The 143,356-nt window shown below is 43.2% G+C and overlaps 4 protein-coding genes and 1 long non-coding RNA gene across 13 annotated transcripts in view; 2 read left to right on the top strand and 3 right to left on the bottom strand.

The window, feature by feature from the left end:
• LOC307216107 (aldehyde oxidase-like) overlaps positions 1-27,486 on the bottom strand; it is a 70,965-nt gene extending 43,479 nt beyond the window's left edge. Inside the window, exons 1-18 of one of the 2 annotated variants that reach the window (XM_079975963.1) lie at positions 27,313-27,486; positions 25,455-25,512; positions 22,749-22,845; positions 21,787-21,895; positions 19,890-20,016; positions 19,570-19,631; positions 18,082-18,168; positions 17,314-17,394; positions 13,717-13,861; positions 11,005-11,097; positions 10,071-10,222; positions 9,820-9,913; positions 6,603-6,712; positions 5,835-6,019; positions 4,234-4,396; positions 3,417-3,509; positions 2,034-2,203; positions 436-562 (exon numbers count right to left, since the gene is read on the bottom strand). In XM_079975963.1, coding sequence (XP_079832089.1) covers positions 436-562; positions 2,034-2,203; positions 3,417-3,509; positions 4,234-4,396; positions 5,835-6,019; positions 6,603-6,712; positions 9,820-9,913; positions 10,071-10,222; positions 11,005-11,097; positions 13,717-13,861; positions 17,314-17,394; positions 18,082-18,168; positions 19,570-19,631; positions 19,890-20,016; positions 21,787-21,895; positions 22,749-22,845; positions 25,455-25,512; positions 27,313-27,384 — 2,025 coding nt within the window. In that variant the 5' untranslated portion in view covers positions 27,385-27,486. Of the gene's footprint in view, positions 1-435; positions 563-2,033; positions 2,204-3,416; positions 3,510-4,233; positions 4,397-5,834; positions 6,020-6,602; positions 6,713-9,819; positions 9,914-10,070; positions 10,223-11,004; positions 11,098-13,716; positions 13,862-17,313; positions 17,395-18,081; positions 18,169-19,569; positions 19,632-19,889; positions 20,037-21,786; positions 21,896-22,748; positions 22,846-25,454; positions 25,513-27,312 lie in introns of those variants that run through there. The other variant, XM_079975964.1, reaches the window with a different exon arrangement.
• A 2,624-nt stretch (positions 27,487-30,110) lies between these two features.
• On the bottom strand, positions 30,111-45,049 carry SGO2 (shugoshin 2). 6 transcript variants are annotated; one of them, XM_079977583.1, is made up of 9 exons: positions 44,916-45,049; positions 43,721-43,898; positions 40,996-41,171; positions 39,357-39,434; positions 38,591-38,673; positions 37,567-37,781; positions 33,787-35,475; positions 31,559-31,709; positions 30,111-30,500 (listed from the first exon to the last, which is right to left on the bottom strand). In XM_079977583.1, the coding sequence occupies exons 2-9, from the start codon at positions 43,863-43,865 to the stop codon at positions 30,395-30,397; spliced, it is 2,643 nt and encodes an 880-aa protein (XP_079833709.1). In that variant the 5' UTR covers positions 43,866-43,898; positions 44,916-45,049; the 3' UTR covers positions 30,111-30,394. The 6 variants fall into 6 exon arrangements, with proteins under 6 accessions (XP_079833709.1, XP_079833711.1, XP_079833713.1 ...); XM_079977585.1 differs by having other exon boundaries at positions 31,559-31,697; XM_079977587.1 differs by having other exon boundaries at positions 33,988-35,475.
• A 1,567-nt stretch (positions 45,050-46,616) lies between these two features.
• On the top strand, positions 46,617-62,010 carry KCTD18 (potassium channel tetramerization domain containing 18). Of its 2 annotated transcripts, none has more exons than XM_079980791.1 (7): positions 46,617-47,106; positions 53,615-53,816; positions 55,903-56,114; positions 56,697-56,890; positions 58,789-58,883; positions 60,374-60,476; positions 61,233-62,010. In XM_079980791.1, the coding sequence occupies exons 2-7, from the start codon at positions 53,660-53,662 to the stop codon at positions 61,777-61,779; spliced, it is 1,308 nt and encodes a 435-aa protein (XP_079836917.1). In that variant the 5' UTR covers positions 46,617-47,106; positions 53,615-53,659; the 3' UTR covers positions 61,780-62,010. The 2 variants fall into 2 exon arrangements, with proteins under 2 accessions (XP_079836917.1, XP_079836916.1); XM_079980790.1 differs by lacking the exon at positions 46,617-47,106 and adding an exon at positions 51,500-51,558.
• Positions 62,011-64,189: 2,179 nt separating this feature from the next.
• Positions 64,190-128,943, bottom strand: SPATS2L (spermatogenesis associated serine rich 2 like). Of its 2 annotated transcripts, none has more exons than XM_079979095.1 (12): positions 102,295-102,358; positions 100,549-100,657; positions 97,155-97,204; positions 92,010-92,253; positions 86,341-86,541; positions 84,664-84,799; positions 75,090-75,148; positions 73,762-73,871; positions 71,570-71,672; positions 70,585-70,811; positions 66,888-67,314; positions 64,190-64,753 (listed from the first exon to the last, which is right to left on the bottom strand). In XM_079979095.1, the coding sequence occupies exons 1-11, from the start codon at positions 102,331-102,333 to the stop codon at positions 66,916-66,918; spliced, it is 1,677 nt and encodes a 558-aa protein (XP_079835221.1). In that variant the 5' UTR covers positions 102,334-102,358; the 3' UTR covers positions 64,190-64,753; positions 66,888-66,915. The 2 variants fall into 2 exon arrangements, with proteins under 2 accessions (XP_079835221.1, XP_079835222.1); XM_079979096.1 differs by lacking the exon at positions 64,190-64,753 and adding an exon at positions 128,433-128,943 and having other exon boundaries at positions 65,919-67,314.
• LOC307220847 lies at positions 64,760-65,967 on the top strand. Its single transcript, XR_013841129.1, has 2 exons — positions 64,760-65,399; positions 65,761-65,967. It is a non-coding gene; the product is annotated as an uncharacterized lncRNA (long non-coding RNA).
• Positions 128,944-143,356: the final 14,413 nt, after the last annotated feature.

Genomic DNA, 143,356 nt, shown 5'->3' with positions numbered 1-143,356 from the left:
TACTTGAAGGAGCGTCTCCACCCCCATCGTTCTACCCGGACACTGAGATCCAGCGCTGAGGGCCTTCTGGCGGTTCCCTCATTGCGAGAAGTGAGGTTACAGGGAACCAGACAGAGGGCCTTCTCGGTAGTGGCGCCTTCCCTGTGGAACGCCCTCCCATCAGATGTCAAGGAAATAAGCAGCTATCTTCTTTTTAAAAGACATCTGAAGGCAGCCCTGTTTAGGGAAGTTTTTAATATTTAATGCTGTATTGTTTTTAACACTTGATTGGAAGCCGCCTAGAGTAGCTGGGGAAACTCAGCCAGATGAGTGGGGTATAAATAAATTATTATTATTATTATTATTATTATTATTATTATTATTATTATTTAGATTAACAAAATTAAAATAAATAGTTAAATAACTATGAACTGTTGATGATTAAACGTGGCATACCTTTTCTCTGGCAAACACAATATCTGGGACATCATAGTTGTAGAACTCATTAGTCGCTGGGACATCCTGAACAGAAACGATATCAACTACACCTGACACCTTGAGAGCTTCTGAAGGATCAATTGATCTGCAAGAAGCAGTGCAAGCAAGTTAACTAACAATAAGAGCAGAAACAATTATTCACAGGTTGCTGGGACAAGGGCGGGGAGAAAAGGAGGTACAGTGGTGCCTCACAAGACGAAATTAATTCGTTCCGTGAGTTGCTTCGTCTTGCGATTTTTTCGTCTTGCAGAGCGCGGATTCCCGGGTATTAACGGTTTTACGAAAAAGGAAGCAAACCCGCAAGACGTTTTCGTCTTGCGAAGCAAGCCCATAGGGAAATTCGTCTTGCGAAGCACCTCGAAAAACGGAAAACCCTTTCGTCTAGCGAGTTTTTCGTCTTGTGAGGCATTCGTCTTGCGGGGCACCACTGTACATGGCAGAATGAGGATGAGATGGGCCAAGGGGCTGGCGAAGACTAAAGGGGCTATGGGACTGGGGTGGGGAAGCAGTGGGATGTGTCGCTTCGACACTGAAATTGAGACGGGGCTGGTAAGGAAACTGGGGGGGGGGCAGGGAAGGGAAGGGGGTGAAGACTCCCACACTGGCTCCCAGTACGTTTCCGAGCACAATTCAAAGTGTTGGTGCTGACCTTTAAAGCCCTAACGGCCTCGGTCCAGTATACCTGAAGGAGCGTATCCACTTCCACCGTTCTGCCTGGACCTCTGCCTGAGGTCCAGCGCCGAGGGCCTTCTGGCGGTTCCCTCACTGCGAGAAGCCAAGTTACAGGGAACCATGCAGAGGGCCTTCTCGATAGTGGCACCCGCCCTGTGTAACGCCCTACCACCAGATGTCGAAGAGAAAAATAACTACCAAACTTTTAGAAGACATCTAAAGGCAGCCCTGTTTAGGGCAGCTTTTAATGCTTAATATGTTATTGTATTTTAGTATTTTGTTGGAAGCTGCCCAGAGTGGCTAGGGAAACCCAGCCAGATGGACGGGGTATAAATTATTATTATTATTATTATTATTACTACTACTACTACTACTCTGTACCTCCCTCATATTTGGGTTACATGCAGCTATTACATTCCATATCATGCTTATTTTGTATTGTTTTTACAGTGTTTTCCGTTATATTGTACTTGAATTTATTGTTATACACCACAACTTCTTATCTTATAAGATCACGTGGCATATTGTTGTTGTTTAGCCGTCTTAGTCGTGTTCGACTCTTCGTGACCCCATGAACCAGAGCATGCCTTGGAAACTCTCACTTTCTACTCAAAGCTTCTCCTTTTTTATGCCCGTGGAGTTTTCTTGGCAAAATACTGGAGTGGTTTGCCAGTTCCTTCTTCAGGTGGATCACATTTAGTCAAAACTCTGAGCTATGACCTGTCCGTCTTGGGTGGCCCTGCACAGCATAGCTCTTAGCTTCTTGGGGTTATTAAAGCCCCTTCGCCACAACAAGTGATCCATGAAGGGGCAGGTGGCGCGCACGCACACACACACACACACACACACACACTATGTATAGTTTTCTATATTGCGGCACATACACAATCTTTGCATGGGGTTTAGAACTGGTTACTAAAGCTAAGAAGAGTTCTTCATCAACGGTGCGAATGTCATCACAATAAATAGCTTCCCCTGTGGCGTGTTTAGTACCGGCCTGGTGCATGACTGGACGTCCTACGGGATCTTGAGGAAGCTGTCCTGCCTCCACATCCTTTTTAATTAAAAGAAAGAAAGAAAGGGAAACCACAAATCAACTACAAAAAAGTCAAGACGACCCTTTGCTTTAACTTCTTTTCTTTTTAATGCAAACTATTTCTCCTTTCTGGGACGTGGGTGGCGCAATGGGTTAAACCACAGAGCCTAGGACTTGCTGATCAGCAGGTCGGCGGTTCGAATCCCCGTGACAGGGTGAGCTTCCGTTGCTCGGTCCCTGCTCCTGCCAACCTAGCAGTTCGAAAGCGCGTCAAAGTGCAAGTAGATAAATAGGTACCACTCTGGTGGGAAGGTAAATGGTGTTTCTGTGCGCTGCTCTGGTTCACCAGAAGCGGCTTAGTCATGCTGGCCACATGACCCGGAAGCTGTACGCCAGCTCCCTCGGCCAGTAAAGCGAGATGAGCACCACAACCCCAGAGTCGGTCACGACTGGACCTAATGGTCAGTGGTCCCTTTACCTTTATTTCTCCTTTCGACAATTCACACCCCCCCTAATTGCAATCACAATGAGATAACCTGCATCCTAAACTGTAAGGAAGAGAAATCAGGGCTTATCCACATTATGTTTTAGTTCAACTTTTTCAGTCAAGCTAGTGCCAAACTTTTACCTAATACTTTTACCATAACATGCAAGTGAACGAGACTTCTACCTAGCATGAAAGCAAACTGTGTTTCCCTTAGCTTCCGTATTCCTTCAATGTATAGACTAAAAAAGCTGAAATCAATGACTCTCTGGAACACCTCTCATTCCACCTTGGAAATAGCTCACTAATCTAACAAAGCTCACTGATCTGACAAAGAAAGCTAAGATAATAAGGAATGAATTCTAAGCAGGCAGCAATAGCTTAACACTTAGAGAAGTGAAAGCCTGATATTACAAAACCCCCTCAAAATCACAGTTTTGAAAGTGGCCTCCCAATTTTTCTCTCAGGCCCATATAAGTTCAGCACAAACAGTTGGGCCAGGTGAGCATTTAAGGTCCCCAACCCTAATCTGCGGGTTGCCATCTGATTGGATTTTATTCCGATCCTGATCTGATTTGAGGATGTATTTTAATTGATTGTCTGATTTTATGTTAATGTGTTATACATTTGATGTTAGCCGCTCTGAGCCCAGCTTCGGCTGGGGAGGGTGGGATATAAATAAAATTTATTATTATTATTATTAATCCATTCTGTGTAATAGGGTAGTACTAAAGTAATTCTACTCACCTGATACTTTTGCATGCTCTGTGGCATTTTTGTATGGAAACTTTCAAGGGCACTTGCATAATTATCTGGGATATCAGGATATTGAGTAGGATACTATAAGAAAATGATTTGTCACATTTTACAAAAAGGAAACATTTAATTAAAGCCCAATTCTAAAGTTAACATGCACACAGACACACACCTCCCCATAGACAATTAAATGTAATTCAGTTAAGTAAGTTTCTGAATGTTTAAAAATGAACTGTACCACGCTCCTTGCAAAAAGGGACAGAATCCAAAAATAAGGATATGTTCAAGCATGTGTGGAAGAATAGTGGGTCTTCTCTTTCTATAGGCACCTCATTGGTCATTGTGAGAAGAGGATGTCAGACTTAGAGGGGCCTTTGGTCTGATCTAGTAGCAGAGCCATAGGGACGTAATCTGGGGCAAAACATAGTCTCAAGACTTCCCCTTCTTCCGAATGCTATCAGAAGAAAATGCAGCATGGAATATAAACAAACTAAATGCATTATATAGTTTAGTGAATTCCTGGCTCAACATCTATTACATTCACCTTCCAACATCTAGAAATTATAATTATAAATAAAAATACTCCCAAGACAACAATTAGGCAGATTGGGACGCTGCCTCTAAAATAACTTGGTAGGCTGGTCACCCTGAGACTGCTCCCTTCAAATTCCACCCAGAAATGGAACTGAATTATGTAGGCATGCAGGCATGGAAATGTCATTTACCCAACGCTTTGGCTTTAAATGGTTTAAGAATCAGGCTGGTCACATATAACTGCAAAACAGGAATCAATACAAATCAAAATTACCATCATCTTCAGTGACTGCAACACCTCCAAGTAGAATTTGAAGATGAAACTAACAATGAGAGTTCTTCTGTACTCCACTTTACCACCTGGAGCTGAACTTGGGAGAATAATTTCTTTGAGGACCGCTCTGCAAGCTTCATCCAGCATCTGCCCATCCCAAGGTCTGGAAAAATAAATAATTATATATACTCAGTAAGCAGGCAAACTAAGCAGTAGCTGTAAATCTACTATTAGAACAGCAGTAGTTGTATCCTTACTATTCATTTCCTATAGGATCACAGCTCTAAATGCACAGGACTGTATTCAGCATAGCACATTGGTACAATCTCCCCCTCTCCCTAAATCTGTCTGCGGGGAGGGTTTCACTCAACCCCACAGAACAGATTGGGAGACAGAGCAAAGCATACATGGGAGGAAAAACTGCCTTACACTAGCACAAAAATAGTGCCCAGAGTTTTGAGCATGAAGTTTTTATTCCAAGGGGTTATCTCAGTAAAATACAAATTAGATTCTTAATGGGGGAAAGACTTACAACATGCATTCTGCAGCACACTGTTATTGTACATCAAGGAAACAAAGCAGATTCACTATTCCAATGGGGATTGATATTTTGGGGTGCCTTAGTTATGAGTATCTTCCTTTGCTATGAAGTAAGTGGATCTGATTTCTGTATTTTGGTTAAAGAAGATGTGCACAATATACAGCTTACAAAAAGGACGCCCATCCCAACGTGTTCCTGTTTAAATCTGTACAAACTCCAGTTTATTTTTTTAAAGACCTATGTAGCTAGCCCTCCTAACTACTGTGGTAAATTTGGAGGTCAGAACAATCGTAGAGCGCTAGAACCAAGGAGTCAGGCTGCATATGTTTTTCAACTCTTTTAATGACTGTTTCTTCGGTTCCATTTCAAAATAAGACTAGACTAGAATAAGTATAGTCTGTCCACTAAATCTAGTTAACGTAAACAGTGACAACTTCTTTAACAAAGGATGGTATTCAACTGTTTTATTCAGTGCAGACCCACTGAAATTAATGAACTTGACTAAGTTAGGTCCATTAATTTCCGTGACTCTACCCTAAGAGCGCAGGAAGTAACGGCATATGCTAACTTATATGCACAGATGCAGATTTAGAAATAACTGCTAAGATACTCAAGGCAACTGACAATCGTTCAACATTGTATGCATGCATCATAATTTTTTAAAAATACATCATTCTGCTTAAAATATGCAGAAAATACAAAATGATTTCACAAGATGGCAGAACTTGTTTAACTCTTGGTACTGAACTGCTTGCCCACTTGTGAGTTTGTGTGATCAAAGACAAACAGAACGGAAAAGTAAAGATAGTTCCATTGTGTTGCTTAATCCAAAAGGAATTCTGAAGAACAATAAGGTCTGAAATATTCTTACAACCTATTTTATATCAACAGTAATTTGTCCATTTAATTGCTGCATGTTGAGCATTTATCCGGCAACAATATGATTTTAGTATTTGAGAACTCACAGCTTATCTAGACACCTCTTACTTTAGGAAACTGCTACCATTGGGGTGAGCTTTCAGTCTAAAAGGTGTCAATGCTACAGGAAATCATATAGTACCTTCCAATGAGAGCCTGGCATGTTTGCTTGGCGGCAACTGTAGTGAAGCCAACACCTCCGTAACAGATGCGGAAGTCCCTGATGATGTTGCAGTCTTGTTCAAAGACAACCCTCATCCCTGCTGTAACAATAGGTAAAGCATTTTCCCGCCTCGGAGCTTGTCGAAATGCTGCAACAAACTCACCCTGGAACGGGATAGGAATCAGAATAAAAAAAGAGAGATTAGTTGGGCTACAACCTTTTGAAATGCCACCTTTTATTACAGGATATTCCACAGCAGCACTCACAACTTGACCATTGAAAACTGGGAGAAAGGTTTTTCCTAATTGTCCCCTGGATCGTATTCAAATCTAAGTTTAAAAGGCTGTAGTCCTCTTATAGCAGTCGCAGACCGCCTTAGATTAAATTTGGAGGCTACTGCTATATAGTCTCCCCTACATGCAGTTTGATCCCTATTTTTCACAGCTAGCTGAATAGAGTATGGAGAGAGCAGGGTCCGCACTACAGATGGTTCAAAGTCCTGGAGCTCTTGAAGCAAGAGACATAGCCTCTGGGCAAGGATTGGCAGTCCCATTAAGAAAGCACTTTGCCCTTGCAGTCACCCCCATTTAAGACTGTTCACATATTTATGAATGTATCATGTTCCAGTCCCAAACCAATCTGTTGCAAAAACATTGACATTTGCCAAAATATGCACGTTGTGGATTGTCATCTAACTTTTTTTTTTTTATAATTACCAATCTTAAAGGAAAAGGAAAGACTACTGACCTTCCTGGAATGTGGGATTTTAACAGACACTAGGATCTCCTCTGGTTCCAAGGTATTGTTTCCAAGTCCATCAGCAAAAAGGTCACTGAAAGGAATCTGTCGCAGCCTCCCTAACAGAGAACATTAACATCCATACAAATTGAAAATAAATACAGTAAAGCACTGTAAAGAGATCACAGAGCGATCATTTTGGCTTGGCTGACACAGAAAATTCTGGACTAGTTATGCATGTAGGTTGCAGAAACTCAAAGCAATTCCGTTGGCTTTCTTGCTTAGGTGGCAGGAGCGATCACTTTCTCTTCACCCCCTATAATTATTAAAGTGTGCCAGAGCTAAGTCGGAATGCTTTGGGGAGTCTCACACCCTTGCATTTTAATATATCTACCCAGTGGCGTAGCGTGGGGGGTGCAGGGGGGGCCGGCCGCACCGGGCGCAACATCTGGGGGTTAGGGAAATCCACGGGTTAGGGGGCGCAAATCCACGGGTTAGGGGGCGCAAATCCATGGGTTAGGGGGCGCAAATTACTTGCCTTGCCCCGGGTGCTGAGAACCCACACTACGCCACTGTATCTACCTAAACTTGTAAGGGTGCAAGGATGTTACACAGTAAGGGCCATAGCTCAGTAGTAGAACATCTGCTTTGCTTGCAGAAGGTCCCAGATTCTGTCTATGGCATCTCCTGGTAGAGCTGCAAATGACCCCTGTCCAAACCTGTAGAGTCAATGCCTGTCAGTATTAGCAACACTGAGCTAGCTGGACCAATGTCCTAATTCCGTATAAGGCAACATCCAGTGTTCCACAAACTGCTTTGCAAAGAACGTATGCAAACAACCAGAAACACGTGTGCATACTTGCCACAAGTCTTCTCATCATAACAGAAGTTATGCCTTGCCCATGAGAGTTTGCACAGTCAACCAACTAAGCCTGGTTTGTGAGATAGCATACTGCGCCTTTCTTAATGTAACAAACAAAGCGTTGCTGTGCCAAACTACACATTGCATTAAATGGGCCTTCACAGTTGTGTGCACCACAATCACGGGAGACCCTGATTTAGGTTAGGACTACAGACGGAGGGGTCCCACCCCCGTCCGCTACCATGATGTGGTCCTGATGAAAAGCACCTCTCTTGTCCAAAAGACAAGCTGATGTGGGCATCAAAAATACCGTATTTTTCACCCTATAGGACGCACCAGCCCATAGGACGCACCTAGATTTGGGGGGGGGGGAATAAAGGGGAAAAAATATTTCCCCACCCAGGCGCGCGCCTGGGGGCGGGAGAAGCCCAAGCTTCCCCGGACCCCAGCCCCCAGAACGGGAGCCACAGCGATGCCGAAGCCGAGCGCAGCTTCGGCATCGCTTTGGGAGTTTGCGCGGCTGGGGGCGGGGGAAGGCCGAGCTTCCCCCGACCCCAGCCCCCAGAACGGGTCCCAGAGCGATGCCGAAGCTGCGCACAGCTTCAGCATCGCTCTGGGAGCTTGCGCAACCTTCGGGAGCCCGGCGCAGCTTCACGCCGGGCTCCAGGGGGTTGCGCAGAGCTGCACCGATCCCAGGAGCGCAGGCAGCTCTGCGCATCCTTTGGTAGCCCAGCGTGGCTTCGCGCTGGGCTCTGGGGGTTTGCGCGGAGCTGCAGCGATCCCGGGAGCGCAGGCAGCTCTGCGCAACCTTCGGGAGCCCGGTGCGGCTTCGCGCCGTGCTCCCTAGGGCTGCGCAGAGCTTTCTGAAGCCTGGAGAGGGAGAGGGGTCGGTGCACACCGACCCGTATCGCTCTCCAGGCTTCAGCAAAAGCCTGTATTTGCCCCATAGGACGCACACACATTTCCCCTTTATTTTTGGAGGGGGAAAAGTGTGTCCTATAGGGCGAAAAATACGGTATGTCCTTAGGAGGATAAGCAGGCAGCAGGAAACACAGCTAGTGAATGAATGAATTTATCAAAGGCCTTAGAGTGAAATACAGTGGAACCTTGGGTTATGTACTGTCCTCCTTACGAATGCTTTGGGTAACGAGCTCCGCTAACCCGGAAGTAGATGCTTCTAGTAGCAAACTTTGCCCCGGGATGCGAGCGGAAGTCATGTGCCAGCGGCGCAGCGGCAGCAGGAGGCCCCAATAGTGAAAGCGCGCTTCACGTTAAGAACGGTTTTGGGTTAAGAACGGACCTCTGGAACGAATTAAGTTTGTAACCAGAGGTACCACTGTAATAGGATCTTCATTCCAGTCCTCACTGAGATATTTGCTTATTTGTAAAAAGAATACACTGGCACCTTAGAGTTCCTTATTGAGAAAGGGATTAGAGTGAAAAGAAGAAAAATATGATGAAGGCTGCAGCTCCATACAAATTCACCTGGGGAAAGTCCCATTGAATTCAATGGGCCTTACTTCTGAGTACAGTGGTACCTCGGGTTAAGTACCTAATTCATTCTGGAGGTCCGTTCTTAACCTGAAACTGTTCTTAACCTGAAGCACCACTTTAGCTAATGGGGCCTCCTGCTGCCGCCGTGCCGCCGAAGCACGATTTCTGTTCTCATCCTGAAGCAAAGTTCTTAACCTGAAGCACTATTTCTGGATTAGCGCAGTCTGTAACCTGAAGCGTATGTAACCTGAAGCGGATGTAACCCGAGGTACCACTGTAGACATATATAGGATTGTGCTACACAGGTTACACTCCCTGTGCCAATTAAAGAAAGAAAGAAATATCCTCACAAGCAACTATCATAGGCACAGCCTTATCCCTAGCTCCCTCAAGGGCACAGGCCTGCGGCTGTCATCTCAGGGACCTACAATGTGTTCCAGATACAGTGGTGCCTCGCAAGACGAAATTAATCGGTTCCGCGAGTCTCTTCGTCTAGCGGTTTTTTCGTCTTGCGAAGCAAGCCCATTGACGGCTTAGCGGCTTAGCGCTATTAGCGGCTTAGCGGCTTTTAGTGGCTTTTAGTGGCTTAGCGGCTTATTGGATCAGCTGATAGGTGGCTTAGCGGCTTAGAAAAAGGGGGGGGAAGGAAAAAAACCCGCAGGAACTCGCAAGACATTTTCGTCTTGCGAAGCAAGCCCATAGGGAAATTTGTTTTGCGAAGCGCCTCGCAAAACGGAAAACCCTTTCGTCTAGTGGGTTTTCCATCTTGCAGGGCGTTCGTCTTGCGGGGCACCACTGTACATAAAAGAGATTTGAAAGGTTTGGATAATACCGAGTGTGATGGAAAACTGAGAATGCATTTGGTCCTACCTTTCGATGCCACATTGAGAATACAGTTGCTAACTGCTAGAACAGGATTGATGTCAGATGTTGAACTTCTGCTTATGATATTTCCTCCAAAGGACTAAAAACAAAATAAGGGAAGGAAAAATGCAGTTTCAACACAAAAAAAGAAACAGTTACAATATCAATATTAACAAATTAAACTGGAAAATATTTGTTTCTCAGTTAACAGTAATCGAAGGTAAATTAGTAAAAATGTTTCAATTAAGGAAACATACAGCCACGTTTCGGATCTGCTGTCCACCCAGAGTTTTTAATTGTTGCAAAAGAGCAGAGAATATCTTGGTTTTCTCTGCTGAAAGTTTTGAGACCGCATCTGTAAGAATGTTTTTCACTGCAGTCAGGCTACACGCAGCTCCTAGTATTAGTCCTGAAAAGAGTAAAACACAGGAGTAAAACACATGCTGGAACTGCTTTTTCAGAGCTCATCAAGGGGAAAAAAATAATCGTTTAACAGAGCACAGTGTGCACTGTGATGGCCTGGGAATCTGATTCAGAGGCTGAACCGGAAGAATCCCAGCCTGCACAGGAGTCCCCGCCTCCAGGACCGGCTGAGCCGGGGCAGGGCCTTGAATCTGAAGGGCCCGCACCTGTACCGGATCCTCAGGAGCAGACACCAGATGAATCCACTCTGGCTCCGGAGGTGATGGAGGACCCATTGCCTGCAGGTGCTCCTCTCCCAGCTCTGTCAGGAGAAGGTGAGGTTGCCTCTGGGTCCAGTAACCCTCCAGCCTCTCCTGAGCTGCAGAGGCTCAGGGCAGAGAGGCGGAGGGAACTAGGTTCTCTCAGGAGGAGTGCTCGCCTTAAGGCCAGGAGAGGCGAGTCACCTGTGGACCGGGGCCGCCCTATGCCTCAGGGCAGATAAAAGCCAGCCAGCCCAGTCCCAGGTTGCGGGAGCAACGATGTTGGAAACCTGTTTCTGCCAGCACCTACACCTGTTTTTCCAGAGTTCCCGACCACGCCCGGCTTCTTGCTTTGGACCCCGCTTCCCCCTTGGTGGACAGTCTCCAGACCCTCAGCCCAGGACCGGACTCTGACCACGCCTCATGGTAACCGCCCCCCCCCCGGACCAGCACATGCACTTTCAAACTGATCCCACTGCTCTTAAAACTGCTAGCGGGGCCCAAAGATAGAAAACAAAAGTTTACTGACCATCTTTTGTGTGTTCCACAACATACAGATCCATTATTCTAGTGGGCGAGATGATAAGTGGATGAAATACACCTTTAAATTTCATATCAGGTCCTAAAGGGCAGAAGATAACAGGGAAAATGAGGAGGAAGGGGAATGTTGCTTGATTGCAATTTAAACCTTTGAAAATATTTGTTTATAAAAATTGTGAGCCACTTCTCCTACTCACAGATGGGATATGAAGTACTCTAAAGCTAGTAACAATCTAGAGAATGTTTTAAAAGTACAGTGGTACCTCGGGTTAAGAACTTAATTCGTTCTGGAGGTCTGTTCTTAACCTGAAACTTTTCTTAACCTGAAGCACCACTTTAGCTAATGGGGCCTCCTGCTGCTGCTGCGCCGCTGCTGCATGATTTCTGTTCTCATCCTGAAGCAAAGTTCTTAACCCGAGGTAATATTTCTGGGTTGGCGGAGTCTGTAACCTGAAGTATATGTAACCCGAGGTACCACTGTAGAGAAAATCCAATAACATAAAAATGCTGCACTTTAAAATATGCCACCATAAGATTAAAATGTACCACAGTAACCAGAGACTAAACTTACTGCTGGTAAAAGGTGTTGTGTATGTATAGGTGTGGGTGTATTCTGGGCCAAACAGAATTTCCTTGGCACAGTATTTTAAATGAAAAGCTGTCCCCACGGAAAAAAATCCCACCATGTGAGTTTGCAGATTTGATCACTGCAAACGAAGGGCCACAAAGCAAGGCTCCTTTGGGGATCTCAAGGTGCGCAGCGATACATATACTGGTATTACAGTAACAGGATATGCTGAAATTCTACAGAAAGAATAAATCACAGCAGCTCCATGAAACCATGGCCTACAGACTAATAATAATAATAATAATAATAATAAATTTTTATTTATATCCCGTCCTCCCCTGCCGAAGCCAGACTCAGGGCGGCTAACAACAATAAAATAATACATTCTAAAATCATTTCATTATAAAATTAATTCAAATCAAATTAATGGCAACCATTGGGCTAGAGTTCTGTGAAGATTGCCAAAGGAGGGAGTCAGGCTGTGCCCTGGCCAAAGTCCCGCAGGGCCCTAGTCTCTTGTGACAGAGCGTTCCCCCAGATCGGAGCCACAGCCGAAAAAGCCCTGGCTCTGGTTGAGGCCAGACTAACCTCTCTGTGGCCTGGGACCTTCAAGATGTTTTTGTTTGAAGACCGTAAGTTCCTCTGTGGGGCATACCAGGCGAGGCGGTCCCATAGGTACGAGGGTCCTAGGCCGTATAGGGCTTTAAAGGTTAAAACCAGCACCTTAAACCTGATCCTGTACTCCACCGGGAGCCAGTGCAGCTGGTATAGCACCGGGTGAATGTGATCTCACAGCGAGGACCCCGTAAGGAGTCTCACCACGGCATTCTGCACCCACTGGAGTTTCTGGGTCAGTCCCAAGGGCAGCCCCACGTAGAGCAAGTTACAATAATTCAGTCTGGAGGTGACCGTCGCGTGGATCACAGTGGCTAGGTCAGGGCGAGAGAGGTAAGGAGCCAACTGCTTAGCTTGGCGGAGATGAAAAAATGCCGCCTTTGTTATAGCTGCAATCTGCGCCTCCGTGGAAAGGGAGGTGTCAAAGATTACACCCTAACTTTAACCAGGAGCTGACTTTCAATAGCTCATAGTGGGGGAGCTGCTCCTTTATGTATGGAATCTACACATAGCTGTCAACTTACAGAATTGAAAATAAGGGACCAGCAGCCTTGAAAATAAGGGACCAGCAGCCTTGAAAATAAGGGACCAGCAGCCAAAATAAGGGACCTGCAGCCTCCTCACCTGTTCCAGGCACTTCAGTCTTCCTGTCCTCCTGCAGTCTGGTCAAACTCATGCTGGTAGCTTCCAGAACACTGTCCAACTAACTTTGTAACCAGAGGTTCAACTGAATAGAATCTGAATCACATGTACCACAAGGCCTATGCAGCCTCAACTTAAGATGGCTCCCTGGCCTGGCTTTGCACTGCAAAATTTGCAGCAGCACGTGCAACAAAATGGCGTCCAGCATTCAAAAACCCCCTCAGCTTGCATTAACTAGCCACACACAAGGCATGCAAGCTCCACCCCCCAGTCGTTCTTAGACTTCTTATTGGGTGAGCAACACAGCCAAGCAACACAGTTGGAGCCTCCCTCCTCCTTGGCCAGCAGGGAGGGAGGGAGAGGGGCTGCTTCCTTTGAAATTTAAGGGACATCATTTAAGGGACATCCATCAATAAGGGACAGCAGCGGGACATGGCGCTGGAATAAGGGACTGTCCCTTCAAATAAGGGACACTAAACAGCTATGAGGCGGGACGCGGGTGGCGCTGTGGGTAAAAGCCTCAGCGCCTAGGGCTTGCCAATCGAAAGGTCGGCGGTTCGAATCCCCGCGGCGGGGTGCGCTCCCGCTGCTCGGTCCCAGCGCCTGCCAACCTAGCAGTTCGAAAGCACCCCCGGGTGCAAGTAGATAAATAGGGACCACTTACTGGTGGGAAGGTAAACGGCGTTTCCGTGTGCTGCGCTGGCTCGCCAGATGCAGCTTTGTCACGCTGGCCACGTGACCCGGAAGTGTCTCCGGACAGCGCTGGCCCCCGGCCTCTTGAGTGAGATGGGCGCACAACCCCAGAGTCTGTCAAGACTGGCCCGTACGGGCAGGGGTACCTTTACCTTTACCTTAAACAGCTATGAATCTACATACCCACAGCAGTATTGCCTACTACAAGAGGTGCCTGGGGGTGCTTGGCTTTCAGTTCCAGAAGTTCATTTAGATTTACAGGAGAAATCCACGCAGTCCTTTCTCCATGGTAAACAAGAGTTTGTGGTGTCTGATCCTCAGCCATTTTCTGTAGGGAAAACAGTATCAGATTCAGAGGTTTGATATGCTTTGGAGTGCATTTGAACTGTACTGACCTTGCCCCTCTCCTTCCCAGGACACGACAGCAACATGGATGGTGGGAGGTCAGTTAAGCGCGGCTGCCCTACCACACTAGTAGCCTTAGGACAACTTTTAGGTATGGGGAAGAAGAGAAGAAGTGTTTGGATTTGATATCCCGCTTTATCCCAATCTGTAACCTCCAAGGATGTGGACAGGCTGCTTGGACGAGTGAAACCAACCACCTGTCTCCTGGATCCTTGCCCATCCTGGCTTATAAAAGCTAGCCAGGAAGGACTGGGCGATGGGCTTCGTGGGGTGGTGAATGCTTCCCTCCGTGAGGGAGCCTTCCCAGACCCGCTGAAAGAGGCGGTTATTAAACCGCTTCTTAAAAAACCATCTTTAGATGCGGCCACAATGGCCAACTATCGCCCAGTCTCAAATCTTCCATTCTTGGGCAAGGTGATTGAGCGAGCGGTTGCCGAACAACTCCAGGCACGCCTGGAAGAAGCGGACCATTTGGATCCCTTCCAGTCGGGATTCAGGCCTCATCATGGGACTGAAACTGCCTTGGTCGCACTGGTTGATGATCTCCGGCGGGCTAGGGACAAAGGTGAGAACTGTTTCCTAGTTCTGCTGGATCTCTCAGCGGCGTTTGATACCATCGACCATAACATCCTTCTGGACCGTCTTGAGGGGCTGGGAGCTGGGGGCACTGTCATACAGTGGTTCCGCTCCTTCCTCCTGGGCCGTGTTCAGAAAGTGGTGGTGGGGGATGAGTGTTCAGACCCCTGGGCTCTCACTTGTGGGGTGCCTCAGGGTTCTGTCCTCTCCCCCATGCTTTTCAACATTTACATGCAGCCACTGGGAGAGATCATCAGGAGGTTTGGGCTGGGTGTTCATCAGTATGCGGATGATACCCAGCTCTACCTCTCTTTTAAATCAGAACCAGTGAAGGCGGTGAAGGTCCTGTGTGAGTGTCTGGAAGCGGTTGGAGGATGGATGGCGGCTAACAGATTGAGGTTGAATCCTGACAAGACAGAAGTACTGTTTTTGGGGGACAGGAGGCGGGCAGGTGTGGAGGATTCCCTGGTCCTGAATGGGGTAACTGTGCCCCTGAAGGACCAGGTGCGCAGCCTGGGAGTCATTTTGGACTCACAGCTGTCCATGGAGGCGCAGGTCAAATCTGTGTCCAGGGCAGCTGTTTACCAGCTCCATCTGGTACGTAGGCTGAGACCCTATCTGCCTGCGGACTGTCTCGCCAGAGTGGTGCATGCTCTGGTTATCTCCCGCTTGGACTACTGCAATGCACTCTACGTGGGGCTACCTTTGAAGGTGACTCGGAAACTACAACTAATCCAGAATACGGCAGCTAGACTGGTAACTGGGAGCGGCCGCCAAGACCACATAACACCGGTCCTGAAAGACCTACATTGGCTCCCAGTACGTTTCCGAGCACAATTCAAAGTGTTGGTGCTGACCTTTAAAGCCCTAAACGGCCTCGGTCCAGTATACCTGAAGGAGCGTCTCCACCCCCATCATTCTGCTCGGACGCTGAGGTCCAGCGCCGAGGGCCTTCTGGCGGTTCCCTCACTGCGAGAAGCAAAGCTACAGGGAACCAGGCAGAGGGCTTCTCGGTAGTGGCGCCCGCCCAGCAGATGTCAAAGCGATAAACAACTACCTGACATTCAGAAGATATCTTAAGGCAGCCCTGTTCAGGGAAGTTTTTAACGTGTGATATTTTACTGTATTTTTGGTTTCTATGGAAGCCGCCCAGAGTGGCTGGGGAGGCCCAGCCAGATGGGCGGGGTATAAATAATAAATTATTATTATTATTATTATTATTATTATTATTATTACTACCCGAAGGAGTCTCAAAGCGGCTAACATTCTCCTTTCCCTTCCTCCCCCACAACAAACACTCTGTGAGGTGAGTGGGGCTGAGAGACTTCAGAGAGGTGTGACTGGCCCAAGGTCACCCAGCAGCTGCATGTGGAGGAGCAGAGATGCGGACCCGGTTCCCCAGATTACGAGTCTACCGCTCTTAACCACTACACTACACTGGAGTTGTAGATAAGCTATTGGATGGCAAACCCCAATGTTGGCAAAGCGTTTGGCCAGCTGCTCCAACTCAGGTCAAACGGATGGTTCACCAGTTGCTAAGTTCAGCCTAAGTTCAGAAGCTTCATATTAGTAAGGCATTTTACAATCAGGGCACACAGTAAAGCTATCAGGGCTGGTTGCGTATAGAACCAAATGTCCCCAAAGGCCTGTAAACACCATCTTGGTAGTCAATATAACTAACTGATGTGAAATCACACATGATTTTCTGTTTGTTTTGAAGCTCTGAAACCTTAGTTTTGGTTCAGTTAGTTGGGAGAGGGGAGACTCCTCACTCTGCTTGCCTGTCAGCCACCCCCCGTATCTGAGAGATGGATGGAAGTGGGGAACAGGTCTCTAAGCCAGGGATGGTTAATTGGGCTATTGCTGTCAGCTTACATAGCTTGCTTTTTGTATAAGTAACTCATATACAAATGGCCCCTCATGGACAAAGCCATGGTGTTTGACCCTACAACATCTGCCCTGAGGTGCAGTGGCAAGGAACCTTGCATTGCACTGCTGCAAGTCTCTTGATTTATCTCTATTATAAAGCACTAGAGCCAATCACTCTGGCCTTCTGTGCATCTTTCTTTGTATTTGTATTTTTGGTTTCTATGGAAGCCGCCCAGAGTGGCTGGGGAGGCCCAGCCAGATGGGCGGGGTATAAATAATAAATTATTATTATTATTATCACTACCCGAAGGAGTCTCAAAGTGGCTAACATTCTCCTTTCCCTTCCTCCCCCACAACAAACACTGTGTGGTGAGTGGGGCTGAGAGACTTCAGAGAAGTGTGACTAGCTCAAGGTCACCCAGCAGCTGCATGTGGAGGAGCGGAGACGCGAACCCGGTTCACTAGATTATGAGTCCACCACTCTTAACCACTACACTACCCTGGAGTTGTAGATAAGCTATTGGATGGCAAACCCCAATGTTTTTGTATAAGTAACTCATATACAAATGGCCCCTCATGGACAAAGCCATGGTGTTTGACCCTACAACATCTGCCCTGAGGTGCAGTGGCAAGGAACCTTGCATTGCACTGCTGCAAGTCTCTTGATTTATCTCTATTATAAAGCACTAGAGCCGATCGCTCTGGCCTTCTGTGCATCTTTCTTTGGAATCCCTGCAACAGGGTCCTGCGGGGCATCAGGCAAACTTTCGCCCTGGTCTGTATTTGGACCCGTGGGACAGAACAAGGTTGCTACTTCACAAATTCAGTGTTCACGACTCACCCAGTAGCCCAAATATCACATTAAAATGATAGTGGAAATTGGCTCTAAGCTGCAAGACAACATGCTGTATGTATGCTAATTTTTCTTACTATGAGTTCTGGCGGAAATATTAGTTCTTGGGTGGGATCCAATGGCTGGAATTCTTCTGCAGAAAATAGCGCTGTACAAATCTTAAAAAGAGAAAGACAGTACACAAATGTGTGAATTTCCATTGAGATCAACAAGTGTGTATTTTCAAAACTGAATATTAAGTTGGGTAGATTTCAGACTTTGCCCCGAAGAACTGGCATTTATCACTGTGACTGTGTCATGCTATCATCTCATATTGTTATTGGCCTTTATTACCATAAGGCTATCATCTCATATTAGGGTGGCTATGGATCATTCAATTATACAGTGGCAGGAAAAAGTGCTCTGGGTCTTTGCCCATTCCATCTACTTACTTTCTCTGGCTCTTGGGTTTAACCTGAATCATTCTCTTCCACGTGAACAGTGGCCTTTGTTTAGCCCAGTCCACCTGAGAAGCTCATGAAGAGGCTAACAACTGCTGCAGCTTAGCTACATGGCTCTAACAAGCCTTTTTTGTGTTCCTATACCAATAATTAAGGAACTTTTACCACCGTAACTAGGCCAAGTTTCACTGCCTGTGTTTTCTGACAGATGTACGAAAAAGCACATGAATCTGATCTTTGGAGAGTTTGTAAGTAAACCATTTAACTTACCAAATTTGTAGTCTTTTTCTATGATGGGGAAGAGGGCAACTATGGAAGGAACTCACAAGGGCATATTTTAAAGGTCTACCAACATATATTTCCCCGCTTTGCTGCATATTTTGTGATTTTCAATCTCTAACTTACCTTTTTTTCATTAGTTGGTAAAGGTAAATAATCTTTTTGATTCAAGCAACAATCCCCAGAAACTTTATTTTGGCAACAAGAGGATTCCTAAATACAAAATTCAGTAAAGAGAAATATGGATATTAACAAAAAGTGCAATGGCTTCCATTAATCCAAAAAGGCCTTAGACTGAACTTTTATTTTAGCTAATAATGGAACTGCCCCTCCAAATTTTATTCATGTATCATAGTTCTGCAATTGAACTGCCAGAAACAATTTTGGTATTGGGCATGGAATTCAGCATCACAACCACCTCAATTCTCTTTTCTTTTTATCAAGAAAAAAAAAGCCACAATACATTTTCAGTTAAACAGTCAATGGGAGCAATTTAAGCATGTACAATGAAACCACCGAGAGAGGGGGTCAGAACCTTGCCCGAGGTCAGTTTGAATCCCAGGTTGAATTCAAAAGCAAGACTTTCTTGAAGTGTAAGGCTGGGAGCCCCTCCATTGTAGCCTCAAGGTTGCATATATGTGTAAATATGCCTTATGTCATATGTCATAAAGACCCCACAGTCTACACTGTGCCTAATTTCCAAAAGGAAACATGGATCCAGGGTAAGTGCCTGGAACTCCTGGAATCTTGCACCACTAGGAAATTGGGGTGGCATGCAACAATGCATTCGTTTTAAGAGGCTGTGGAGGAGGACTGGAAGAAATTTAAGGACTATTTACAAAAATACTGTAAATTGTATGAATGTTAAGAAAGATGTAAGATTATTAACAATATGGCACCATTAAGCTAGTTAAAAGGAATATGAAGATAAATGAAAATATAAGAAAAGATAAATTTTGGATAAATATTATGTTAAAATTAAGCTTTTAAGCTGGGGGGTTATATTATCTAAAATTAGGGATAATATTGGAAAATTATAATATAAGAATTGAAACAAGGTGATAAATTGCTGGGTAAAGATTGAAAATTTGGAACGCAGGAACGAGAGATGCGAGGAAGTCCAAAGAAGTGAAGAAAGTATGGTCATTGTAAAATTATATGTCATTTTCTTTGTCTTTTTTTATTGTATTAAGAAAATCTTTAATAAATATATATAAAACAAACAAACAAACAAAAATGCATTCGTTTTATAATCAGCAATCCATCTCATAGTCGTGCATGGCCTTTTTTTCTGTAGATCATAGGAAGCTGTGTCAGATCATTGTTCCATCTAGAACACTACTCTACACTAATTGGCAGCATCTCTCCAGGATTTTGAACAAGAGTCCTTCTTAGCACAACTTAGCAATGCTGAGGGTTGAACCCAATATCTTCTGCATAAAATGCAAATGCTTTACCACTAAGCTATGCCCTTTATCCCAAAATCTGTGAATGCAGAATTATGTCACAGAGAGCAATACCAAATGGAAATAAGAGAACCAGATGAACAGACCACCTCTCTCTTTCTCTCTCTCTCTCTCTCTCTCACACACACACACATACACACACCCTTACCTTACAGAAGGTTTTACAACAGTCAATAATAGGTCTGTAACCTGTGCAGCGACATAAATTACCTAATTAAACAATAAAACAGATAAGGTTATTTCTTCAAGATAAGGAGACCCAAAGCACAAATGTAGTTTTTTTAAAAAAATAAATCACTATTTTTATGTACTTAACAGATTTTTATGCTACCCTTAAAAAAAACCATCTACAGGGCAATTTACACATGAAACAAACAGAAATGAAATGTTGAGGGTTTTTTTAAAAAAATCCAACATAAAAGCAGCATAAAACAATTTAGAGTTTAAAATTATCTTTGAACTATTTACCAGCGAGAGCTTCCATCATTTCATCCGATGTGGGTTCCATCTGGTTGCGCAGTAAAGAGTAGATCGACATCACCATTCCAGGGGTGCAGAAGCCACACTGAGAGCCATGACTTTTAGCAATCCTTTCCTGGGACAATGGAAAACCTGCTGCAGGATTACCACATTCTCTTATTCAGATACTTTAAATGAAAGCCTGCTCATGATTCATGCAGAAGCTGAACCTGAAATGTTATAAAAGTCACCATAGCTTGGCTTATTGCTTATGGAACTGCACGTGTTGCTGCGACAGCACTTGAGTTGATTGCTGTTGTAAAACACGAGTAGGCAATGTGGTACCTTCCAGATCTTGTTGGACTACAGCTGCCATCATTCCTGACTAATGGCCAAGTTGGCCTGGGCTAATGGGAGTTGGTAGTTCCAGTGATATCTGGAAGGCACCATATTAGCTTTGTTTATTCTAAAACAGGGAGCCAACAAGTGGCCTCAAGTGGCAGATGCAGTGGAAAAAAGCAGAAAGCTCAGGAGTGCTGCATATGTATTGCACATGAGAGTAGTCCTCAAAAGAGAAGATAGATAGGGACTGGAAGGTGTTTAAAAGATACTTGCAAAACCATATCGAAAAATCAGAACTCCTATTAGAATAAACAAGTTCCGTTTCAAATACTGAAATACTGAATAAGATGCATAACAATGTGTAATAGAAAAAGAAGTATGAAATTAGGTTAAAGGTGTGTGAAAGAAAGTAATAGAAGTGGAAAGAAATTGCAGTTGAGTAGATTGGAAGTCTAACACAAAGGTGGGGTGAGGGGTGGTGGATGGTGATGGGAAAAGGAATTATTTGTGGGATTGAGTGTAAGTATGTTTGAACACTTTTAAGGATTGTATGAAATGTATGTTTGTATGCTTGTATATTTGTAATATATGTGTATTAATGATGAATTATTTTAACAATAAAAACTTATTAATTAATTAAAAAAAGAAGAGAGTAGTCCTGTCTGATACTTAGGGCTTCACTTATAGTTTGCCACATCAGACCCAAGAATTCCCTCAAGGCAGCCTACATCAGAAAAGCAATTTGAAACAGGCGACAAGACTTTAAATCCCACATTAAAAAATAAAAACCCTGTAATAAAATCACAACGCAAGAGCTAAAATGCAAAGATCGTAGTCGTCCACCATTGGTCTTATGAAAGTCCCTGGGCATGGTTTGAGAGGAAAGATTGCAGCCACCTTGCTGAGTTTAAGTAGGTCAGGTCAGAGCCTGTAGAGCAGGCTGCCTGGAGAAACTTTATGTATGCTGCCTTGAGCTTCATGATGGAAAAAAGGTGAGATATAAAGTGACTGATTAAACAAAATTAAAGTAAAATAAAACAAAAACATTTTTACCCATCTCTCGAAGGACAAAAAGTTCAGCCACAAGTTATTTTAAATTAGCAAAATGACCATGATGTATGTATGTGTGTGCACATGTGTGTACACATGCATGCACTCCCAGGGGAGACTTGTATATTGTGAGAATCTCTCATTGGTATGTTTGCCTTCACTGCAACATTGTAATAAAACACAATGTTTTCTTTTTCTTCGTGAATGAATGGCTGGAGCTTCTGTATGTTCCGCACAAGAGTAACCTGCAAAGCTGGATGTTTTTCTGGATTGGTGCCATGGCCTGATGTATTAAAATGTACTTAGCTATGATACAACTGGAATGGCTGTAGCCATGTTCACATGTGCATGTGCTCTTATAGTCCGGATGCAGGCTTCAACTGCACCATACTCAGCCCTCTGCAACCATGTTCATGAATTGGACAGTTCCCAATAAATATTCAGAGCACTGCTGGTTGCTGAAATGTACAAGGAGTAAATAAAAAATCTCCCACAAGTTACAGCATGCATTTACCTGAACTGGATGAATCCTGGTTTCTGTATTTCCAATTCCTTCTACAGTGATGACCGCACTGCCATGCAATGAACATATGGGAATCAAGCATGCATTGGCTGAATAATGACTTGGATTGTAAAGGAGAATATGTTTAACATTTATTATAAGTATATTATTTGCCTCTATTATTTGTGTGCATTATAATTACAAATATATTTAAAATTAAACACTTAGGTTGGAACCTCCCCCATTGTTCTGCCCAGACACTGAGGTCCAACTCCGAGGGACTTCTGGCGGTTCCCTCACCGTGAGAGGCCATGTTACAGGGAACCAGGCAGAGGGCCTTCTCGGTAGTGGCGCCCGCCCTGTGGAACCGCCCTCCCATCAGATGTCAAAGCGATAAACAACTACCTGACATTCAGAAGACATCTGAAGGCAGCCCTGTTCAGGGAAGTTTTTAATATGTGACATTTTAGTGTATTTTTCATCTTTGTTGGAAGCCGCCCAGAGTGGCTGGGGAAACCCAGCCAGATGGGCGGGGTACAAATAATAAATTATTATTATTATTATTATTATTATTATTATTATTAATATTATTACTACCTGAAATTGTCACCGCCTGTATTTATGCACTGAGCTACTATAGCTCAATTGTTTCTGGGTTTGTTTGTTTTGTATTATACTTTTGTCACTTTCCCATAAACAGCCTCCAGCATAATACGGAAAAGTAGTATGTAAATATCACTGAAGCTGAAATTGACGATCACCTATATAGAGTCATGAGCATTCACTTTCCATTGACAATACTGGCCTGGACTGATGGGAGTTGGGAGCCCAATGACACCTGGAGGGTTACAGGTTTCAAGTCCCTGACATGGAGATCATGGCACAGCTATAAACATACTTAACCAACAATATTCCTCATCCGAGGAAGACGGTTGCAATGTGCAGTTTACCAGTCTCTTGGCTCAAAAGGATACACAATCTTCTTAGCAACAGGCTCATATCTTGAGATCATCACAGTGCATGCACCACATCCGCCTCCACCACAACCATACTTGGTACCTGTAAGACGGACTGAAAAAGCTGCAGTTAAGGAGGAAATGTTTCATGCTGGAGCACAACTACACAATTTTTTTGTCTGCTTTAACCTGGAACACCACTGCTCCTGGGACAAACTTGTCTTACCCCATCCACATATAACAAGATGTTCCTGGACTACACAACACTACACAACATTCATCAGCCCTGAACACTGGCCATGCTGGCTGGTGCTGATGTGACTTATAGTCCACCAACATCCTGAGGGTCACAGTTTCCCCATCCTTGTCCTATGGCAATACATATTAAAAGGTAGAAGCATATTATCTGGGAACCCTTATGGCTATGAAGGGAGGTTGCTTGAAAAAATGGGGGCAATAGCCAGTTAACTATCCAAAGTTGGGATGTGGGACTCAGTAGGATTGTAGTCAGCAGTGAGGGACTTTAGTGTTCTCTATATTCCCACGACTAGAGCAGAATAAATAACACAATAAAAGTAATTATAAATTTCATTTGTGCAACTGCATAATTTAGCTTTCTTTCGTGCAGGAATTCTGCCTTGAAGCAGAATTTTAAAAATCCAGATTACATACATACCCACCCATAGATTATTTCAAGATTAGAAGCCTGGGGGAACACTCTCAAATTGCAATACTGACCTTTACTAGGCCTAAACAGGGTACAGTATCTGTTTTGGGTTGGTTAATTGCACTTTTATTTCACCATTCCTCCCAGAAGCTCAGGGTGTCATATGACCCAGTCCTAATGCTATTCTTGTAACAAACTTGCCACATAGTCTAGGTTGAGAGATTATGACCAGTCCAAAGAAACCCACTGAGATTCATTGGTTACTTTTGTGACAAGCATCATGCACTTACTTGGAAGTAAGTGTCACTGAACTAAGAAAAACTTACTGCAGAGTAAGCACGCATTTCATTGGATTGCAAGGTTTTCAAACTGTGTTAGAGATGGGGACCATCACTCCTGAAAACAAGTGTTTCCAAAGTGATGATTCAATGGATTCCTCCCTCAAGTTTATTCTGGGAAAGTCAGTGCTAAAGAGTTAAATGAGGTACAATTAAAATAATAGAAGTGCAAAAGTTGATTTGTTGCAGGAAAGATTATCGGTAGGCTACAAACTAATGAGCGCTACAGAACAAAAAAAAGCAATTCCATTTTCATAACAGAGGCTTATATGTTGTTTGAAATCATTAATCCAAGCATAAAATCCAAGCATATCATCAGACTTAAGAAAATGACCAGCAGTCCAAAATGGGTGCAACCTCTCCAGCACTAAAAACAAAAGGAAAGTTTATGTTAAATAACACTGGCCTTCCTAGTATAAACCGTGCATAATTTGAAGACATCTAAATTAATTTGAAGTGATTGAGCAATGTTATAACATGGAAATTTTCACATTTATATAACTGACAAAAATTCTGAAGGCACTTTAAATTACTACTTCTTTTCAAGACACGCATTGCTCAGTGCTTCATGTTCTTGACTTTTGATATAGAAAGGACTTCATGTAATACACAAAGCATCCTCCCTCCATTTCCTTTCTATTTTTATTGTGTGGTTCACAGGCTGGTCACAGACTAGCCACAAAATTTTACAGTCAGTCAGTACAAAACCGCATAAATTTAATGCCACATCAACTGAATTAAGTCAAAGAACTGGGATACAAAATTATCTAAATGCATGTACAGTAATCTTCCATTATTCTTTCAAGCTGCCAAATGCTAGACCCTCGGAAAACTGAATTAACCCTCATTTTCTCCCCCTCCCCTTCTAATATGGTACTACAAAATATACAGGCAGATGAAGTTGACAGTGTCCAAATGAAGCTAGTTCCAGTAGCCCTGTGCAGCCAATGCAATAGTCCTAGGTGAATATGTTTTGCTCACTTGTCTCATGCCTTCAAGGCATGACCATTGTGTTTACAGCTGTGTGCACAAGGTGCTCAGAGTTCCAGATCATGTCTCCATGTTCTGACTGTAGGCACAGAGGATGGTGTGTTACTTGGCACGTGATGTGGGGAAGCAAAATTACTTGGTATAGTGCCGTTCCCTTCACAAGCACTGGAACATGTGACTAGAACTCCTGCGTTGGCTAGACTCTCTAACCACTAGAATGTCTTTTAAATGTGAACATTCAACAACACAAATATTTGGAAAGCAAATATGCAGACTCCTTTCCCTGAGCCTGCATTTTGGTTTTAAAAAAGGAAGCACTGGGAGGCTTAATGACATATTTGTTTGGTGTGTGTGAAGAAGTGCGAGAAGAAGAAGAAGAAGAAGAAGAAGAAGAAGGAGAGGAGGAGTTTGGATTTGATATCCCGCCTTTCACTCCCCTTCAGGAGTCTCAAAGCGGCTAACATTCTCCTTTCCCTTCCTCCCCCACTACAAACACTCTGTGAGGTGGGTGGGGCTGAGAGACTTCAGAGAAGTGTGACTGGCTCAAGGTCACCCAGCAGCTGCATGTGGAGGAGCGGAGACGCGAACCCGGTTCCCCAGATTACGAGACTACCGTTCTTAACCACTACACCACACTGGCGAGAGAGTGAGAAAGAACAGGAGATGAGTGAAAAACATGGTAGAAACAGTTGACTTGATTCTGGGCTGCCACAAGCGGAAGAAGGATACGTATCTTCCGTAGATAAGGCAGCAATGTCTGCTCAGGGTCGGCATTCTTCTCCACTATCTGCAGAGGGGGGTGAAAACCAGATAGTCATACCCACAGCACACATTTAAAGCACTCCTGTACCACATTTAATAGTCGTGGCTACCCCAAAAGAATCCTGGGAACTGTAGTTTAGTTAAGGCTTCTGGGGAAAGTAGGTATAGGTAAGCTCAGGTCTGGACCAAGGTTGGAGAACCTATGGCGCTCCTGGTGTTGCTGAACTACAACTCCCATAAGTCCCAAGAAGCACCATCAATGGGTCAGGGATTATGTGAATCGTAGTTCAGTGTCAAAGGTTCCCTGACACAGGGGATAGGTTTTTTGTTTTTGTTTTGTTTTCCATAAAAAGGTAAAGGGACCCCTGACCATTAGGTCCAGTCGTGGCAGACTCTGGGGTTGTGGCGCTCATCTCGCTTTATTGGCCGAGGGAGCCGGTGTACAGCTTCCGGGTCATGTGGCCAGCATGACTAAGCCGCTTCTGGCGAACCAGAGCAGCGCACGGAAATGCCGTTTACCTTCCCGCCGGAGTGGTACCTATTTATCTACTTGCACTTTTACATGCTTTCGAACTGCTAGGTGGGCAGGGACAGAGCAATGGGAGCTCACCCCGTCATGGGGATTCGAACCGCCGACCTTCTGATCAGCAAGTCCTAGGCTCTGTGGTTTAACCCACAGCACCACCCACATCCCCTTTTTTCCATAATGGGTAGCTAAACTGCTTTTTTATTTTTTGTAAAGGAAATCAGATGAGTAGTGATGGCTTGAGAGAACAGCATTGGCAGCGAGGAAATGCTTTTAAAAATCAAGATCGAAAGGCAGTGCTTTTAAAATTAAAACCAGCAAACTAGTCCACACTGTGGTAGTATGTTGCAGAAGTGTATAGAAGGGCCTTTTAAAAAATGAAATTAAAATGACAAAGTTGATAAAATGGAAGGAAGATATAGAGGTGAAACTAATATCAACGAGCACTATCCAAGAATGCGCTTGAAACTTAAGAGCTGCTGGATCACGCCAATGGCCCATCTAGGTCACAGGGGCTGACCAGATGCCCGTGGGAAGCCTATAATCTGAACAAGAGAACAACAGCACTCTCCCCTCCCAAGAGTCCAAAAATCTGGGATTTAGTCCAAAAATCTGGGATTCCGAGGCAGCAGAGGTGTAACATTTATTTATTTATTTATTGCACGCCTATCAGCCAGTATGTTAAAAGTCTCCGTATGTTAAAATAAATCTAAATGCCCTTGTTTGTTTCCAGTTAGTAAATATGCACACCCTTGGCACTGTGAGTTTATTGTGTTGGAGAACAGGGGAGGGGGGGTGAATTTCCTGCAATATTCCAACACTCGAAAGGATATTTGTACAGTATAGCTATACCCTACACATTATAGTCTGGCATATTTTAAATAGGATTGACTGCCGAGAGTTTTGACTTGCTTTTCTTAATATCAACGAGACTCTTAAGGCTGCAATTGTCTGGACACTTGCTTAGCAGTTAACTCCTACCGTAGCCAGAGGAATTCACTTCTGAGCAAAGGTGTCTAGTTTCAACCTTCCAGGGTTTTTACGTAATTTGCCGCTGTGTTTTTCCCTAGGGCCGCAGGCAGGGAAGCAATTCTGCCGTTTGGGTTAATACGCAGAATGCAAACGTCTTGTTAGAAGAGGGGTAAAGGGGGGCTATCTACTAGACTGGGACCCTCTAATCGGAAGCAGAGGGCAGTACAGTACAAGGCAGTTTCCTTTTGCTACACTTCAAGCTGCGCTGTGGGAGCAGAAAATACCCCCAAAGCAGCTGCGTCCCTGGGAAGCTCGATTCCCACTTACCCTTTTGCCGTTCACGTAGAAAATCAGATCGTCTGAAGTCCTTTCTGCTCGTTCTGTTGCTGGGACAGACATCGCAGCACAGAGGGATAGCAACTGAGCGAGGAAACAGGAGCAGCAGGTCGTAAAGGAGAGTAAGGACTAATCGTGAATTCAACAACATGAAACATGAGTGCGAGGCGTGGCTTTGAGGGCTTCACCCCTAGCCTCCTCCTTCCTCCTTAGAGGGGGGCGTGTAAGGACATTTTTTTCTTGCAGAGGAAAAGTTTTTTGGTCGCTGCTTAGCCATAGCATCCCCGATCTTCCAGTTAACCCGGTGCAGAACACTTCGTTTCGGAAGAAAAAGCTCAATTTCCTGTAATTTAATTCCTAACAACCCTTCTCCTTAACTCTGGATGTGGGACGACATCGTCTTTGCCTTTTCACAGTAACGAGGGGAAAGCACTGGATAAACGCATGCTTCGTGGCACTTCCTTGCTAATTAGTTGCATGCCCCAATCCTCCTCCAAATTATAGCGTGATAAATTTAGCCATCCAAGAAGCCTCATGCAATTCTATCTGGGATATGGTATTCTTAACATCTGTCTTCAAGACAGTGGGTGATATTCAACTTTTGTCATCCTACAGTAGACCCAATGAAACCCACAGACTTAAATTATATTAAGTGAAGGCCAACCCACACTAAGTTTTTTAAAACCAGTATGATCATGAGCAACGCATGTGATGATACTCACTCCCAAGTGTGATATGGCTGACCCCTTAATTCTACAATTTCTCGGACTAGTTTATGCTGATTTATTGGTTACTGTGTTTTGCTATACCCCTTCATCACATGTGCGCTGCTCCTCTTAACATGCCTTCTCTGTGTTTCTCAGCCACTTTCACACACATCTCTTCCCTACTCCACCCAGGACTGTATATTTCTCTGGACAAATTAAGATGGTGCATGGATGGGTATCCCCAGCTATGTGGTTTCCAGTGTGTCCAACTGCCCTGCCATCAAAGTTTTTTGTTTTCTAAAATAAGTTTAATGGGACAGGAGATCTAGGGTCTGGCAGAAAAGGCTCAGGGCTCAGGCCCCCCAGGCTACCTAGAAACAACATTCCTGCCATACAGCCATTCATTTCCATGTGTATATTCATGTTGGGCACTGGCTCAATCACTGCAGGCCACAGCTTTTCCCATGGTAAAAAGCTCACTGGGAGCGTTCCTGGGTTGGGGGAAATTAAAAGCAAAGCTTTCTCAGAAAACAAGTGTGTTATGAACACCTATTGCATAGTGCCTGAAACATCAGTATGATAAGCACAACATTTTCCTCCTGATCCCCATGTTATTTTGAGACACTTAAGGCACACTTTTTGGCCTTCTTATTCCTCTGTTGTTTTTGTTTTTGTTTTTTTGTGGCACTGTGGTCTAAACCACTGAGCCTCTTGGGCTTGCCAATCAGAAGGTCGGCGGTTTGAATCCTCGCGACGGGGTGAGCTCCCGTTGCTTGGTCCCAGCTCCTGCCAACCTAGCAGTTCAAAAGCACGCCAAAAAGTGCAAGCAGATAAATAGGTACCGCTCCAGCGGGAAGGTAAACAGCGTTTCCGTGCACTGCTCTAGTTTCGGTGTTCCGTTGCGCCAGAAGCAGCTTAGTCATGCTGACCACATGACCTGGAAAAACTGTCTGTGGACGAACGCCGGCTCCCTCAGCCTGTAAAGCGAGATGAGCGCCACAATCCCAGAGTTGTCTGCGATTGGACTTAACTGTCAGTGGTCCTTTACCTTTACCTAGTGGCACCTGCTATTATGTAGGGGACAGGAATACAGGATTATTTATACTTCATGATGATGATGATGATTTTATTATTTATATCGTTGTTGTTGTTGTTGTTATGGTACATGGGGATAGCCCTTAATATTAAGATAATGTTTCAAATTAATTGGAAGCACAGTGAATCACAGGAATGATTAGAAAACAGGGTTAATTAAATGTAAAGACAACATTAGAGAATATGAAATTGACCACCCTGGCTCCTCCATTATTGTCACATTTTATTTATACACTTTTCGGTGGCTAAGTATTTCTCCAGGTAGAAGGTTCTCTGAGTATTTTCTCATTGTCATGGAAGGTGGACATATTTTGTGACAAGCCAAAAGTGTTCTTGCTAGTTGTGCCATATCCAAATATTGTTAATGCTAGGGGAAACGTTGAATGGATATAAAATGTACATTGCTGTCAATGTAGGTTTCACATTTCTTGAAAAAGGAACATTTAAACCTCGCATAAACAGCTCAGTCTTGCATATGCACAGGAATAGGCTTGGGTTCCCAGTCTATACAAAGTATCCTCTGCCTGCTTGATTTGGCATCAGGAGCTGATTCTACTTCTTGCAGTAGTGCTTTTGTGCAAAGGAAAATTCATGAGGAACACTCACCTCATGGTGCGGTCACAAGGCTTTTGTACAATAAAGAGAGAGCAGACAGATGGTAAGAAGGGGAGGACAAAATCCATTTAGGAAGAGATCCCAAACTCCTATCAAAATCATATCAATGCAGGGAACTGTAGCAGAGGGTTTTCTTCTTGTTAGAAGCAAGCAAGGGGAAGGCATCTATTCTAGACCAACCTTCCTTATCTTGTATAAGAACCCTGTCCTCACTTGTCATTTGGTCACCCCATGTTTTTATATAGGCCTCTACATACAAGACACAACAGCTGTAACTCAGAATTGGTTCAGGCTGTGAGAAAGACTACTTTCCCAAGTAAAATGGAAAACTTCTGTTATCCTCTGAAATAATTATACAGTATTCACTTTACATTATGTGCAAAACTTGGAAACTTTAATTCAACAGTTTTAAAGTAGAATATGCTACGCAAAAGATGCTACGAAATGCTTAAACTTACATAAACTATCAACACTAAAGTTTTGTCTGTGTAGATATACTTTTGCTCACCTCATTCATTCTGATTAAAAAGAGAGTGGAAGAAAGCAATCTAGTTCAAATAAAAATCGAGTCAGTGGAATTTAGTAAAGAAGAAATAATAAAATTTGTTTAAAAAGTAGATACAACATACTGGTAGGCACTTTTCTGTATATCCTCTTTAGAGTAATCTTGATTTACTTTTAAAGCTTTGTTTATTTCTGACTTTGAAGACTGGAGCATTAAGAAATTCTGTATCTGTGAATTTATCTCCTCTCCTCAATTTGCTGAAAGGCAAAAATAATTAAATCACTAGTGGCACTGAGAATATAACTGGTGAGCTTTTCTGGCAAACATCATTCATAAATTTTACTTAGTGTAAGAATTTGTACAGAATAGCCATTCCTCCAATTAAAACACTTTGGCTGCAATCCTAACTCTACTTACCTGGGAGTAAAAAACCCCATCCCCACCCGCTTTGAAGCCCTAAAAATACATAAGTAAATTCCTTGTATTTTGTAATAAGCTGCAGTTGATTGAGAGATGCTAGTTTTGAACTTTTTCTCTAATGGGGTATTTGAAATTATGTGATATAGTCACTATACTAGATTAGTTTAGATTAACACAAGAAGCTCCTCAAAAATCTGTGTACATTTAGAAAAGTCATAGCAGCTGTGTGATTCCAGAAAGGTGTACTAATTGTGCTCGTGCTCCACTTGCAAAATGTCAGCACCTATGTTTCTTTTTATGAGGCAATGAAATGACTAATACAGATCCATCTCCTTCATGTCTACTCAAAAATATGGGTTTAATGGGACTTAGGTGGAATCACACACATAAAAAATGCTGTGAAAATGCTTTTTAAAAAAATATTTTGAAAAATACCTTGAATTTGGCATAGCTCACTGTTGCCATCTAGTGTCCCATTCGTATATTCCACTTTACAGTACAACATATTTAAAACGTTATTTATTTGCAGTTGTATAGCTGAGTCCCAAGTCCTAGGAAGTGTGAGGATAGGATTGCACTATTAGACTAGTTTGAGTAAGAGTTGCAGCTTTGTCTCTCTGTGTATGTGTTATTCCTTAAAATCAAACCTACATTTTAGGTATTATTAGTCTCAACTGTCATGATTATGGAAATTGTTTCAATAAACTCTCACAAAGTAATTATTCTACTCTCCTAAAATGTTTCTGGGTCACTTTTCGGATTCTTTCTTGTACAACTGTATGTTTCCATAAAATATGTGCTTGATAAATGCCAATTGCAGAATAAGGTGTCAAGCATACTTTGAAAAATATTTAAATATAACAAAACAAAAAGAAACCATCTGTCAAAAACTAACCTGTTGATTTTGGGTTCTTTGTAGCAAACTGTAGCTCGCCTGCGTCTAACAGGTGATGTGGAATTTTCTTCTAAGTCTTTATTGGGTTTTGGAAGGGAAGGTGCTTTGATATTTGTCAGTTCTTGAAGAGGCTTACGCCCTGAAATTACAGCTATTATTGAATCACTAATTGCAAAAATATCTGGAATGTTAATAAACTTGAAAAAAAAATTAAATATATATTTTTGGAGACACAGTGGTGTGGTTGATTGCATGCCAAACTTAAATTGGGGAGACTTGAGTTCAGATTTTGTTCAACCATGATACTTGGTGGCTTTGGGACAGTCACCCTCTCCTAAAACTAATTTATCTCACAGAATTGTTGTGAGGATAAAATATTGGTGGGCAACATAGCTATTTCTGGAAGACCAGTAGGATGAAACTGTAATTAATTAATCAAACACAAGTTACCGGGTAAGCCATGGTATTTGAAATGAACTTTGTGATTTGTAAAAAGTAGATGCTGTAATATTCCCAGTTTTAGCAACTGAAACATAGCTGAAGTGAGAAGTCTTAATGCTATTTCCTCACCTACTGCATCAGGCAATACAACTGGTAGCATAGAAGTACAATGTTTCATTACAAGGAGGGCAAACTTTATATAGAGTGTGAAGAGATGTTGCATTTGTGAACACGGAGGGACACATACCTGTGAGCTGCAATCAATCACATAACTGTTGTGCATGTTCACCATATTTAACCACTGTGTCTCCCTTTAATTATTATTACTGTTTATCAGTCAACTGGATAGCTTAGTTGGTTACAGCATGGTGCTGATAACACCAAGGTTGCAGGTTCGATCCCTGTATGGGATAGCTGCATATTCCTGCATTGCAGGGGATTTGACAAGATGATCCTCAGGGTCTCTTCCAACTCTACAATTCTATGATTAATTTTTTGCCACAGCAACTTAAAATGACTTACAATATTTTAAGCAAGCCCCGTATACATACATTCAAACCAACACTTTCTTTTTTAAAAAACAAAAAACAAAAACCCTGTACACTAAAACATCCCATCCATGAATTAAAAAAAGCCATAGATGATTAAAAACAAAACATTTTGCCTGGTCTAAATACATGTAAAAATTGGCAAGCTTCCCTAGGGAGAGCATTGTACAAATGGGGAGCCACCACTGAAAAGGCCTGTTCTTGTGTTGATACCCTCCAGACCTCTCATGGAGGTGGGCATACAAAGAAGGGCCTCAGATGACAGTTGCAAGGTCTGGGTCAGTTCTTAAGGGGAGAGGTGGTCCTTGAGGTATTAGGGTCCTGATATGTGTAAGACTTTATAGGTCAAAACCAGCACTTTAAATTGGGCCTGGAAACTAACCAGTATCCAGTGAAATCAGACAAGGATTGGTGTTACGTGCTGAAACCGTCTTGCTCCAGTGAGCAACCTGGCCATTGAATCAGCTGCAGTTTCAAAATCATCTTCAAAGGCAGTCCCACGTATAACCTATTGCAGTAATCTAAGCTAGAGGTTACTAGAGCATAGACAACAGAATTTAGGCTATCCTTCTCCATATAGTGGTGTAACTGGGCCACCTATCGAAGCTGATGGAAGGCACTCAATGCTCCTGAGGTCACTTGAGCTTCAAAGAACAGCAATAGATCCAGAAGCACCCCCAACCTACATATCTTCTCCTTCAGAGGAAGTGTAACCCCAAAAAGAGCAGTCAGCTTTCTGTTATCAGGTCTAGGGAACCACCCATTAACAAGTTTATTGTATGGCATAAATGTGCACGGACTATTATAGCTCACTTTATCGGATATACGAAGTGGGCTAGAAGGCCATGAATATGAGGCAACAATCATTAGATTTTTAAATATAGCTCAAAAGTTTTTGTATACCCCTGTAGGATACCACTGATGGGCATATAAGCATCACTTCATACCAGAAAAGCAGTTAGTGCTACATGCGCTTCCAGATACTAACCAGAGCATAGTACATGATTCCTAATCACCCAGAGCTCACTACCTGATCCATAATGGCTATGGTCCAGGCCTATTCAATTGCATATATTCTAGTTTTTTTCATACAGGGATGTATATCGGAAGAATTCAAATCAAGTATTATTAAAATCACAATACCCACCCAATTAAATTGGGGAACAGGGCCAGAAATTGACAGAGTCAGACTAATACCTAGAGTGCGTTTCCTAATATCCAAAGTAAAGCTACACATACCAAAGTTTGATACTGGTCTTTTGCTGCAAGACTCTTCACAAATTATGTTCACATTCTCTGTGGAAGCATAGTAATTTTCTTGGTAAATTCTTGAGAATTGCAATATTTCAGGGTTTTTCAGAACTGGAATGTTTTTTGGAATTTTATGGAACTCAGTAGCTATTTCAGTATTGTTAGAAATTACTTTCTCTACACTTTTACCTTGATCACATGAACAAAGACTATAGGTCTTCTTGCTTGGGTTTGGTGTAGAATCTACCCTTTCTTTGGATGTTTCAACACAACATTCAGCTGCTTTCTTTAGGTAACGTGAAATTGTAACATGCTGAACATTGGAATTTCTCTGAATGTTTTCATTTCCTTCATGTATATTCTCAGTATACACATTTTCATCATGTAATTTTTGTTTCACAGAAGTTTTTTTCTGAGAGCTTGGGTATATAATGTATGTCTTCCTACCAGCTTTTGCAAAAATTCTTCTTTTATCACCATGTGAAAATTCTTCATTAATTTGATCTGTTTTAGGAATACCTAAAGCATGAGCAGATCTCTCTGTTGTTGTTCCAAAATTGGAAGACACTTCTCTCTTATTAAAGCCACTTTTTATACCAGTCTTTTCATCTTGTATAGTCTGGCTATTAGAATTGCATACTTTTGATCTAGGCCCTTTCAAATACTGCCCATTTTCCATTTCACTGTAATGTGATTTTTTTATTTTGGAAACAACAGGATAGGACTCATTTATGTCTAAATCCTGTATTGAAACCACACAGCTTTGTACTGGTGGCAAGCTTTCAATAGAATAACCTTCTAATGGTACTTTACCGCTAGGTACGTTAAAATCATGTTCTGGGACCTGGCTGTCTGAATTCTGAGCTGTTTTGAAAATTGTATCTTTCATTTTTTCTTTTTCTAAAACATGAGTTGTTTGCTGTAAGTCTACAAGTCTCAGGGGATGCACCTGTCTGTCATTCTTGTTACTGTTCTTGAAATCTTCTCCAAGTTTATTGGTGTTCTTCAGTTTCATTTTCTCATCATTTCTCATTTGAAACAATCCTTTTTCTGGTGGTAGAACATTTTTAGATTCAACAATATCAATATCTTTAACTTTTGCATTACTAGGAACTTTCTTGTTACATTTTTCAGGTTTAATGTTATATTTATCCTCAATCTGTTTTTCTGTACTTTTCGTTTTCACTTTTCTCAAAGTTGCTGAAATTTTATCAGTTTTTACTATTTTAGCGTTCTCAACCTTGGCTTTTGATTTAATTAAGAGTATCTCACCTAGTTCACTAGCAGTCAATTCCATGTCAGCATCATATACAGTTTCTTCTGGCTTTTTACCATTTATAAAACATAGTTTATCGATGTGATCAGACTCCTTTCTAGGTTGAGATGATTTAGTGCATGAAACATCTTTTGGGGCCATCTGACCAATAGTGTGGACTTTGTCGGTGTCACAATGCAATATGCTATTTTGCTCTGTTTTACTCTCAAAATTGTTTATAGTAGACTGAATATTCGATGTGCAGGACAGTCCTCGTTTCTTCCGTTCAGTCACATATCTTTGGATTAGAAAAGGACTATTGTGTGCTTTTGATTGTCTTTCATATTTTTCTACAGAAGATGTATTATCCAGATTCAGCTTAAAGGTCCTACTAGACATCCGATCCATACATGATGTATTTTCTGCAAACAAAGCAAAACCAGGTTCATTTACATTGCATAAACAGGAAAGGGTTTTTTTCCCATTTGGAACATGCTTTATTTTAATCTTCAAAAACAATTTCAGCTTGCCAGATGGAACATTCTCCCCTTGCCTACAGCTGTGCTGTTCTGATGGATCTCCAGACACCCAAGAGCCATTTGGGGAGAAGCATGTAGGGGGCACGCAAGGAGAAGGGAAAGCAGGGCTTCAGCTGACAGGGTTTGTCAGGGAAATCCCACCCATTATTAGTAACAATTTATATATCAACAACATGCATCTGTTTAACTGAAACTGTTAACAGTGTTTTTATCAATATCAGATGGGAGACCTGAACAAACCTATTGATACTGGAGCTATTTTATTCAAATTGGTCTGTAACCTACTATAGTGTTTTAAATAGCTTACATAAAAGCATCTTATGTGCCTAATTTTTAAAAATATAATGAAAAAAAATTTGGAATAACATTATGCATTTCTGTGTTGGTGTGTCCCAACATAAATGTTCATTTATTGTCTAAGATTCGAACGAGACATGAATCATATATCTAGCTCTATTGTCCCTGATTTTATAAACATAGATTGCCAGCATGAAACACCCCCTCCCCGCAATCTGAATCAAGACACAGGCATGGAGTGGGAAGTAAGGGGCTTTAGTCCTTTATCCCCTTCTGTGGACCTGATGCAATATGCACTGGGGTGAAATTCCTCCAGTGGGTGTATTTTTCCTTTACAAATTGCATGTACTAGAGATCCAATATAGACAAGAACTACAATGAAGGGAAAGGGCTGAAGACATCTACCCACCATGCCGGGGTCACAATCCAAACCTCTCCTGCTGACAATTTATATTTTAAAAGTCCTATATTGAGACTCTTTCTTTCTGCAACATTTGGTAGGGAGAAAGGACCCATTAAAATTAAGTGAATGCAATAAAATATGCTGTATACTGTAGCACCCTGCTTGTGGTTAACGCTTAGCTGGAATGAAATATTCAACGCAGCAATAGAGAAATTAAAATAATTATTTATTTGTCAGACAAATAAATATGAGGCACAGTGGTATATGGTTACCAAGCTCTGGCCTGGCCTCCTGCCATTCTGGCCAGCACTTATATTTCCTTAATCCAGCCCCCTTGCTCCTCCTGTGGCTGCCTCTGTCCAATCAGCCTGGTTGAAATTCCTATTGGCTGTTTGCTAGAACCAATCACAAAAGATACACCCATTTCCTCTCGCCCTTTTATGGAAATCAAAAAGCTATATATTCTTCTATCTATAAATGACAAATAAGTAGTAATATATCTTACATGTGTCTCAACAAGGAATCTTAATTACCAGCTCACCTCTTGCCCTCCTTGCCCTATTGCCTTCCAAAACAGATGATTAATCTTGAATTTTTATCTTAAACATATGTCAAGGATTTTGAGTTCACATCAACATTGAGAGATCTCCTTCATCTGAAGGTTTCCAAACAAAAGGCCTGACAACCATATATCAGGAGTGCTTGATGGCGTCTCCTGTCTGACAGGAGGTTGGGCTGGTGGCTGACTTAATTTCAGGATAGTTACAACTCTTACAACTATATGAAATAAGAATCTAGCATTTCTTAAATCCTTTGCATAATTATATTTAAGCTAATATATTTAATACATAAATAACCTTTTAAAAGGAAAAGAAATCTTAAAAGGATCTTAGTTTAAGAAAGAAACAGCTTTAGAAATGTTCTGTTCTGTTTCTGCCAGCCAGACCAGTTGCTTTTTCACTGCTCTTGACCTTTTTAACCTTAGGAAGAAGATATGGCTCATTTTACTATTTATCAACCCTTAATTTGTAGGGTCAGTGTAACCTTGGCTGTCAGCCTGTAATTCCCTTTTTACGACTTTGAGAATTGTTTTCTGCTATAAATCAGGGGGCCCCTTTGTCTAGGAGAAAAACATTCTGCCAAGGTTCTTAGGCAGCTGGTCTTCTGCCTGGCATAAAACATTTATGAATTTGAACTCATTTTTAAAACACAAGCCCTGATTAAACATATAAGCTTTAATAAAAATGCAGGCTTATGATTAGATGCCTCAATACCTTTTGTAAATTTATTTGCGATAATTACTGTTTCTATTTTATTTGTTTCACTTGATTTTGATATGTTTTTTTCAGACACAAATAATTCTGCATTGATTTGATCTGCTGCAGTTTCCTTTGATGTAACAAGATCATCAGGTACACAGACTGATATGTTATTTTGCTGATTTCCATCATGTTCTTCAGTCTGAGTGCTCACATGTTGCCTGATAGTTCTGAAAGAACAATTTTTATGAAAGTTAATAAAATGGGATTCACTTCAGCATTTAACTCATAAGTAAACTTCACTTTGTTCAGTGGGACACTACCAGATAACAATGCACAGATTTGTAATCTAATACAGTAATGAATCACATTCTGTGTTATAAAAACCCAAAAAATAAGTAGGAAACAAGATCTAGTGTAAAACAGAAGTGTATGAGATTACATCTAAGGAGAAAAACTGCTAGCAAATGTACTACTGTAAACTACCTTAACCTAAGGCATAAATTGCTATTCCTAATAGCCTGCAAACAATTACCATGTATAGGTATAAATTATGTTTTTGTTGGCAAAATACACATAAATGTCAGTTAATAAAAGATCAGAGTCTTTGTCATGTATTTTTCCAGGAAAGACTATAATCCTGCATGTATACTAGTTAAATCCTGTTAACCTCAGCAGGATTAGCTATGCAATCCTATACAGTAGATGTCTACTCAAAAGTAAATCCTGCTGACATTAATGGACTTTACTTCTGGGTGTGAGTATAGAGTTGCACCCTCAAGCAGTCAAACTGTACATATGATTGCAGCCTAAAACACAGTTTATGCCTGACACTATGAATGAATTGTGTTTAATTATACTGTATCTAGTTCTTTTTATTTATAAGTACAAAAACTAAACTAAACTTTAAAGTCTTATTTAAAGCATCCCTTAGGAACCTGTGGGACTGTAGCCCTGATCGATACAATTTTTTGGCAGGTTTTATTTAAGGTTCACATTTTGATTTCCATCTAGATTAATAAATCAATTTAAATATTACCTAATTGGTTGATCAGAAATCTCAGGCTTTTGACCAGAACTGTTGCAGTGGTGTTTTTCCATTGCTAAGGGTTTTTGAATATGCTGTTTAAAAAGAGGAAAATGCTCAGAACACTTAAAGAGAAATTTTATGTACAGTATGTCTATAGAGAAATAATTCCCGGTTGAAGGGGGTTTGCTCCCAGTTTTGTGGGTATAGAATTGCACCCATACCAATATATTAAGATTTCGAGTGTTAAACTATTTCAATGAGAACAATTTTAATACAGTAATGTAAAGTGTAAAGATTAGCAGCTGTAAACTAGGAATATATGTATAAAGCACAAATACGCAGATTAAGAAAATATTTGCTCCCATAATGTAGTTATTTCATTGAAATGCCACTCTTCTTGTGCACATATTGAGCATTTATAACAGAAAAAGTTTATTAATAAACCATTGATTTTGTACATGGGTATCATTTTACTGCTAGAAAGTACAGTACAGCAATATTGTGTATTATGTTAGTTGAAGTCATCTAGTTGTATGTTTAAATCTATATAAATATATCAACAATACAATTGGATTTCCATTGTTTTGATCAACATGTTTGTCCTGCTGTACCTGTACTTTAATCAAACCTCAAAAGTAAATCCACAGCTAACTTCTGAAAAACCAAAGGAATATTGATCACCAAATCAGTTTTTATACTGATTTTCAAAACATGAAGGCATACAGTAGCAATTCCCTCTTCACCCTATGATAATAAGCGTCACAAAGCAGCATACCTCTGAAAGAGTGCTCATTTCAATTGCAGTTGAAATGTTATTATTCACGAATGCTTCCAGTTCTATGAGAATTTTATTCTGCATACAAAAAAATTAAATATAAACATAATCAAAACTTTTATTTAACGCAGTTAGAAAGTTAGAGAAAAACAATGATAAAAAGGATTTATCTTTCTGGAGGAAAGAAAGAGACAGTTTTGAGAAATTAATATATTTTATTTGGGATTAAAGAGATGAAATTTATCTAAAAACAAGAAAACATCAAAAGATTTTTATAAAATATATATTGTAAAACCTTCTCCCGCTCCAGCCAGTAGCATTTCCCCCTCTGCTGTTTTACACATAAAGCAATGTACCTTATACAGAAGAGATTAAGGTTCAGCAGTATATCAATGTTTACCTGATGAAGAAAATGTGTTACCCAAATGGCTGATTGTGTGATTGTTCATGGTTTAAAAGAAACTTTGGGTGCATAGCTCCAGTTGCTGGGCATGCATGCACACACAGGGTCTGAGTGTGACCAAGAGATAAGAAACATTTTGCCCTGATATAACAGGGAAGATACATGTATACTCATGGACATACTGTAGCTGGTGGGGGGGGGGAGGCTGGGGGGCAGCTACCCCCCCTCATAAATCAAGTAAATAAATAAAAATAGTTAACTAATTGATCAATCATGTTGCAGATAGCTCAGTTCAGCCCGCCTCTTGCAAAATCCTGGCTATGCCCATGTGCATACTGAAGGAGGTGAGGACAGGTGACCCCACCTAGGTCTGTGTAGTCACCCCCCCCACCAGGTCTCAAAACCAAATTTCCCCTTTCTCTCTTCTAAAATCCACAGCTTCAGCTTTTCTCACATTTTCTCACAAGATGCTGCTGCATAAGCAAAGTGTTCTTTTTATCAGTGGAAGAAAGCTTCAAAAGCTAATGAATGGCTCTGTCAATGCCAAGCAGAAGCAGGCATGAGAACTGAGTCTTATCTCACCCAGTTGCAACAAATCTTGGACATGCTGGCACGCAGGCTTCTCAACCCCCTTTCTTCCTGGGAAGGGCACCAGGAGTCCCAAGACAGGAGTTTCTGTTCATGCTCAGAGGAAGCTCATGAGGCAGGGCTCCTGAGGAGGTGGAGAAGGGGGGCAAGGGGCCTGGAGGGAATATATGCTGGGTGCAATGACTGTAAAAACTTGTGCTTGCTGTAAATGATCATGCAAAGCTCCTTCTACCAGCCAGGAAGGTAGAATAAACAGCTCTTTCTCTGGTTTAACCCTTCGGTGTCTCTGTTGACTCCTTCTTCCCTCCCCCCGGGGCGCAATGCTCTTTCCACCCGTGAAAAAGGCCTAAAAAGGCTACACATACCGCTGATGTAATTCCCATTATGTTATATCATTTGCATCATAATGCTTATCAAAATCCCACTGAACAGGATCTTTGAAACAGATGGATGCTACGCAAGCATTCCCTCTCCTCCCACATGCACTCTTCTGGGGGTTATTCCAACCTGACCCATCCCCAGCCAATTTGGGGAGTATGATGATTGTGGGGATGCCCTGGGACTCATAGCTGAATCCCTTCCCCATAAGTTTTATTTTCACAATATATGAATAATGTACTAGCGCAAACAGTATTTTTCAGAACATACCAGGCAATTCAGCTTTTGGCGCAGTAAGACATTCTGCAAATGCAGCTCATCCACTTCTTTCTGTAATAAGAGCTTTTCATTTTTTAGCTTCCTAGAATTTTCTTTCTCTGTGCTGAGGGCCATGGCCAGAGCTTTATTATTGTGTTTCAAAGAAATCTTAAAAAGTGACGAGTTGCCTGCATAAAATAAAAATATGAAATAATTTGGGATTTTAAAAAACAGCTATGTATGAGTGTGTTTAAAATATGTATCTATTCTATTTCTGTATGTTTAAAAAAATTGTTTTGTATTTATTTTAAACCTGCATCCAGACTCATATCCACAACCATGGAATAGTTATACAGAAGACTTACAAATAAATACTGATATTGCTAATACTCTTGCACTCTACACAAAAAATTAATTTGGAGGTGCCAAAACATATGTTTCTTCACTATTAAAAATTAATTGCGAGGAATTGTATTTATTTATTTAAAACCTTTAAATATCACATATTCAAATATAGTAAAAAACAAATAAAATCCTTCAGGCCTATATACTTGGGGTAGCTAATATGATGCCCCCCAAATGTTGTTGGACAGGACTACTTGTTGGGCTTACACTTACATAGGAGTGAATTCTATTGCATTCAAAGCAACTTACATCTGAGTAAGCATATTGAAGACTGCAGTTAAACAATTACAATTTTCTAATTAAAATGCTTGAATGACAAAGATTGTGCTCTTTTCTTGTGTATAGTTCTTGTAATCTTGCCTAACCATATTTTCTAATTTCTAGAAAATTGCTTTCTATAATTTCTAACAAGTCAGAATGCAAGCACCACCCCTATATACTATATTACTGAGTGATAATTGAAGGAGTAGTACGGGATAAGGGAATATTTATTATCAGGATTTGATAATGAATTAAATTCTACAGTATATCATACTGAAAATGGCCTTGCCTTAAAGCACGGCGGTTGTCCGCCCCCCCTGCATTTCACAGTGCTTTCCTCACTAGCTGTTCACATCAGCAAGGTTAGATTTGTTTATGTTTGTGTACATATCGGGATGTTGATGGACAAGAGTTGTGTTAAGTTGTGGGTGAACATATCAGACGACACAGCAATTCTTCAAACAGCTCTTGTTTGTTCACAGGCCAGAACAGAACTGAACTGAAGGGTTCAGCCAACCTGCTTATATAGAGCGCCACAACGCAACAGTAACCATCTTCTGTAACTATCCAATCACTGAACGTCACTTTCAATCCCTTATTTGCATATGTGGACCTGAGTGAAAACTATCTACAGTATCCCCCTGCTGACCCAGGGTGAGAACTTCAGTACATAACAGGTTGTCTTTACCCTGTGCGGAGATGTTCACAACTAGAGACAACTTAGAAATGGCTTAAGAAATCCACTCAGTGTGAAGCTGGTTTGAGAAGCAATGCATTTAGGATATGTGCACACGTATTAGAAACCTAGCATTGGAAACTGTGAGTACACAATAAGCAGCGGTGGGAATACAGTCTGAGAGACAGTAATATCACAGGGGATGCCAACCATTTGGGGTCCCTGAGTGAAACTGAACCTTTGAGGAACACCAGCCACTCTGGTGGCCAATCTCCTAACCTCCTCCATGTTTCCTTCTCCTCTCTTGCTTGCTCCATTTTCTGTCAGCTGCCAATCTACATGATTGAAAACCACATAGAGCTGAAAGAGGGAAGAAATGGGAAGTGCAATGGTACCTTGGTTCTCAAACACCTTGGGACTCAAGCAACTTGGAACCCAGACACTGCCAACCCGGAAGTAAGTGTTCTGATTTGCAAACTTTTTTCAGAAGCCGAACATGCTCCGTTTTGCGTGTTACGCTTCTGATTTGTGTGCCACGCTTTGATTTTGAGCGTTATGCTGAGGTCTGTCTGTTTTTGCTATTTATTTTGTGTTTTTGTGGCTTTTTTTTGTTTTTGTGACTGTGTGGAACCCAGTTCAGCTACTGATTGATGGACTGCGTGACTGCAGTACATTGTTTATTGCTTTCATTTTATGGCTCAGTGGTCTCATTAGATAGTAAAATTCATGTTTAACTGCTGTTTTAGGGGTTGTTTTTAAAAGTCCATTTTGCATTACTTTCTATGGGAAAGCACGCCTTGGTTTTGGAATGCTTTGGTTTTGGAACAGATTTCCAGGATGGATTAAGTTTGAGAACCAAAGTACCACTGTATGCTACTTTTCCAGCTTCCTCTCCTTCAGTTCCATGCACTTTTTGGGGAAGCCACCCTTGTCAGCCCATGAAGAAAAGGGCAGTAAGGAGTAGCAGTGGGAGGGGCAGATCCTCAAGGTCATTGTGCCCACATGCATAACATTATTAATCTTATCCTATTTTATTTGTACAAGCTACTGGTTTATTTATTTAGAAGCATTTATAAACCACTTAATATTTTAAAACCACCAAGTACTGTACAACATAAAAACAACAAACAATATCTTTTTTAAAAACAGCAACATAAAAACCAGTAAAAACAAAAGGTATAATTATGCTAAGACGGTGTGACTGGCCCAAAATTGCTGAATATAATTTGAATAAAGGTTTCATGAAACATTGGCTCTTTTTTCATTTTGGATGAATGTATTTTTGTAGACATATTACACTGGATATTTTTAAAAGTGCTATTACTTAAGGAGGTCTACAAGTATTTTATTTTTCTGAGAGTTACATATATTATCAAAATTTTAGTTGACACTCACTTCTTATCTTAGTTTTGATTTTACATGCAAGAGAAGCATTCAGCTTCCCAGCTTTTAGAGATCCGTTCTTCTTCCCCCCAACACGTCTTTTAATATCTCCAAAGATCAACGAGGAAGATGCTTCTGGAAATGGATTGCTTTCCATTTTAATGGATTCAGTTCATTACCCAGTAGAAATCTAACAATGGATAACACAAAGAAAGATATATTAATGTTTTAGTGGATATTTTTAGTTGCATAGTTTCAGTTAAGGGTTATCATACTCTATTATTCACCATGTGGGTCTTGTATTCATTCTTAAACAAACAAACAATTTTTAATATATCTTTAACCAACTCATTCACTCTATAGAATCCCAAGTTATTCCACACATTTCCAAAGTATGTAAGGGACATGAGAGAAAAAGTAGTGAAATTACTATCTAACAGTCTCTCCAGAGCTGGCCATGTGTGAGACTCCATTTGGAACTATTAACATATTGAATAAAATAAATCAGTCAGAAAGGAAATGACTTTTGTTGGACCGTCCTTAAGTCTTTTTTGAACACACTAGTTAAATAATCTACTTCAGATTTTCCTAACAGCACTTCCTTAATTGTTCAATTCAAACATCAAATTCAAAGTTGCGTGTGAGCTATTATTAATAATACATGCAATTTGTATCCTGTTCTTCTCCTGCAGAGAGCTCAGGGCAGCCTTTCTAGGCCACAAACAGGAATTACAAAGTACAATATTGGGGAAATTATTTTTGAGCCCTCTCCATTAGGAAAAATGTGTAAACCACGGTAGAAAGACACAGGGGAAGCCCTGTTTTTTACATGGCTGAGGTAAATGATCAGGGCCGGATTTAGGTTTGATGAGGCCCTAAGCTACTGAAGGTAATGGGGCCCTTTATATGTCCAGTTGTCCTTTGTCAACAACAAATTGTCAGTTTTTTGTGTTGAATATATGCTATATAGTAATTTAAGGACCTAATAGGTATCTAAAGCCATTTGCACACAACAAATAGGAGCCTACACAACACAAAACACTGTAGGTCTTATTTTATTTTATCTTATATTTTGGAAATGTACATCCAGTTTTCCCCCTCCTTTAAATGTTTTAAGAGGCCCAAGAGAGTGGGGCCTTAAGCTATAGCTTGTTAACCTTATAAGTAAATCCGGCATTGTAAGTGATCTTTCCCATTTATTATTTACTTGAGGAAAGGGACTCGAGCTCACAGGCTCCCCGGGGTCGGTTTTTAAAAGTGGCCTTTTTTTAAAGCAAAGTTTGAGGTAAAAGGAGGCAACAAAGAGTCGTTTCTCCACACAGCTCCCCCACCGCTCTAGTTCCCGCCAAAGCGGCGGCTGGCGGGGCGCTGATTGGATGGCCCGTCCCTCGCGCCGCAGCCGTTGAAACCGTTGAAGCCCGTGGAGGGCGCGCGCACGAGCAGCTGCGGCGTTCCCGCCATCAGCTGCTGCAACCCAGCCGAGGGCGACCCGGACGGCTTTGCCTCTCGCGAGCCACGTGGGCGCGCGCGGGGCGCGTTGCAAAGCTTTGTAGCCCGATCCATTCCTACCCACGTCTTTGCTCAAAAACTGAAGCCCCACGGGGTTCAGTGGGTAAACTCGATGTTTGCTCTCTCACGCTCAGCAGTGCATACCCAAGTTCAAATTGACCCCTGGGGAAACAGAAAGAGGTCGCTTTGCCCCTGTGTCTTCAAAACAAAACCAGAATTTGGAAACGTTTTGGGAGAGCTGCTATCTCCCCAAACAGAAGAATTTTACTAGTTGAGGCTGCACTCCTATACAGTGGTACCTCGGGTTACATACGCTTCAGGTCACATAGCTTCAGGTTACAGACTCTGCTAACCCAGAAATAGTGCTTCCGGTTAAGAACTTTGCTTCAGGATGAGAACAGAAATCGTGCTCCGGCAGCAGGAGGCCCCATTAGCTAAAGTGGCGCTTCAGGTTAAGAACAGTTTCAGGTTAAGAATGGACCTCCAGAACGAATTAAGTACTTAACCTGAGGTATCACTGTACATGCTTAAAAGGTAAAGGGAACCCTGACCATTAGGTCCAGTCACGGACGACTCTGGGGTTGCTGCGCTCATCTCGCTTTACTGGCTGAGGGAGCTGGCGTACAGCTTCCAGGCATAGCTGTCAACTTTTCCTTTTTCTTGTGAGGAATCCTATTCGGAATAAGGGAATTTCCCTTAAATAAAGGGAAACGTTGACAGCTATGCTTCCGGGTCATGTGGCCATCATGACTAAGCCGCTTCTGGCAAACCAGAGCAGCGCACGGAAATGCCGTTTACCTTCCCGCTGGAGGGGTACCTATTTATCTACTTGCACTTTGACGTGCTTTTGAACTGCTAGGTTGGCAGGAGCAGGGACTGAACAATGGGAGCTCACCCCGTCGCGGGGATTCACACCGCCAACCTTCTGATCAAACAAGCCCTAGGCTCTGTGGTTTAACCCACAGCGCCACCCGGCAAATCATATTGCTGACCAATTGTTTTTGTAGGATTGCGCTGCCGTTTCTTTTCCTTTTTTCCAAATTATTATTACCGGTAATTTTCCAAATTATTACAAATCAACCCAAATTAATAGTTTCTTAAAATCAGGTTCCCCCTCCTCTGAACATATGACCACCATCGTTTCCTCACGTTGCCACATTGTTTCTTATTTAGGGTTCAGTTGACATCCTTCAGTGTTCAGTACTGCCATTTCTAAACAAAAGCTGGTACAGTGGTACCTCAGGTTAAGTACTTAATTCGTTCCGGAGGTCCGAACTTAACCTGAAACTGTTCTTAACCTGAAACACCACTTTAGCTAATGGGGCCTCCTGCTGCCGCCGGGCCGCCAGAGCACGATTTATGTTCTCATCCTGAATCAAAGTTCTTAACCTGAAGCACTATTTCTGGGTTATCAGAGTCTGTAACCTGAAGCGTATGTAACCTGAGGTACCACTGTACTTGAGAGTAGTCCTGAACCTCTCGCTTTGAGCCTACTGCTCCAGCTTCCTAACTATCCAGCACAAATTATATATGCTTGTAAAGCGTGTCCCAGCTATTGTAAAAACAATTTACAGCCCAATTCCATACATGTTTGATTGGAAGTTCATGCTTATTCTCATGCATGCATAGGATCATAGCTTTAGACATAGATTTGGAACATAAATGGAGGCATTAGGGCAAGTGGGATTCCAAAAGGAGGGTTGTTTGCTTCTGTGGGATAATATCTGCCAGCAGAAGGTTCCTAGTTCAATTTCTGGCGTCTCCTGACAGATGGGAAATATGGGAAATATTTTTACCTGACACCCGGGAGAACTGCCAGTTACAGCAGACAAGACTGGGCTAGATGGGCAAATAGTTTTATCTATGCTCCTCTGTTCCCAACAGCAAATGTAATTATATTCCAGGTTTCACCATGGGGTTCTTAGTTAATCTTTACCGCTTAGTAAATCTTTTTCCAAACAGTTGTTACCACAGATAATTGACCATGCATAAAACCCATGCTGCAGTGAGTTACTGTGTGTAGCTAATGAGTAACTGATGGTTTTGTGCAATCACTGTGGAAAAAAATGTAATTGAAACACTCAAAGCTACTTTATTTATTTATATATTTGCTGCCTCAGCAATCTCTTTTGCTGAGCCTTTCTAATTTATGTCAAAGTTATGCCATCTTAGTATTCTATTGGGGAAAAAACTGATTATAGGGCCACAGTCATGGCCTCATGTTATTGGTATGATAGAAGGCTTGCCTAGTGGCAGGAGCCACACCAATTGTTGGGACCAACAACTTGAGGATCATGATGAATCATCTGAATGGTGATTTGAACCCTAGTCAGCATGAGCAGTGTGTGGGATCAAACATGCCAGGCACTCACTGGAAGGTATTATAACATTTCCTGTTGCATTATGGGGCTGGTCAACCTGGGAACATAGCCCATCTAAGAGCAGGAAAACTCTGATCCTAAATCTCTGCTTGCGCATGTGCAGAAGCGCAAAATGACGTCACGCGCATGCGCAGAAGTGACGAATCACAACCTGCGCGTGTGCAGACGCGCCGCTGCGGGTTGCGCTCTTTTCATGTTGCAAATGGACCTCCGGGATGGATCCCATTCGCAACCAGAGGTACCACTGTACACATTTATGCTTAACACCCATAGTCAAGTGGTTAAATTTATATGGATCATGCCCATTGTTAGCTTTGATTTACAAAGCACTAATTAATTTTAACCAAACTGCGGGAGGCAGTGGAAGACAGGAGTGCCTGGCGTGCTCTGGTCCATGGGGTCACAAAGAGTCGGAAACGATTAAACAACAACAAAAATTAATTTTGAGTGGTGTGAGGTTTCATTGTTGCTGTGAATTAATACAATGTAAATTGACTTCTTGTAGAAGAGGCTTCTTATCTACAAATGTATAGGCTGAGCATCACAAAAAACACATGCTACAAGTTGGAAGGATCCCTGCACAGGCATATTCAACCAGACAGATGTTTACTACTGTTAACTTTCCTCCACCTTCCGAACATGGGGTCTGCTTTGCCAAACCATATGCACTGTGTATGCAAATAGCTGCAGCTGCAGGATGCATTTATCCAGCAAGGGAAACTGCTTCTGCAGCCTCCTTATTCAGAAGCCTGCTTCTGCATGCAGATCACACTTTCTGGACTGTGGGTGCTTTTAGATCATCTGTTTTGTGTGGGATTCAATAATGTATTGAGGTCAGCTTGCACAGTTGCAATTGATTTGTAGCTCTTGCACAACAAAGCCACTTCCCCAAAATATCAGACTGTTTGAAGTAAGGCAAGTGATGAGAAAATGCACTGAAAAGCTCCCCCCAAATCAAGATGAATGCACAATAAACATATTGTCTGTAAGCACCCTGTGATATTCTCTCTCTCTCTCTCTCTCTCTCTCTCTCTGTGTGTGTCATAGAAAGTCATCAAATCATAGTGTTGGAAGGGATCACGAGGGTCATCTAGTCCAGGGACGTCCAACTCACAATAGACTGCGATCTACTCACAGTATAAAAAAACTGGCCGTGATCTACCCATTGTCGTAAAAAGACTGGCAGTGATCTACTCAAAGTTATTGAGCTTTCTTTAGGAAGCCAAAGTTGTGGAGCTTTTTTGCAAGGAGATCACTGAGGGACCAGAGATCAACCAGGGTCTACCAGGAACACCCTGCGATCTACCAATAGATCATGATCTACCTGTTAGACATGCCTGATTCTAGTCCAACCCCCTTGCAATACAGGAATCTTTTTCCCAATGTGGGGCTCAAATGCACAACTCTGAGACTCTGATATTAAGAGTCTCATGCTCTCCCAACAGAGCTATCATTTGTGTAAGCATATGTGTACAGTCGTACCTTGGAAGTCGAACGGAATCCATTCTGGAAGTCCGTTCGACTTTCAAAACGTTCGAAAACCAAATCGTGGCTTCTGATTGGCTGCAGGAAGCTCCTGCAGCCAATCGGAAGCTGTGGAAGCTCCGTCGGATGTCCGGCTTTCAAAAGAACATTTGAAAACTGGAACAGTCACTTCCGTGTTTTGATTGTTTGGGAGCCAAATCATTCGAGAACTAGGCAGTTCGACTTCCAAGGTACGCCTGTAATTATATATTGTTGGCCTCCATTTGTCTCAAGAGACAATGGAATGCACCGCGAAGGGTGAAGTGAAACCACTGCTTTAGCAGCACAGAAGTGACCTCCTTGGGACGCAAGCCTGGGCAGCGTGTATGGAGGTTCTGGGCTGCCCTTGGCCTTGTTGATGTGGTCCAAAGGAAAGCAGAGCAACACGTTTAGCACCAGCTTGACTGCAGGAGTTGCCACAAAGAGGTGTACTGTACAAGACACAATCCGTCCAATTTAGGGGCTCTACTTCAGATTTGCGTTGGGTTTACTCCTTAGCCTTTTTTCTCCTGAAGATATCCCATAAGGCAGCTCATCTCACTTCACTGGCTGAAGGAGCCACCGTACAGCTTCCGGGTCATGTGGCCAGCATGACTAAGCTGCTTCTGGCGAAACCAGAGCAGCGCGCGGAAACGCCGTTTACCTTCCCGCTGGAGCGGTACCTATTTATCTACTTGCACTTTGATGTGCTTTTGAACTGCTGGGACCGAACAACGGGAGCTCACCCCGTCGCAGGGATTAGGCTCTGTGGTTTAACCCACAGCGCTACCTGCGTCCTGGCACGAATGTTACTCGCCCACAAATAGAAAGAAGCAGAAGTCTCAGCAAAGGAAGAATGGATACAAAAACTTGTGGAAAATGCAGAAATCGCGAAACCTACCGGAAGAATAAGAAATCAAGATAACAAACTTTTTATAGAAGAATGGTTTATTGAATATTTACAGATAAACTGTAAATAGATAAGAACATTGGCAGGATTATTGTAATAACCTGCAGTTTTATAGGAGTATATATTTAAAGTAGATGAATAAATGAGCAAATTAAGTTAATTTAGATATGCAGAAGATATTAAAAATAAATCTAAGAAACTACAGAAAGGGGGAAGGAAGTCAAGTTTTGAAATATTAAAATGATTGTAAAATTAGTGAAATGTAGAAATCTGATAAGCATAAAATTTAAAAGAAAAACGACCAAAAAACCAAAATCTCATGTAAATTGCTCATTGAGAAGGGATTCTCTCAGAGTCTATAGAACAATAAATACTTCCAGCAAGAAATAAAAAGAACCGTTGAGCTTACCTGTAAAAGGTTTCTTTCTGAGAGTGAACAGATGCTCCCAGGTGGGTTGTGGGCTCCTTCTAGTGCTTGCAGGCAAGATTGCAGCATTTTTCTCCTCGCTTGTTTACACGGATGTCAAAACTACAGCCATCGATCCTCAACACAAGAACATTATTTTTTAACACCTCCTGCATCTGGGCTGGACCGATCTGCCTGCGTGGTCCCAGGTGGCCTCTCTGGCCGGGCACAGCCTTCTCTGCAAAAGCCCCAGAGTGGTGCAGCCCCTTTGTAGTTTCTCCCAGGTGGGGGTCCTTCTGGCTGGGCAGGGATTCCCTCCCTCCTGGACCACAGCCCAATGCCTTTGCCCATTTGTCCTGGAATCAGAGCAAATGAATTACGTTTACAAAAATCCACGCAGAAGAACCCATCTGGTTCTGGAGATCTACCCTCGGGGTCCCTGCCGACCCTACAATCAATCAATCAATCAATCAATCAATCAATCAATCAATTCATTCCTCGAAAGGAATTAACTTTCAAATACAATCCTATTCGAGGGCTGAGCAGCCTGCAACCCTTCATCCTGGCGGGCAGCGTTTCTCCACTTTGGGTCTCCAGCTGTTTGTTGGACTACAACTCCCATCATCCCAGACCACTGGTCTTGCTAGCTAGGGCACGATGGGAGTTGTAGTCCCATAGCCCAACAACATTGGGGGGACCCAAAGTTTAGAAAAGAAGGGAACATAAGGAGGGCTGCGAGGTTCGCCGCCTCTGCGAATAGACGGGCAAGTTGTGTGCTTGTTTCGGACGCTGCTGGCCTTTGAACCCCGTGGTGGTGCTGGTGGGGTCTTGCTTCTACGATCGCGCTACATCTCGTCCAGCCTCCCTGCAGCGGAGGTATCTCAACGTCAGCGCCATCATAGACAGATATCGATTCCTTCGTTATTCCGTTCACTCCATTCCCGCTCCTCCCAGAGGATGATGGGAGTTGTAGTCCAACAACCTTCCCTCCGTTGAACGCAGGCGCCTCTGCGCACGCGCCACAGCGTCTCCCTCCTCCCCCTCCCCCTCGAATGGTGTGGCGGGAGAGGCTCGGCGCGCGGCTGGAGGGCCGTGACGACAGTGGTGACGAAGAGGTGGGCGGAGCTTCGAACCGGGAAAGGTAACGAGCTGCCGCGGTTGTCCTTCCTTCCCTCTCGGCTCCCCACTCGCGCCTCAGTCTATCCCCCTCACACCCAACTCTTCCACGGCGGGGGTGGGGTGGGGCGGGGAGGCAACTGGAGGCTTGGGCCCCTCCCCCCCTTTTCACCGGCCTGGCTGCTTTGCGTCGACCCCTTTGCCTCAGGCGGCTCAAGAACCATGGCGGTGTCGGGGCCACGAAGCCGTTTGGAAAGGGAGCGGAGGAGGCGCGTTCCTCAGACTTAAGAGAGTCTTGTTGTTGTTGTTGTTTAGTCATGTCCGACTCTTTGTGACCCCATGGACCAGAACATGCCAGGCCCTCCTGTCTTCCACTGCCTCCCGCAGTTTGGTCAGACTCATGTTGTTAGCTTCGAGAACACTGTCCAACCATCTCGTCCTCTGTCGTCCCCTTCTCCTTGTGCCCTCCATCTTTCCCAACATCAGGGTCTTGTCCAGGGAGTCTTCTCTTCTCATGAGGTGGCCAAAGTATTGGAGCCTCAGCTTCAGGATCTGTCCTTCCAGTGAGCAGTCAGGGCTGATTTCTTTCAAAATGGATAGGTTTGATCTTCTTGCAGTCCATGGGACTCTCAAGAGTCTCCTCCAGCACCATACAGTGGTACCTCGGGTTACATACGCTTCAGGTTACAGACTCCGATAACCCAGAAATAGGACCTCGGGTTAAGAACTTTGCTTCAGGATGAGAACAGAAATCGTGCGGCGGCGGTACGGCAGCAGCAGGAGGCCCCATTGGCTAAAGTGGTGCTTTAGGTTAAAAACAGTTTCAGGTTAAGAATGGACCTCCGGTATGAATTAAGTACTTAACCCGAGGTACCACTGTAATACAAAAGCATCAATTCTTTGGCAATCAGCCTTCTTTATGGTCCAGCGCTCACTTCCATACATCACTACTGGAAAACCATAGCCTTAACTATACGGGCCTTTGTTGGCAAGGTGATGTCTCTGCTTTTTAAGATGCTGTCTAGGTTTATCATCCCTTTTCTCCCAAGAAGCAGGTGTCTTTTAATGTCATGACTGCTGTCACAATCTGCAGTGATCCTGGAGCCGAATCTCTCAATGCCTCCATTTCTTCTCCTTCTATTTGCCAGGAGGTGATGAGGCCAGTGGCCATGATCTTCGTTTTTTTGATGTTGAGCTTCAGACCATATTTTGCACTCTCCTCTTTCACCCTCAATAAAATGTTCTTTAATTCCTCCTCACTTTCTGCCATCAAGGTTGTGTCATCTGCATATCTGAGGCTGTTGATATTTCAAGAGAGTCTTGAGATGCCTTCATTGCATGGGTTTGGGCTAGGTCATCCCTAGCTAACAGGACCAGTGGTCAGCGATGATGGGAGTTGTAGTCCCAAAACATCTGGAGGGCTGAGTTTGCCCATGCCTGACCTAGCCCAAACCCATGCAATGAAGGCATCTCAAGACTCTCTTGAAATATCAACAACTCCCATCACCCCTTGCTTTTGGACTACAACTCCCATCAGCCCTTGCCAGCATGGTCAGTTATCATGGGAGTGGTAGTCCAAAGTATCTGAGGGAGGGGCACTAAGTTGGTGAAGGCTGGTCTAGTGGCTTGACTATTGGACTGGGTAAACAGGTGGCAAGTGGTTCACATGACATTTCTCAGTAGTCGAGGTGATGCCATCCAGTTCTGTCCTGCTTACTTGCCAAAACAATGCAGATGTTCTTGTAGAGAAGAGGCATTAGCCTAGCAGTGCCCTTTCATGTTCCATTGCAGATAACTGGGTCATTTACATCCAGTCCTTTTGAGTGGTTGTGTAAACTGATCCTGGAAGACCCAGGATTGCTCTGGGCAAGATAAAGCGACTAAGAAATTTTAAAAAGTAAACCCATCTCTGTCCTTATGCTGGGGTTCAAATATATGCTGCCTTTAATTTCTTGGAGGAAAGGCAACTTATAAATGTTATAAATGCTTTTTATCTGCCTTTTCAGGAGCATAAATTATTGATCTTAATGGAGAAGCCAAGTTATTCAGTGTTCTGAGTACAATTTTTACTCTTTTTACAGCTTTGAAAGCACACCACCCAGCCTGCAACGTTAGCTACAAATGCGATGGAAGATAGCAAGAGCGAAAAGGTCGCAGATATTATTCGGCTTAATGTTGGCGGATGTATGTACACCGCTAGGCGTAAATCTTTATGCCGTTTTAAGGACTCAATGCTAGCATCTATGTTCAGTGGACGATTTCCTCTGAAAATGGATGACACAGGTAAAAAAAAGTAGTAAATAACTAAAACTTGATTGTAAAGTAATTATGAATTCAATTTTCTAATATTTTTCCAGCTTTGGCCAAGGGATAATAAGCATGGGTCAATACAAATGCATTGTAATTTTTATTATTTCCAGTATAATGAGCAACTTATTTAATAGTTTAAAGGTTAGCGATTTCCAATAAAGTGTGGTAGAAGAAAAACATCAAGTATCATAGAATACAATGTAGGGCTGCAAAGAGCTAAAGATGTCACTACATCTCTGTGCTTGAATATAGGATTGGCAACATCATCAATCGTTTGGTTCATCTAGGCAGCACAGGTGTGGTTTGAATAATATTTTCTTTTGCTCTCAGTATATTTAGAATTTGACAGATTTCCCTCAGGCAAAAATTACAGCGTGACGTCAGCCATTTTGTCTGACTGGTCCCAAATTAAGTAGAAAGATGGACAATTTTGAACAATAGAGGAGAATACTATAATAGAGAAAAGAGCTGAAAAAATCCTACCTGAAACCCTGGAAAGTGTCTTCCAGTCAGTGTTGATGTTACTGAGTTTGATTAATCAATGGTCTGACTCAATATAAGGCAACTTCTGGTGTTTCTCTTTTTCTCTGGACTGCTGTTCACAAAGCGAACGCTTCTTGCAAGCTAACATCTCTGGGGTTTTGCCATCTGCATCAGTTTACTCTTGGGGTGTAGCCTTCCTTCCATTCACAGATGATTTCCTTGGAGCCTGTGCAGGAAGTAGTACAGTGGTACCTCGCAAGACGAATGCCTCGAAAGACGAAAAACTCGCAAAACGAAAGAGTTTTTCGTTTTTTGAGTTGCTTCGCAAGACGGATTTCCCTATGGGCTTGCTTCGCAAGACGAAAACGTCTTGCAAGTTTGTTTCCTCTTTCTTAAAACCATGCATTCACTTCGAGGAGCAACTCATAGCTCGGGGTGTGGTAGCCTTTTTTGAGGTTTTTGAAGACTTTGGTGATTTTTGAAGCTTTTCCAAAGTCCGTGCTTCGCAAGACGAAAAAATCGTAAGACGAAAAAACTCGCAGAACGAATTAATTTCGTCTTGCGAGGCACCACTGTACTAGTTTGCTCAAGGATGTGAGCTAAGATCCATTCAGCAGGGGGAAACAGAACAAAACAAAATCTTTCCATCTTCTCTGATCAGTCTGATGCCAACTATTGCAAATCCTCCGGATAAGGAGAGACTCTATCAAGGGGCTGTCCAAATAAAAGATTTTCAGGGCATCTCTCTTCTCTTCCTGCCTCCCCAGCGACTTGTTTATGCTGCCTCAGGTTATGATTCCCCAGCAGGAGAGAGGACTTTCCTTAATGCAGTTAGGGCCTGTGTTCAGGTTTAGCACTTAGTCGGGGCTGTGAATCGCTTGCCACAAGCAACAAACTAATGTAGCTGGTTGAGGAAAGAATTAGCCTTTTTAATTATGTTTGCCTTTTGATATTGTCTGTCGGTTAATACATACACAGGTTCTTTGTGTCTAGTATTTTATTTGAGCAAATCTGAAAGAGAGATTGAAAAAAGATACGTCTTCTTAAAATATAACACCGCCAAGAAGAGCGAACTGAGATATACAGCGGTACCCCGGAAGTCGAATGGAATCCTTTACGGAAGTCCATTTGACTTCCAGAACGTACGGAAACTAAGGCGCGGCTTCCGATTGGCTGCAGGAAGCTCTTGCAGCCAATCGGAAGCTGCGTCGGACGTTCGGGTTCCAAAGAACCTTTGCAAACCAGAACACTCACTTCCGGGTTTGTGGCGTTCGAGAGCCAAAACGTTCAACTCGCAAGGCATTCGGGATCCAAGGTACGACTGTGTTTGTTTGATGAACTGACAGCTTGGATGCAGTTATGATAACCATGCCCTTCTCAAAAAATGGATTCAAATCCCCATTCAGCCATGAAGCTCATTGGGTGATCTTGGGCCATTTACTCTTTCTCAGCCAAACCTACTTTTCAGGGTTGCTTGGAAGAATAAAGGAGGGTGAAGTAGTATATGTGTTGCCTTCAACTCTTTGAAGGATAGGCACATTATAAATGTTGTACATATTTTTATTTACCTTTACAGGAGCTTGCCTTATTGATCGAGATGGCAGCCTCTTTAAATACCTCTTGGATTATCTTCACGGAGAGGTTCAGCTACCAGAAGATGAGCAGACGCGAATTGCATTGCACGAAGAAGCTGATTACTTCGGCATTCCTTACCCTTACAATCTTGCTGACCATTTGGCCAATGAAATGGAGACCTATTCTTTAAGATCAAACACAGAACTCAAAAAGGTACGGGAATTTTCCTGTGCCATTAAATTAAAATTAAATTTAAAAACGTCATTAGCAGTTGAAGCACAGGGGTGGCATTGATCTGATCCTGGGATACCCAGGATTGCCCTATGCAAGGTAAAGTTGACTCAGAAATTGAAAAAAATAAAAACACCCCAAACACAGTGAAACCAAAGTGACATAAGGGTGCCCTGAGGTGTATTGATAACTACAAGCCTTGCATTCATTCATTCATTCATTTATGAATGGATGGGTGGATGAATGGACCAGGCAAATGCAAAGCAAGTGGCTTATATGGGTGGGAGATAGGGGGCAGGACACATTTGTGAGGCCAATGGGCTCTAATGGGGCAACAGCCCACTGTCCTAAAAGAAAATGCCTCCGTTGTCTGTTATTCAGAGTAAAAGCAGTAAGGTTGCAGTCCTTTTGCACACTTGCAAGTAAGTACAATTGAACTTAGTGGGATTTATAAGTAAACATGTACAGGTTTAGTCTGAGCACATTTTTGTGCTCTTTTAAAGTCCCTCAATCACACAGAAAATAATGAAATTGTTTGTATGTATTTGTATATTTCCTCCCCAGGCACTTCTAGATTTTTGTGAGTCTTACGGCTTAATATGCACTAAGCCTAAAGTGTGGGTCTTACACTACCTCAACACTTCTGGTGCAAGTTGTGAGAGCAGAATAATGGGTGTGTACACCACAAGAGCTGATGGAAAAGCAGCAATTGAAAAGGAGCTGGGAGGAAGATTACACAGCAAAAATATTTACAAGAGGTAAGAAGCTTTATAGTCATGTGATTACGTTAAAGTGTGCTTGTAAAATTCTGCTGAGACTCTTGTACAGTCAAACCTCTGTTGTCAAAACATAATCTGTTCCGGAAGCCCGTTTGGCTTCTGAAATGTTCAAGAACTGAGGCGCGGCATCCAATTGGCTGCAGGAGCTTCCTGCACTCAAGCGGAAGCCACGTCTAACGTTCAGCTTCCGAAAAACGTTCAAAAACCGGAAACGTTCCAGAACGGAGGCGTTTGGAAACTGAGATTTGACTGTATCTACTTTAGAGATGGCAGTATTAGATGTGTAAAAACATGCACATCTCTTCCATGCCTATGGAGTTTAAAGAGATGCTTAGTTACACAAATTTCCTTCATTATATTAATATTGGTGGATTATTGTTAAATACTTTGGGCCCCAGTTGATCATAAACAAAAGCAAAGGCTGGAACATCTACCGTATTTTTCGTCCCATAGGACGCTCCTAGTTTTTTGGGGGGGAAATAAAGGGAAAAAAAATTCCCTTTATTTCCCCCCCAAAACCAGGTCGGGGAAACCGAACCAGATCGAGGAACAGTGGGATGGCGGCGCTGCGCCTCCCTGCTGTCCCCCGAGCTTGTGGGGCTGGCCAATGTCTGCCTGGCGAGCGGGGCGCTCTGCTTCAGGGCGCCTTGCCCACCGGGCGGCAGGCTGCTATCCGCAGTGTGGGGAGCCCTGCGGGGAACTCCTGCAGGGCTCCCCACACTGCGGATGTCTGCCCGGCGCGAGGGGCGCTCTGCTTCAGGGCACCCTTCACGCCGGGTGTGTTCCCGAAGCGCCGGGTGCTCTGCTTTCAGCGCGCCCGGCGCTCCGGGAAGCAAGCTGCTATCCGCAGCCTAGACAGCCCTGCGGGAACTCCCGCAGGGCTGCCTAGGCTGCGGATGTCTTCCGGAAGCCTGGAGAGCGAAAGGGGTCAGTGCGCACCGACCCCTCTCGCTCTCCAAGCTTCAGCGAAAGCCTGCATTCGCCCCATAGGACGCACCCAGATTTCCCCTTCATTTTTGGAGGGGAAAATTGTGTCCTATAGGGCGAAAAATACGGTAAATGCTTCTCCTCCAGATATAAATAAATAATAGTCAACCTGAATGTGGGAAACACTAGACTTACTAGAATATTCATAAGACAATACTCAAAAGAATTGTTTTTGAGTATCAGAAGACGTCAGTGGTACCTGTTGTTTATTTTGTGTATTTTCCCCCTAGACAGTTAGGTGAGAGTGTTGCTTAAACCTTGGTGCAGAGAAAGCAAGAAAAGGAGAAGCTTGTTTAAAGCCAGTTGCTGCAAGCCGTTGTCTAAATGGCAACACTGAAGCTTGATGGACCCATTAAGACTAACCTTAGTGCCATTGGCTGAGTGATTCAATAATTTCTGTGAACGTTCCCATTTGTGGGGAAAAGTTGTTATTAGTATTTAATAAATTTGCATACCACCATTCATCAGAAGATCCCAGGGCAGTTATTAACATAAAAATGCAACATGGAAACACTTAATAAAACAAAAACGAACCAATGACTCCCTCTCTCAAAAACCCATTTAAAAGGCCATTGAATGTTTATCAGCCAAAGGCTTCACTTGGCACCGCAAGATATGTAAGGAAGGTGTCAGGCAAGCCTCTCTGGGGAGAGCATTCCACAAATGGGCAGTCGCCACAGAAATGGAAACCATTTACAGTCGTGAGAATGAAACTCAAAAGAATTGTGGTTTTTGACAATGAAGGTATATTACAAAATTGGGAAAACTGCGTTTTTATGCCATCAGTTTTAAACATATTTTGCTTTTAGACTTTTAGCAATTTTTAAAAATTATTATTCAGCTTGTAAAGCAGCGTAATTTCCCCTCTTTTTCTACATTTTTTTCTCCAGGGAAGCCGGAAACAATGTCCAATATATCTGGAGCTATTATTCAGGGTCCGAATTGGAAAAGATGATGGATGCATTTGAGGCTTGGGAAGGGAGAGGTATCTCATGTTTCTGATAGTATTTTCCGTAAAGAATAAATGTTTTATCCTGCAACTGTTTGTCCTGAAATAGTGTCAATTTGTGAAGGGCAGGCAGGCTATATTTCCAACTATCCTTTAGTAAAGAAAGGGAATAATTGAATTGTCTGTGTGTGGTGGGGAAGCATTGCAATTGGCAGAATGCTAGGTTATGGATGTATTTATCTATTTAAAAGTCTGTGCTTTCATACACTGGTCCTATTGAGCTCTCAAAACAGCCAATTTATTTTGCATTGCAGTTGTGCACTGCTTTAAGTTTTAAGATTTAAGTTTACAGACATGCTTGTGGAATATCTTTGGAAGATCTCTTCTGGTGGTTGGTTGTTTTTTATTAACCTAGGAGAAAATTTGTAGACATTTTATCTTAGCCTAGATAAATTCATGTTTCTTGGACATTAATGTCACTTGGCTTCAAATACTTGTCCACTACTTTGATTAATAATGCTGAAGGCAAATGTGAAATACATGCAAGTTCAGGGAATTCAGGGAAGTTTTTAATATTTAACGCTGTACTGTTTTTAACACTTGATTGGGAGCCGCCCAGAGTGGCTGGGGAAACTCAGCCAGATGGGTGGGGTATAAATAATAAATAATAAATTATTATTATTATTATTATTATTATTATTATTATTATTATCATTATAGTAAGGAAGTATATTTGGGAGAGCTTTCAACCTTCTGTACATGATGTATGTGTCAGGGAGATGCAAACGGCAAAAGAGCTAAGGGGAGAGATCAGCACTTATAGAGAGCCTAAAGAGATAATTAGTAGCCTTTGTCTGACAGCGCAGAAGAGGCAGGGAGGGGGGAGGCTGAGCCCGGAACTAGTTATTCTTTGAACAGAGGAAATCAGAGGTGGGGTTTCCGCCGCCTAGCCTGCTGGGGAAGAAAAAGTAAAAAAAACCATTCGAGGCATCTAAGCCGACAGGGTCGGACATGCTTTGAAGCTCTGGAAACTTTCCTTGAACTTTATAAATAAATCTAAAAGACAGCAACTGGCAGCGAGCCTGGAGTTTTATCTATGCCGGCTTTGGCAGCACTCACCTCTCACAGTATGTTAGTTTAAATTTGAGTGTTCGCTCTGTCTGAAGAAGAGACCTGTGAGTTCTGAACGCTTGCACATTCTTACAAGCAGGATTTAGGCCACCCAGCATCACATTCTCCCTCCCCTCTCTTTTCCGGAACCAACATGACACCACTGTATCAGACAGTTTTTTGAGAGAAGGAAAAAAGACTGTAAATAAAACATTTAGCTCTTTAATTAGGAAAATAACGATTTAGGGTGGGAGTACATTGTGCCAAGTTCCCCAAAGAAAGCATTATAGTTGAGCACTGGGGAGATATATGGTGTCTGAAAGAGTTGCCAGTGATCCCTGATTGCATATCATTGGGCTTATACATTTGACAGAAACACCTTGAATATTGTATTAAAATTGCATTTGAAATTACAGGTGTCAGTTATTGGCGAGTCCCGCAGGAACTGATAGAATGCTGGACTCTTGAGGAACGCCCTTTGAAAGGAAGTCTCCAAAGCATGCCTCCAATTCATAGACGGTGCGTCTTACTAATCATGTTTTGTTTTCTCGAAGAATGCTTCATATGGAACAGGGACTATTTCAAAAATAGCGTTATCTCCATGTTAATATTTGTGCATCCCCTAGTTATAAGGGTGTAAAATCAAAAGATGATGCAGGAAGGTTTCATATCAAGTCTGTTAATTGTAAGTATATTACAAAAGCTGGCATAATACTAATTACATAACTAAATTAATGTAACAAAACTATAATTGTACACATTTTAAGGACTGCCTCTGCAAACGCATACCCTAAAACAGGAAAATATATAATTGTAAGTTACGCATTCCACAGATATCTGTGTGGTGGGCCTCTCGCTATATATTACAAAGCCAGCCATTAGCCCATTTCATAAAAATTTAATCAGGAGCATAAGACTCAGTACTTAGAAATATCCTGCAATCCATATTAGATAATAAAAGAATATGATTTCCCTGTTATTTGTGTTGAATCCAACTGGTTCATTCCAGTATGTTGGCCTGGTTATTTTTGGCTGAATATGCATGTAATTTGTATAGTTGTTTTATACTTGTATATTTTTCCTTGCTCTGTGTAAGTCCGATATAAAAAATAAATTTGAATGCATACACCTACTGCAGTTTTAAACAGATCCTGGAATAAGAAATATTGTATCCAGAGGTGAATGTAGGAAGCACCCTTAGTTGCATCTGAGTTATGATCTATGCGTAATTTCCCAAAGCAGTCAAGTCAGTAATTTTATTCTCCGTGTTTACAGACAATTAATAGATCTTTCTGAAGAAGAAGAAGAAAGTCACTTGAGCAGTAGAACAGGCCGAAAGCCAATTCAGTTTTCTGGTCCGTCAACAAGTACTCGCATCACAATTAAGAATTCTGCTTTTGTAAAGATAGCAGTATGCCCTACATCTTCCCGTTCCCAGAAGACTCTCAAGCGACCTAGCAGAGACAGTTCGTTGCTGTGCAAAGACGTACCAAAACCCACACAATTGACTAAAAATTCTCAAGAATCCATTAGGAGCACTGAAAATGGGGCAGACTGTCACAGGACGCTAAAGGCCCCGTTTTCGAAGAAGCCTGCAACCAGTCGTGCGGTAAAACTCAAGCGGACTCCGCTCTGTAACGACCGGTTAACTCAACACACTTCCCAGGTGCTGAGTACGGTAGCTGAGCACCAAGTTCCATCTGTTGCAGTTGGCTCCACTCCTGCTTCCCAAAACTTAGGCCAGGAGGAATTTGGACACTCTGAGGAAAACGTTACCGCTAAGAATCATTTACAGGAAGACCAACTGAACGATGTGGCATGAATTTTATATATATGGTGTTATGGTGTTATCTGTCATGATCTGCTAGAGACAAAATTCTGATCTTTTGGGAGTCCTAATAAATGTGACGCATTTGGGAGGGGGGAACATTCACATTTATAATCAGATTTATAATGATTTTTCTCTTTGTGTGGCGAAAGAGGCATATGGATGTTTGTTCAGAAATATGTGCTTTTTGCTGTTCACTCATTACATTATATAAATAAAATTTGAGCTGCTCAGTCATTCTAGAATAGAGATTGTGCCAGACTTTGTGTACACATCGTCCCTTTTTTCCTAAACCCCCAATTTTCCCACTCCATATAATTTTTGTGTGACTTATTCTGCATCTCTTTCCATTTTGTGTAATTTATTCTACTTCTGCTCCTCCTGAGCAGCATCAAGGCCCTACAGAGGTCAGTGAAAACTCTGTACTCCACAATTCTTCTAGTATCTCAGCAGGCATTGTCCACATTTTTTCAAGCGCATCTTTGTAGCTGTTTGGGCTATATGGCATGTCTTATAATCTGCACCACGGGATCTTTCAGTAGACCTTGAAAATTAGGCTACATTTTGAGAACAAGCCTTGGGCTTGCATACTGTCCCCTTTCTCTGGCACAACTAAGAGGAGACTGGAAACCCTCTGCTTATATGTGAGTGTCTTTTGAACTCTAAAAACTGTAGCTAGTATATCTGGCACAATATACTAGCTGGATATACTAGCCTGGCACAAGCTGGTATATCCAGTATATCTGAAGGAGCGTCTGCTCTCCCATCGTTCTACCCGGACACTGAGGTCCAGCACCGAGGGCCTTCTGGTGGTTCCCTCACTGCGAGAAGTCAAGTTACAGGGAACCAGGCAGAGGGCCTTCTCGGTAGTGGCGCCCTCCCTGTGGAACGCCCTCCCACCAGATGTCAAAGAGAACAACAACTATCAGACTTAAGACATCTGAAGGCAGCCCTGTTTAGGGAAGCTTTTAATGTTTGATGTATTACAGTATTTTAATATTTTTTCGGAAGCCGCCCAGAGTGGCTGGGGAAGCCCAGCCAGATGGGCGGGGTATAAATAATAAATTATTATTATTATTATTATTATTATTATTATTATTATTATTATTATTAGCTAATGTTAGCTAGGCTTGGTTGAAACATGCCAGTTCCATAAACTAGGATTTGAAATTGGGTCCATAGTTACAATGAACTAGTGTGCCTGTGCTTGAAGAGCATGACTAGTTGTAGTTAATATAAAACAGAAGTGAGATTTTCAGAGTACAGTCATACCTCGAGTTGCGTTTGCTCCATGATACATTTTTTCAGGTTGTGTCCTGCGGCGACACGGAAGTACCGGAAACGGTTACTTCCGGGTTTCGCCGCTCGTGCATGTGCAGACACATGAACGTCATGCGCAGACGCGGCAAATCGCAATGCGCAGGTGCGGGCTGCATTCTGCTCATGTTGCGAACGGGACTCCGGAACGGATCCTGTTTGCAACCAGAGGTACTACTGTATTTAGGCATGTGTTAGAAGAGGAAGGAGGAATGCGTCGGCCCAGGGCTTGGTGTAGCTTGTATTTGTAATACTAAGTTATGACCAATGTTTTGGTGTAGATTAGGAGCTCAGAGCTATGAACCATGGTGTCTGGTTTGAAATCCTACTCTTCTCTCATCCTTAGTACTCCACCTGTGATACGGGGATAATAACGTAGCCATTCCTTGCAAGTTCAACATGTAAAGATTATTGACAAATCAGGAGCTGCTACATTAGTAAAATCAACTTGAAGTTTTGTGCCATGCATTCTGGTTTGAAATCAGTGCATTCAGTCAGATGAGAGTATGCCTGCTGGATTTTTTTATATTAATTGTTAAAAATTTGTGTTAAGAAAACTCTTATCTACAGTAGCAGGAGAAATCAACTTTCACAAATTGGGAAATGCTGAACCCTGGCAATGTGATTAAATTTTTATTGAGCCATTAACTTGATTGAGAGTAGCTCATCAGTCTTCTAGTGCTTAGTGTTTGATTTGAATTGAGTGCTCTGACCTCATTTGTAACATTAAAATCCGTTTTAAGTGGATCTTATTAATGATAATACTTTTGTCAATGACGTCACAAGAAACATGTTTCTGCAAAGCTTGGTAAAAAAAACACTTCTACAAAAGCAATAAACTTATGTTAACTAAAAGAGAACATTAACTAAAAGAAATCAAGAGTTGTAGAACAAAGCTTTGTCCTTTGTTTTATTTATTAAATTTATTGCCTTTCCTCCCAAAAGAACTTTTAGGCCTGCTAATATACTGGGTGGGCCATGTTCTTTCCGCTATAATACTTTTATAAGTACTGCTACATTTCACATAATCTATCATATGACTTTACTTAATGATTATTTATTACAAAAGTGCATTCTGAGCCTAAAATGACATTTTAAAAAATACCATTTATACCTAGAGGTGGCAGTAGAACTGGATAGGTAAGGGAAAAGAGCGCAGGACACCCAGTCAAAGTTGACTTCTCTTTCTAGTCTCTTATATGAGAACCACGGTGGAGTAATGGCAATACAAGGAGTCCAGATGTAAAATTCAGTATGACAAAATCATTTGCATGTGACAGAGCATGGGTTAGTCAGCCTGTTAACTGTCCTTAGGATATGCCGTTCATATGGCTTTCATTAAAATAGCTGTAGGGTGGAATGTGATAACGAATGATAAATTCATATGACAAGCACATGATTGTTTTAGAATCCATAGCATGACATTTCGAACAATCTGGGGAGATGAAAAGCTGTCAAAAATTAAGTGAAAACATAATGTTAAGAATTTATCTGATTCTCCAAAGGGAGGGAATGGGGGGGTGTCTTTATTGAATCTTTACTGCTTGCCATTTTGGACTTACCCCCTGACTATCATTTGGAACTTGGAAGGGTCAGTAGATCTCCTCTTCCTAAGCAAGGCCATTTGCTTCCCAACCAAGGAAGACATTCCCTGTCATGCAAGGCAGAAAAAGAATAACGCTCAGATTTTATTTCCAGATCTAATAGAAGTGGTTGATCGATGATAAGACTTTTCAGGAGTACGTCAAATGGCATGTGCTCAGTACTGTACTTCCATGGTACTTCCAGTCTCTGACGCATGGACCAATGATGGCAGAGGATTTCTCAGCAAGCTTGGATCCACTACAGCCATAGCCCACTGAGGGATGAAGAACACTGCCAGCACGTTGAATTTCCTCAAATTGGTGACTACTCATTATTAACTTCATGACTACAGTGTTCCACCCCTGTCTCCTTCCATTACCACTTGCTGTCTTTATGACAAGTCGTTGCTGAGTTATTTTTTCAGTGATAAAGCTTGTGTGACTCCAACGAATGGAGGCAGATGTAGAAGCTTAAAAAATGGAAAACGGAAATTGCCTTCATTTCAGAGGCTCATGTTCCAAAGGTGGGTGCGGAATAGTGCAACACCTTTTCTAGTTACAGTACGTCCTCTCCCTGCTCCACCCCCCTAAAAAAATATCAGCTGAATGAACAGGATTTAGGGAAGAAGAGGAATCTTTCACTTTGCATTAGGATTTTAAAAGGTAAAATGCAGGACGACTTGGGAAGAAAGCATGGAAAACTACAAATACTAGGTAAAGGGACCCCTGATCATCGGGTCCAGTCGTGGCCAACTCTGGGGTTGCGACGCTCATCTCGCTTTACTGGCCGAGGGAGCCGGCGTACAGCTTCCGGGTCATGTGACCAACATGACAAAGCCGCTTCTGGTGAACCAGAGCAGCGCACGGAAATCCCGTTTACCTTCCCACCGGAGCGGTACCTATTTATCTACTTGCTCTTTGACGTGCTTTCGAACTGCTAGGTTGGCAGGAGCAGGGACCGAGCAACGGGAGCTCATCCCATCACGGGGATTCGAACCACTAACCTTCTGATTGGCAAGTCCTAGGCTCTGTGGTTTAACCCACAGCGCCACCCGCGTACCTCTACAAATACTAGCTGGTTACTAATGCAGGCCAACATTTGTGGACCCTGTCATAGAACAGTGAGCCAGACATCTTCCTTTTCATCATTAGAAATGGCCGATTTGGGGAAAAGGTAATAAGGTAACAACAGAATCCAGATGGTTTGGTTGTTGCAAAATAAAACACTGCATATTGTAAAATTGTTTGTTTTTTAATAAAAAGGGGGAATAATTTTTCCGAAGTACAGTCTTGGGCTATTTAAAGCTGTGAGCTTGTTTTAAAATATAAGCCTGGAATTTTGCATGTGCTCAGGTATGATATACACGGTATCCTGTAAGATTTGCAAGACACACAGGCCATAATTCAACAAACAATTGTATAGGATGAAACCCAAAAAAATCAAGTGCATACAACTCCGTACAGGTTTGTGGCCAATAGTGCTTAAATAAGGAAGGGATGTCTACAGCGATGAACAAGGAAATTAAAGAATCTCATACTGAAACATGTCTAATTTTTAGTCTGCAAAGGTAATTGAAAATGATTTAAGAAGCTGGAAAACTTACTCTTACTTTTTCAGTTCAAAAGTTATACCTTACCCAATCTTGTACAAGTGGCACAGCACAGAAAAATATTAATATGCTGTTTGTTAGCTAGTATTTTGGACTCATCTTGACAATCATTCAGGCTATGAAATTCAGTTACATCAAACTGAACCACGAGGTTCATTCCGCACAAACAATTTGGGGTCCATATAAAATGGAAATAGTTAAGAGCAATTTTATATGAACACAAGTATCTTGATTGCAGACCAACAATAGGAATGCCAGGATTACCCTAATACCAACCTTTTGGACAGTAACAAACACATTATCTATATTGACATCCTCCTGCCATTTATTTTTAACAACAATTTCATTGTTTTACTAGGCACTGGCTAGCTAAAAGCTGCATTGTTATGAGAAAAAACAATATCGAGTATATTGAGCAAAGCCTTTATAGTATGAAATGAGATATGGCAGATTACTGTGGTTTAGAAAACCCCCAGTAAGTTCGGTTTACCACAATTGTAGTATTCTACACAAGCTTTTTTTGTGTGTGTACAGTATTTGGAATAAAAAGAAAGCACCTTTAGTGAGAAACTTAAATATGAAAATGCATTACATCTGCTAGTCGTCTGTCTTTCCAATCCTCACGCCACCAGTGTCACAGCTGGCACTGAAAGGACAGGGGCCTCTGTGGAGGTTTCTATTCTTGCAGGACGTAAGTTGCACTGAGAAACCCTTGTAATATTGCTGCATAAAGGCCTTTGCTCCGTGGAGCCTGGCATAGGATGCTTTCGTCTTGTTTTCTCTGGATACGTTAGATTTTCCATGCTTTTTGCTGCTGCAGAATGCTCTTGGGTTTTAAAAGTGCCTTTGTTTTTTGACCGGAAACTATTATGGTGCTGTCTTCTGTATTCCTGCCGAGAGCTGCCTTTCAAGCTGTTCTGATCTGACTCGTTAATGGCACTTGGAGACTTAAGCGGTCCATTGAGCCGAATTCCATGATACTGCGTGTGAAATCTCCGCCTGTGGCTAGAAGCTGCATTCTGTCAAGGAACAAAACGAAGGGTTATGGCAATGGTGGATTTTGGGCTTTCAAGCTTCAGCGATGCTCTGTGCAATGCTAAAATATGGCGTGTGGTTCCTCCCTCCTTGTGCTCCATTCTACAGCAATGTTGTGGCACCCCCTGCAGCACGGCCACACCAGTTGCACTTTTTAAAAAAACTTCTCTGCCAATGGATGTGGTTGCATCTTTCCAATGGCCGTTTTTGGTGAAAGCTGAGTAGATTAATTCTCATTATACCTGTATACCTGAAGGAACATCTCTACCCCCATCGTTCAGCCCGGACACTGAGGTCCAGCTCTGAGGGCCTTCTGGCAGCTCCCTCCGTGTGAGTAGTGAGGTTACAGGGAACCAGGCAGAGGGCCTTCTCAGTGGTGGCGCCCACCCTGTGGAACGCCCTCCCATCAGATGTCAAGGAAATAAACAACTTTTAGAAGACATCTGAAGGCAGCCCTGTTTAGGGAAGTTTTTAATGTCTGATATTTTATCGTGTTTTTAATATTCTGTTGGGAGCCACCCAGAGTGGCTGGGGCAACCCAGTCAGATGGGCAGGGTATAAATAATAGATTCTTATTAATAATATTATTACACCTCCACGCATACTTATTAAACATACAGTTTGGGATCAAGACCACTGTGGCCTGTGTGCAATTAAACATGGGCAGGCTGGAAGAAGAGCACAAACAAAGAGGAGATTGGAGAACAACGAAGGAGACACTGCAGGAGACACTCAGAGAGGACAGGAATGTTATTGGCAGAACCAAGAAGGAGGGATACCTGAGATTAAGGTGGTGAATTGTGGCAAGAGGGGAATAAGGAGTTCCTAAGGAGGCCTGAGAATTAGTATGAAAGCCTCTTCATTGTGTGCTTATAGTCTGCTTATAATTTTCTGGAGGACCTATTTGTTGAGCTGACTACTGGATCACGTTGAAAGGGATAAAGAGCTGCCATGCCTTCTCCAAAGTGTTCGGATGGTGCTTTCCTGTTCACAACAGCAATGACAACAACAACATTACAAGGTCCTTTCTCTGAAATACGGTAATAAGAGTATAATTTGCAATCTTAAAAGACAGAGACATCACCTTGCCAACAAAGGTCCATATAGTTAAAGGTATGGTTTTCCCAGTAGTGATGTATGGTAGTGAGAGCTGGACCATACAGAAGGCTGATCCCCGAAGAATTGATGCTTTTGAATTCTGGTGCTGGAGGAGACTCTTGAGAGTCCCATGGACTGCAAGAAGATCAAACCTCTCCATTCTGAAGGAAATCAGCCATGAGTGCTCACTGGAAGGACAGATCCTGAAGCTGAGGCTCCAATACTTTGGCCACCTCATGAGAAGAGAAGACTCCCTGGAAAAAACCCGATGTTGGGAAAGATGGAGGGCACAAGGAGAAGGGGACGACAGAGGATGAGATGGTTGGACAGTGTTCTCGAAGCTACCAGCATGAGTTTGACCAAACTGCGGGAGGCAGTGGAAGACAGAAGTGCCTGACGTGCTTTGGTCCATGGGGTCACAAAGAGTTGGACACGACTAAACAACAATTTGCAAAACCAAATCAAATTAATTCTAGTGGGTGTCATGCTGCAGGAACAGAAGGAGAGCATTTCTAGGTAAGGTAAAAATAAAAAAGGTAAAGGACCCCTGGACGGTTAAGTCCAGTCAAAGGCGACAATGGGGTTACAGTGCTCATCTCACTTTCAGGCCGAGGGAGCCAGCATTTGTCCACAGACAACTTCCAGGTCATGTGGCCAGCATGACTAAACTGCTTCTGGCACAACGAAACACCATGATGGAAACCAGAGGGCATTGGGAAACGCAGGGATTTGAACCGCTGACCTTCTGATCAGCAAACCCAAGAGACTCAGTGGTTTAGACCACCCACGTCCCTGTTGTTGAGAAACTGTGTATGTGCAGCTACTCACACAGAGTCAATTAAGGTTTGGCAGACAGCCAGAAGGCAATCTGAAGGAGTAAGTCTGCCTGGTGATAACAGAGACATAGAGACCACTCCCTGATTGGTCAAGCTCTCTCAAAGGAGTGATAATTAATGGAAGGGACGTGGGTGGTGCTGTGGGTTAAACCACAGAGCCTAGCAGTTCGAAAGCACGTCAAAGTGCAAGTAGATAAATAGGTACCACTCCGGCGGGAAGGTAAACGGCGTTTCTGTGTGCTGCTCTGGTTCGCCAGAAGCGGCTTAGTCATGCTGGCCACATGACCCGGAAGCTGTACGCCGGCTCCCTTGGCCAATGAAGCGAGATGAGTGCCGCAACCCCAGAGTCGGCCACGACTGGACCTAATGGTCAGGGGTCCCTTCACCTTTACTAACTGGTAGTTCAGAGTTTGGAGTTCGTGAGTTCAGAGTTCTGTGTCAGTGTAGGAGTTGTGAGTCGTGTCAGAGAGAGCTAGCATAAGATCCGTGTTCTGTTCCTGTAAATAGTCCACTGTATATAATAAACACCTAACTACAAGTTCCTAGTTCCTGCTTCGTCCATCCTGTCTGCAGCTAAGTTGCCAATTGCTTCCGTGGATTCTGCGTGTACTCTGCTAGGTCTGTGTCAGGGAACTGCCATCAGTGCCGGAGGGAGAGAGCAAAATCCAGAGAGATTCCAGAGAGCGTCCCGGGATTGGGAGAGGCAGCCCATCTTCTGGGAAAGAGAATCAGCATAGCACCAGTGGAGAAGGGGGGCAGATGGGGGAAGCGGCGAGGTGGTCCCATGACTCCTTGCCGGGGACCAGCGGGGAGAGTAGAGGTCCTCCACTGCCTACGCCCTCCTTGCGCAGAAGGCTTTCATGCAGAGAGAGTAGGAGGAGACTAGGCGTCAAAGAGCTTCTTTGCTGGAAGAAGTTTAAGAAACGCCCACTGACGGATTCTGCCAGCGACTGAGGCAGCCACGGGTGAGTGGCTGTCCGGACAGAAAAGGTTCACTCAGGAAACCCAGCCAGGTGTTTGCACCGGCTTACGCACGTGCAACCCCTAGAACCATTACAGTCTGGCTAAGGTCCTGCAACTAGTCAGAAAGTTGCGAAACACCAAATAGGTTTTACCAATACCTGTTTCTACCCAGTGCAGGACTGATAATGTGAAAGTAGGAGATAGTTTGATATTACTGAGTTTCTGATTCCAGGGAAGTTGAGGGCAGTGGATAATAAATTACATACTTTGAGAAACGTTTTGGTTTTTTCTTAAAACAAAAACAAGATACGAGATATTGGTAGGGATTGAAAGCCACTATTATTTTCTGTACCTTACCTGTTTGTTTGTTGAAATCGTCTGAGGAGAGGATTCTGTGGTGTTTGTGCTAACTTGGCTGGAGACTTTAGGTGTTGCTGCTTTACCATCAGGAGTCTTGGCACGAATTCGATTTGAAGATTTTTGGATGTATGTGCTTGGTATGCTGGTTGCTGTGCGCAAAGATGTTGACTGCAGCAGTGGGCCGGATGGCGTTCTTGAGGAATAATTGTTCTTTGGGTGAGAAACTACAAGGAAGAAAAATGCCCAACGCTCACAATCACAAAATGGAAACAGTTTAACTGAGGGCAGAAAGGAGTCCGTTTTTTGTTGCTGTGTGCTGTGATTTGGCAACCAACAGTCATCCAAGATAATAAAAATAATCTTCCGAGTAAAGTTTTAGACATATTTAAATACAACACTTAAAACCATATTAACTGTGCTTTATCAATTCCAATTGGATACTTCAGCACAGATATTATCATGGCCCACTTTTAAATGTTTTGTTTCTTAAATATAAGCCAAATAAGTCAGATCTCAATCAATTTAGAGAATTTATTTCAGGAAAACAGTAGTGAGTGACATCTGCTGGCCCTCGGACTTAATTTTTACCATATATTCCTCTGTTCAGTTTCATTTGGACTTAAATACAAGTTCATATTTTTTTGTGTTATTCAGGCATGGTGTTTACCAGCCTCTGTAATAGGTACACTGCACAGAATAAAAGAACAGCTGGATTCCTTTAATCATATTTTCAAATTATCCAATCCGTTTTAGAAGCAGGTCATCTGGTGATCTTCTACCTTGCCAAGTGACCAACCATCAAGGCAGACGCTTGTGAAAGCCTATTTGGCTCAAAGGTGGGATAGTTGAATGAGGAAGAGACTATAGGGCACACACACTTTGCCCACCTAGCTTCCCAAGGAGAAATGCAGTCAGAATGGTACAAGCTGTACAAGGGAATCAAGAATCTACACGAGGCTTCGTCAGAAGCACCATGACTTACGTTCTCCGCACTGCAGAATCTCAGTCTTCAGGTGTTCTATGTCACAGGAAAAGCGGGCAGATCTTCCCAATTCTTCATCATATTTACGTTCGCTTACAAAATGCTGCAAGGTAGTGCGGGGGGGGGGGGGGGAATGACTTAAGTTATAAACTGCACCAGGTAATAAAGGAGATGTCAAACAAGCCTGCCCAATACAAAATAATTTTAAAACCTCATCTGCTGAATCTCAAGCGTTTTAGAGAGCACTCTTAAAGCGTCGGGGTACATTTAAGGCTTTGTGAAATGTCCCCACACCTATTGATGCGGCATGAAAAGAACAACACCCTTCCATCTCATGATCTGGGAAATGCTTTTCAGTTGTTAAAAGAAAAAAAGTGGATTGAAGGCAGGGCCAGATTTAGGTTTGATGAGGCCCTAAGCTACTGAAGGTAATGGGGCCCTTTATATGTGATATTTTAGGGAGCAGGTGAGCAGGAGCGGCCCATTACTTACATCATAGGAGCCTACACAACACAAAACGCTGTTGCTGTATGTAGGTTTTATTTTATTTGTTTTTTTATCTTATATTTTGGAAATGTACATTCAGGTTTCCTCCCCTTTAAATATTTTGGGGGCCCCCAAGAGAGAGAGGCCCTAAGCTATAGCTTGTTTAGCTTATACGTAAATCCGGCACTGATTGAAGCATGATCCTGTGCTCTAGCGCAGAGGAGGTTGAGCACAAACCTCAAAATAATATCCAAAATTTTCGCAACACTGGGAGGGAAACTATGAATGGCATTTTTTGTTGTTGCTCATCACTAATGTGTTCACAAGCAATGTCCAGCGTCTGTGATCATCCTGCAATCCCACCCCACATGCCTTGTTTTGATTGGCACTCCATGCTCATACACACATCAAAATGTGTGCATCTCTCTATATCTATATACATATCCACATACGTTTCAATAGCCAGCATAATAACAATGCTAATTCCAATAGGTAATCTGTAAACAGCAGCATAGGGACGTGGGTGCACTGTGGGTTAAACCACAGAGCCTAGGACTTGCTGATCAGAAGGTCGGCGGTTCGAATCCCCATGACGGGGTGAGCTCCCGTTGCTCGGTCCCTGCTCCTGCCAACCTAGCAGTTCGAAAGCACGTCAAAGTGCAAGTAGATAAATAGGTACCGCTCCGGCAGGAAGGTAAACGGCATTTCCGTGTGCTGCTCTGGTTTGCCAGAAGCGGCTTAGTCATGCTGGCTGCGTGACCTGGAAGCTGTACGCCGGCTCCCTCGGCCAATAAAACGAGATGAGCGCCGCAACCCCAGAGTCGGCCACGACTGGACCTAATAGTCAGGGATCCCATTACCTTTACCTAAACAGCAGCAAAATGCATAACTGGGGACAGATACATAATTGGGGACAGAGGCATAATCGAGGTAGGGAATAAAACAAAATGTTAAGAACTGCAACAGAGTTACTGCAGTACATGCATGGTTCAGAGAAATATTTCTTTAAGGACAAAAAACCAGAAGGAAGAGTTTAAATCTTTCTTTTACTGTCTCTGGGTTCAATAGAGACCAACCTTTTAATTTCATGACATTAAGTGAAATTCATGGATGCTTTAATTGAGTTCCCTGCACTGCAGTGAGTTGGATTTGACTCTTGGGAAGTATATGATTCTATGACCTACCTAGGAAGTCAGATCCGCACTTTGTTTTGGGGAAAAAAAACCACCCACCCTGTATTTGAGGAATGAATTATTGTGTGTCTGGTTCATACGCTACCGGAAAGGAGGCACGGACGACCTCAAAAGAAACGACCACACAGTAAAGGTAAAAGGTAAAGGTACCCCTGCCCGTACGGGCCAGTCTTGACAGACTCTGGGGTTGTGCGCCCATCTCACTCAAGAGGCCAGGGGCCAGTGCTGTCCGGAGACACTTCCGGGTCACGTGGCCAGCGTGACATCGCTGCTCTGGCGAGCCAGAGCCGCACACGGAAACGCCGTTTACCGTCCCGCTGGTAAGCGGTCCCTATTTATCTACTTGCACCCGGAGGTGCTTTCGAACGGCTAGGTTGGCAGGCGCTGGGACCGAGCAGCGGGAGCGCACCCCGCCGCAGGGATTCGAACCGCCGACCTTTCGATCGGCAAGCCCTAGGCGCTGAGGCTTTAACCCACAGCGCCACCTGCGTCCCTACGACCACACAGACTAACCTTAATTTCAGCCCTCAGTTCAGCCAACTGAGACTCTGCCATTTGGCTAGCCAAATCTGTTAACCTCTTCAATTCTTCAGCTTTTTTCTGACGAGCGGTTAAGATTTCCACTGCCAAACAAGAAGGTGATAATAATAATAATAATAATAATAATAATAATAATAATAATAATAATTTTTATTTATATCCCGCCCTACCCAGCCGAAGCCAGGCTCAGGGCAGCTAACAACAATAAAATAGTACAACATTCTAAAATCATTTCATTATAAAATTAATTCAAATCAAATTGATGGCAACCATTAGGCTAAAGTTCTGTGAAGATTGCCAAAGGAGGGAGTCAGGCTGTCCCCTGACCAAAGGCCTGGTGGAACAGCTCTGTCTTGCAGGCCCTGCGGAAAGATGTCAAGTGTGACAGAGTGTTCCACCAGATCAGAGCCACAGCCGAAAAAGCCCTGGCTCTAGTTGAGGCCAGCCTAACCTCTCTGTGGCCTGGGACCTTCAGGATGTTTTTGTTTGAAGACCGTAAGTTTCTCTATGGGACATACCAGGGGAGGCGGTCCCGTAGGTACGAGGGTCCTAGGCCGTATAGTGCTTTAAAGGTTAAAACCAGCACCTTAAATGCCAACAAAAGTTTAATGTGCATTTAATGTCAGAACAGGAATTGTACTTTGCCTGCAGGCCAGATCCACAATCTCTGCACCCTTCACAGGCCAACTTTGACAGGTTGGTGGGAGTGCCCACTTCTCGGTCACTTGCTTTCCTTGTGGCACTTGCAGTACCTGGCAGTTCTTGAAAAAGCTCTTCTGGAGGCAACAACACTCTCAGGAAAAACCTGAGATGTGGTGTGAGCAAGGTGGCCCAAATCCACTTGTGTGAGACTGGGTGCAATCTTACGCAAAGAGGTGTGCAAGACAACCCTGGCTTTGAACACTACAAATCCCAGTCCTCTCTGCCCATGCTTTTGGCTTGTGAGAATTCACCCAATTCCATTAAAGCCTACTTTCATTGTTAGAAACTTGCTTTTTTGGAGAGGGGGGTGGTTAACATTTCAAACCTTACTCTCAATCAAGTAACCATGTGTATCCTTATGATGGTTGGATGCACAGCAACCCTCATCACTCTTGAAAGTGCAATTTCAGGCCAGAACATCTGGCACAAAACCTAGGTGCAATTCTACCTGCAATCCAAAAACTTTATGTGGTGAAACACACAATGCCGCTTCTGAACAGATGAATGATTGTTTTTATTTCTGCAAAAGCAGCTATAAACACCCCTTCCCAATTGTTTCAAAGCATACAATATTTCCATTTACTTTCATCTTTACTTACTGGCTTCCTCTTTAACTTTGTCAACTTCTGCCATTAAAGAGACTTCTTTGTCTATGATGCTGAAAATTAAAAACATGAGATTTAAAATAATTATATTCTTTCGAAGGACATACGGACAGTACCTTGGCAGTTTGGGCATATATTATAAGCAATTTCTGGGAAGATATAAAGCATGGGCAAATTTCTGAGTGCCGTGATAGTAATTCATCATATGTCGCTACTTTATTAAATTCAAGCCTGTGCAATTTATCTTAAGAGAATTACTTGGCTGTTACCAACAGAACGCAGTGATTACAAATGCCACAATTTGGCTAGTGGTGATGGTATTTTGCCCCAGGTTTCCCATGCAAGTCCTACATATATCAACTCAGAAGCAAGCATCACTGAACACACAGGAAAGTCTGCCCAGGACTGCAGCCTTACAGAGCAAGCTACAGTCACATCGTGCCAGGACTGGTTATATTTTGCTGCTATGGCTGCTGTAACCGATGTGTGGTTAGCTCAGAGGGAGGCGATAGGGATATGGATTGGTGTGTGTGTGTGTTTCTGCATTAAACCTTGAGAATCATTCCATCTAAAGGAGGGATATAAATCATCATAAACATGGACTATGCGCACCCCATAGTCACCTTTGACTGGACTTAACCACCCAGGGGTCCTTTATCTTTACCTGTCAATTTTAACCAGCTTCTTCACCTAATAATTATTTTAAGAATGCCTAAATGTCACAAAGGGGCACATCACAAAAGGAGGTGTTCCGAATAGGTGTAGGAAATAGTCTCATTAAACATAGCGCAACCCCCAAGGCATTTTGACAAAAGATGTTCCATGTGGGCAGCATCTTAGAATTCTTCTCTTGTAAAGGAGCAACAGATTTGAGCTCCTGCAGTGCTTTCATGTCTTGGTAGTTGAAGAACGTTTCTACGCATGGGGCTCTACAACCCCAATGTGGAATGTGCAATATAGACCAGCCTACCCAAACAATAAGGCAGTTCATTCTACCCTGTATATGCGTTTGCTTCTGTCCTCCTTTTTCAGCAACGCCGTTCTATTCCCGCACCTTTGCTTTTTTGAGAATCTGCAAAACTTGGGGTTACACAGAGCCTGCCTTCTCCCTTCTGTGGTGAAATTTTGCTGCCTACCCCCACCCCCCCGCCCGCCCGGTTCTGCAAGCATGACTCAAATTAGCATTAGTGCATATTATCTCCTGCACCTATTGGGAAAATCGTTCTTCTGTGGTCTGGATTTGATTTAGCAATTCTGTTTGGGGCACAGCTGAGATGCAGTCTCCAGCAGATGGCGCCCTATGCATAGATTCTCTAAGTGCTGCTGGTCAGAATGTTGGTCCAGTATCAGGAAGGAACATCTGTAAAAATCAAGAGGTCTGGCAGCTGGGACAGCACCAAGCGCCCCCCCCCCCATGTTACTTGCCCATGACGGATCCCAGTGACCCAGTTACAAACACCCCCATCTTCCTTCTGCATGGTATGAGATGATATTACTGCAAAACCATTACAATACTGAGCAGCTATTGTCTCTCTCTCCCTCCCTCCCTCCACTCCCCAATTCCTATTTAATATATTTTTTAAAGGGTTTGACTTGGAACTCTGTGGCAATTTCTCCCAGCTCTTCAACTTGTGTGTGTGTGTGTGGGGGGGATTTTAGGGAACTGTTATAAGAAGGAGCAGTTTTTTCTTATAACAGGAACAATGTGGTACAGTGCAATACAGTGTTAACATCATGCGTCGTGGTGGGGTATGTTTGCTGATGCGGAGCCAGGGGAGACCAGCCTGGGCTCAGATAGCAGCTTTTGGGGTTGGGTATGCATTTACAGGGACGCAGGTGGCGCTGTGGGTTAAAGCCTCAGCGCCTAGGGCTTGCCGATCGAAAGGTCGGCGGTTCGAATCCCTGCGGCGGGGTGCGCTCCCGCTGCTCGGTCCCAGCGCCTGCCAACCTAGCAGTTCGAAAGCACCTCCGGGTGCAAGTAGATAAATAGGGACCGCTTACCAGCGGGAAGGTAAACGGCGTTTCCGTGTGCGGCTCTGGCTCGCCAGAGCAGCGATGTCACGCTGGCCACGTGACCCTGAAGTGTCTCCGGACAGCGCTGGCCCCTGGCCTCTTAAGTGAGATGGGCGCACAACCCCAGAGTCTGTCAAGACTGGCCCGTACGGGCAGGGGTACCTTTACCTTTACCTTTTATGCATTTACAGGGAACCGGGGACCAGATGGGCTGAATCAGTGGTCCCTCTCTACTCAAGAGAAAGCACAGTTCTTAATCAGTCTCCTCCCTCCACTGCTGTGCAGGATATCTTCAGGAGGAGGCTAAGGAGTAAATTCTACACAAATCCGGAGTGCAGTCTCTAAGACAGATAGACGGCACCTTGTAGCCTCTTTCCAGCAACTCCTGCAGCCAAGCTGGTGCCAAACGTATTGCTCTGCTTTCCTTTGGCCACATCAGTGAGGCCAAGAGGGAGGTCTTGTTGTCTGGTTAGCGCAGGACCTCCAAACACACTGTCCAGGCTTTTACAGTGACCAATAACTATTCTCACATTTTTATAGGGTAAAATAATACCAGTGTTCAGTAGTGGGCAAAGTTTGGAAGCACTTTCACCAAATCTGTTATGTACTGAAGTTCTCACCCTGGGCCAGCAGGGGGATACTGTAAATACGTTTTCACTCAGGTCCACATATGCAAATAAGGGATTGAAAGTGACGTTCAGTGATTGGATAGTTACAGAAAGTGGTTACTGTTGCGTTGTAGTGGAGCTCTATATAAGCAGGCTGGCTGAACCCTTCAGTTCAGTTCAGTTCTGGCCTGTGAATAAACAAGAGCTGTTTGAAGAATTGCTGTGTCGTCTGATATGTTCACCCACTACTTAACAAAATCAACCTGAACTTTCTCCCCAGCATCAAGCTGGTTGTTGGATTTGGGGAGTGGGGGTGGGAATGTTTGCTGGTGAGGCGGATGATTTTGCAAGTTTGCAGCATGGGCTCGCCATGAGTAGCACTGACTATGCTACCACTCAGTGGATTTGTAACTGGCTGACTGACCGAACCCAAAGGGTGCTCATCAATGGTTCCTCTTCATCCTGGAGAAGAGTGACTAGTGGGGTGCCACAGGGTTCTGTCTTGGTCTTATTCAACATCTTTATCAACGACTTGGATGATGGACTCAAGGGCATCCTGATCAAATTTGCAGATGACACCAAACTGGGAGGGGTGGCTAACACCCCAGAGGACAGGATCACACTTCAAAACGACCTTGACAGATTAGAGAACTGGGCCAAAACAAACAAGATGAATTTTAACAGGGAGAAATGTAAAGTATTGCACTTGGGCAAAAAAAATGAGAGGCACAAATACAAGATGGGTGACACCTGGCTTGAGAGCAGTACATGTGAAAAGGATCTAGGAGTCTTGGTTGACCACAAACTTGACATGAGCCAACAGTGTGACGCGGCAGCTAAAAAAGCCAATGCAATTCTGGGCTGCATCAATAGGAGTATAGCATCTAGATCAAGGGAAGTAATAGTGCCACTGTATTCTGCTCTGGTCAGACCTCACCTGGAGTACTGTGTCCAGTTCTGGGCACCACAGTTCAAGAAGGACACGGACAAACTGGAACGTGTCCAGAGGAGGGCAACCAAAATGGTCAAAGGCCTGGAAACGATGCCTTATGAGGAACGCCTAAGGGAGCTGGGCAGGTTTAGCCTGGAGAAGAGGAGGTTAAGGGGTGATATGATAGCCATGTTCAAATATATAAAAGGATGTCACATAGAGGAGGGAGAAAGGTTGTTTTCTGCTGCTCCAGAGAAGCGGACATGGAGCAATGGTTCCAAACTACAAGAAAGAAGATTCCACCTAAACATTAGGAAGAACTTCCTGACAGTAAGAGCTGTTCGACAGTGGAATTTGCTGCCAAGGAGTGTGGTGGAGTCTCCTTCTTTGGAGGTCTTTAAGCAGAGGCTTGACAACTATATGTCAGGAGTGCTCTGATGGTGTTTCCTGCTTGGCAGGGGGTTGGACTCGATGGCCCTTGTGGTCTCTTCCAACTCTATGATTCTATGATTCTATAACCTGTTTGCACCCATGAAATCGCCTAAATGCTCAGTCTCCAGAGCAGTTCTGCAACAGTGTTTAAATGCTGCTGTTTATTTATTTATTAAAAAGATAAAGGATGAACATATCAGCAGTACATGTGGCACAACTGGGGGCAAAAATTAGGGCAGAAGGAAAAGGGAAATAGTGAGAAGGGACAGGGCTGATGATGGAATCCGTGATATGTCTGTCTGTCACAAACATTGCAATGTCAGGAAAAATCTGCTGTGAATTCTCTTTAGATATGTGTCTCTGCCTTTACCCTGATTTACTTCTCACAGGCAAAGTTACATGGTCCTTTGAAGTAAGAGACAGCACTGTGAAATCTGAAGTGTATGTTGAGTGCTTGCCCATGGCAAATTAAGCAGCCAATGCATGATTGGGAAGGTCTCTAAAGATAGCATGAAATCATCTCAGAGAAGATCCAGGTTTTGTGTGGCGATTGCTAATTCGGGCTGGCTTCCTGCTGTTTCCAAAAGGCCAAAAAAATGTCTCTCTCTCCTTCCCCATATGGAGAACTTGGCTCACAGTGTTATTGGAAGTTGGCTGCCTTGAAGGGCTTTAGAGTAAACAACATAAATGGTTTCATTGCGGCTTCAAATCCCCCATCTAGTGAGAAATTTTATTAGTGGGAATTCTGCATTCTAGAGTTCTGCTGGCTTCTGCAGCCACACAAATGAAAACAAACTGAAATGAGGGGGGAAAGGAAGGGGTGTATCCACTTGCACAGATAATCTTTGGAACATCAGCACCACCACGCCATAGTGATTATGTAGTTCATGGGGGGGGGGGGACCTTCCAGAAATGCTGATAAAAACATCAACAAAAGCCCACACCCCACATGTAAATTTGTAGGTTAAGGCCAAAGGAACTTTTCACTGCTGCTGCAACAACTGTTGCATTTGCATGGTGTGTAGAAAAGGAATTCGGGTAAAGCACTAATAAAAATAATTGTTTATGTTTAGATAAATGCTTAGAACTGGAAATATTTTTTAGGGAACAAGATTAGTTGATTGTCAAGTGGCATCTCAAACCCTAAATATGGTGAAACTACTTTTTGTTCATTTATGAGACTAAAAGAGGCCCCTTCAACTGTACGAGCTGTGCATCTCTTCAATGGAATGTGCATAACAAGAGACAAAATAATTACCTGGGTGCTTAATGCAAATATATGCAGGATTGCAGATCTAGAAAAGCGATTAGAAGCTTTGTCAAATGACGGATGAATAGAACCACTGCCTGGCTGGGTGGAAACATGTAGGCAGGCTCTCTATTCAGCTAGGACCCCAGGAGGATAGCCATTAAATTACATAATTTTTGCCATGCTCTGGAATACAACACTGTTCCATTATTACCTCAGCTATATCCATTGTGCACAGGATTTGAATAACAAACCAGATTATGCTTCATTCTTATTCTGGATACAAGAATTAAGCTTGCTGGGGGGGTGGGGAGAGATTTAAACATGTGATATAATATAAAGCAACTGGGCCAAAGTCCAAGAGTAAACTCTCTAGGATAAATACCTGAACACACTGTAACAAAAAACTCTATTCTGTAATAAAAATAATTGGATCCAACATTTTGCAAAGTGGGTTTATTCACCCTAACCTTTGCAACTGCTGGCCAAACACATACTGAACACTTTTGTTTTGCAGGAGCATAACCTGGATGCATGAAGGAAAGCAGGATGCCTACACAGAGCTCTCCCCAAGCTCTCTGAACTTTGGGAAGATTTAGTTTAATGTTCTAAGCCTGCAACATACAAAAGGGTATTCACCCATCTTTGGTTGTTTATCCAGAGTAGATGTCTGCAAAATGTCTGGGAAAAACCCAGAGGCCAGCATTCAGCGGGCTAGAAATCAAATTCTGCAAAAGATGCTGCTACCTAGAAGCAGGGACGCGGGTGGTGCTGTAGGTTAAACCACAGAGCCTAGGGCTTGACGATCAGAAGGTTGGCGGTTCGAATCCCGGCGATGGGGTGAGCTCCCCTTGCTCAGTCCCTGCTCCTGCCAACCTAGCAGTTCGAAAGCACCTCAAAGTGCAAGTAGATAAATAGGTACCACTCCGGTGGGAAGGTAAACGGCGTTTCCGTGTGCTGCTCTGGTTCACCAGAAGCGGCTTAGTCATGCTGGCCACACAACCCGGAAGCTGTACGCTGGCTCCCTCAGCCAATAAAGCAAGATGAGCGCCGCAACCCCAGAGTCGTCCGCGACTGGACCTAATGGTCAGGGGTCCCTTTACCTTTACCTAGAGGCAGAGGGTGGGGTGTGAGGTAGCAAAGATTGCAGCTGTGTGCTCTAGAAGCTGACTTGAACACAAAATTAGTTTCTTACAGACCTGACTTCTCAACTGCAGACCTCTGCCCTATCAGAAACAGCAAGAAGTGTCTCAAGAGGCCCCATCAGGCTTGAAGAATTTCCCTTGTATGTTTGTTTGTTGCAAAGTTTGTTGATGGCCCAGTTAGTCTTCGCTCTGACACTATGTGGTATTAATATAGACAGAGCCTGAACACACTGTTGGACTGAAAGGAAACATTAGCCACCCCATTTTCCGTACCCAGCAGAACTAAGCTGTTCTGGTGTTTATACAGCTAAGACCACACCCCTCGACTCTTGTATGTAAGTAAAAGAATTCTATCAGTGCTGACTTTGGCTTTCCACCCACTTCCTGCTTTTTATCGCTCGTGGATTCATTCTATACAAGTTTTCTTAGGATTGGTAATAATTACTCCTCTCTCTGCCTCCCTCCCGCACCCGCAGTGTTACTCTGGAAACAATTTCTTGAAAGCATCTGGTGAAGCTCTGAAAGTGCTATCTGCACATTTCCAAATATTTAAATACACTGAACTTAATGCTTGGCCTAAGCCATTTGGCGCATGGGAACGTTTGAGAGGCAAAAGGAGGCGAGCTGTTTCTTCGCACATAACACAATGACATCTAGGTAATTTCTTTCCCACAGTTTGCTTTGCAACGGTGGCAAACGACAGACCAAACGGTCCTAGGAACAGATGTTTACTTTTCATCGGTAGCAAAGAAGTAATTTGGGGCGGAACTGTCTTCCTGATTCCTGTGTTGCTGTGGTTTACCTGAAAGGTACTGGGCAGGTGAGCTCAGGGCTGTGCTGATGCACTCATGCGAGTGCACAATTAACTCAGAAACTAAGCCTCGCTGTGTCCAATGGGACCACTCCAGATCATGCAATGGATCTCTTGGATCCCCTGCTCTCCCCGCAGGGGTGATGTCTTCTTCCCACTGCAGCCCTGCTACAAAGAGGCTTTTCACTGCTAAACACAACGCACTTGGTCCTTCTGACCGAGTCACTGAGGGTCCTACTAGTCAGCAGAACAAACAGCTGCATCACATCTGTATGCAATCATCCAGTCACAACAGAGGGACAGCTTCCGTTTTGCAGGTGCGGTGAAAACTCTACCGCATGCAAATATGTGTGTGCATCCTGGCATGCTTTTATATTTAGACAACATTTTCTCTCTCTCTCTTTTTTAAAAAAATATATCTGGCTCCTTTAAAGCTAGGAAATAAGTCCTCCCTATCTTCTGTTTTAGGGACGCGGGTGGCGCTGTGGGTTAAACCACAGAGCCTAGGACTTGCCAATCAGAAGGTTGGCGGTTCGAATCCCCGCGACGGGGTGAGCTCCTGTCGCTCGGTCCCTGCTCTTGCCAACCTAGCAGTTCAAAAGCACGTCAAAGTGCAAGTAGATAAATAGGTACCGCTCCGGCGGGAAGGTAAACGGTGTTTCCGTGCACTGCTCTGGTTCGCCAGAAGCGGCTTAGTCATGCTGGCGACATGACCCGGAGGCTGTCTGCGGACAAACGCTGGCTCCCTTGGCCTATAGAGCGAGATGAGCGCCGCAACCCCAGAGTCGGTCACGACTGGACCTAATGGTCAGGGGTCCCTTTACCTTTATCTTCTGTTTTATTACTGCAGTACATGCCACCCAACTGTTCTACACATGTACTGTATGCTAAAAGGACAGGAAGATCATCGTTTGTTGATTAGGTGACTACATGGAGCAGGGAAGAGGAGGGAGGCAGCAGTGGGAATCTGCTCATTCAGAATCAGTGTCCTCCTATCAGAAGCATGGTGAGAATTAGAAAGTCAGGCATAGATAGAAGACTTCCTGTTGGAGCTGCTATCGTTGGCCTTGTGCCCTCTGCTGCTAAATATGAAACTAGATAGCAGGCCGTTGTGTGTGTGTGTTTCTTCGCCTGGAACATTTCTATAATCAAAAGCAGCTGCGGGAGTCTGCAACCTTGTAAAAATGGCTGGAGTGAGAAAGGGTTCAGCAGCTTCCATTCTCTGTACGTACAGCTTTGCTAAAAAAACCTGCAGCCCCTCCTCCAACTGCTCTTGATCTCTCTCAAGAGAAGCATCATCATCATCATTATCCTCATTTGCTAGTTGTTTTATACAAAAATAAATAAATCTGAAGGCAATTGAACAAGTTGAAATACAGATAAAATAAATTAAAAGTCATGTACGCTTCAGATTAGGCAAGCATGTGTGCCAGGTGTAGTTTCAGCCTCAAAATACTTATGAAACTTGGGATAGTATTACCCACCCTGTGACCTGTTGGTGAAATGCAAGCAAGAAATTATTAATTATAATCCCTTTTATTCTAGTGATGAAATTGGCCCACCACCCACAATGCAGTACTGTAGCTACGTGGGGTGGGGGGCTAGCCAGGTTTTTTGCTCTGGGTGACACCTCCATTGGGGTGCCAATGAGGCTCCCAGCCTGTGTCTGTTTGTATGCAAATGTGGGTGGGTGGGTGGAGGTGCCAAACTGGGTCTTTGACCCGGGTGAAATAAAGACTAGTTTTGCCCCCTCACAATGGCAAGGGGTAAGGTTCAGAAGAAAAATTATTTGTACATCAGGTTAGACAGGAATGTAGAAGTTACATGTTTATAAAACAGAACTGTCCTAGTTACATAGAAAGAATGGGTGCGATCTGATTTTGGCAGCAAAAGGGGAAAAGAGGGCAGAATCATCTCCCCACCCCCCATATGTGGTTTATCTCCCCAAATGCTTTTCACGGCTTCATTAACTATGAACCCCATAATCTGGGGCCAACTCCAAATCTGCGCCAAGATTTTGCTTTGTTGCAAAACTTTGGTACAGGTTTGGATGGGATCCCAAATTTGTTTTGTTGTTGCTGTGCTATAGGAAAACATTTCAGAAATAACAAGAACAAAATTTATATTGACAGAGCTGCCTTTCCCCCAATGTGGCATGAAAAATAACTGAGCTGCATTCACCTGCTTGGGTAAAATCTTGGTTAATAGGTCCTTGCAATTCTTACCTCTGAGACCAGCAACCAAAGAACATAAAATGTGCCAAGGTCTCAAGTGCTCTTATTTTCTTTGTGGAGTAAGTCCAGTGAGACTGGAATGGTCCTCTAATGGAATGGACTTCTGAAAGATCTCACCTGAGTTCCTTGTGCCTCGCGTACTTACCAGCTATGTAGTTCTGCAAAGGCTGCTTTAATCTTCTTCACAGAATTATCCACCTCCTCTTTAATCATCATGCGGTATCTTGTCAGCGAAACAGTGCATCGCTGAAGATCTTTTACAGATTTTTCAATGTTCGGACCTGTAACAGCAAACAAACGTCAGCTATCATTCTGCTGTCAAATTTAATCTGGAAGTGAGAAAAATTGCACTAAGCAGCACCAGATGTGTTGGGCTGCAATTCGATGTAGCGCCAACAAGGCTTTGTGCAAGCAGGACGACACCCGCTTGTGAAGAAACCGTCATTTGCAAAATGGCAATTCCATTATGAAATAGACAGGGCTTCCCTGCTGCACACAGTAATCCTGCAACTTGTGGAGGAGGGTAGAAGAAGGCAGAGATAGGGAACTCTCTCTCACCCTCATATTATGCCATACTGGCCTGATTATCACATCACTTTAAACCACAGCCAAACGAAACTATAGTTTCGTATGTGTGCACCAGCATGCTGCTGAAATCACAGGTGATTTGACCCTTCTCATCTCCCGCTGAGCTGCTGCAAGCGAAACCATGGTTTGGCCTAATATTACATCATGGGTTCCCCTACCACTCCAAACAACCATGAGCAGTAAGCAAAGAACAAACCTCGCTTGCATCTCACGGTTTATTCGCACTTGATACGTTCCATGAAATTCCAGAGTGATGATGCAAAACACAGTTCGTTACATACATTTTTGTCTGAGCCGTGAAAATGGTGGTCTTCATGGATAAAGAGGCGGAATGAAGTTAGAATGGGTTAAACACCGAGGACACTTGGGCTGCCTTAAGGCAGGTCTGGGGAACTTGTGGCTCTCTAGTTATCACTGGATCCCAAATCTCACTACACCCTCAACTGTCCCGATTTAAGTGGAACATCCCGTTTGGGGGGTTGTGCTCTTCTGCAAGTCACCTGGCTCCCATGAGCTCACAGCCCTGAAAGATGCATGTGCTCCCGCAGGAGCAGCGGCAGAGCATGTTGTCATGGCGCCCAGGGAGCACATGTGTCAGGAGGGTGAATGAAGCCCGCTGCACACCAGCCCAGCCCTTGTCGCCACTTGAGCAACAGCTTCCCTGAGCCACTTTGCAAGGCTGGAATGGTGCCAACAGCATCCCTGAGCCACTTTGCAAGGCTGGAATGGTGCCAACAGCATCCCTGAGCCACTTTGCAAGGCTGGAATGGTCCCAGCCTTGCAAAGTGACACAGGGTCCTGCGCTGCTTTGCAAGGCTGGGGTCTGATTCCAGTCTCACAAAGCGGAGCAGGGCTGACTTGGGGAGGGTGCCGTTAGCAGTGCCCCCCCCAAATGTGCCCAGGGTGATTGTCCTGGCAGCCTCCCAATGGTACACCCCTGCGCAGGAACACGGCCCCAAATGACATGCGTCCCGGTTTTACCCTGGGGCATGTTGGAGTGCATGTCAGCGTAGCCAGTGATCAGGATGTTTTGAGATGTAGTCTAACCACATCTGGAGGGTCACAGGTTCCCTTCCTACTTTACAGAGAAGGGAAGAAACAGCATTGACATACGATGCTTCTTTTAAAGATTACTAAATGGCTACACAGAATTTTTGGTAAGGTTAATAAAAGCTTTGGAAGTAAGAAAAAAAATTAACTGGGTTGCACTTCAGAGCAAACAATTCTCTTGTACCTCTTTTCTTGACTGAATCCTCTGGTTTTATTTCAAGATGGGCTGTGGGGACAGACGGCTTAACCATGGATGTCTTTGCCTTCGGCCTACCAACACTGCACTGAGATGGGTGGGAGGACTGGAAAGGATCAGGCAGCTGTGCGCTATTTACATATTTTCGGCCAGCTTCTATAGGTATGGTTTTTTGGTCTGCCTTTTGGTCTGCAAAAACCCAAAAACAACAAGTTGGAAGATCAATGGCGGAGTTTCTTGTATCGGTTCATGTGAGAAATCAGAGGCTCTTTCTCATGGGGAAAAAATTCTAAAGGTACAGAGGAGAGGAATTATAAAAGGTCCATGATTAGAAATGTCATCCTCCTGCTTACTTTTCCCATACTCTCTTACAACTTCTGGTGCTGGGGTCACCAACCCAGCACCCCCAGGGCCGCATGATGCCCATAAAGACTTTTACTGGGCAGGTGCCTCAGGCTTTGAGCTTTTGTTCAAAGTAAGTAAGTCTCTAGCCCCCCTAGAAGCAAGTTATGGGGCAAATGGTGCAGGTTCTAAGTAATTTCTGTGAAATCAGAGGTAGTTTGGTGTGATCACCTTGTATGTTTTCCCTCTCTGCTATTAGACAGCAACAGTGTGTGTGTACAGTGGTATCTTGGTTTACGAACTTAATCCATTCTGGAAGTCTGTTCTTAAACCAAAACTGTTCTTAAACGGAGGCTCGCTTTCCCTAATGAGGCCTCCCACCGCCGCTGCCCTTCCACCGTTCGGATTCCGTTCTTAGACCGAGGTAAAGTCCTCAAACCGGGACACCATTTCCGGTTTTGTGGAGTTTGTAAACTGAAACGTTCTTAAACCGAGGTAAGGTAAAGGGACCCCTGACCATTAGGTCCAGTTGTGACCGACTCTGGGGTTTCGGCGCTCATCTCGCTTTATTGGCCGAGGGAGCCGGCGTACAGCTTCCGGGTCATGTCGCCAGCATGACTAAGCCGCTTCTGGCAAACCAGAGCCGCACACGGAAACGCCGTTTACCTTCCTGCCAGAGCGGTACCTATTTATCTACTTGCACTTTGACGTGCTTTCTAACTGCCAGGTTGGCAGGAGCTGGGACCGAGCAATGGGAGCTCACCCCGTCGTGGGGATTCGAACCACCGACCTTCTGATCAGCAAGTCCTAGGTTCTGTGGTTTAACCCACAGCGCCACCCACGTCCCTTAAACTGAGGTACCACTGTACAATCAATATTGTGTGATCTCCATAGTCAGGACCAGCAGGACATAGCTGACTTCCCATGATGAGCAAAGGGTTGCCAGGCATTGCAGCTTATCCAATTTTGTGTTATGCCACTCTCCCCATTGCACCCATATTATGTGGCGCCACACACACCCCAGCACTTATTTTGTGCATGACATCTCCAGCACTCTCTCAAAATCCCAAGATGTTTGGCAATCCCTGTTCTAGTGAGATGTATCGCATCATGACAGAATATCACCATGAGCTTTCAAACATCTCCCTACGTCAGCCAATGATGCTGAATGGAGGTGGCCTGTTGGCATGATAGATGCACCAAGATTCATTAGAACCAGATACAGGGAGAGGCCATTTTTCGACAGCAGGGATGTCTTAAGGTTTCCAAGGCAGTTTTTCTTGTTTGCACGACATTTCCCTGTTAGTTTCCCTCTTACTGTTCACATTGAGCTTTCATATGATATACAAGGCACTTCTGGAAATATAGTGCATGTTTAGTGATCATTTCCATGTTATTTGCAAACAGAACTTTTCAGTTTGCAAGGAAAAGGGGTGCTAAACTTGAGCAATAGTCTGCTATATTGGAAGAGCATTCAAACATAATGCATAAGTTAAGTGTTAGAAAAACACTGGGAAAACAGAATAAACTGTTGTGTGGATGCAGCCTAAATCCCTCCCTGACACATTGTATAGTTTCCATTTGTTTAATTCTTGGCATTTAGAATGTGCTTTCAAATGTTCAAAGTGCTCCATGTACTTTACCTTGTTGTAATGTTTGTTTTATATATATATTAAAAATGAAATTGCAATTTTAAATTTTAGTAAGCTGTTCTGAGTCATGCTTTAGGAATGAGGAGGAGTGGGGTATGTTTTAATAAATACATGAAATAAACTAACCACCTTGAAAAGTAGATTGAGGAACCCTGTAAGGTAGATCAAATTAACTTTATTAGGTTAAATCCAATGATTTCTCCCACCATCCTCACAACTTCAAGAGCCTAAGTTAATGCTTTATTATTTTGATATATTTTGCTTTTATTGTTTTTTGTTTTGTTGTAAAGGCTTCTCAGCAAACTTTGTGGCACATGGAAAACTGTGCTTGCTAACAAAACTTAAAACTCGAGGGCACTAGAGGTACTGCCAGTGTTACAAACATCTTAATGAGAAATCAACTGCTGGTGTCTCAAGCACCAGAACGGTAGCCATTAGAATCTCTTTCACACAGAGCTGAAACACTATCTGAGATGTAGCTCTCCAGTCACTGTATTAAGGGCTGAGTGTTTCATCAGGTCTGCTGATAGTGGGATGAGCTCAAAGAGTCTACTCTGAATCCCAAGCTGCCACTTTCCAAGGACTTGCTGTTTTATCTCGATATTTTCAAACCCCCTAAAGAGGGGGTGGGGGAGCTCACCCTGAAGCTAGAATCCCTTTCTTATTAAAAAGCTACCTTGAAAGGTCAGCTAGGAGTTGGGGAAATTGTCAATTGCCTTTTGCGAGAAACACTACAACCACCACTCTATAACAAAAGGTGATTTCGGAAAAACTTCAGGCACTTCTAGACAATGTCCACCACATATCTCTATGTGGCTTTTCTATATAAAGATGTGCCCACCCGCAAGATGTCAAAGGTAGTCAAAATCTAAGCTATTCTAACTGAACAGAATTCCTTCATCAGCTCTCAAAACAGATACCGTATTTTTCGCTCTATAAGACGCACCAGACCATAAGACGCACCTAGTTTTTTTCGAAGAGGAAAACAAGAAAAAAAATATTCTGAATCCCAGAAGCAAGGACAGCTAGCGGGATCGCAGCACAGCGATCCCGCTGGCTGTCCTGGCTTATGGGATAGCCGCGCACAGGGGGAGCCTTCATCCCCCTGCCCGGGAGAGGCTGCGCGCGGCTAAGGCTCCCCCAAGAGCCGCGCTCCCTTTAAAGGGAGTGTGTGCGCGACTCTTGGGGGCTTTTCCCCAAGAAGGGAGAAGGGCAGCCCTTCTCCCTCCTGGGGAAAAGCCCCCAAGAGCCACACACACACGCTCCACACAGCTCTTTAAAGGGAGCGCTGAGCAGAGCCTCCCGCCTGCATTTGCTCCATAAGACGCACACACATTTCCCCTTACTTTTTAGGAGGGGGAAAGTGCGTCTTATAGAGCGAAAAATACGGTATATCATGAAACCGCTTTGAAAGCTTCCTTGCTGCATTCAGCTAGGATTTTATTATGTAGGGTTTAGCTGTAACACAGAAAAATGTTCTGCAAGTTCACAAGGCAGGAGTCTGATTTCTCTTTCTTTTTTTAATTTAAGGCAATCATTACTGTTATTAATTACATTTATGTACCTCCCCTTAGCAAAAGAGTGGATTAAAATGTAATTAAAAGGGGGGGGAGAGAACCACACCAATAAAACATACGATTAAATTAAAACCAATAAACATGTCAGGCAATTGTGCTTGTGATACCACAAGCAACCTCCTCATCTCCCAGTTAGCCTTGCAATTGTTTTGAAAATGTTTCTGCCTGAATAAAAGGAAGGGTGAATGCATAAATGAATGTTTCACAAGTGGTGCTTTGAAATGTGTTTTAAAATGTATTCTATGTGTGGCACATTAGTAAAATATGTTGGGGCACTTGCCTAAAGCACAGGGAAAGGACCAAGGCTGATTGCTAAGGAAGTGGTCAACTGGACAGGTGCTACCCCCAAAAGCTGCAACCATTCTTCATAAGGAAGTCGCCCAACCCCCTTAAATCATTCCGGTTACCCTTCTCTGAACCTTTTGCAACTCCATGGTATCTTTTTCGAGTTGAGGCGACCAGAACGGTACATAGGATTGCACATACACCACCAGTTATACGCAGCATTTATGTCTGTGTAGAAAGACATACTCCTGACCATTAGGTCCAGTCGTGACTGACTCTGGGGTTGCGGCACTCATCTCGCTTTATTGGCCAATGGAGCTAACGTACAGCTTCCGGGTCATGTGGCCAGCATGACTAAGCCACTTCTGGCAAACCAGAGCAGCACACGGAAACACTGTTTACCTTCCCGCTGGAGCGGTACCTATTTATCTACTTGCACTTTGACGTGCTTTTGAACTGCTAGGTTGGCAGGAGCAGGGACCGAGGAACAGGAGCTCACCCCGTCACAGGGATTCGAACCGCCGACCTTCTGATCAACAAGCCCTAGGCTCTGTGGTTTAACCCACAGCGCCACCTGCATCCCTTGTAGAAAGACATAAGTCAGCCCCAAAGTGGAAGCAGTTTTGAAGTCTTCCTTAAGAATCAAGGATGAGTAAAATACTACAAAAGCCCCTGGAGAGGTATGTACTGCCAAAGGGAAGAAATATCCTCTCTTGATGCTAAGACTGATGTGGGAGGAGAAAAGCTCCACATCTACAGTGGTATCTTGGTTCCCAAACTTAATCTGTTCCGGAAGTCCATTCCAAAACCAAGGTGTTCCAAAACCAAGGCATGCTTTCCCATAGAAAGTAATGCAAAATGGATTAATCCGTTCCAGACTTTTAAAAACAACCCCTAAAATAGCAATTTAACATGAATTTTACTATTTAACGAGATCATTGATCCATAAAATGAAAGCAATAAACAATGTACTGAGGTCACACTATCAATCAATCAGTAGCTGAACTGGGTTCCACACAGTTGTAAAAACAAAAACGCAAAATACCGTATTTTTTGCTCTATAAGACTCACTTTTTCCCTCCTAAAAAGTAAGGGGAAATGTGTGTGCGTCTTATGGAGCGAATGCAGGCTGCGCAGCTATCCCAGAAGCCAGAACAGCAAGAGGGATTGTTGCTTTCACTGCGCAGCGATCCCTCTTGCTGTTCTGGCTTCTGAGATTCAGAATATTTTTTTTCTTGTTTTATCCTCCAAAAACTAGGTGCGTCTTGTGGTCTGGTGCGTCTTATAGAACGAAAAATATGGTAAATAGCAAAACCACACAGACCTCAGTGTAACACTCAAAATGGAACTGTGGCACTCAAATCGGAAGCGTAAAATTGGAGCATGTCCGGCTTCCGAAAAAAGTTCACAAACCGGAACACTTACTTCCGGATCTGTAGGGTTTGGGTTCCAAGTTGTTTGAGTACCAAGGCGTTTGAGAACCAAGGTACCACTTGTACACACTGCAAACAGCACATCACTCCTGGCAATTATGATAGCTCTCGTCTGCATTCCAGACAGGTTGGAACCCAAGACAGATCAAAGAACAGAGGTGGGGTGTGGATGTGCAGTGCAGTGCCTCCAGCACAGATCAGTTTTAAAGGAGATGGCTGGAGGAGATGCACCTATATTCACATCCAGAATAATACAACAATGTGTTCAACAAAACCTTCCTGTTGGTGTGAGGACTTCCATCCTGGGGGGCTGAAAAGGAAGCTGTATACACATCTTGCAAAAGCCACCTGGCGTACAGTGCACTGACCTGCGGTTTCTGGTTTTGCCTCTCCCCTGTCCTTGCCTTCAAAACTCTTTGGTTCTTGAGGAATTGCTTTCGATTTTTCACTGGCAGGTTCGCTGGGGGACATCTCCTTATTACAGCCATTCAGGTGGCAGCCATATAATCCTTGGGATTCCAGAGACGACAACTTTTCTCTCCCATCCTCTTTACCATTCATATCTCTGCTATGGAAGTGCTGCTTAGAGTTGCTTCTTTTCCTTTTGCTGTTCTGCGGGGGGGGGGGGGGGGGAGGAAATAATTCAAGGATAGCAATGCCATGAAATATAGATCATATTGCAAGTAAAACAACCCCCAATGTTTTCATTTTCCAAAGCATGGCATAAATTTTACTAATTGTACTAGAATCTGAGTAACTGTGATGCACTACATCATAAGCTTTGTCTTTGCGCCTTAAAAGTAGATCAAGGAACTCTGTAAGGTAGATTAAATTAACTTTATTAGGTTAAATCCAATGATTTCTCCCACAATCCTCACAACTTCAAGAGCCTAAGTTAATGCTTATTATTTTGATATATTTTGCTTTTATTGTGTTGTGGTTTTTTTTAAGGCTTCTCTTGTCTTTGCTCCAAAAATCGTGAGAGACAAATATATATACGTATATATTGGATCTTGGATCTACAGAAGTTGTCCAATATAAGTTCCTAGGGCCATTTTTTCCCTGTTTCATCCTGTGTTCCAAATGCTTCATTGCGCTTGGAGGCTAATCTCCCCTCTGTTGAATTACAGATTTGGTGGAGGGCATTTAATTATTGGCTTTGGCTAAATTTAAACCCCCTGTTCCACTACCCTTAGAATCGCAAGATTGTCATGAGAGCGCTTAGACTAAAATTGTCAACCAAAAGATTTACTTTTCTGGTTTATCACCACAACAGTTATTAACACCAGGCTTCAGAAAGCAAATAATTTAATCTGACAGCGCCTATATCAGGCACCCCCAACCTTCAGCCCTCCAGATGTTTTCAACCACAATTCCCATCATCCCTGACTACTGCTCCTGTTAGCTATTGTCAGGGAACTGCCATCAGTGCCGGAGGGAGAGAGCAAAATCCAGAGGGATTCCAGAGAGCATCCCGGGATTGGGAGAGGCAGCCCATCTTCTGGGGAAGAGAATCAGTGTAGCACCAGTGGAGAAGGGGGGCAGATGGGGGAAGCGGCGAGGCGGTCCCATGACTCCTTGCCGGGGACCAGCAGGGAGAGTAGAGGTCCTCCGCTGCCTACGCCCTCCTTGCGCAGAAGGCTTTCGCGCAGAGAGAGGAGGAGGAGACTAGGCGTCAAAGAGCTTCTTTGCTGGAAGAAGTTTAAGAAACGCCCACTGACGGATTCTGCCAGCGATTGAGACAGCCACGGGTGAGTGGCTGTCCGGACAGAAAAGGTTCACTCAGGCAATACACCCAGGTGTTTGTACCGGCTTACGCATGAGCAACCCCTAGAACCATTACAGCTATGGATGATGGGAGTTGTAGACCAAAACATCTGGAGGGCCACAGGTTGGGGGTGCCTGGCCTATATGATATCGAGCGACAGAATAATTTGGCCACGATAAGGAATTTTTTTTCCATGGTATGATTATTTTCCACCTAGTCATTTTGACACTTTGGCACCTTATTTGCAAAATTTGACAATTCCAAAATAGACGCGCTTTCACTTCCACAAGATTGAATATACTGCTCTCAACTGTATTTGAGGGTTGATTTCAAAAAATATCACTGGAAAAACAGTTATGTCCCTGTGGAGATGGCAGTATTGAGGCAGTGGCTCATGTGCTTCTGGTTTGCACTCTTTATATAAGTTTGAAGAGTGAGGTTCTGTATTACTCTCCACGCCGGGTCGCTCAACCATTGCTACTATGGCCTTCCTTTTAGCAGATCAAGGTTACAGCAAAAACTGCAAGGTTTTTAGCATGGGCAATTAGAATAAGATCTATTATTTGATTATTGATGTAAACCTCAAAAATGTATTTTGTATAGTTAATCTTTTACCTCCATCTTCAGTACATTTTATTTTATTGCTATGGCTAGTGGCTGATGCAAATAAAGATTCTTCTGATTACACACACACACACACACACACATTCTCTCTCTCTCTCTCTCTCAAATACACCATAATATCTGGCTTCTTTCTGAGTTGCTATTCTGAACACAAATGTCTGCTCATTTAAACCACAGTGGCCCAAAAGTATCAAGTATACATAAAAAAAGGAATTTAAGGACAACACTCATTCACAGCAAGAAAAAAAAATACTGGCACCCAAAGAATTCCAGAACACATATTTATTTTGGTGCCATCTGAAGATCACGTGGGATGGAAGTAGAACCCATGTTTCCTATATTTTTTTCAAAAGTATACACACTGTTCTTTTTGGAGCAGCAATCAACATCCATAGCAACTGAATTTTGGACTCGGTTGGATGCTATATTCAGATGGGTTTTATTTCTTTCTGCCAAACACCTGCCATTTGGCACAGTCAGGATAATTCATAGGACAGTAATTTAAAGTGCTTTCCATAGCTGGAAATTATACATTATGTTTGCCCTGGCAGTAATTGCTTGTAGATTCTCTCTAATTCTTCCTTCTGTTTCACAGAAATTATCTGTGAGCTGACACTAGCAGGAGTCTGGCATAATGTTGTTTCTGAAGAACAGAATTTATTTCTTTTTTTTATGATTGGGGACCATTAGATAAATAAGTGCTATTGTCTCTGTGCACCACATTCAGTGCCAGAGTTATGTCTGTATCAATAAAAAAGACAAGCACTTCCTAGAACCTGCTCTGAATCCATTGCTTAACAGAGCTAAACAGACTTCACTTGAGAGTTCAATACCAATTTGTTTCCCATATCAGAAATCTTAGAAAGGGACACTCAAGCTGACATCCAGCTTGAAACACCTTGTGCAAATAGTTCTGAGTGCATCAGTAAGTATTGTAGCCATAGTGGGAGAAATTAGAGGCACACGATGTCACACCTTTGATTCCTTCCAGGAGTCAGTGAACACTACAGTGGTACCTCGGGATGCGAATGGGATCCGTTCCGGAGCCCTGTTCGCATCCTGAACGGAACATAAGACGCGATGGCGCGTGTCACGTTTTGCCGCTTCCGCAAATGCGCGCGACATCATTTTGAGCATCTGCGCATGTGCGAGCAGCAAAACCCGGAAGTAATGAGCTCCGTTACTTCCAGGTTGCCACGGAGCGCAATTCGAACGCGCTCAACCTGAAGCACATTCAACTTGAGGTATGACTGTATAGAAAAATGCACAGTTTTACTGGACTGCTGTCAACTACTGTCTAGAGTTGTGAGGAAGGGGGGGATGAAGACCCAATTTAGCACAGCACCCTTGTGGCCTCTTAGCACACTTGCTTTGGGCAGGTGTATGTACATATATAGGGACGCGGGTGGTGCTGTGGGTTAAACCACAGAGCCTAGGACTTGCCGATCAGAAGGTCGGCAGTTCGAATCCCCGCGACAGGGTGAGCTCCCGTTCCTCGGTCCCTGCTCCTGCCAACCTAGCAGTTCAAAAGCACGTGAAAGTTCAAGTAGATAAATAGGTACCGATCCAGCCGGAAAGTAAATGGCGTTTCTGTGTGCTGCTCTGGTTCGCCAGAAGCGGCTTAGTCATGCTGGCCACATGACCCGGAAGCTGTACGCTGGCCCCTCAGCCAATAAAGCGAGATGAGCGCGGCAACCCCAGAGTCGGCCACGACTGGACCTAATGGTCAGGGGTCCCTTTACCTTTACGTACATATATATGTAAAGTCCTTCTCTATACAGAGAACAAGCCCTTCTGGGTGTAGCTCAAACATTTGCAGAACCTTTTCCCAATTGTGGCCCTGACGCCAGGGGCGGTGCAGTGGGTACAGGGCGCCCCAGGTGTCACCACTGAGGGGGGTGACAAAATGCCGGGCGGCACTCACCGCGGGGCCTGCAGTGCACCCGAGCCACACATGTCTCCTGGAAGTAATGTGGTGGCTTGGGTGCACGCAGGCTCTGCGCTGCCCAAACGGTCTGCTCACTGCCTCCCCCCCCCCCCCCGCTGTAGGGCGGCTGAGTGGGAGGAGGCAGGCAGACTCCAGAGGCCCCACGGTGCGCCCTGCCCCAATGGGAGACTCGCCTGCCCTGGGCGCCCCGCCCCAGGCGCCTGAACAGCTTCCTCCGCCGCTGTCTGACGCTACTCAATAACAGTGTCCATGTAAGGTACTCAGGAGAGAGCAACACAGTGAAGACCAGAGCTTTCCCAGATATGGGATTTTATTAAGAAGCTAAAGCAAACTGCAATTTTATAGGCTAGCTATCGGCGGCTGCCCCAGAGAAGGGGGTGGTAAAAGGGGAAGTGAAGCAGCTAAACAATTCACATGAGGACCAGAGTGCAGGAAAGGGTGTTACCCAAAAGTACCGGTATATTTTCCTTAACAGGGCAAGGTGGTGTGTGTGTGTTTATATGCTTTGCATCAGGAAAAGTGTGGGGGGAAAGGGAGAACCCTTTCCTCGGGGCAGCAGTCCAGATCTGAATTAGGGAAGGCTGCTTAAAGAAAAAAGAGAGAGAGAGAGAGAGAGAGAGAGAGAGAGAGAGAGAGAGAGATGGAAGATATAATTTTGGATTTTCAAGATCTCTTCTCTTCTTTGGTCCTAAGCTGGTTGTTATCACTTGCATATCGTTACAGTTGAGTCCCACATATGCATTACCCTTGATGTAAAGGAGAACGTCCTTTTATCATTCAAGGGTCAGTTGCCAGAGAAACAGCTTGGTGCTGATTAGAACTGCTCATAGCATCTTGAAGAACAGTTTTGCGATCTCCATATAAATACCTTAATTATTCCGACAATTCTGTCAGAATAGCAAGCTCAACCTGCTGGTATAAAAACAGCAACAGCAAAGCGGGATTAAAAATGTAAAAAGCACCTATTTATTTTGAAATCTTTTGAACGCAGGCTTGGGAACAAACAGTTCACAGTTGTTAAAAAGAAATAAAAGTGTGTTTGTGTGTTTGTGTGCGAGCAAAATCCTTGGCAACAAATATGCTGCTGTGCTCCAGCGAACTATGATGATAAAATGGACTTAATGACTTAATTTAACACAGGAAACTCCTTACCTTACACAGGAAACTCCTTACCTTCTTTTTCCCTGACATATTCCATTCTTTTAGAACTTGAAGTGCACTACCTAGAGGAGAGAGGGAGAGAGAGAGAAAGAGACATCAGCAAGTCAACAATAACCCTCTTCCAGGCTGGTGACCATTTGCTCAATTTATTTTCATTTATTTTGGTCAATGTTTCCCAAGAGTCAGGAAAAATTTCATTTCCTTTAGTTCCCTTGTCTTGAAACAAGAGAATGTTACCTGTTCCCGTCCCTTGCAGGCTGCTTTGAATAACGGCAGCTTAGCAACTCAGCTGAGCCCAGAATTTAAGCAGGTGCTTAGACTTAAGCGGGACGCGGGTGGCGCTGTGGATTAAACCAGAGAGCCTAGGACTTGCCGATCAGAAGGTCGGCGGTTCGAATCCCCGCGACGGGGTGAGCTTCCGTTGCTCGGTCCCTGCTCCTCCAACCTAGCAGTTTGAAAGCACGTCAGAGTACAAGTAGATAAATAGGTACCGCTCCAGCGGGAAGGTAAACGGCGTTTCCGTGCTCTGCTCTGGTTCGCCAGAAGCAGCTTAGTCATGCTGGCCACATGACCCGGAAGCTGAATGCCAGCTCCCTCGGCCAATAAAGCGAGATGAGTGCCGCAACCCCAGAGTCAGTCATAACTGGACCTGATGGTCAGGGGTCCCTTTACCTTTAGACTTAAGCACCCAAGTGGAGAGGCTGTCATGTACCTTGCTCTAGGTATCTCTGCCTTCTGGTGAGATCGACAACCAAAAACAACAAGAACTTTCCTTAAAAGTGCATCTTTCCTATGGGGTCACCCTTCTACATAGTGGGCGGGTTTAGTCATCACAAACATTTCTGCTTGCCCAGCAGAACTATCTCCCCTCTCCTCCCCATGGCACACGGTTCAGGATGTTCTCCTGACCCTCCACAGCAGATGTGGGGGAGGCCTAGGGGGCACACAGCAGAGGGGAGGCAAGGGAGAAAAGACACAGCACACTAGCAGGAGTCATTGTACCCGCTTCTACTAACAGTACCCGATAGCTGAATCCAGCCCCGTGTCCAATTGTTTCTCAACCTACACTTAGGTTACCAGACATCCCCATTTCCCGGGGACAGTCCCCGGATTTACAAATCAGTTCCCATACAAAATCCATTGAAGTTGGAAAGTGTCCCCGGATTCATTGAAAAAAATCTGGTAACCTTAACAGGCTAGTCCTCAATCTCACAATGCATGAATAATGAGTAATAGATAAAATGCAACATGGTGAAATCTCAGGAGTTAGAAAGGAATCCAGCTGCCAGGGAATGTGGAGTCAGTGCTCTATATACCGTATTTTTTGCTCTATAAGACTCACCTTTTCCCCTCCTAAAAAGTAAGGGGAAACGTGTGTGCGTCTTATGGAGTGAATGCAGGCTGCGCAGCTATCCCAGAAGCTAGAACAGCAAGAGGGATTGCTGCTTTCACTGCACAGCGATCCCTCTTGCTGTTCTGGCTTCTGAGATTCAGAATATTTTTTTTCTTGTTTTCCTCCTCCAAAAATTAGGTGCGTCTTGTGGTCTGGTGCGTCTTACAGAGCGAAAAATACAGTAGATATTTGCGTTGGCTCATGGAAAGGGCAAACACAATCCTCTTTAAAACTAAAGGGGTAAATTATACAGTGCATGTATTGCATACTGATAGTTAAAATAATAGCGTTACTGAGAACCATACCACACATATGGACCACCAAAGTCATTTTGCTCGCTTTAGAATAGCCTAAGGATTTGAATTAAGTCTTAAAAGCAAATTTAATGCTTGTTCTGGGCCTCCTGTGGTTTAACAGGATTTCCTTCTTCCGTGAGAAAACACAGTGTAAAGGGTTTGTTTTTGACAAATCAAAGGGGCAGGGATTTTAAATAAGGAATAACTACCCATGTGAAACTTGCAGTAATGAAATGTTTCCTAAATTCAGCTTTTCTACCAGACTTCATCATTTGTCCAAGAATCTAAACTGGCTTGAGTATGTTTTTAACCATTTTGATTTGGTCCTTTAAGAAATATAAGGTTTATATGCAAAGTTGAAAATGAACCTCAGTACGTTTTTCCTTGTTTGTTATCCATTGCTATCTCCCGCTAGGTAACAATTTCTGACATCTATTGAAAGGGAGGCAGTCAGCAAATAATACTTGGCATTGCAATCCGCATTCACACACACCCTCTCCAAATATGAACAAGACAAACTGAATCGGGAAGAGGAAGGTTTGCACAGTTTTTAAAAGCAACCTTCCAGCATTCTACACAGGCCAATTAAACCCAGATTTAAGTTTGTTTGGTTAGTTCATGGACACCAAATGTGTTATGAAAAGGTATAAAAATGAGCAAATGTAGGAAGTGGATGGTGGTCTATTTTTAGGATTGAAGTTGTTGAACTTTTTTATGATTTTACCCCAAAGTTCTTGAGCTTTTTTAAGGAGTTTACCCCAGAAGATAGACTGCCACAGGGGGCCATATTAGGCCCCCGAAACATTCCTTGGGGCAATGTATGTCCTTAATGAGCACTGTGCATAGACCTTTAGCAGCTAATGCAGCCAATGATCTCAACTTCTTAACCATGTGAAGTTAAGGCGCAGGTTCCTTTCCTCCTTTGGGGGTCGGTACCAACCTTAGCTGCAGTTAATGCCTAGTAAGGTTTCCCTGGGGTGGGGTGCAGGTGGACGCGGGTGGCGCTGTGGGTTAAACCACAGAGCCTAGGACTTGCCGATCAGAAGGTCGGCGGTTCGAATCCCCGTGACGGGGTGAGCTCCCGTTGCTCGGTCCCTGCTCCTGCCCACCTAGCAATTCGAAAGCACGTCAAAGTGCAAGTAGATAAATAGGTACCGCTCCAGCGGGAAGGTAAACAGCGTTTCCGTGCGCTGCTCTGGTTCGCCAGAAGCAGCTTAGTCATGCTGGCCACATGACCCGGAAGCTGTCTGCGGACAAACGCCGGCTCCCTCAGCCAATAAAGTGAGATGAGCGCCGCAACCCCAGAGTCGGTCACGACTGGACCTAATGGTCAGGGGTCCCTTTACCTTTACCTTAAGGTTTCCCTGTGCCCAGGGTTTCCTACCACCTTAAGAACCTGCTTTCAAATCCTCATTTTCCAAAAGGAAACATGGACCCTGCATAAAGCATGCCTGGAACGCCTGGAATCTCACAACGCTTGGAGATTGGGGTGATATGTGATGTTATCTACACAGTGATTTTTATGCAGTGCATATATGCCCACACAGGTTGGCTAACTCTTGACTTTTTAGAAGGGTCTCTCAGGTTGCTAAGAAAGACATCATAATATCTTAGGAAATTCTGAATGTTCACTTTTTCGCAGCATATAAACCTGTGGACTTCATTTTGGACAGTGTTACTTTTCACAGTGTCCGTGAAATAGAAAAAGGGTACAGACCATCCACAAAAGCTTGTACGGCTTTGTCTACGTTGTTATCAAACTGCTGTAGCACCAGCACTATTTCATTGTTGCTTTTGTTGGGTACAATTGATCGCACCGCATTGATCTGCAAGCAAGAGAAATGAACACAGGCATCTTAAAACACAGAAAAGGCACACCACACCGCAAGGCAAGTAGGTATTTTTCACACAAATGCCCTACAATTCTGCAAAGGACTGTTTGTGCTATGTAGTCAGAGCACCTTAACTACGCCATGTCAGTACAATTACATCCAAAACACGTAAAATAACAAATCAAAACCATTCCCATTCCTTCCCACACACTTCAGATGATTCCCGGAATGTTGATCTAGGTTGCAGTATATTATTTCTTTAGCAACAACTTTAGGTCCAGTCGTGACCGATTCTGGGGTTGTGGTGCTCATCTCGCTTTATTGGCCGAGGGAGCCGGCGTACAGCTTCCGGGTCATGTGGCCAGCATGACTAAGCCGCTTCTGGCAAACCAGAGCAGTGCACGGAAACGCCGTTTACCTTCCCCCCAGAGTGGTACTTATTTATCTACTTGCACTTTGACGTGCTTTCGAACTGCTAGGTTGGCAGGAGCAGGGACCGAGCAACGGGAGCTCACCCCGTCGCGGGGATTCGAACCACCAACCTTCTGATCGGCAAGCCCTAGGCTCTGTGGTTTAACCCACAGTGCCACCCACGTCCCTGATGGGTGTTGTAGTCCCCCCCCCCAAAAAATATGGAAGGTCATGTGCTTATTGACTGTCTTTTTATATTATTATTCTATAACACAGAATCAGTCGTTATTCTGTTTACAAACAATATTAGATAGCTGTTTTAAGGCAACCAAATGTCATCAGTCAATAACCATAGTCTCAGCATATTTCCCCCCCTTTACCCATGTCTAAGGCAAAAAGCCCTATATCATTATCATTGTGGTATTTAATGGAATGCATCAAGGCCCTCAGATAAATGATACAATTTTATCATTTTCATAATTTGATGGAGGAAAGGCAGCATTTATCAAGCTAGGCCAGGAAATGTCTAGTACTGCAGAGAGATTAAATGCTTTTCAGATATTTTCTTGCACAAAGAATCCTAATTTTTATGGGCAGGGTAATAATAAAATAATAATAATTATTAATAGCTTGATGAACTATTTTCTTTTGAATTCAGCACCTTCTTATTCCCTTAAAACTCCTTATTAAGAGATTTGGGCCAAAAAAAATGGGGAAATGGAGACAGCAATCAGTAACCAAAAGAATCAGGTCCAAATAAGCTTTACTGAGGCAGGAATGCAGAGTGGGGTCGCAACTTTCCAAATAGCCCAGTGGTCCCTGCCAAGAACCAGAAGAGTTGATTAAATATTTCATCTCCAGTGGGAAGGCAGCTGTGGCCAGCACCATATTTTTCGCTCTATAAGACGCACCAGACCACAAGACGCACCTAGTTTTTGGAGGAGGAAAACAAGAAAAAAAATATTCTGAATCTCAGAAGCCAGAACAGCAAGAGGGATCACTGCGCAGTGAAAGCAGCAATCCCTCTTCCTGTTCTGGCTTCTGGGATAGCTGCGCAGCCTGCATTCGCTCCATAAGACCCACACACATTTCCCCTTACTTTTTAGGAGGGCAAAAGTGAGTCTTATACAGCAAAGAATACGGTATATTTTTTAAACATCCGAAAGGTTCTGGACCTGTATGCTGTGTATGTGGAGTAGTATGATAATTAGAGATCTTACCTTTTCCTTGATGTTTGCTTGCGAGCCAATTTCTGCCATCTCCAATTTGATATGGATTAGAGACCTGCAGGTCACAATAAGTTAAATAAACAGTATTATTTTAGTAATCCAAATGCTTCCCTTGCTATGGAAACGCTTTGCTGCTATGTTCATTTTTTTAAAAACAAACTACATTGACAAGAAAAATAAAGACATTTTATATGCACTTTCTTTATAATTTTTCGTTTTAGACTATCTCAAGCATATTTTTTATTTTTTCTCTTTAGGATATCTCAAACATGGAAATGCTTTCAAACCCTCAGGCTGCATATTAATGTCATCATCCTGCACTTACCTGGCAGTAAATTTAATCTGAACATAATGGGATAGAGTCTGCTATAAAGTTTCAATCCTAGGAACGATCACAAAATCGCCAACTTTTTGTCAGCCCTTGGTTTTAACCGAACTTGATTGTCAGATATTAGGGCAGAGGTGGGAAATCTCCTGCCCTCCAGATGATGTCAGAGTAAAATTCCCATCAATCCTAGCAATTGGCCATGTTGGAAGGAGCTGATTGGAACTGGATCCCCCCAATATCTGGAGGACTACTGATCTCCTTTTCCTGCAGCATGGTGAGAATACTCTGAATAAAGTTCACCTGCTAATTTCTGTGGATCTGAGCAGCTGATCCTGTTAAGGACAAAAAAAGAGGCTAAATCATTGGTTTTCTTGGGGGGGGGGGCATTCCTAGCAGGAAAAAGTGGTTTGTAAATACTGAGGGAAGGGATCAGTACTTCACAACCAAACATGGGTGTAGCTTGGGGGGGGGCAGAGAGGGATAGCTGCCCCCTAAATCAATAAAAATACATAGCTAACTGAGGTTCTGCCCCCCATTAAAAAAGGCCTGCCCCCCGCCCCAAATCCTGGTTTTGCCCATGTAACTAAGGCGCTTTTGCTGGGTGGGGGATAATTCATCTGGCAACCCTACCTGAAGTATCATAATGGTTTATAATAATAATTCATTATTTATACCCCGCCCATCTGGCTGGGTTTCCCCAGCCACTCTGCGCGACTCCCAACTGAATGTTAAAAACACAATACAGCATCAAGCATTAAAAACTTCCCTAAACAAGGCTGCCTTCAGATGTCTTCTAAAAGTCAGATAGTTGTTTATTTCCTTGACATCCGATAGGAGGGCGTTCTACAGGGCAGGTGCCACCACCGAGAAGGCCTTCTGCCTGGTTCCCTGTAACATCACTTCTCGCAGTGAGGGAACTGCCAGAAGGCCCTTGGAGCTGGACCTCAGTGTCCGGGCAGAACGATGGGGGTGGAGATGCTCCTTCAGGTCTACTGGACCGAGGCCGTTTAGGGCCTTAAAGGTCAGCACCAACACTTTGAATTGTGCTCGGAAACGTACTGGGAGCCAATGCAGATCTCTCAGGACCGGTTTCTAAGCATTTTAACAAAACAGGAAACTAGTTTAGCATCTCTGTAAACATGTTTGCTATTACAGTGGTACCTCAGGTTACAGATGCTTCAGGTTACAGACTCCTCTAACCGAGAAATAGTACCTCAGATTAAGAACTTTGCTTCAGGATGAGAACAGAAATCGTGCGGTGGCAGCAGGAGGCCCCATTAGCTAAAGTGGTACCTCAGGTTAAGAACAGTTTCAGGTTAAGAACGGACATCTGGAACGAATTAAGTTCTTAACCAGAGGTACCACTGTATAAGTGTAAGCAGCCAAGGTAGTTTGGTGGATTTCTTAGAGATGAGTGAAAGGACAGTGACTGCGGTTGTCTCCCATTAAATAGTCATATAATATGACTTCCTTTCACAAAAGTATACACAAAGTCCAGCAAATCCTTAATTGGGATACTGAAGGCACAGTAGAATCGGGTCCTTAAAAATGATACCCACCGAACTGACAGCAATAGTGGAGATAGAAGGACCTTTTAAGCTAAAGATTCTTCATCTGAGAATGAGGAAGAGAGAGGAAGGTGTCTACCATTCCAGTGAATTCAAGCCCTGAATACTAAATGGACTGAACACAAGGTATTTATAGAAAGCCTGCTAGAGAAAGCTTTTCAAGTCTGAATGTCAGCTTTAATATTATGCCTCTTTCTTTAGCAGCATCTCATTCACATTTCTGATACTGAAATGTCATTGCATGATCAGTCTTGTAAAAAGAAAAGAGAGAGAGAGAGAGAAGTGGAGGGGAGAGAGATTAAATAAAAGAAATAAAGGATCTCTTATTTAAAGAAGGTCTCACCTTCCGAAACTGGTTTCCAAGTGCATGTTTCTTGAGACAGTGAAATGCTTTTCTATTTATTCCTTACATAGCAAGGGACAGGAGGGCAGCCTCTGTTCTCATTCAAACTACACACCCTTTCCTTGCAAAACTGAGCAAGTTAAATATAACAGCCGTACACTGGAGGGGAAAGCAACAGAAAGCCTTTCCATTTTGCTAGAGCTTTTCTCCCATATGGAAAGTAGCTGTGACTTTCTCATGAAAGAAGAACAAAGAGACATTCAATGAACTAAGAAGCGCCAAATTCTATAACGGAAAGCAACAACCCTGACACACTGTATTGGAATTTAGAGGCTCAAAAAAGGCATTTTTTAATTTTATTTTTTAAGGAAGATGTATTTATGGCTGTCTTTTCTATTTAAAGATGGAAGTGTTCACAGTTCTACTTTTGCATGGCTTGTAGAACTCATTGCAAATTTTGATGAGATGTGGAACTTTGAGAAATCTTGCATTAACCTCTAAGCTAAGGCTGCTTGTATTTCAAAAAGCAAATAAAGTTTTTCAGCTATTTTTTTTAAAAGGAAATTTGCCCCCCAAAATCAACACTTCCAATAGGGGCTGCCAGGTTTTCCTGGACATTTCAACCGCTTACAGAAAATTTTCGACAGGACACAAATATGATCTGAGCATTTCCCCCCCAAGATAGCATGAGGACACTCTTTTCTTACTTCCATGTGAGCAGTGTTAGCATGCTGCAGCAAAACCAGAACAACTGTTGCTTCAGATGCAGTGGGGTGCTAATAAGACAGTGATGGCCAAACTTGGCCCTTCGGCTGTTTTGGGACTACAATTCCCATCATCCCTGACCACTGTCCTGTTTGCTAGGAATGATAGTAGTTGTAGTCTCAAAACAGCTGGAGAGCCAAGTTTGGCCATCACTGTACTAAGAGGTGACCATAGAAACATAAGCAGAGCCTGAACGCTGGATCAGGTTAAAGGCCCATCTAGCGCAGCACTTTGCTTTTACAGTGACCAACCTATGCTGCTTTATGGGGAGCCTATAAGCAGAACCCAAGCATGACATCACTCTCCCCACCTACGACTCCAGCAAATAGTATTTAGAGGCATATACAGCCTTTGAATGGGACGCGGGTAGCGCTGTGGGTTAAACCACAGAGCCTAGGACTTGCTGATCAGAAGGTCGGCGTTTCGAATCCCCGTGACGGGGTGAGCTCCCGTTGCTCAGTCCCTGCTCCTGCCCACCTAGCAGTTTGAAAGCACCTCAAAGTACAAGTAGATAAATAGGTACCACTCTGGAGGGAAGGTAAACGGTGTTTCCGTGCGCTGCTCTGGTTCACCAGAAGCAGCTTAGTCATGTTGGCCACATGACCCGGAAGCTGTAAAGCGAGATGAGCGCTGCAACCTCAGAGTCGCTCACAACTGGACCAAATGGTCAGGAGTCCCTTTACCTTTACCGCCTTAGACAGCGGATGTAGAGCAGCGGAGGTAAAAACAGCCTCTGTGTCTAGAAGCGATTGGCATCCTTATCCTGCAATAATTTGTCTAATCCTCTTCTGAAGCCATCCAAGTTGGGTGGTTGTCACTGTCTCTTGTGGGAGCCAATTATATAATATGTGCTGTATAAAAGAAGTACTTTCTTTTGTCTCTCCTGAATCTTCCAACGTTCATTGAATGTAGGGGGGGGGTTGAGGTTCTACCTAACAACTTTCACCACACCATGCATAATTATACACCCACATCACATCTAAAGAGATCCAAATGTTTCAACCACTGAGCCTCTTGGGCTTGCCGATTGGAAGGTCGGTGGTTCGAATCCCCGCCACAAGGTGAGCTCCCATTGTTCTGTCCCAGCTTCTGCCAACCTAGCAGTTCGAAAGCATGTCAAAGTGCAAGTAGAGATATAGGTACCGCTCTGGTGGGCAGGTAAACAGCGTTTCGGTGCGCTGCTCTGGTTTCACCAGAAGCGGCTTAGTCATGCTGGCCACATGACCCGGAAAAACTGTCTATGGACAAATGCCGGCTCCGTCGACCTGTAAAGCGAGATGAGCACCGCAACCCCAGAGTCAGTCACGACTGGACTTAACTGTCAGGAGTCCCTTTACCTCCCCCCCCCCCCAAGATCCTTTTCAAGGCGAGGCAACTAGAACTGCACGCACCATTCCAAATGTGGTTGTACCACAGATTCGTGCAATGGAATCATGCTACTGGCAGTCAATCCCTTTCTTAACGATCCCTTGCATGGAATTTACCCTTTTCACATCTGCCACATACTTTAGAATTCTTTATGCTTTTAGTTACTACAAATCTCTTGGTTGTTGTTGTTGTTGTTTTGGTCTTTTCCTGTTGTATATTCATTTGAGCTCTGTAAAGAAATGTTACAATTGACTGTGGCCATTTCATAGCCGTTTGCCCCCCCCCCCCCCATCACCACTCCCGCCTTATGCAATATCCTTTGTCATGCAAAGGACAACTACGCAAAAACTTCTGTTTTTCCACAATACAAACCACTGCGTTTATTTTTGCATTAATGTGTTTAATTTGAGAACCACCTTGAAAAATACTTTTATTAGGAGAGGTTTTCTTAAACCGACCAATGAAATAGTCTTTTCATTTGTGACAGGATATTTCACCTCTGCATATGTAATATCCTTGCTTGTTCAAACAGAAAATCACTAAATACCCAGCCAAATCCTAAAAACAAAGAACTAAGCTTTGTACTACTTTACATAGCCATGTTTTTCAGCTCAGATCACAGGTAATTGTCATTTACGATTTCTGGATTTTCACTTTTCAAATTGCTAAATGAGAGGCTTTGCCCACAATGCAACCTGCTTTTAATCATGTACGTGTAAATGGATTTGGGAATTTGCCACGCCATAGCTTTGCTTAAGCCTGTCAAACAGCATTTGCAAGGAAAAACATCACTGCAAAGCACCATGGGTGATCTCCTTTTATGGCATAATCAACATTTGTCAGGCTTATTTAACCGTTGAAGGAAACGAATATGTTGGCAAACATGCCAGACAAGCAAAAGCTGAATACGACTTAAGACAATTAGGACCATGAGCTTGGGCATATGTTCCATGGATCTTAACGTGCTAATGTTAGAAAGGAAATTATAAAATATGCAGTTCAATTCTAAAAACGTTTAGAATGTTCAACAGGGCTTACTCCAGAGTAAATCTATACGGGATTGCAGCTTTAGTTGCAAATAGGGTGTCGCAAGATAAAGACGTACGTGATAGAAATGAATTTCACATTCTGAGTTGTAGTTCCAAGGTTCTGGACTAAACATGCTGAAAATCATGCTTTTTGCTGATGGCGGATGTAGCAAAACAGCTCATCCATAGATATGAACACACACTCTATCTCTCTCATTAGCAATTGGGTTCACAGTGATTGTCTTAAACTTGAAGTGGCTCTCTGACTCCAAATCTGACACTAAAACCTCAACACCACACTGATTGGGGTGGGAGACTTACTCCTTGCCAGATGGCCAATCATTTGCAGTTATCCAGTGAAATGTTTTCTATCAGATGCCCTTCCATGGACACAAACATCTCTTCCCCTCACTGGAAAACCCTGCCCATGAGATTTGTACTCTCCTGTTTAAATACAGTTTATTGATGAGTGACATTCATAGCTTTGCATGGCTGAAAGACAAATGAGTTCACTGATCAACACCACATGGCCAACTGTATTATATTATTGTAATTTTGAGTTCAGCAGACAGCAGGAGACAATAGGGCAGGACTGAAGAGAAGGTTCAGCACCTTTTAGTAGGGAGGGAGGATTTAGCTGTTCTAATTAAATGGCTAAGGTGATTTGTGGTAGGAACATGAATAGAACTCCATCGCAATCTGGATATAATTGCAGCAGCGGAAAAAACATGATTAGCAATTCAAATGCACCATATGCACTTAAAAAATATGTCGTTTTACAAAATCACGTGTATCAAAAGGGTTATTTTAAGAGTGCTTATGTTGCACAGAGGGCAGCGCTTCAAGATTACAGCAACTGCATTTTAAATTATTACGGTATGGTCCTGATCGTGGTTTTGCACTTTGCATTAGGGCTCCAGTTTTGATCTTTTGTGACCCACCCTTAACACGGAAAGAAAGGGCATTCCTTTCAACCTGCTCAGTCAAGAGAATTTAAAACGGACTTAAAAAAACAAAAACCCAGCAAGATCCAGCATTGTCCCAGCAGATGGAAAGGAACCCATCTCCACCCACGACGACGCCTCCTCATCTGCTCTGAAGGCTCCGCCGATCCTCCAGAGCAGATTTTGGGGGCAGACAGGGGACTGCAGGGGGGAGCAGAGGATGTCCTTTTGTGTAAGCAAGCTGTCAGAGTTGGCATGTTGGCACCATGTTTTTAAAGCAACCAAAATACTCGGGGCGCTAAGTACCACTGGAAGAACGAAATACTTGATTTCACTTTTGGAAAATGTTTTTGTGTGTGCGTAAACTAAAGTGCAGAGGGACACGGGTGGCACTGTGGGTTAAAGCACAGAGCCCAGGACTTGCCGATCAGAAGGTCAGCGGTTCTAATCCCTGCGACGGGGTGAGCTCCCGTTGCTCGGTCCCTGCTCCTGCCAACCTAGCAGTTCGAAAACACGTCAAAGTGCAGGTAGATAAATAGGTACTGCTCCGGCGGGAAGGTAAACGGCGTTTCCATGCGCTGCTCTGGTTCGCCAAAAGCAGCTTAGTCATGCTGCCCGCATGACCCGGAAGCTGTACGCCGGCTCCCTTGGCCAATAACGCGAGATGAGCGCCACAACCCCAGAGTCAGTCATGACTGGACCTAATGGTCAAGGGTCCCTTTACCTTTTTTAAACTAAAGTGCATTTTAAAAAAATAAAATAAAATGTTATCCCAGTAAACTTTCTTAGAGCACCTAGCCTCCTGAACACTAAAAGTACTTTGGCCTAGACAGATCTTTTCAAGCATCATCATTTCTCATTTCATTAGTTAATGTTGTTAGAGTGTTCACACGATGATGGAGCAAGGCTGCCTCCAAATGAAAACTGCGAGGCAAGATTTCTTACATAGGTTCCCTATTACCAGCTTTCCTACCAGTGCATATCACAGGTGTATTTTGAATGCTCTCAGAGAATGCTGTATGCAAATCTGGAAATCAATATTGTCAAGTCCGAAAATGTTCCTTTGGAAAGCATGAGACATTATGCTAAGTGGCCCATCTAAAAGTTGCCATTTAGGGGTCAGTGGTAATGGATCAAACTCATAGGGTAATGTCCAATGATAATCATACTCTGAGTCGATCCACTGAAATCAATGGACTTAAGTTCATTGGTTTTCCTGGATCTACTCCAAGTACAAATTACTGGGAATCTTCCACAGAGAATCTGTGATAGAATGCATTCCAAGAGGGTTTAGCTTGTTTTTCTAAAGAAGGGCAGAAAGGCTATTTTACTCTCAAGATCTGTCTGGTAAATGCTGTGGTCAGTGTTCGAAACTACCATTGTTCTAGGCGCATCTTGTGACAGTGGTTTTCATTGGTGTGAGCAGTTTCTGAGCTCCGGGCGCAGTACTGCACCTAAGATTTCAGTTTAAAATTGTAGAGTGGAAGGAAGGGAGGACCTTTTTCTGCCTCCCCACTTCCAGCTACTCTCTGAAGACTGGAGAAGAGACCCTCTTAAAGAATATTAGGGGGTGGGCAAGGAAAGGACTAGACCAGGTGAAAAATGAACATAATATTTCAACTGCAGTTCATTCATTTTCAGCTTTGTATTCTTGTTATTAAAAATGTGTGCCTGGACATTCCATTGTTGCACACATAACCTAGGTTTAAGGCACCATTTAGCTCCATATCTCAGTTCCTAACACTGGCTGGAGTGTGGAACTATGAGAGAATGGTTTACATCTGATTAAAAATTGTCAATTTATTTTCTTTGTTTTTTTGTTTTTTGTTTAGAACATAGTTATCTCTGTTAGCTGAAGAAGCGTGCATGCACACGAAAGCTCATACCAATAACAGACTTAGTTGGTCTCTAAGGTGCTACTGGAAGGAATTATTTTTTATTTTCTTTCGACTACGACAGACCCACATGGCTACCTACCTATAACTATCTCTGTTAGCTGTAACTCACAGCATAACTTGCTGGGGTGGACCTTCTAAATCAGATTACTCAAGCTCTCTTAAACGAAATAGCTAAACACAACATATTAATCAAACAGACTCCCTAAAGAAAGTGTCTGAGAAAAGCTCATTATTGTCATTTGGTTGACTGAAAACCATTAAGACATTCTTGTGGATAAATAGATGAGGAAATATGGCAGAATGTGACAGTTAAATAAAAGATGAAGCAAAAGCTTATTAATATTGCTGTGCAAAAGGATAGGAAAAATAAATATTGTCTCGAGTGTCCCCACCGCTTTTTAAAAATGTGAACTATCAATTTGGACTGGAATTTTTATACAAATAATGTATACATGCTCAAGTTAAAGTAAGCCTTCATCAAGGTATGTTTTCCTCAATAGACGCTATTAGGGAATAAAAATAATCAGCTGGAGTGGAATGAACAGAGTAGAAGATCCAAACAATTTGTTAAGAAGTTGCCTCTTATATTTAATACTTGCACAAAATTGGTTGGGTAGGGAAGGAAAGAGAGAGAGAGAGAGAGAGAAAGGAAGGAAGGAAGGAAGGAAGGAAGGAAGGAAGGAAGGAAGGAAAACACTGCATTTTAACTTCCTTTTAACTTCCCATGGTTGAGTCATAAACCTTCAGTTCCCAGTAGTGCAGTAGCTAAGTTAGAAAATATTTCACAACCTCTCAGCCAACTTCATTCTGAAAAAAGAAAAAAAACACCACCACCAGGATAAATGTGACTTGAGGTTTGTTTTTTCCTAGACTTGTCCTGTTTATGTCTCTAAATCCATTGTCTTTGAGAGATACAGGAAGAAGAAAAAAGGTGTATACAGTGGTACCTCTGGTTACATACGCATCAGGTTACAGACTCCACTAACCCAGAATTAGTACCTCGGGTTAAGAACTTTGCTTCAGGATGAGAACAGAAATCGTGCTCCGGCGGCACAGCAGCAGCAGGAGGCCCCATTAGCTAAAGTGGTGCTTCAGGTTAAGAACGGACCTCCAGAATGAATTAAGTACTTAACCCGAGGTACCACTGTACTGGGATGATTCCACCCTATTTCAGTTTGCTGGTGCTCAATTATAGGTCCATTCTGTCTCATTTTGTGCAGATCCCCCCCCCCCCAAATGTCTGCTTTTAAATAGTATAAATTTTGTCAGGGCTTTTTTTTTTCTTTAGGGGGAACTCACCAGAACTTTGGAATTGTCTAGTGCTTCCCTTTGCAAATTAATCTGAAGTGTAAATCTGGATGGATTTGTACCCAATTATGTTTTTATTTGCATTTTTAATACAGAAACAAAAATCCCCCACCCCCTTCCCTCCACCCACCAATTATTTTTTTAAAAAGGATTTGTTCCTAATTATGTTGTAAAGTCTCTAGCTTTTCTACAAAGTGTGGATCTGATAATGGGAGTACAGTCTTAAAGAAGTTGCATACATAAAACCCTCTCTCTTTCCAAGCTTTAGGACTTGCCGATCGTCAGGTCGGTGGTTCGAATCCCCGCGGCGGGGTGCGCTCCCGTTGCTCGGTCCCAGCGCCTGCCAACCTAGCAGTTCGAAAGCACCCCCGGGTGCAAGTAGATAAATAGGGACCGCTTACCAGCGGGAAGGTAAACGGTGTTTCCGTGTGCTGCGCTGGCTCGCCAGATGCAGCTTGTCATGCTGGCCACATGACCTGGAAGTGTCTGCGGACAGCGCTGGCTCCCGGCCTATAGAGTGAGATGAGCGCACAACCCTAGAGTCTGGCAAAACTGGCCCATACGGGCAGGGGTACCTTTACCTTTAATTTTTTCACTACAATAAAACAGGGTGCAAGAGAAAGGGAATGAGCAAGAATATGGGTACGGGTGTTAATTTATCCATCTTCTCCACACAGTCACTGTACTTTTCATAAATGGTTCTCAAGTCTAAATATTTTTTAAAAAATAAAGAGCAGTCTTGTGAAGTCCCCTTTCCCTTGTCCGATATTAGAAGCCTGTTTCATCTGCACCAATGGTCTATTTAGTTTAAGCTGAATTATTGCTGAAACAGCTAGCAACAGCAGCATGGCATAATGTAAGGTTCCCCCACATATGTTTTCTATAAAGCACTTTAGTGATGTATGGAAGTGAGAGCTGGACCATAAAGAAGGATGATCGCTGAAGAATTGGTGCTTTTGAATTATGGTGCTGGAGGAGACTCTTGGACTGCAAGAAGATCAAACCTCTCCATTCTTAAGAAAATCAGCCCTGAGTGCTCACTGGAAGGACAGATCGTGAAGCGGAGGCTCCAGTACTTTGGCCACCTCATGAGAAGACTCCCTGGAAAAGACCCTGATGTTGGGAAAGATGGAGGGCACAAGGAGAAGGGGACGACAGAGGACGAGATGGTTGGACAGTGTTCTCAAAGCTACCAGCATGAGTTTGACCAAACTGCGGGAGGCAGTGGAAGACAGGAGTGCCTGGGCTGCTCTGGTCCATGGGGTCAAGGAAAGTTGGACACGACTAAACAACTAAACAACAACATAAAGCACTTTGTAACAGAGTCTCACTCCCCCCCCCACCCACAATGGATAAATTTAAGAAGTAAATTTTGCAATTAAAAACAACACAAGATTTTCTTTTTTTTAGGGTTATTGGAATAACTTGGAAAAAATATAGGGAGGAATTCAATGTAATCTGATCGTATTTTGGCTTGCCAGGTGGAACAATCCCCCCTCCCCTTGCTGTTCTGGGGGTTCTCTCAACGCCCCCCCCCCACCAGAGCCAAACTTGTCCATCTGCCATTTTCATAAAGCACATGAGAGTTACTAATTTCCCAAAGACCAGGAAATGGAAGAGCCAGGAGCCTTTCCGTTGATTCTTGGGAGCTTTCTCAGAGTTCTGAGATCCAGTTGTGTTCACTCCTGCAGGCTTTTGCAGGCATCTGGTCTTGTTCTTTTTTCTGTATTGTCACTGATAAGTGCCTCTCGATTCCTAGTCGATTTCACTGTCATCTGAATCAACAGCAGCGATGTTGTCACCCATATTAATGCAGAAGGAATCCATAAAGCCTTTGCCACTTTGTGAGTTGTAGCAGCATGGGAAGATACCCTTATTGGACACAATTATCTTCTCGAATGAATATCTCCCCAACTGTAGCAAACTCCTTAATCCTGAAGGAGGGAGGTATACACTGTAAAAATACACGTGTTATGCAAAGTGCTCAAGTCAGGGAAGCCAAATACTTTTTGACTTTCATATTCTATGTTATTCTTTTCCATGGCAAGGTTAAATATATTTGTATGAATCAGGTAGTGAGGAAATCACACAATAATATCTCTTGGTTTTCCCCTGTCATTGTGGGTCTTGGGTAGGGAGAGTTCTGTGAATTTTGTCAATGTCTCATTCCAGGAGTTCCAGTTAGTAGCTCAGATAAACCTTTTACATATGACTTCTATCTTCCACGTCAACTAAGAGGAGTTTAATCTGTCGTTATGTTTAAGGAATAGAAGTGATAGATGGGTAACTATGCACACCTAAATTCCAAAGCTGAAAAAAAGCAACCCTTTTATTATCATCTTTTATGACTACTCTTCTGATAAGTCACTCTTAATTTCCCCCCCAGCATTCTGGTAAGAATTTCTAATGCTCCTTAACGTCACTGTGTTTTGGATGTCACTGCATACCCACCAGGTTTGTCACTGAAGGCTGCAGAGAAGATAACATGCTGCAAGCCAAAATAGATCTTGAGAGACATTTCTTCGAATCCATGGACTTCCTTTTCAGGCGCAGTATTATAAATATTTAGTTTATGTGTTTTGGTGCAGTTAACTGCTATTTATCCAGGTGAGGGGGGGGGGGGACTCAAATCAGCTAGCCATCTTCAAAGGGGCGGAGAAAGGAGGTGCGGTGGGGGAGGGCCGCCCCAGGTGTCACCACTGGGGGGGGTGACAAAATGCTGGGCGGCACTCACCGCGGCGCCTGTAGCGTGCCTGAGCCACGCGTCTCTCCTGGGAGTGACATGGTGGCTTGGGCGCCACGGGCTCTGCACTGTCCCAAACGGTCCGCCCGCTGCCTCCAACTCAGCTGCCCTACAGCAGACCCCACAGAGCGTCCTGCCCCAGCTCGCCCACCCTGCGGGCAGCTGGCCCCACACCTGGGCACAGGGCACACACACCACCTCAGGCGCCCAATTGGCTTGCTCCGCTGCTGCATCTTCATCAATGAAGTCCCTGCTCCTTATGCATTAGGTTTTTCCCCCTCATCCCACACGCCTTCACAGTAAACACCATCAATCCATGACATAAGGATGTAAAGCTATAAATCACAACACAGATAATTTGATGTCACAAATTGGTTTATTTTCTCCTGTCTAGCAATTTTTTTAAAAAAGCAAGCGTTTTTAAAGCAGTGAAAGAGAAATAAGGCTGCTACAAATAAGATTTATCTGATATAAAAAGCCTCTTCCAGAACAATAGCGTATATGTCATGTTCGATCAAATGAAATATAATTCCTTGAAAATAATAATAAACGGTTTCATATGGAACTTTCCTCTGTAATAAAATTACTCCCTTGACTGTTTTGTTCACTAGCTAAATGTTCCATGGCAGATCGTCAAAGAAAACACTGTAAGAAGTAATGACTTAAGGGGGGGAAGAAGAAAGGAGTAAAGGTACTCACACTTCAAATTATTTTTGGTAAATAGTAAACATTATAAAAGCAATTCTCCGGCCCATTCCGGAGTCACAGTGATGCCAACAGGATGTACAAATAACTGATAACAGAACTGCATGCTCTGCTAGGTTGGAGGCAAGGTATCAGCTACACTCACGTGTAACAATAAGCTGGAACCTTAGCTTGATAAACTGTACTGTACATGAAAGTAGCCTTTAATCCTCCTTTCACACAGGTGGGTAAAGCAAACCTGCAAAGACACAGGCTAGCATTACTGAACCCAGGGTTGTGGTTTGCTCCCCACTAACAAGCCAGGGTTCGTATGTCAAGACCAAACTCTGGTTGCCAGAGAGTCTTTGTCAGAGAGAAACAAACCATGATCCTGGGTTCAGCTATCCCTCCTCCTGGTCTGTTTACCTGCTCACACAGATGAGGAAGCTACCGTAAGTAGGAAGAATCCCAAATTTATTGGCTTATTGTTGTGTGCAAACACAGAAAATTGGATATGGCACAATGTAAGTTATTGTTGTTTTCGCAGAGTACCCATATTTCTTTGGTGTCGTTATCCTCTCTGATTAAACAGGTTTTGTAAATTTTTGAAGCACCGCAAAACTCTGTTAGCTAGTAGATAGTAGAACAAGTGCATACAGTCCAAACAACAAAGCCTCTTTCATACCACCCTCAATACTGGAAAAAACCTATTCTCTTTCTCTAGCCCTAGGTACTTTCCCAAGCTTAACAATAAAAGGCCAGGCTCAGTAACAGCTTCACAGTTCAAATCTTTTCATGAGCTGGTAGGTAATATATTTCAGCTGGGTTACATGCTCTGTGCTCAGATGGCACATATATAAGTGCTTGCAAGTTGACAATGTCTGTCTGCCTGGAATTAAATATGCTTATAGAAAAGAAAAGAAAAGAAAAGAAAAGAAAAGAAAAGAAAAGAAAAGAAAAGAAAAGAAAAGAAAAGAAGTTTAGGATATGTCTAGTGAGATTCAAGGTCTTTCTCCCAGGTACAACAAATCCTAGATCCCTTGAACTCCAGCCACAGAAAATCTTTCCGGACTTTCCTACACAATCAGGATATTTATTTTTCGTACACCAAGAGTCTATTTGTTTATGATATTTTGCACACAGTCCGCATGCCTCCCTTCAAGGCATAGTTCATTGTATAACTGGGAAAATGCAATACCTCCCACAAGATACTCATTGCCTTTATAACCAAAGTGTGAAACATGGCACTGTGGTTGCTACATGGAAATATTACTGCTAATACTAAAAGCTCTTCCCCCAAATCATCCCAGGGCAGCTTACAAAAATATCAGAATTAAAAGCAAAATACTGAATCAATAAAAATCACAAAACTGCCAAATTCCGTAACATATCTTGTGAACAGGGACATAAGATTCCTACTGGCTTTCATTAGTTGTTCAAGCATGCGGTGCCATTTATTCCTGCTTAAAAAAAGATACATGGATTTGACATTTCCAATACACTTTGTATTATTTGGAAGCTGTTCTGCCACAATTTCTGTGTGGGAATGGGATGAGGTAGTGTGATTTTTATTTAATTATTTTTTTAAGGTGGCAAACAGCAGAGAGGCTCCTTACACACAGCTGCTGCCAGAGCAATTGAGGATGTTGATTGTAGGGCAGATGTGACAATACCTTAAAATGCGGTTGAAGCGTATTTTGAATGATTATTCAAAAAGAACTTATGTGTTCCTACAGAGTCCAGGAAATGATCTGTTATGGCACAAAATGAAATAAAATGTTAGCTAGGAGTTATGTTTGAATTGTTGCAATACCGCATTAAGAAGAAGAAGAAGAAGATTCTGAAAGAGGTTTAGTTTTCTTTATATTTAATTTTTTTTGGTATTGCATAATATTTCTGGACATAAACAGAAATAGTTTATTAGGTTTGCATTTCTGTTTGTTTGAAAAATGTGCAAATGATCGTTTGAACAAGGAACGCAGGAAAGCTTGAAAGACCTGAAGAATTAAGGGGTAACAATATTAATTAAACGTACTGTGTGCCCCACTCCTTATGGGTATCCATAGGAGAATCATTATTTTTTAGGATCCAACCAGTTTCAGTCCTTGGCAAAAGCAACTTAGTACAAAAATATCAAGTATGGCTCAGTTTAAAAACTGCAGTGGCCAATTGTGATCTGTTTACTCTTAGCAGATACCACCTGTATCTGTCAAAATGCTATTACTGTAAGTGAATGTTAGAAAGAATGATCCGAAGGACATTGTTGTTATTGTTGCTGTTGTTGTTGTTAGAATACACACACCACTGTATTTGACTGGAGAGTAAATAAAACATTTTGGCAACTTCATTTTTAAATAAAAGTCCCAAACAATAAACAACTTGGGAGGAAATTGCAAAAACAACAACAACCATGTTATATTCATTATGGGCATTGAACCGCAAGCTTCAAAATTTACTATCTCATCAGTCTCTAGCAAGTCAGAACAATTAGCCATTTTATATCGAGTGTGATTAATGACCAGGGCCGGCCCCGCCATGAAGCAAGGTGTGCTGACTGCCTCGGGCGGCAGGATCCACAGGGGCAGTAGATCTTGCCTCCAAAGAATGCACTGTCTGCCGCCGCTGCAGCAAAAGCAACAATGGCTGCAGCATGCTTCTCGGAGACTGGATCTGCCGCCTCTTCGGCAATAGCACACCATGCTGCCTCTACAGCAGCCCTTGGAGAATAGGAGGGGCTGGTGGTCTCCCATCCCTAGGGAGGAATGGCAAGGGCTGCCCTCTGGGGTCTCATGGGCTCTGCACCCACCCAGCCTGATTCAGAGGGAGCGCCTTTCTCCCCCGTGACCAGGGCCATGTTAAGCATATCCAGCGCCATGGTGCAAAGCTCCCTTGGGCGCCCCCCCCCATTTTCCAGAGTTTTTTAGGGAGGATGGCGCTGCATGCAGGGCTGGAGGAGGCGGGCAGTGGCCGGAGCGCAGTTCCTCTGGTGGGGAAGAGGCAGAGGCTGGACGCGGCGCCTCCTGGCTTAGCTGGCCGCTTCGTGCCGTGGTTGGCACGGCAGACGGAGGCTCCGGGTGTGGCGCTGCATGGCGGAGGTGGGCGAGGGCAGCTGATGCCGGGAGGCGCCGCGTCCAGCCTCCGCCTCTTCCCTGGCACCCTCCAGAACTTGGCACCCTGGCACCCCACACCAGTAGCCTCTATGGGTAAGACCCATGACAACCTTTGATTCCTTCTTCAACTGTCAAGTAAGGTTGATTTGATTTCCCTTTGATTGATTTGATTTCCCCCTCCCTTGTTGCAGTTGTAGATCTTTACTCACCCCTTGTTCCCAGTGTAGGATTTTATTCCACACACCCACCCTTGTTTCCAATGCAGATCTTCCCTCAACCCTCGACCCCTGGCAAAGGGAGGAGTCATTTTGTGGTTTGCCTCAGGTGCCAAAATGTCTTGATGACAGCAGTAATACCTCACATTTCCTTTACAAATGTGATTGTAACTGCATCTCTCTCTCTCTCTCTCTCTCTCTCCATTCCTTTGGCATTCCTCAATTTAGACTCCATTCTGTTATGTTTTCAAATTAAGGTAAATCTGCACTGCTGCCTATTTTTTGTTGTATGAAAAAGGCTGTCAAAGTTACAAACTGACTATTTCTGCTGTTCTGCCATCACTTTCTTGAGAACTGTCCCCAAAGGCCTTTTTTTAAAAAAAAGAGAGAGAATTAAACTGTACCTTGAAGTGAATACTGAAAGCAACCTTTGATGTCAGACTATGAATTTTACAGTACTCTATTTAAACTGAAAAACGAATTGCTAATCAAACGAAATTCTAAACAGAAAGAACAGGATGGAATGTACAAACAGCTTCATTTCTAGATAAAGGCTTCTTCAGATCACGCCCAAGATCCTCCAGCCACACAAAGACCAATGTTGCCCTTTGATTATCCTTATTAGTCCAAATGGAAGACTGGGGACTAGCCAGATTAGTATGAGTGGCACTGCACAAATACAGAGAAAACCAAGAAAATGGTTGTAGCCATTTATACACTGTTTAACCTAAGAAGTTTCTGAGCGGTATGCAATAAAATTGCAAAAAATAGTATACAGTGGATAAAATAAAATAAATAGTAAAAACAGAAAGCTTCCTTAAAACGTGTTGAAGTAGGAAGGTCTTCATCAAGTACCTGAAGTTTTACAGGAGGTGCTATCTGATTTCAAGCCCGCATTACTAAATTGCTTCTGGCAGATATAAGCTATGCATCTGAGCTATGCGGAACCACAGAGGCTTCCCCAAAGATCTCAGCGATCGGGCAGGGATATAGGGAATATGAAGGTATTCCTTAAGGTATCCTGGACCCAAATTTTTAAGGGCCTGGTAACATGTGGTAAGGTAAAGGGACCCCTGACCATTAGGTCCAGTCGTGGCCGACTCTGGGGTTGCAGCGCTCATCTCGCTTTATTGGCTGAGGGAGCCGGCGTACAGCTTCCGGGTCATGTGGCCAGCATGACTAAGCTGCTTCTGGTGAACCAGAGCAGCACACAGAAACGCTGTTTACCTTCCTGCCGGAGCGGTACCTATTTATCTTTTTTTTTAATAAATATTTATTGAAATTTTTAAAATAAATACAAAATGCAAAAATGATAAACAATATAACATGAATCATAACACATTTTTTCAAAACTTCTTTGGACTCCCTCACATCTCCCACTCCCACTTACATCATTATAACCTTTTTCCAGCAATTTATCATCTTGTTTACATTCTTGAATCTCGTTCAATTAATTTAATCTAATAATTCTCCAAAAATTTTATATTTTCCTCAATCTCACTTATCGTCAAATTCAAATCTAATTCAATGGTAGGCAGTTATTTATGATCTAGCATCCTTCTTAGTCTTCTGCCAAATTACAATACTTTTGTAAATAAATCTTGAATTTCTTCCAGTCTTCTTCAACCCTATTTATCTACTTGCACTTTGAGGTGCTTTCGAACTGCTAGGTTGGCAGGAGCTGGGATGGAGCAATGGGAGCTCACCCTGTCGCGGGGATTTGAACCACTGACCTACTGATCAGCAAGTCCTAGGCTCTGTGGTTTAACCCACAGTGCCACCTGCGTCCCACGGTGACATTAGAAGTCTGACCTTTGCAATGGTCTAACTGCAGCATTTTGCTTGGGGCTTCCAGTCCAGGCTTGGGCATAGCCCCAGAGCGCACTGCAATGCATTTCAAGGGACTGTGAGCATTTCCTATTTTACATATTCCATTTGTGTGTCAGCAAATGAAAGTGAATGCATCACACAGAGTAGTGTTTTGGACACTAAGGCCCAGTTTAGAGGAAGCCACTGCAAAAATGGCACCATGGGCCGAAGAAGTTGCTCAGTCCCAACACAAATGGTTTGTTCTGCGGTAATGATGCAAACAACAAAATTCCTATTTCAAGAAACTAGCAATTTGCAACGAAAACAGATGTAATATAACCTAGCAGATGTAAGCTCAAACCCCAAATCAACTAGACCCATGTGAATTCCATTCACAGCACTGTGTTTGGCCTTAGATTCCCATCTGCAAAATGTGAAGAGAATGCCTTCCTTAGAAGGATGCTGCGAGCGGATACAACAATTGTACAGTGCTCTGTGCAGCTAAAATCGTAATGAAATGCCATATATGCCTATATAACACACCCCTTGGAAGACTCAACTGATGAAGTGTTACGTCTTACCCAAAGTTTTATATCTGATATTGAATCATTTTCAATAAGTAAAGCATCTTTTGGGCAAATCATAATTGCGGTAATACTGACAGCTGGTAACATCCAATGCAGAAGTAGAATTCTTCCTAACTGCAGGAAAATGTACAATACCGCAAAGTTGTTAAGTACTGTAATTTAACTCGGGATGTCATTTCATGCAGAACAGCAAGTGAGCGGTTAAGAGGCCAACACATTCCTTTGAGAGGACACTCCCTTGTAGCTGGCATTTGTGTTTCAGGATAGCGTGTCAGCAATTTCTCTGTTCGTAATGTGCATATATTATATCCCATATAATAGGATAGGTCCCGTATTCATGGGCTACACTGCACTTTCAACGGTTAGCATTTGGGCTGTTATCTGTCTGCCTCCTTTGCAACAGAGCCAGCATCCATAAATTGAGGGGAATTTCAGTTTCATGAGGGGAAGAGGGGATTTTGTTGAAAAGGGAAGCGTTGCTAGAAATAACACATACACACACAAAAAACCCATCAGCCTCGTTTTGCCTATTTGAAGTTAGCTGTTCTTCCCGTCTTTTGTGTGGATACTGTATAGAGGTTCCAAAATGTAGTCTGAGTGAAGACTCCTCCTTAGTTACAATGCTGTGCTCTCCCTCTCTCTCTCTCTCTCTCTCTCACACACACACACACACACACACACACACACACACTGCATTGACACTTCTACAAGAAGGGTAAGCGAGAATATTTACCGTAGTTATTGACCGTAGAGTGGTGCCCCGCAAGACGAATGCCTCGCAAGACGGAAAACTCGCTAGACGAAAGAGTTTTCCGTTTTGGAGGTGCTTCGCAAAACGAATTTCCTATGGGCTTGCTTTGCAAGACGAAAACGTCTTGCGAGTTCCTGCGGGTTTTTTTTCCTCCCCCCCCCCTTTTCTAAGCCGCTAAGCCACTTATCCGCTTATCCGCTAAGCCGCTAAAAGCTGCTAAACCGCTAATAGCGCTAATCCACTAATCCGCTAATAGGGTTGCTTCGCAAGACGAAAAACCGCTAGACGAAGAGACTTGCGGAACAGATTCTTTTCGTCTTGCGAGGCACCACTGTATAAAAAAAGATTGCAATAGGCTTTTACATGCCTGTTTTGCATTTCTTTCAGCATATGCTTATCCCGGCATTTGATAGTTATTTGTTTTGTGGGACATCTCTTCTCTATACTGTTATACTCATCTATACTGTTCTGTTCCAAGCTGCGGGGGGCAGTGGAGGACAGGAGTGCCTGGCGTTCTCTGGTCCATGGGGTCACGAAGAGTCGGACACGACTAAACGACTAAACAACAACAACTGTTCTGTTCCATTTGGAACATTTTTACTTGCTTCAGTCATTGTGTAATGGTTTTATATGTTTTATAACTGCATATTATTTTCGTCAAATCTACCCTGGGACCTTACGGTGAAGGGTAGCTAAGGAGTCTTCTGAAATAAATATGTAAATGTTCCCTTGTAATGTCAGACTCTCCATAACCAGAAATGGTGTGTTTTGTGTGGCAATGCCAGGTTTATGATATGCGCTACCCATCCACAGAGGGTTTTAGGCACCAACAATGGAGCTGGTTACTTTAGCAAGACGTCTTATGAAAATTATGTATTTTTATTATCTTCTTGTCCAATTGCCAATATTGTAATCCTGATTCAATAAGGTATTTTGCTTTGATTTTATGTTATGCTGCTTTGGTTCCAACCAATATTTTGTACGCTGCATAGATATATTTTTATATGACTTGTGAAATGAAAACCACCACCGTACAATGTGTCATGTACTCCTAAAATTTCAGGCAATGGACAAGGCCTGATATATTACTACGGAGCCTCATTGTGCTTGCTGGGTGATCTTACTGAGGTAGTGGAATGGATCCTAGACTTAATGCCAATCTGTGTGCTCGTCTGAAGCCTGCATCTGCTGGTTATGAGGAGTGTGTTCCTGTAGAATATGAAAAACTTCATAGAAGAGTAAAACAAGACACTGCAGCTGAACCTAAAATTTCTGGAAACTTGGAAATTCCTGGATACTTTGTGGGTCTTCACCCATGCCCTTTTCCGACGTGTAGATTATTTTTGCATAGAAAAAGTGTCAGGCATGAAGAAGCTCACAGCTAAGTCTCACTTGAAACCCAAGGAAAGTTAGTTATTAACTTACATCCCATTTTTGGCCCCACTGATTACATCTGTTTTTCTCCATATCCATGTAAGCACCTGCCAACAGAGGATAACAATTCATGCATCTGACAAAATGGGCTCTAGCCATGAAAGCTCATGTCCCAATAAATCTGTGTTAGTCTTCAAGATAATGCAATACTCTCTGTTGTCCAAATCTCATTATTTTCAGTGGAACTAATAGTGCAATTGGAAGAAAGTCCCACTGTGTTGAGAGGGACTTCCTCCCATGTAAGCGTCTTTAGGATTGCATGACTGACTGAACTGAGCTCTTGCAGTGAAAGAGAGGGAAATGACTGTGCTCAGTGGCTGATTCATGTCAACATCTCACTTCCAGCAGTGGGTAAATCTTAATGCTATAAAGGTAAAGGACCCCTGGATGGTTAAGTCCAGTCAAAGGTGACTATGGGGTTGCAGCGCTCGTCTCGCTTTCAGGCCGAGGGAGCCGGCGTTTGTCCACAAACAGTTTTCCGGGTCATATGGCCAGCATGACTTAACCGCTTCTCGCGCAACGGAACACCATGACGGAACCCAGAAATGTTGTTTACCTTCCCGCCACAGTGGTACCTTTATCTACTTGCACTGGCATGCTTTTAAACTGCTAGGTTGGCTGGAGCTAGGACAGAGCAACAGGAGTGCATTCTGTTGTGCTGATTCAAACTGCCGATCTTCCGATTGGCAAGCCCAAATGGCTCAGTAGTTTAGACCACAGCGCCACCCGCGTCCTATATAATGCTATAAGAAGTCATACGACAATGGAGAAAGCTAATGGAGTGTTCCCATCAAGCATTTGATAATTTAGAGCATCCAGGAGCATGATAACATTAAGATGAATGGCCTGAACGTCCTAGCTAATAATAACTGTTGACAGCTGAAAGTTTGCTCTTCAACCTGAAACACTTAAAAAATCTGTTGTACTTCTTATGAGGTCTGGAATTGTAGAGGGTCACCCAGTTCAATGCCCTGCAATGCAGGAATTTCAACTAAAGCATCCATGACAGATGGCCACCCAACCTCTGCTTAAAGACCTCCAAGGAAGGAGAGTCCACAATATACAGGGTTCCTTCCCAATGCAGAGAAGTCAATGGAGGGTAGACAACAGAAATCTGCTCAAGACCAACACATACTCAACAAATACATATTGGACTAATTAGAGCTGGAAGATGGTCCAAGTATACAATATACTCAAGACCACTTTTTTGAGAGTAGCTAGCCCATGCCAAACCTGAACAGCTTTACTCTCTTACAAAATTGAACAAAAATTCATCTTACATGTTTGAAAAGTCATTAATCCAAGATGCAGCACCAGCCACTTCCAGGGGGTGAAGGGTACAGTGGTGCCCCGCAAGACGAATGCCTCGCAAGACGAAAAACTCGCTAGACGAAAGAGTTTTCCGTCTTTTGAGGTGCTTCGCAAGACGAATTTCCCTATGGGCTTGCTTCGCAAGACGAAACGTCTTGTGAGTTCTTGCGAGTTTTTTTCTTTTTTTAAGCCGCTAAGCCGCTAATAGCCATGCTTCGCAAGACGAAAAAACCGCAAGACGAAGAGACTCGCAGAACGAATTAATTTCGTCTTGCGAGGCACCACTGTAAAAAGTCTAGTACAAACTACATTATACCAAGGTAAAGAAGGAAGCAATTGTTTCAAATGCTGGATCAAAGGAGCTTAAGATGGTACACGGTACATGGTTGTCTATTTCCACTCACTTTGAGGAGGTTTTGTTGATGATGACAGATGCTGTAAACTTATAACCTGGACCAAATTTGACTATGGTTGCTTATGACAAAATAGTATTGCAGAATGATGGTCTGGAAATGATAAATGTGTAGTCATACTTACTTACTTCCAGTCTGTTGAGATCCCAGCACCTGAAGGCAACATACACACAGAAGGGGGAATCTATGCTAGCTGAGTTGTGGGGCTCACATATCATGCTTTCTGCTGGATTACACAAGGCCTTTAAAAAGTCATGTTGGGTCTGGGCACAGTAGAAGGGGCACAATAGCTGGATGGGAGAGCACAGCCCTGGAGCCAAGCCCCAGCTCCAAGCTGAGCAGCAAGGAAGCAGAGGGCCAGGAAGGTGAAGGAGCAAGGAAGCAATGTTCCTCTGCTTCATCCAGACTCTTTGCTGGGCTGGGAAGTGGGTCTTGGTTAAAAATTTGAGCTAAGCCCAGGCTCCAAGCTGAGCAGGATGACATAGCAAAGGAGCAAATCTCCTTTCACCCCTATACTTTTTTGTGGGTTTCCAACTGTGGGTTAAACCACAGAACCGAGGGCTTGCCAATCAGAAGGTCGGCGGTTCGAATCCCCGCGACGGGGTGAGCTCCCGTTGCTCGGTCCCTGCTCCTGCCAACCTAGCAGTTTGAAAGCACGTCAAAACTGCAAGTAGATAAATAGGTACCGCTCTGGCGGGAAGGTAGACGGCGTTCCCGTGCGCTGCTCTGGTTCGTCAGAGCCACATGACCCAGTTCTGCTGGCCACATGACCCAGAAGCTGTACACCGGCTCCCTCGGCCACTAAAGCGAGATGAGCACCGCAACCCCAGAGTCGGTCACGATGGGACCTAATGGTCAGGGGTCCCTTTACCTTTACCTTTTAACTGTGTGGAATTTTTTTTTTTTTAAATAGAGGTAACCGTTTTATAGCAAAATTACATTTATTGCTAACTTGCACTTTCGAATAATAATGTTGTGCACATATCTGAGTGTAACCTCCACTGAACATAATGTACCCGATTCCATTCTGAGTAAACAGGCATAGGTTTGTGCTGCTAAACAGCCTGAATGCACACAGACTCCTTATCGTTCCGTTTCCATCAGCACCAAACTCTCTCTTACAGGAACAGCTGCAATTACACCCCAGTTAGCAAGCTACATTTTAAACCCGCAATTGATGCAGACATTGTGCTTATGAAAGCTTTCTGTAAGTAAGCTACTTAACCGAGTGACTTACAGCAGTAGTAATAATAATATTTATCATTTGGCACCCCAGACAAAAGTAGCTTTAAACAAGCCCTGGGCTAGAGAATTCCCAACTGCTTCAGGTGCCCACTAAAGCCTTGTTGCCTGATCTCTGGAAGTCCAGCTCAGAACTTCTCTGGCTTTTGAGATTTCACCAAGTGTTGCTAACCTGCATACCTTTCTACAAGCTGCATCCCATTCTTTTACACCAGAGTGAAACATGTTTGCTAGATGGGCCCCATGCCTTAAAAAGGAATTTTGATATCATTTCTTTGGGAGGTCATCCTGACACCTCCTCTTATTATCTGCATTTTGTACCTATTCTCAAGGCTGTTTATTCTACCATTCTGCACAAATGTGTAGGAACGTGAGAAGAGCTTCAGCAGATCACACCAAGGGTCCTTCTACTCCAGCATCCTGTTTTCTACAGTGGCAAGAAAACTCTTCTCATGTTCTCTTGATGTTGCTCCTAGCAAATGGTACTCAGAATCAAACCACCTCTGAAATCTGTCAACTGCATTTAAGTCATCCTATCTAGTAACCTAGTATCTTAGGGACACTGGTGGCGCTGTGGGTTAACTACTCTGCTGGGGTGGTTATTTGTGGATGAGTCTCACAGGCTCACTGAATTATTTTTTCTCTTTTGTCATGGACCACAAGGGCAGGCATCAAGCTGTAAAGGCTTGTATTTTCTCTTTGTGGGTCCGTCTCCTCCCACAAAGGTGTATTCCGAAAGACTTACAGCAACATCTCTCTAGACAACCGGAAACAGAACTATTCAGTTTTCCTTAATTTTATGCAAGTTGCAGAATTCAGCTTTTCTTGATGCAGAATTTCAGTGTAGACTTTTTTTTCTTTTAAGAACAGATAATACATACCCCTGCATTTTATCAGCACTCATATATAATTTATAATCACTCACATATATTCATTCACATATTCTAATGGATGGATAGAACTTCGGATTGAAAATGTTACAAAGGTTTTTGCATGAGCAGGAATGCAAGGAATGGGTTGTTGCCTATTTGCTACCTCTAAATGTGGGTAGCTGCACACTGGCAACCAAAATCTCTTTCCTTCTCTACCTCACCAAGGAAAGAACCAGCATTTACAGTTGTGCAGGAAAAGAAAACCACTGCGATGATATGGAACAAAAACTAATCCTGTTGCTGCCAGCTGCCAGTAGACACAAAACGATCTGAAAATAGCAACAGCGATTTTTTGTGCTCTGCAAGGGAAGAGACTGAATGTGAACAGCGAAGCGCTGACTGAAACAGCAGCTAAAAAATAAAATAAAATGACAGAACCGCCGTGCAAACAGCCTCTACGGATCACTCACCTTTGCATCTGCCCGTTAAATCTCAGCACATTTCTACAGCCACATTTGGGGGCAGTTCCTCCAGAAAATGCCATGCATCCCTTCTCGAAGAAACGAGCAGTGCTGCTGTCTCAGCACATTTTGTTTCATTTTTTTTCCCAGGGCAGCCAGTACTACTGTCGCTTCTTAGTTTCACGGCGCCGCTCCAGTCATTCAGAATTAATATTTCCACAAAGCCATCCAACTTTAATACCGATACCCTTTAGCAGGGGTGGGTGGGTGGGTATGGGAGACAAGGAATGAGGGAGGGAGCCTGGGGAATGTGGTTTATATGTGACTCACACATAACATTTCCCCTTGGATTGCATCAGTACTGTACTATGTACTGTAAGACGAGCCTCAAAAACAAAACATGGGTCGGCGGCTCCCGTCTAGCTAGCTCATAACCCAGGACCCGATCCTGGGCTTCTGACGCCCCCCTGTGCTGGAACCCAAGGGGAGCGCTTGGGGAAAGGAGTGCCAGGATCAGATCCCCGAGGCTGTTTATAGATTGGACAAGGGCACGGGCGGGCTCCTTTCAACGTACACTTCCCTAAAGCTGCAATTCTATTTTCGTTTCTCCGGACTGAAGAGCAACCCTGCATTTGATTGCGGGGTGGAGGAGAAAGAGAAACCGAGTTCCCTAACTGACCCCACAGCACCAGAACCACATTTGGTTCCCCACACGGTGTCACAAAATCGCCTTCCTAAATATGCGCGCCTTGGAAAGGCTGGGGAGGGGGCGCTTTATTTTGTGGGGGGGTCTTCTGGATCCTTCCAAGCATTAACGAGAAGACGGCAAGTCCCCACCCTGCTGCCCCCCCTGTGTGTGTGTGGGGGGGGGGAGCCAAAGGCATTTCCCAAGTCGAGGCGCCATTGCGCCCCGGAGAGGCGCGCGAGAGACGCGCCGGGCGCCTTACCTCACAGACGCAGCCAATGGTTTGTTGTCGCCTGAGGCGTCGAGGTCCGGCTTCTTCTAAAAGGGAAAGGCTGCAGCTGCCGAGGTCGAGCGGGCGCCTTCTTCTTCTTCTTCTCCTCCTCCCTTCCTCGCCTCTGGCTCCCCTCACGGAACTCGCTTGGCAGGGAAGCGGCGTCCTTTCCCCGCTCCAAGCTGGGTCTCCACGTCCAGCCAACTTTCCTCGCGCGCGCCCAGATGCTCCCCCCACGGAGACACTCCCCTTCTCTCACACAATCTCTCTCTCTCTCTCCCCTCCTTCTCTCTTTCTTTCTACGCTCCCTTCTTTTTTTTTTTAAAGCGCAGGAAGGCGAAGGGCTCTCCTCCTCCTCCACAACTACCAAATGACTTTACGCCTCCGCGCAGCAGCCGCCACCACTGGCGTTTCCTCGCTTTTGCGCGCCGAAATGCAGAAGCTTGGCTCCCTTCTGCGTTCCCGTGCATTGCTAGCATCTGCCTGGAATTGAGGAGGAGGTGTGTGGGAGAGAGAGGTGGAGAAAAAGAGAGAGAGAAAGGGAGATCATGACAAGCCAAGGGGACATAGCCAGCATATTTTCTCGATGAGGCATTCCGGAGGGGGAAATAATATAGCGAGGAGTTTCTCACAGACGAGGCACACAGCCTAAAACACGTCTCCCCGCCCTCCGAACTGGATCCTGAGGGAAATGGCCCCACTTATTTGGCCAGATTTTAAGTCTTCATTCCTCACAACTTGCCCTGGTTGCGAGATGCGATTTCTCATGCGATTCTAGCACATTGGGGCAGACACCGAAGAGGCAAACGAGAAAAAAATAAATAGCGGGTTAAGATGGGTGGCCGAAGAGACTAGCCATAGACAGAGGGCAATAGTTCACTAGGTGACTCACTGAACTGCTTCAGAAGGATCCAATAATCTCCTCCTCAAACTATTTTTCCCCATAAATAAGCCCCATAAATAAACTCCTTCCACTAGGACATGTAAACAAACCACACTTTATGTACTCAGATTGAATTATTTACCACATTCATCCATTCAAGGAGCTTTGAATCTCTCAGCAAATTGTCCATGAGGCAAACGGTGGTGCTGAAAGATTGTGACAGGTTTTTCTTTTCTTCTTCTTTGATTGGTTGCTTAACACCAGTAATTTCCATTTTCAAGTAATGCTCAAGTACCGTTGTAGCTGCTAATTGATGGGCAAAATATGGGATTTTGAAAATCTGGCTTCAGCAGAGCATCCTATGCCAGTTTACTCAAAAGGAAGTTATATTGTGTTCAGTGGAGTTTTGCTCCTAGGTAAAATGTGCATGGCTTTAATTATTATTAATGTGCGGTATTTTGGAGCAATGCAATCTCAGCTCCATGGCAGTTTAAAACTACCTTGTCTCTTGTCCTTCACTTCTGGTCATCCGGGGCTGAAACTATGACCCATAAAAAGCAGTGGGAGTTTTGCTACTAGCTTGAAAAAGAGCATGATCCTGTTCCAACTGTGTACTTAACCTTTCCCAATCTCTCTCTGTGTGTTTGCAACTGTAGTTCCGTTACATGTGGCATTTCTAACAATATTCTTAAGAAATGATCAAACAAAAGGATGCTTCATGCAGATATTTTTTAAGGAACAATGCAGCTTACTTTACACATACATACAAAAACACGAATGCCAACAAGCATATTTGCAAGTGTGTGTGTATTAAAGAAAAACACTTGGCAGAGAAGAAACAGAAGAGATTGCCTCTCTATTAGTTAGAGTTAGGGAACTACCTCAGGCAACTGATTTGGAGTGCCCTAAATCCCAAATAGTAATCACTTTGACAAAATTAAATAGTTTCCCCTCTGTGGTTATGCTTCAGAGGGATTTCCCTAGAAAAGTCCTGGTGTCCCAAGAGAACTTGGGATGGAGTTGTCTGTGTGCTGTTACTAAACTGTTGCTCCTTTTCTTTAGTCTCCACTTGCAGACAGGATAATACTGTTATGGATTTGTGGGTGCCAGGCTTCTAATCCCTATAATCATAGCTGTCCACTTACAGATTTGAAAATAAGGGACCAGCAGCCTTGAAAATAAGGGACCAGCAGCCAAAATAAGGGACCTGCAGCCTCCTCACCTGTTCCAGGCACTTCAGTCTTCCTGTCCTCCTGCAGTCTGGTCAAACTCATGCTGGGTAGCTTCCAGAACACTGTCCAACTAACTTTGTTACCAGAGGTTCAACTGAATAGAATCTGAATCACATGCACCACAAGGCCTATGCAGCCTCAACTGAAGATGGCTCCCTGGCCTGGCTTTGCACTGCAAAGTTTGCAGCAGCACGTGCAACAAAATGGCGCCCAGCATTCAAAAACCCCCTCAGCTTGCATTAACTAGCCACACACAAGGCATGCAAGCTCCACCCCCCACTCATTCTTAGACTTCTTATTGGATGAGCAACACAGCCAAGCAACACAGTTGGAGCCTCCCTCCTCCCTGGCCAGCAGGGAGAGAGGGAGAGGAGCTGCTTCCTTTGAAATTTAAGGGACATCATTTAAGGGACATTTAAGGGACATCCATCAATAAGGGACAGCAGCGGGATATGGCGCTGGAATAAGGGACTGTCCCTTCAAATAAGGGACACTTGACAGCTATGCCTATAATCCTAGCAAGTGTCAAAATATAAATCAGGCAGAGGTGATCGACTGGCAAACGGGCCATTAAGAGAACCAAGGAAAGGGGGCTTTGTGCCAGATGGCAAAATGGGTGGGGCTCCTCCTCTTCTCTCTCTTAGATCAGGAGTAGGTCAAAGCAACAGTTGTTATGTGAGTGAGAAGCTGGAGTAAAAGCAGCAAGCAAAGGATCAGAGAGCAATGTTTGATTTCTGTTTCAATCACAGCCTCCATCGTATGCTCAGGTTGTATGTATGCGTAACTAAACTAAACTAAACTAAACTAAACACCCTAGTGGTCCCGGGCCCTAAGGAAGTTAGATTAGCCTCAACCAGAGCCGGGGCCTTCTCAACACTGGCTCCGGCCTGGTGGAAAGCTCTGTCTCATGAGACCAGGGCCCTGCGGGATCTGATTTCTTTCCGCAGGGCCTATAAGACAGAGTTGTTCCACCTGGCCTTTAGCTTAGAATCAGTTTGATTCCTTCCCCCTCTTTCTTTTTCCTTTCTCCTCCTGTGAAGAGGCTGCATCCTAATGTTTTAATGTTGTATTTTAATATTTTTTTAATTGTATTTTAATCAACTTGTTTTTATTATTGGTTGTTAGCCGCCCTGAGCCCGGTCTTAGCTGGGGAGGGTGGGGTATTATTATTATTATTATTATTATTATTATTAAACCATAAATCCTGAAGACACCACACTCTTGACTGTGCCTCATTTTGAAAAGGAAACACAAACCCTGGAGTTTCACACTGCTGGGAGATTGGGGTGTCATGCAACAATACCACACCCTAGCTTTTTGTTTAGTGTGAAATGCATATGCAAACTAAGAGCCCATTTTGTTCTTAAAGCAATCTATGGGGAAAAGGTTAAAACGAGACAGTGCTTCCTGGTGGCTTTCCACTGTGCATCATGGTCACAATGGAAACTTGAGCTCTGATCCACTATGTTATGTGGGCTGTCATTTGTATCCTCTTTCATATGACTGGCATACAACCTAGTAGGGATAAAGCAGGCATAGGCAAACTCGGCCCTCCAGACTACAATTCCCATCATCCCTGACAACTGGTCCTGCTAGCTAGGGATCATGGGAGTTGTAGTCCCAACACATCTGGAGGGCCGAGTTTGCCTATGCCTGGGATAAAGGATCAAAATAAATATTGCGTGCAACTTCTGAATTTTCTAAACATACATTTTGAATTTCTTGGATCCAAGTTCTTTTCTAGTTACAAAGTTCAAACATGCGTCTTATATTATGCAGCGCGGTGGGGATTTTGGGAATCACTGACGATTCTTATAGAATAAAGCTGTTATTGCAAACCAGCTGGGAAAACAGGATTCAACAAAAGACTCGGACAAAGGTCTTGGAGCAGAATGTAGCTATAAGATAAAAGGCTATAAAAGATTTACAAATTATATCTGGATGTGGGAAAGTGAAGAGAAAAATCTGGAAAGTGAGCAAAAAAGTCTCCTGCTGTTTAGTTCATACATCAAATGTATATGTTCAACCAAAGGTCAGTTAGCTTATTTTTCCATTTGATTCATAGACTGGTGTGGGTGTATAGCACATGCATTTCTGTATTAGGAAAGTAAATGCTAAAGCATATCAGGATGCTGTCCAAGAATTTACGTATCATTTGCACTTATCGAAAATATTTAGTTTTTGTGTTAATAATTTTCCAACTTCAGCCATAGCTCCAAAGTTGGTTTTGCAGTCTGTAGTCATTTGGTTCACGTGATAGGAAACATTTTTCATTTGATCCAATGCTACTTTTGTCTGCCAGGAAAAGTCCAAATATCCAGAGATGCCAGAACGCCATAAAGGTAATTTAATAGAAATCCACTTCTCCTTTATGGAGAACTACATAGTTATGTGGCAATGCATATAAACTAACAGCATCTCAATGTCGTTGTGCCGCTTTTTGTTAAAGAGCAGAACAAATTTGGGAAGGCAGGAATCTATAGAAGAGGGATGGCACGAGGGGGAGCTTCAGATGTTGCTAGTGAACACAGGCAAGCTACGAAAACGATGAGTTCAATCTAAAACCTCTAAAAATAATACTCATTTTAACATCTTTTCATAGGAGTTCAGCATAAATCAGGGTCACTTCTTAACTGCCCACACATAAATAATTAAATGATAAAATCATTCCTTAGAAGAGATCTGTATCCTTTCATAACTGAATGCAGCTGCTGACAATCTGCCCAAATCTCCCTATCCACACATTTTCCTACCCTAAAAATAGCCTATACAGATGACATTTATGTGCTCTTTCACAGCAGAACTGCAGGCTATAGCTCTTGATAAAATATGCATTATAAAGGCATTAGAACCTACTGTTCTGCATTCACTAACATATAAATGTACAGTGGTTTTTTTAAATATACAGTTACTGGCTCACACTTGCATGCATGAAAGGGTTAACCTTTGTTTCCCCCCTCTCAGTTTTGTTCTCTTCATGCTTCCTGGAACCAGTGAAGAAGGAGAAATGTGGCTTGGCTCCCAACTCAGCAAATGCTGCTTGTGAATGAAGAATCTCGCTAAAATGAGATTTTATAGCCTGCATCTTTGCTAACCTAAACATTGCATGATCCTTTTTTTGTAACCAATTCCTTTTCATTTTTAAGTTTCTTGTAAACTTTTTTCTTATTTATTTTACTGCCCATGGATGGAGCCAATATTCTTAGGAGTTAACCAGATTCCCAAATATTTAACTTTTTTCACCACTTCTATCCCTATTTGTTGTTGCATTATTTCTATCGTACCTTGGTCCATATTTTTTGCAAGTATTTTGGTTTTTTTCTTATTTAATATAAACCCTGCCACTTGACGAAATTGTTTGACTTCCTCCAAAACTACTTTTGCACTTTCCAACGGTTCTTCTACTGTTATCATGAGATCATCAGCAAAGGCTTTTACTTTATACTCATTCTGGCCTACTGACACACCTTTTATTGCTTCATTTCTCCTTATTGAGTTTAGAAAAATTTCCAGAACCATTATGAATAACAATGGTGAGAGAGGACATCCTCGTCTCGTACCCTTAGATATTCTTAAATCTTCTGTAGTCATGTTGTTTACAATTAACTTCGCTCTCTGTTCAGTGTATATCGCTTTTATTCCATTAAAGAATTCTTTCCCTACCTCCATATATTCTAAATTTTTTAACATAAAATCCCAAGATATGTTGTCAAAGGCCTTTTCTGCATCCACAAATATTAACACAGCTTGTTTCTCATTCCTGGCTGTCAGATATTCCAACATATTAATTATATTCCTTATATTATCTTTCATCTGTCTGCCAGGAAGGAAACCTGCTTGATCTTTGTGAATAATTTCTTGTAATATCTTTTTCAACCTCTTTGCTAAAATGCTTGCAAAAATTTTATAATCTGTATTTAGCAATGAAATAGGCCTATAGTTTTTGACTTGAGTTAAATCAGAGTCTTGTTTTGGTGTAAGTGTAATAAAAGCTTCTTTCCACGTCTCCGACATTTCTCTATCCTTAAGGATGTTATTCATGACTTCTTTCAACGGTGTAGACAGGATGTGTCTCATTTCTTTATAATAACTTGCTGTAAATCCATCTGGTCCCAGAGCTTTCCCTTTTTTCAATTCTTTTATAACTTCTTTAATTTCTTCTATTCCTATTGGGGCGTTCGGCCTTTCTTTCTTTTCTGTCGGGATCTTCTGCACCTTTTTTTCTTTTAAGAATCTTTCAATTTTCCTCATATTATTTTTCTCTCTATTATTGTATAAATGTCTATAAAAGTCCAAGAATCCTTTTCTAATGCCTTTTGGATTAACTATCTCTTCTCCTTCCACGATGATTTTATTAATTGTATTCTGTTCCTTTGTTTTCTTGATTTGCCACGCCAGCCATTTGCCTGATTTATTTGCGAATTCAAAATTCCTTTGTCTCATTTTTTTTATATTCCACTCCACTTCTTTATTATCATCGCAAATTGTGTTTGCAGAGCCTTTATATTCTGTTTTATTTTTGAATTATCTGGTTTTTTAATTAGCTTTTGTTCATTGTCCATTATTTGTCTTAAAATTTCTTTCTTGCCTTTTTCTCTGCTTTTATTTTTTATTGAATTTTGTTGAATAAAAAACCCTCTCATCACCGCCTTGCTGGCATCCCAAACTATATTCATTTTCGTACCTTTATTACAATTGTTCATAAAATACTCCACAAGCTTCTTTTGTGCCTCTTCTAAGATTTTTGATCATCTAGAAGGTAGTCATTGATTCTCCATCTAAACGATTTTTCTTCATAACCTCTTATCTCACATTTGATTGGACTATGATCTGAAATTACTCTTGGTTGGATTTCAAAATGTACAAAATGTTGCTGGAATGGTATACAAAAGACGAGGAAGTTAAATCGGTTATGATACACTGGGCCAGAGAGTTGGGACATAATATACAGTTTAATGATTGAAGTGGACACGGAGCAATGGATCCAAACTACAAGAAAGAAGATTCCACCTAAACATTAGGAAGAACTTCCTGACAGTAAGAGCTGTTCGACTGCTGCCAAGAAGTGTGGTGGAGTCTCCTTCTTTGGAGGTCTTTAAGCAGAGGCTTGACAACCATATGTCAGGAGTGCTCTGATGGTGTTTCCTGCTTGGCAGGGGGTTGGACTCGATGGCCCTTGTGGTCTCTTCCAACTCTATGATTCTATGATTCTAAAATTATGGAATGAAAATATAAAATTTACAGCATGTACTGTGCTAAAGGAAAATGTTATGAAAATGGTCTACAGATGGTATATTACACCTGTAAAATTGGCAAAAATGTATAAAACATGCAATAAGTGTTGGAAATGTAAATATAAAGAAGGAACATTTTACCATATGTGGTGGGAATGTAAGAAGGTGAAAGGTTTCTGGGAACTGATATATAATGAATTGAAAAAGAAGTTGAAATATACATTTGTTAAGAAACCAGAGGCTTTTCTTTTAGGAATAGTAGGAAATGGAATAAATAGAAAGGATTGTAAACATTTCCAATACGCAGTAACAGCAGCGAGAATATTATTGGCCCAAAAATGGAAACAGGAACAACTACCGACATTAGAAGAATGGAGAATGAAGCTGATGGATTATGCAGCACTGGACAAATTAACAGGGAAGATAAGATATCTACGAGACCACAAGTTCATCAAGGACTGGGGAAAATTTACAGATTATTTGGAATGTTTATGTGATATGCAAATAACGCTAGTGGGTTTTAAAGAAGCTCTGTGAATGTTTGAGAAATATTGTAATAGAATAAAATAAGAGGGAGAGGGTATACAAAATGCAGTATAAAAATTAGGAAATGCGTAATTAAAAATTTGAACAATGGATGATGATCAGAGAGGCTGAAGGAAGTCTAAAAGATAAAATATGTGATAAATTGTGATTTGATATAAATATATGTTGGAAAATTAATAAAAATTATTTTTTTAAAAAAGAAAGAAACTAATCTGGGCCACCCTAGAATTGCATGTATGAAACAGTCTCCAAGTAGCTGTCTTAATAATAATGAAAAAAACATCCCACTCAAGTCTCTTCCAACACACATGGGAGTTTATCAGGAATCTGCCAGCTTGTTTTAAGGTGTCAATATATAGTTGATATGCTATGTTCTTGATACAGAGTTAGAGACCGGACATGGCCTCAAGGAAATGTCCACACTGAAGCCAGTTAGCTTGTTCTCACCCCGTCATCTCAAACAACTAAACTCCTGAAACAAGAGAAGTGCCTTAAACATATCTCCTTAATGACTTCATTTTCCAAGAAGGCAACCTGAGCTCATTCCCATGCTGTTACTGTTATATTACAGTGGTACCTTGGGTTATAGACGCTTCAGGTTACAGACGCTTCAGGTTACAGACTCCGCTAACCCAGAAATAGTACCTCGGGTTAAGAACTTTGCTTCAGGATGAGAACAGAAATCGCACGGCAGCAAGAGGCCCCATTAGCTAAAGTGGCACCTCAGGTTAAGAACAGTTTCAGGTTAAGAACGGACCTCTGGAATGAATTAAGTTCTTAACCTGAGGTACCACTGTATTACTATCATATTGCAGCTCAGAATCTGAATGCTTCAAGAAAAACGAACCTTAAAAGGGTTGCTTTAGGGTGTGTTTTCTGCACTGCAAAGCATCGCCTTGTTCTGGATGGCTATCTGTTGTTGTTTAGTCATTTAGTCGTGTCCAGCTCTTCGTGACCCCATGGACCAGAGCACGCCAGGCACTCATGTCTTCCACTGCCTCCCGCAGTTGGTCAAACTCATGCTGGTAGCTTCGAGAACACTATCCAACCATCTCGTCCTCTGTCGTCCCCTTCTTCTTGTGCCCTCCATCTTTCCCAACATCGGGTTTTTTTCCAGGGAGTCTTCTCTTCTCATGAGGTGGCCAAAGTATTGGAGTCTCAGCTTCAGGATCTGTCCTTCCAGTGAGCACTCAGGGCTGATTTCCTTCAGAATGGATAGGTTTGATCTTCTTGCAGTCCATGGGACTCTCAAGAGTCTCCTCCAGCACCATAATTTGAAAGCATCAATTCTTCAGCGATCAGCCTTCTTTATGGTCCAGCTCTCACTTCCATACATCACTACTGGGAAAACCATAGTTTTTACTATATGGACCTTTGTTGGCAAGGTGATGTCTCTACTTTTTTTTTTTTTAAGTAGGGATGGCTATCTAGGACAGCCCATTTGCTGATTTTAGCTAACCACAGGATCCAGCATTGGCTGAATGACTTCAACAGTATTTGTTTACTAGCTTGAAGAGTATCTGATCCCTGTGTAAAAACTATGTGCAACTTATTCTGTGTCATAGTATATAATTAGTGAATTTGTCACTTGGGTTTGCAGAACAGTTCTTAACTTGCAGTGTGCCTAATTTCATGATAAACGCTTGTGCTTCACATGTCAAATGGATCATATTGGTAAGTTGTTATTCCCATCTTGTTTTAATTATGAAGATTAATGTCTATGAAATATGTCATCTAGCTTGCAGTATGCATTATTTCATTACTCTGCTTGAAATGTAAATTAGTTTTTTTGGGTTTAAAATAGCCATACGGAATATGTAAGTAATGCCAGCATCCTTAATATACTGTATTTTAGGAACAGGATTAGTAACTAGAGTCTGGGGTGTATGTGAGAGAGTCTCTGACTGCCTCCCTAGTCTACATCACATATAATCCTGCAGAACAGCTGAGTAACTTAAATTGGCTTAATATGTCACTCGTTTATTTTGTCCTAGTCAAAACCTGGAAAGCGGGAACCCATATGGGACAATTTTGTGAACTTGCATTGGTTGTCAGTAGAATGATGAAGAATTTCAGCTCTCTGCCTTCCTTACCAGGCTTGGGAGCTTCTTGCAAGATCTCAAAAGGTCTTCCTACAGCCCAGTAAGTAAGGCAGAGAGCTTTTAAGTTTTTCTTGGGGGTGGGGGAAAAGACCCATTAAGTGTGCTGGCACAGGTGGAAATATAGGCTGTTAGACCTTTAAAATATGCCCTTCTAAGTTCCTTTCAAAGTTCCCCTCTCCCCACTAGCACAGAAACAGACCGCATGTTTGGTAAGTTAAAAAATAGTTTACTTACAAGCGTTCCAAAGGTCAGATTCATGTGCTTTTCCATACAGCAGTCAGAAAATGTTGCATAGGCAGTAGAACTTGGCTTAGCTACAGTGGTGAAATTCCTAGATTATTGGTATAGGAACTCAACCAGCTCAGACCTCCTCACACACTGAGCTTCTCTGGTAGACTGGGGAAACAAAGGCTTGATTACCTAATCCCTCCCAAGGTGAGCTAAGTCTGGCAGCACAGTTTACTCTATGGTCTTAACCAGGGGTCAGCAAACTTTTTCAGCAAGGGGCCAGTCCACTGTCCCTCAGACTTTGGGGGGGGGGGGGCTGGACTATATATTTTTTTTGGGGGGGTGAACAAATTCCTATGCCCACAAATAACCCAGAGATGCATTTTAAATAAAAGGACGCATTCAACTCATGTAAAAACATGCTGATTCCTGGACCATCCACGGGCCGGATGTATTAGGCGATTGGGCCAGATCCAGCCCCCAGGCCTTAGTTTGCCTACCCATGGTCTTAACCCTTTCGTGCATTAATTAGACATAAGCATGATGGTTATGGGATGCAGGTGGCGCTGTGGGTTAAACCACAGAACCTAGGACTTGCTGATCAGAAGGTTGGCGGTTTGAATCCCTGTGACGGGGTGAGCTCCCATTGCTCGGTCCCTGCTCCTGCCAACCTAGCAGTTCGAAAACACGTCAAAGTGCAAGTGGATAAATAGGTACCGCTCCGGCAGGAAAGTAAACGGCGTTTCCATGTGCTGCTCTGGTTCGCCAGAAGCGGCTTAGTCATGCTCGCCACATGACCCGGAAGCTGTACGCCGGCTCCCTCGGCCAATAAAACGAGATGAGCGCCGCAACCCCAGAGTCGGTCACGACTAGACCTAATAGTGCCCTTTACCTTTATGATGGTTATATGAGACTAATATCCCAAAGAATGGAGCATGTTGTTGACAGATCTGGATATGAAGCACAGCATTTCCAGCAGATCCAGGAATCAATCCCAGTGGGGATTTTTGCCAATGCAAAAGCTGCCTATTCACTGAAGATGTACAACTTTAAAAGGCTGAAGGTGAAGAGTGGCAAATGACTCTGAAGTTTACAAAATAGGTTGTTTTTTTTAAAATAAATAAATATTTTATTAAGTTTTAGAAGAACAACAAACATAAGAAAAAAACAAGAACAAATACACAAAAATACAAAGTTATAAAATACATAAAAAATGAAGAAAAAATAATTTCAAAAAAGAAAAGAAAAAACACATTTCAAAGAAAAAGAAAAACACATAAATCCCTCTTTTTGCTTCTCATCTTTGATTCACTTACTTTCTTGACTTCCTCACATCCCCCTCTTTTGTATCCCTGTTACTAATTAATTCAGCAAATTCATATCCAATTTATTTGTCTAATTATCCATTCAATCTTATTTTTAACCTCGTTGCTAGAACCCCTTCAGTTCATTTCAATGCCATTAACTTTCAGAAATTTTACAATATTTCTGTAAGTAAATTTTAAATTTCTTCCAATCTTCTTCCACCAACTCTTCTCCCTGGTCTCGGATTCTGCCAGTCATTTCCGCCATCTCCATATATTCTATTACTTGCATCTGCCATTCTTCCAGAGTGGGTAGGTCTTGTGTCTTCCAATGCTTTGCGATGAGTATTCTTGCTGCTGCTGTTGCATACATAAAAAAATTCCTGTCCTTCTTTAACACCAATTGGCTGACTAAACCCAGGAGGAGGCCTCTGGTTTCTTGGGGAAAGTGTACTTAAGTACCTTTTGTAGTTCATTATATATCATCTCCCAGAAAGCCTTAATCCTTGGGCATGTCCACTAAAGGTGAAAGAATGTACCTTCTATTTCATTTCCAACATTTATTATCGGGCAAGTGATATATTTTTGCAAGCTTGACTGGGGTCATGTACCACCTGTACATCATTTTCATAATGTTCTCTCTTAAGGCATTACATGCCGTAAATTTAATCCCTGTGGTCCACAATGAAGTTTACAAAATAGGTTAGACCATTATTTTTCTGGCCAGTTTGGGCAACCCTGGAATTTTAGCAAGTGTCTGCCATTTCCAACTCTGCTCTAGCCAAGGGTCTAGTTACCTTCCTATATCTTCTTGTCCTTTGTCCCTTCACCAGTATTCTACATGGTTCCTGCTATTTTTAAAGCTCTGTGAAGGCTGTAGCTTCATCTTTCTAAATATGGTAACTGTAGTTGCCACTAACTGATCTTGCATCAAGTAAGACCTAGTCTACATCCTAATCAGCTTCGCCAGCTTATCTTTACAATTAGTCTTGCAATATTTCTCTGCTCTCACCTACGGCAATCGTGCATTTCATCTTAATGAAGGGTTGACATGTTGCTGAATAGCAGCTTGTGAGTAGAACCCCGCTTTTGAAAGGTTTCCCATGAGAAACTGGCATAATATATCATAAATCAGAACATTTTAATCCTCTGCAGCTGCTACAATAGACATGTTTACATATTTCTTTCCCTATTGAAAGCAGTCTTTATAATGCATTGCTTGATCAGGATTAGGAATGCAATGTGTACTCAGAACGCGGCGAGTTTTTTTAATATAAAAAAATAGCACTCTGCACAAATAATGGAATTTTTCAGACGCTACTTGAAAAAGGTTGTGGCTCTGATTCAGTAGTTTTCTTCACCATCTGCAATTATTCAGGGTAAAATCAGTGCTCTGCTCAAACCTACTAAACTATACTAAATGCAGCCACAAGCACGAGCGAAACCTTAATTCTTGCTTATGTGAGCAATGCCATTCTTTTCATGATCTAATACTATTTTTCATGATTGAAAATACCTATATTAGCAACTCAAGAGTAGTGCACTGTCAATGTACTAGATATGTGCCCTCAAAGAAAGCAGGGAGCTTAGCTGATAGCAGGTGGGGTTTGGCAGGGCAGTTACCATTAGCCCTAATGGACCAGACTCCACCAACAATGGGGCTGTTTGCCACTATCTCCAACATCTGCTACCCTTTGGGTGATTGTTTGGGGGCCCTCTGGACTATAGTGCCCTGAACCTTGGCCCCCAAAGTCCAGCTCTAACTGCACCACTGGGGAACAATGTAACCATGCCTGTTTCCATTCTAATTTCTAAATCTGAGAGCCAGTGTGGTATAGTGGTTAAGAGTGGTGGACTCGTAATCTGGTGAACCAGGTTCGATTCCCTGCTCCTCCACATGCAGCTGCTGGGTGACCTTGGGCTAGTCACACTTCTCTGAAGTCTCTCAGCCCCACTCACCTCACAGAGTGTTTGTTGTGGGGGAGGAAGGGAAAGGAGAATGTTAGCCGCTTTGAGACTCCTTTGGGTAGTGATAAAGCGGGATATCAAATCCAAACTCTTCTAAATAGGCCCTAGTAAATCCCAGTGCACGTACTCCGTCAACTTATTTTAGGTGAGATTGCCCTGAGCAATGAAATATACAATGACCCTTCAGGTACTGTGTGGTACTGTTGTACCATTGCAGTACAAGGCCTACTATAACATTTTGAAGGTCTTAATATTTACAGTGGTACCTCTGGATGCGAATGGGATCCATTCTGGAGCCCCATTCACATCCAGAAGCGAACGCAACCCGCGCCTGCACATTCGTCGGTCACAATTCGCTGCTTCCGCGCATGCGTGTGACGTCTGCGCATGCGCGAGCGGCGAAACCCAGAAGTAATGCACTCCATTACTTCCGGGTCGCCGCAGCGCTTAACCCAAAAATACTTATCCCGAAGCCACTTCAACCCGAGGTATGACTGTACAGTGGTACCTCAGGTTAAGTACTTTATTCGTTCCGGAGGTCCGTTTTTAACCTGAAACTGTTTTTAACCTGAAGCACCACTTTAGCTAATGGGGCCTCCCGCTGCCGCCACGCCGCCGGAGCACGATTTCTGTTCTCATCCTGAAGCAAAGTTCTTAACCTGAGGTAATATTTCTGGGTTAGCGGAGTCTGTAACCTGAAGGGTATGTAACCTGAAGCGTATGTACCACTGTATATGTGTGACAAGGTTTGCTGTGTGCCCACCTCCTTGTAGGTTACCGCTGACCAAAAGACCACTCATGATTACATTGCATGGTTCAGATTCAGCCACAACTTTATTGGTTACAGCTGCAAGAGGTTTGGCAAAGGCATTGGGTTACAACTGATGTCAACCAGCCCCAGGGGTCAAACCAATGTTGAGGAGGCCCTATGACATACCTCAAACAGGTATCACCTCCTGAGGATTGCAACTCAAGAAGTGCTATGGCCCTAGTCCCCCCTCCTCCAACTGGACGTCCGGACAGAAGCACCACCTGCAGGATTTCCAGGGAGAGGACTTGAGTGGAGTCCCTGTTGGACCCAGAGAAGTCCGTCCCTCAAAGTGAGCCTGCCTCTGAGCCCACCTGCCATTGGCCAATCTTGCAGGCGGGCTACTTCAAATTATCCAGCTGGAGGAAGAGCGCTGTAATGTCTCCGTCTGGGCTGTTGCAGCTGCTACAAATGCCTCATAATGCTTTTCTTTTTTTAAAAAAAAAAATTTTTTTTATTGTTAAAATAATTCAACATTAATACACATACAAACATACATTTCATACAACATACCTACATACATACAACATACCTACAACATACCTACACTCAATCCCACAGATAATTCCCATCACCATCCACCACCCCTCACCCTTTGTGTTAGACTTCC

This window comes from Podarcis cretensis (assembly GCF_951804945.1).
Source record: "Podarcis cretensis genome assembly, chromosome: 1".
In the NCBI taxonomy this organism is placed as follows: Eukaryota; Metazoa; Chordata; class Lepidosauria; order Squamata; family Lacertidae; genus Podarcis; species Podarcis cretensis.
The sequence above is the reverse complement of the archived record's forward strand: the minus strand, read 5'-3'. Positions and strand labels throughout refer to the sequence as shown.

Coding starts and splice junctions, on each gene's coding strand:
- SGO2 (XM_079977583.1), bottom strand. CDS start 43,865: ATGGAAAGCAATCCATTTCCAGAAGCATCTTCCTCGTTGATCTTTGGA. Junction 39,435..40,995: donor GCCAAAAGCTGAATTGCCTG/GTATGTTCTGAA, acceptor TTTTGTATGCAG/AATAAAATTCTCATAGAACT. Junction 31,710..33,786: donor AAGACCAGTATCAAACTTTG/GTATGTGTAGCT, acceptor ATTCAATAATAG/CTGTAATTTCAGGGCGTAAG.
- KCTD18 (XM_079980791.1), top strand. CDS start 53,660: ATGGAAGATAGCAAGAGCGAAAAGGTCGCAGATATTATTCGGCTTAAT. Junction 56,115..56,696: donor CAAACACAGAACTCAAAAAG/GTACGGGAATTT, acceptor TTTCCTCCCCAG/GCACTTCTAGATTTTTGTGA. Junction 56,891..58,788: donor AGCAAAAATATTTACAAGAG/GTAAGAAGCTTT, acceptor TTTTTTCTCCAG/GGAAGCCGGAAACAATGTCC.
- SPATS2L (XM_079979096.1), bottom strand. CDS start 102,333: ATGGCAGAAATTGGCTCGCAAGCAAACATCAAGGAAAAG. Junction 75,149..84,663: donor TTTGCAGAACTACATAGCTG/GTAAGTACGCGA, acceptor TTTAATTTTCAG/CATCATAGACAAAGAAGTCT. Junction 71,673..73,761: donor AACTGAGGGCTGAAATTAAG/GTTAGTCTGTGT, acceptor ACTACCTTGCAG/CATTTTGTAAGCGAACGTAA.